The 144179-nt window shown below is 43.3% G+C and overlaps 1 protein-coding gene and 1 non-coding gene across 2 annotated transcripts; one reads left to right on the top strand and one right to left on the bottom strand.

Annotated features, from left to right (window-relative positions):
* Positions 1-42874: 42874 nt before the first annotated feature.
* LOC126101515 (arp2/3 complex-activating protein rickA-like) lies at positions 42875-107939 on the top strand. Its single transcript, XM_049912158.1, has 2 exons — positions 42875-43175; positions 107326-107939. Exons 1-2 carry the CDS (start codon positions 42875-42877, stop codon positions 107937-107939), a joined length of 915 nt encoding a protein of 304 aa, XP_049768115.1.
* On the bottom strand, positions 106038-106112 carry Trnat-ugu (transfer RNA threonine (anticodon UGU)). Its single transcript has one exon. It is a non-coding gene; the product is annotated as a tRNA-Thr (tRNA).
* Positions 107940-144179: the final 36240 nt, after the last annotated feature.

Genomic DNA, 144179 nt, shown 5'->3' with positions numbered 1-144179 from the left:
GCTTGCCCGCGGATATTAACTGTAAAATTAATTTCGCGGGTTAAACCATGCAACGATGAGCATATTCGCCGGTGCATCTGCGGGTAACCTCCATAACAATTACTACGCGGCCAAAAGTTAAAGATCAATGTCAATACTACGATTTTCGTGCGACTTTGTTTTACAAGCGATCGATAATGACCATCAGTATGGATTAAGTCATTATTAGTTGCCGTTCAGAACGGAATGCTCCAGTGTTGACCTGACCTGAACGCGCAATACGATGGGATGCCAGATGTGTTGAGAGCTTTTTTTTTTTTTTTTTTTTAAATAATCGCAAACCGTGAGTGTACTTAAATCACTTGCCAACAGAGCACAGACAGTTTGCCTAAAGAGCTGGACCCAGAGTCAAAAGATGGGAGATCTAGTATTGTAATCAGAATTAAAAATTGTTTTGGACGATTAAAGATCAAATAAGGTACAAGGGATATATAACGTTTCATCGGAATTTCTAAAACCATTTGCAGAAATGGCAGCAAAACGATTGTTCTCGTTGGAGTGTAGATTGTATAAAACTGGCAGTTTACCATGAGACTTTCGGAAAAATATCATCCACACAATTCCAAAGATATCAAGAGCCTACAAGTCCAAGAATTATCGAACAATAAGCTTAACAGTTCATGCATCGAAGTTGCTGACGAGAACAGAAGAATGGAAAAGAAGATTTAAGATCTGTTAGATGACGATCAGTTTTACTTTTGGAACTGTTGGAACCAGAGAAGTGGTTCTGACGTTGCGGTTGATAACGGAAGCGAGGCTGAAGAAAAATAAAGACACGTCCACAAGATTTGTCGACCTGGGAAAAGGTGTAAGGTTAGGGAAACATGTGTGAGACAGAACGATAACACTGCAAGACTACGCGCGAAGCGCTCGGGTTAAAAAGGGTGTAAGCCAGGGAAGTAGTCTTCCGGCAACAATGACCAGACTATACATCCGAGAAGCAATGACGGAAGTATAAGCTAGATTCAAGAGTGGGATTAAAACACAAGTTGAAATAATATTAATGATAAGATTCGCTGATGACGTTGCTATCCTCAGTGAAAGTGAAAAAGTATTACAGGTTCTGTTAAATGGAGTAAACAATCTAATGAGTACAGAATATAGATTGAGAGTAAATCGAAGAAAGACGAAAGTTGTGAGAAGCAGCAGAAATGAGAGCAGCGAAGAACTTAACATCAGGATTGGGGATCACGAAGTTCACAAAATTAAGGAATTCTGCTACCTAGGCAGCAAAAGTAACCCTCTATGGACGGAGCAAGGAGGGCATAAAGAGCAGACTAGCTATGGCAACGACAGCACTGCTGGCCAAGAGAAGTCCACTAGTGTCATACATAGGCCTTAATTTGTGGAGGAAATTTCTGAAAATGTACGTCTGGACCACAAAATTGTACGGTAGTGAAACATCGACTGTGGGAAAACCGCAACAGAAGAGAACCAAACCATTTGAGATGTGGTGCTACAGGCGAATGTTGAAAATTATGTGGACTGATAATAATTATGAAGACATTTTCTGCAGAATCGGCGAGAAGATGGGACGTCTGTTAAGACATCAGGGAATAACTTCCATGGTACTAGTGGGAGCTGTAGAGGATAAAAATTGTAGAAGACGTCAGAGATTGGAATACTTGCAGTAAATAATTGAGGACGTAGATTACAGTTGCTACTCTGAGATGAAATCGTCCGTACAGGAAAGGTATTCGTGGGGTACTGCATCAAACCAGTCAAAAGGCTGATGACTCAAAAAAAAGTCAATTACAACCAAGAACCAGGAAATTCCCTAGCGCTTTTTTCCGTTGACGGCAATATTTCGTTTAAGATAGCATGAATCCTTTTTAAATTTCAGGTGAATGTGATTTTCCGTCCACCACCTAAAATTACAGACTTTCTGCATTCAGTAAAAGAAGATGCCCGAAGTGTACAGTACACCTTGCCAGTATGGCATGGCCTAGACAGCCCAAACCACGCGCACCGTTGAAGAAAGCTACACCCAACGTCAACGCTGCGCACGCATTTTCTCTACTCGCCAAGTCTGCTGTTGCCAAACATTTCACCTCCACCGCCAATTCAGTGGAGTATGATGAAAGAAAAATTTTGACCATAGTAACATCTTTTTAGTACTCCATTAATAAAGAATCCTTTTTTTTTACTTTCATGTCTGGATGAACAGGCATTAGTGACGATTAATAGCCGTCCGAAATCAATTCGAAGTAAATTCACTGAATGCGAACATCTTGGGGCTGTGTTACGTATAGATGTACTACCTATGACATACATAGTTGCGACCTTTCAAAACTACGGTTCGTCGTTAGCTTTGGTACAGTACATACATAAATGACATAGTAAATTGTAGGATTAGCGGTACTATTGGTGGTACTGCTAGGGAAAGAACATAAATGAATCTGTGAGAGGGAAACTGGGAACCGACGACTTCGTTTCTTGTTTGTTTGTTGCTTTTTCACATAATTACAACCGAACATTGTTCAGTGTTAGTTCAAATGGCTCTGAGCACATCTGAGGTCATCAGTCCCCTAGAACTTGGAACTACTTAAACCTAACTAACCTAAGGACATCACACACATCCATGCCCGAGGCAGGATTCGGACCTGCGACCGTAGCAGTCGCGCGGTTCCGGACTGAAGCGCCTAGAACCCCTTGGCCACCGCGGCCGCCCTTCAGTGTTAGTCCATTGTGTATTTTATATACTTACAAAATATAAATTGCATTTGGTAAGTAATAGAAACAAGTTGATTGCGTAACTTCTGAATTGACATGAACAACCAAAAAATAATAATGTAATTACTGTTTTTATGTTGCACTCCGTAAAACGCTCTCCATCATGATCAATGGTAAGACATTCCTGTAAATATTGATAAGTGCGAAAGTTGTTTATGAATAACAGAAACATGTTTTATATAAACTCGACGAAGTATTGAAGCGATGTTTGTTTTTTTGTTTGTTTTGCTTTTTTTTAATTTTGCCTTTTTCTGAGGAAATTGCGTTTTCTAGCTCTATATGATAAATCTGTATGTTTTTTTTAATTTTTACTACAACATCCATCTGTTGCACATCACACACCAGTTTTCGAATAAAACCTGATTAAAATGAGATAACTGGAGTTTCGCTACAAATACTGTTTATTTTTTAGTAACAGACAGATTGGTAACTAGGTAGACGAAAAATGTTCCGCAGGATACGGGGCCCTTTTTATATCTTCACTCACTTTCTTGACGGTTCAATGCTTCCATTTTCTAAGGGCGTGTGGCAAGACACTGATCCTATACGCAAAAAGCGATCAAAATGAGGTAATGCCCGATAGGTGTGCAACACACCTGACGCACAGGTAACGCCGTTACTATCCTAACTGGTCAATGCTGCTAGCAAAACTATTCTAGTCTACGGATACTTACGATAATCTACTGTAGCCTACGTCTTTTTTGCAACTCTAGTGACGTATGATAATTTGTGCCTGACCGGGAAACGCGCATGGCCTGATGGCGACTGGCAAGTGCCCAGTCGAAATGTAGTGGATTGTACTTAACGCACACTGGCTGCAAGCCTTTCTGTGAACAGTTAGAGTCGTTGTTGACAGTTGCTGCGGCTAAAGATGGCGCTCTTCCCGATTTTCCGCACGGTTACACTCACTTCCTGCCTCTGTCGCACCAGCTAGTTTTCCTCTCTTTAATACCCACATCGAATTTCAAAATAAATAAACCTATAACTCCATGTGGATGAAGCACGGCTGGGCGGGTGCCAGTACGCAAGCTACCCGAATGTGAAAAGATGCGAGTCGTCATCCGCCATCAGAGTGGATACTGAGACCCTAACTTCCTCAGATTGACGAATTTCTTCTGAAGGACGATTGTATCCCAGGAGTGCTACTCTTCACAGTGTTTTTTTCTGCTTTAGCGAGCCAAAACAGTGGGTCTGTGCTCCCAAGCTGTCATCGTACTTCATTGTATCCATGAGCTCTCCTGTACGAGGTGCATTCAAAAGTTCTAAGGCCTCCGAATTTTTTTCTAATTAACTACTCACCCGAAATCGATGAAACTGGCGTTACTTCTCGACGTAATCGCCCTGCAGACGTACACATTTTTCACAACGCTGACGCCATGATTTCATGGCAGCGGCGAAGGCTTCTTTAGGAGTCTGTTTTGACCACTGGAAAATCGCTGAGGCAATAGCAGCACGGCTGGTGAATGTGCGGCCACGGAGAGTGTCTTTCATTGTTGGAAAAAGCCAAAAGTCACTACGTCAGGTGAGTAGGGAGCATGAGGAATCACTTGAAAGTTGTTATCACGGAGAAACTGTTGCGTAACGTTAGCTCGATGTGCGGGTGCGTTGTCTTGGTGAAACAGCACTCGCGCAGCCCTTCCAGGACGTTTTTGTTGCAGTGCAGGAAGGAATTTGTTCTTCAAAACATTTTCGTAGGATGCACCTGTTATCGTAGTACCCTTTGGAACGCAATGGGTAAGGATTACGCCCTCGCTGTCCCAGAACATGGACACCATCATTTTTTCAGCCCTGGCGGTTACCCGAAGTTTTTTTTGGTGGCGGCGAATCTGTGTGCTTCCATCGACCTGACTGGCGCTTTGTTTCTGGATTGAAAAATGGCATCCACGTCTCATCCATTGTCACAACCGACGAAAAGAAAGTCCCATTGATGCTGTCGTTGCGCGTCAACATTGCTTGGCAACATGCCACACGGGCAGCCATGTGGTCGTCCGTCAGCATTCGTGGCACCCACCTGGATGACACTTTTCGCATTTTCAGGTCGTCATGCAGGATTGTGTGCACAGAACCCACAGAAATGCCAACTCTGGAGGCGATCTGTTCAACAGTCATTCGGCGATCCCCCAAAACAATTCTCTGCACTTTCTCGATCATGTCGTCAGACCGGCTTGTGCGAGCCCGAGGTTGTTTCAGTTTGTTGTCACACGATGTTCTGCATTCATTAAACTGTCGCACCCACGAACGCACTTTCGACACATCCATAACTCCATCACCACATGTCTCCTTCAACTGTCGATGAATTTCAATTGGTTTCACATTACGCAATTTCAGAAAACGAATGATTGCACACTGTTCAAGTAAGGAAAACGTCGCCATTTTAAGTATTTAAAACAGTCCTCCTTCTCGCCGCTGGCGGTAAAATTCCATCTGCCGTACGGTGCTGCCATCTCTGGGACGTATTGACAATGAACGCGGCCTCATTTTAAAACAATGCGCATGTTTCTATCTCTTTCCAGTCCGGAGAAAAAAAAATCGGAGGCCTTAGAACTTGAATGCACCTCGTATTACACCAAAAGAATTTTGCGATCATTCCATCTTTCCTAAGACGATGCCTCTGTCAGTATACCCTCTTCTCCTCTCCGTCCACTCAAAAGAACCTTAGAAAGAAGATTTTTTCTTTTTGTCGTGAGTGGCGCGGAACCGAAATATACTTTCAAACAGACTGTGTTATCTGCTGCTTTTCTACGAAGGTGAAAATGTGCTCACAACCTTCTCCATGTTATGCCCCATCTCAACACGTACAAATATCTAAACTTCACTTAGTATCTTAAACAGATCCTAATGCAGTTTCCATTGACTTGCTTACTAGGACAGTATCACGTTGTGACAAATTTGCTCACTAATTTTGTAATATATACGGATTGGATAACAGAGATGATAAGGAGGAGACCCAACATTGGAAAAGTGCAGGCAGAATTAGGATACATGGCTATCATCTCTCGTAGCTTGACAGAGTATACAGCTGTAACCTATATTTATTGTTTCATCTTTAATTACCTGAGGAATCACTGTCGGATACAGCACCAAAATATATGTATTCCACCTGAACATTCGTCTATTCAGATGCACGATAGACGAAGAAAATTACATGTGTGGTATGTTTTGAATGCTTGGAACACTTAAGCTTTTCTGCAAGGAAGTGCGGAAAACCTAAGCTCTTCAGTAAACTCTAGATGACGGTAAATACAACGAGATGTAGCCTCGTTGTTATAAGGGTATAGTTCATGTAGACATCGCCACAAAATGAGGGTATCCACAAAATGAGGGTATGGATGATGCCATAGGGGATTAGTACGCACGATCTGGCGATTTCCGAAATAAGTGAAAGAACAAAAAGCAAACTGCCGTTAGGTAATTGTGCAGATGTGCTTAAAAACTGCATTCTTTAAAGAATTTCGCGTATTCGTCTATATCAGTGTTATCCCCCTTCAAAGCAGTCCCCATTAGATTTAACGCAATGGCGCTACCGCATTTTTCAATCCTCAGAACGCTTCTGGAGTTTGTCTTTGGAATTTCCCTGATCTTTGTTTGTAAAAGCACAGCACTTTAAGGTTTTCTTTATTTTGGGAACAGAAAAACTCGCATTAGACTGTGTCGGGATGGGGCATCGTCACAGTATTGTTTCCGGCCAAAAATTCACGAATGAGCAACGAAGTGTGAGAAGATGCGTAATCGTCATGCGGAAGCCAGGAATTGTTCCGCCACAAATCCGGGCGTAGATTTTTTTTCCAGATTGTTTCACGTAAACGGCGTTGAGCTTCTAAATAATACTCCTTGTTGACGATCACAGCTTGTTGCAAGCGCTCATGGTGCACTGTGGCATTAAAATCAGAGAACACAGTGAGGATAACCTTCACATCTGACCGCACTTGTCAACGTCTTTCGGTCTTTGAAACGCAGAATACTTCCACTGGGACAATTCTTGCTTTACTCATAACAGACTCGCCGAAAATTGATCTCTAAAAATAGACTTGGTACCCGTATATCCATGTTTCATCAAATGTTAACCACACGTTTAATAGTTCTGCACCGTAGCTGACACAAAGTAGCGACTCCGGAGGTACTTGCTATTCGCCGCTTTTGATGGTCGAAATTTAACAATTTTTGGACAATTTTTTGTGGCACGTTTCGTGTGCAAAACATCCGAAAAATTACGAAGTATGAGTCAGTTGATTTGCCAGCAATATCAGCGGCCTCACTGCGATTCGGTGATCGTTTATGATCGTTTCTTTCACTTGTACCACGTTTTCATCGGTTGATAACATATGGAACTTTTAGAGGGCACTGAGTAGATAATATTTTGAACTGGAACCCATGTCCAGAAGGGTACCATTTGAAGACATGTTGGTAACGCGACAATTTTTAGAAGTAATTTATTAGGCGTGGCCCAGTACATCACTTGTTTTACAATGCCACTCATTAATAACCAAAGAAATTGCTCTGTGCTCGTTGGCGGGTTCTCTTCAATGTGATGCATTTCAGCCTCTTCCACTTCGCGTGTTCGGCAACTCCTTTTAGCACCTCCGTCATGTCTGCTGAGGTGAAGGTACCCTTTCCGGAAGACGTTGCGCAATTGTGGTGAAAAGGGTATGCGATGGAGCCAAGTTGTGGATAACGATCTTTATAAAGGTGACGAGCGGCTGTTCCATTACCGTGAGCTTCACCATACCAAAGGTTCGGGTCGATGTATTCTGCAAATGTATACTCAACCATGTTGCTCTAACCCTCACAAACACGTGAATGAGGATCGAACCAGGTCAGAGAGGCAGGATAGACGTCGGCCAAACCGACGTAAGTACCCCTTACTGTGACTACCCTGTTGCATACCTTTATAGCAAACACGTTTTCAAACGGCTGTACTGGACTGTATAAGTCATAAAATTAAGACAAATTCTCTTATCCATTTTTATTCAAAATAATCGCTGATACTTCGAAAATGCATGTAACCTCCTCGATAGTCGACAACAGGCTAAATATGCGATACGGCGAACAATGTGCGCATACATGTTTACCTGGAAACAACGAGAAAGCCTTGCGAATAATACTATTACAACACGCGACATTACAAAATTCCCGTCACTGTTCGAACACAGCTTGCATGCTAGTAGCAAAGGGAAGTTCGCAGCCGCTGACACACGTCATCACTACACTTAATTAATTGCAGGAGGTTGAGGAGAAGTGTAGAGAGCTAGCGAGGTAGTTCGTGCCCCATCAGTGGCGGCGGCATGGTTGGCACACCTACGGCGGAGACAATGGTTCGTTTAGCGTCCGCTGATTTCTGGAGCACATTCGCGCCTATCTTTACTGCCGCGCCGGGGGCCTATCGGGGCGCGACTTATGACGCTTTTAAAATACCATTGCCGGGACAAATGAAGAGCCCCTATCCGCACTTGACTCTGAACACAAACGGCATCGCCATTCTACGGCTAAGGTAAAAAAGCAACAACAGCGCCAACGGGATTACGTCCTGCAGCTAATCTACGACGGCTAATCGGAGAAAATGGTTTCCGGTGAAAGCACGACGAATTAATCGCGACGCGTGCGCCTAGCAGGGAAACGTTTTAAGTATATCGGGTATTATATGAGATGATCCCCCATTGTATGTTGCGTTTCGGAAGTGTGAAGCTATTTCAGTGAGCTATCGCACGAATATTCGCTGTAGCTAATGTCTTGCATTTACAGGTGCTTTGTTTACTGCTCGCTGTGACTGTTTGTAATATATTTCTGTAACTCCAAACGCTTTGGTTCCTAACCCAACTTTTTGCATTGTACCGTGTAAATTTTCAACTTTCTGTTTCTATAGATTCTCGTCAATCTAACATCTATCAATATGCATAGTGTTAAGACTATTCGGAAGCTTTAACAACACACTTTGCCTTAGTGTTGTTTTATCTCAATATTATACACTTGCAAATACAGTATTAGTTCCACCGTTTTCAAATTTCTTCCCTGGTTTTTTTAACTTTTCGACCAAATTTATGGCTGTGTTTTGGTAGGTAGGAAACGTGCGTCTACGGCCCCTCCTACTTTGATCCATTTTTTTAACAGCAAATTTCGCTTTACCTCCCATATCTCTTCGATTTTCATTTGGATTGTTATCTAACTAAATTTTGAAATTCTACGCTTGTTTGCCATTTTGACAACAGAGAGCGTGCAATAGATGATACGTTATTAGAGCAAAAAAATTAACAACATGTGCAGCGCCAGAAACGTACCTGTTTCGCTGGTAGTCTACCTTGTAATGGCGGATTTCTTGATGGGGCACTCGTACGAAAAGCGAAAAAGGCGAAAAATTCTACTTGGATATTTACACAGTGTCTTGAGTGACGGGCTGTATGTCGAATTACAGCATTCGTTTTCTTTTTGCAGTCAGACGATCTAAAAATACGTAGAGACATCCGATGAGATATAGTAAAACTCATAATTTACGAGTGGCTTGGAGAGTAGCTACTGTCTCCGAAAACCGTTTGCGCTGTCTTGGTAACTTATAACGATAAGTCACGAGCTGTTTTATCAGACCAGCGGTACAGTGTGATAAAGAAAAGTAACAGCTATTTAAATCGTGGTGGTGTTCAGAACTTGAGAACTGTATGTGGAATATAACGTTTCCCAGTCCAGAGTAACACAAACTGTAAACCGCGAACTAAAATGAGCCATTGGCTGGCTGATCGGTTCATTATCTGGAAGCCGCGCTGCATCTTGTAAGCAGGAAGTGCTATGGCCATCATCACCAGTATTATTTTGAGTATTGCAAAACGTACCCCGACTGATAATACCAGTAAGTGTTGCAATACTAATTTTTAAATTCTCGCTATTGCCTGTTGAAACATTAAATAATTTCACGAATAACTGTTATTTGATACGTCTGATCATTTCCCTTGGAAAATGGATATTTTCTACTGTTGTTAATGATAATCCTGTTGTTTGTGACACGAAGTAAGGATTTATATTCTCCGAAAGAACAGTCGTTCGTGCAGAACATTTCTCTGCGTCCTTAATCCTTGATTTATTCCGCTACTAAGTGGTAGCTATAGTTGCACGCTTCCGGTCACCACGAGTCTGTCCCTAGCACGGAGAGATTTTCCTGAGAAATTTTGTCTCCTGCTGTACTTCTTGTTGACACCTTTTCGGTGACTTATCGTCTGTTCCAACAATGTTCTGTTCCATGCCGTATTCTTGCATGCCGATATTTTTGCGTGGCTACAAGTTACGTTTCACGATTACTGCTCCTCATAGGCCCATACGAATTTAATTTTGATTCCCTATAGGGGAGTTGGTTAAGAATAGTTGTTAAGTAGGCTGTTTAGGTTTTCTTATTGGTAACGCCACGTAGCGCTCTGTATGAAAATCACTGGCTGTGCTGTGTGCAGTCTGTGGCTAGTTTGCATTGTTGTCTGCCATTGTAGTGTTGGGCAGCGGCAGCTGGATGTGAACAGCGGCTAACGTTGTGCAGTTGGAGGTGAGCCGCCCGCAGTGGTGGATATGGGGAAGTGAGATGGCGGATTTTTGAGAGCGGATGATCTGGACGGTCCATCAGAGACAGTACATTTGAAAGACTGGATGTCATGAACTGCTATATATATTATGACTTCTGAACACTAGTAAGGTAAATACATTGTTTGTTCTCTATCAAAATCTTTCATTTGCTAACTATGCCTATCAGTAGTTAGTGCCTTCAGTAGTTAGAATCTTTTATTTAGCTGGCAGCAGTGGCGCTCGCTGTATTGCAGTAGTTCGAGTAACGAAGATTTTTGTGAGGTAAGTGATTTGTGAAAGGTATAGGTTAATGTTAGTCAGGACAATCTTTTGTAGGAATTATTGAAAGTCAGATTCCGCTGCGCTAAAAATATTGTGTGTCAGTTTAAACACAGTCATGTATAATTTTTCTAAGGGGGGACGTTTCATAGTGTGTCATTCAAGTTCAAACATTTCATAACACGGCAGTTGTAAGCCGAAATAATATGTTCACAAGTCTAAAAATACAGCCATCAAATTTTAGTGCGTCTGGAGCGATATAAAAATTGTGCGGAAGCTCTGTGACGACAAAATTGTAGGAACTGATTGGCCTGCTTGCCCATTTACTAAACGGCTGTTCGTTAGCTCCAGTACAGAATTTGAAAACGCCGCCAAATTGAGCTACAAGTGAGTGTAGCTCACCAGCTTTAAACTTAGGCTTCCACGTAAAGTACGTTTCGCACGTTTTAAAGCGAAAACGTATGCACCGACACTGTTGCACCCACTTATGGCTGGCAGCATTATAACCTCCGACGATAAGTGTTGAAACTCTGAGCCTACACTCGTAAACAAAATTGCAAATATAAACATAAAATTAAAGGGAGTAATCTAATATTGTAATTTATTGCTCTCAAAACCTTCTTCCCTACTAGTACTCTTTAGTTACCATCTTCGCTTCCTAAATAATAAATCTCGAGGATTAGCCGTGTTAGTGACGCAGTCTTTCACAGTTGTCGTAGCTACTTCTCGCATGCAGTGTGTCTTTGCCACTTCACGACTAGTGTGCAGAGCATATTTATCTACATCTACATTTATACTCCGCAAGCCACCCAACGGTGTGTGGCGGAGGGCACTTTACGTGCCACTGTCATTACCTCCATTTTCTGTTCCAGTCGCGTATGGTTCGCGGGAAGAACGACTGTCTGTCGAATCTGTGCAACGGGCATTCATTTCTGCATCGGGGTTTTCGCCAATAGGTGAGCGTACATTTTCTTCCTTCCGCCGCTTCGGTGAACCACTTGCAGCCAGGCAGCTCTCGCGTGTGGATAACCCGTGGAATTACTGCTGTCGCCGCAGCCGTAACAAGTCGAGGCTGCCCGAATGTTGGCGCCAGACAGTACTTACGACGCCCGTTCGGCACTTTCCTTTCTCCTTCGAAACACGCTCATACAAAAATAAAGAAAATAACTTTTATCCTAGTTATAAATGCGCACTTTAGGTGATTTACGATCTGTCGTGTTGACTCCATTCTCCTCTTACTCCAAATGACACATAAAAATACGACAGTAAAGGGGGCAAGCAGGTCTGGCGAGCGCTGAGCGTTGTCTGACGTTGCTGCGTGTACTTATCTCGCCTTTCCACCCCTTCACCAAGTTTGGGATGCTTCAGCTTACGAAGCTCATTTGCATTTCCTATGTTACTGTTAAAAGCATTTCGATTCTATTGCTCCTCGCCGGAAAATAATGAAAACTTACAAGAACTACTGAACAAAGTGGACATTGTGTCAGCACGAGGTCTGGATTACAGATAAATAAATTGAAGGCGGTAGTGATAAGAAAAATGTACAAACCAGACTATAGTCTCCCTCAAAATCAGAAGAAATATTGATATACAAAGTGAAAGAATAGTCTTAGACAGGAAGCGAGACTATGCAAGATGAAAGATGCGAAGCAGACGCCGGAAGCATATCTACATCTTACATGACTGTAATTCACAATTAAGTGCCTGGCAGAAGGTTCATCTAACCACCTTCAAGGTATTTTTCTACCGTTCGACTCTCGAACAGCGCGCGCGAGAAACGCACACTTAAATCTTTCGTGAGAGCTCTGGTTTGTCTTATTTTTATTATGATGATCGTTTCTCGCTATGTAGGTGGGCACCAACAAAATATTTACGCGCTGTAGAGAGAAAGTTGGTGACTGATATTCCACGAGAAGATCCAGCCGCAACGAAGAGCGCCTTTGTTTTAACGATTGCCACCCCAATTGGCGTATCATATCCGTGGCATTCTGTCCCCTATTTTACGACAACACAAAATGGGCTGCCCTTCTTTGACCGATGTTCTCCGACAGTCCTATCTGCTGCGAGTGCCACACAGCATAGCAGTATTCCTAACACTCTCTCTGTGTCGCTCCGATTTAAGTTATTCGTAAGACGGGACACTGTAAGTGGAAACTTTTCAACAGTTGAGGTTTGCTAACATGAAAGATCGATGCAGGTATAAAGAATTTTTATATGCAGCGAAGTATACGGATCATACCATCGTACTGAATGGAACGTGCAACATTAGAAAGCCAGAAAAGAACTAATGTGGTACGACAGAAATACGTTAGGTAATTACGAAAGCGCGAGAGTAGTGTATATAAACGTTTCACCTAAGAACTTTTGGGTGCCATTAAATTTCATTTGTGTCAGTTATACATGAAATCAGACAGAACAGAGACAACCCAGGGGCTGTTTCATGCAATGCTCGCTGTCAGTGAAAACTATCTTTTCGGCTGTCATTACGAACAAAATCCTTCTGAAAGTCAGTGTTTATGTTCTAAACGAATAGAGCACCATGAAATTGTTCTGGAGCACTTTTCGCTCGAGGTATATTTATTGACAGTGGAACGGAAACATTTCCAACAGCGACACGATTCCTCTTTGTGTGTGAATAACCCCTAAAGTGAATGTTGCACATGATTACCGCGAATGCACTCAGTCGACTACGAACGTAAAATTACACTTTTTTCTTTTGGAAGGACATCATTTTCCCGCCATTAATTATAATATCTTTTTTGTTCAGTTTGTGATGGACATCTCTGCACTCAAGCACTTCTGCAACAGAACCACAACTGTTAAATGTCGCATTGGTAAATGTATCATTGGTAACATTGTATACAATATATGTCTTTCAAGATATTCACTCCGACTGTCGATCCGGAGCACAAATTAATACATTTAAACATTTTAACTGTGGCGAGAAACGAAACTTGTATTGTTGTCGATACCGGACGCCGTATGGAACACCCCATAAACCGAAGGGGAACATCCCTCCTTGGTAAAATGAACATGATATACATGCCAACTTTGTCGTATTCTTAAAGGGCTGTATGTATATGTAAAATAGTTTCAGGCACGAACTCGATGTCTTCAGAGATCAGTTGAATTCTTAACCAAAAAGAAAACGGGAAACTAGAAAATAGGTGCGTTCTAGGTCTGACAGGCTGCAATGTCCTTCCATTATTGAAGCAAGAAAGGAACGTTCGACTCGTATTGTGGGGATTGAATAATCCAGTACGTATTGTCCACGCAGAGAAAAGCGAGTCAAGTCATTATGTATAGGGACCCATTAAAATTCAAGACAATAGCATTTTTCTTCTACCGGCATGTTCTCGCATTGTGGATTTGGTCTGTAGATTTGTTTTTAGTATGTCTGTGTCTGATGCAAAATGGGTATGCATTTTAATCGCTCCTAGTGACCTTAGAAGCATTATCACAGGTGTTTTGACAAGGAGTACATTCGTCCATCGATTTCCTTCAACAATTTTCAGAGCCACGCAGTCGACATGGCTGTTTCGAGAATAAAATATTTTGTTTCCCCGTTAGATAACGCAACGAAACTCGTACGCGCTGTAGCACTAGTCGGCGCCGATAGTCGCACAATCAGAGGAACACGTGCTGTTACAGCAGGGGCATTAAGGACGGCGTACCCCACCATACCGTCAAGGAAGGAGTTGCTGGGAATACGGACTTGGCATTCATAAAGCGACGTTACCGACATTTGCCTGGGAACAACCACAGCGAAAATTCCAGGTTTCTAACCGGGAACAATACGGGAAACCCGTGAGATGCAACGAACAAAACAATTATTATTTGCAGACAAGGCAAGCTGTATTCCTTCGTTTCTCACACCGCTGAAAAGCACACAGTCTACAAAGGAAACTCATTAGAAGCTACTAACGACGCATGCCAATTGCCTCGCTGCTGGACTGCCGAAGGTTCTTACGGTGTTAGGGGAACGACAGAGACGTCGCCGATCTGAAATAAAATCAGTAGTAAAAAAACGTACGAGAGGATGCATGAAGAAAGCACACACGGCAACGGTATCCCTTCCGCAAGTAGATACGGAGCAAGAAACAGATTTTGTGCTGATGACCAGAGCAACATAGAAGAAACATTTCATTTCTTTCGCTTCCATCCTTCCGCGGTAAGCGTACAAATGCGATGACAGTAGGTGTCGCCTAGAGCGTTGCTACCAAATCCGGCTAAAGAGTGAAGTTGTACAGAGGTGCGTAAACTCTTGGTGACGCTGATACGCATAGAAGCGTAGCACTGTAGAACGTATTTGGCAAAGCGAAGGTTCAAAAATGGTTCAAAGGGCTCTGAGCACTATGGGACTTAGCATCTGAGGTCATCAGTCCCCTAAGAGCTACTTAAACCTAACTAACCTAAGGACATCACACACATCCATGCTCTAGGCAGGATTCGAACCTGCGACCGCAGCGATCGCGCGGTTCCGGACTGAAGCGCCTAGAACCGCTCGGCCACCGCGGCCGGCCAAAGCGAAGGGAACAGAAAGGACGGCACTGTCTACAGGCTGGTATCACGGTAAACAGCGCTAACATGCAGAGCGAAATGTCGGCGACAGCGTTTGGCGAGGCTCGAGTCTGGGTAGGGGCGTCTAACGTCGCATTGACTGATCTAAGCCTCGTAATAAACGGGCTAAAGGTTAGCTCCACTGCCACTATGTCAGCTGGAGATGGGTTGAAGCGGATGTAGATTTTTGAGTGCTAAAATGTTTGAATGCCCATATTAAACCATGTTTCGATCCAGGGCCCCAAGAACTTCCCGCAGTTCACGCGTACTCCCACAGGTAGCCCTATCTGTGTAAATCTTCCTGTAACAAACAAATGTAAAACAAAAGCACTTGGCGATATATTGTCATATGGTATAACTGAACTATCAGCTTGGTAAGTCATGGGTACGTTATACTAATACATATCATTTTCAGGAGAATGGATCGCCTAGTAAAAGTCAACCTTGGACAATATCAGTTTGAGTTCCGGAGAAACTGATGAATACACGAAGTAATATCACCCCTACGGCACATTATTGTAAAAAGAAGGTTGAAGAAAAGCAAACCAAGATGTATGGACTGGAGGTATGAATTACAAAACGCCTTCAGTTACAACTTTTCGTGTTTTATTAAGTACACGATGCATTTCGGACCCTGTGGGTCCATCATCATGTGTAATTTGTCTTAAAACATGCGTTTAATGAGGTGAAATGCATATTCCTGTCACAAAATGGTATGATGGTTGGTTATGAATTTCGTAAGTCAAACATGGAAAATATACGCAAAATAGTGGAAAAGATGCACAGTGTAAACTTACCACATAATCCAAGAAAAGCGTTTTTAACTTTTTAGCACCAGCGAACATTCTTTCCTCCATCGTTTTCGTGACATGAATGAAGTGACATGTACAAAAACGATGGAGAAAAAACAATGTTTGCTGGTGCTAAAAAGTTAAAATCGCTTTTCTTGGATTATGTGGTAAGTTTACATAGTTCATCTTCTCCACTACCTCGTACGTATTTTCCGCGTTTGATTTACGAAATTCATAACCTAACATTAACCCATTTCGTGACAGGAATATGCATTTCACCTCATTCAAGAGAAGAAATGAAGCATGTATTAAGACAAATTACATATGATGATCGACCCACAGGGTCCGAAATGCATCGTGTATTTAATTAATAAAACAGGAGAAGTTGTGACTGAACTCGTTTCTCAATACATACCTCCAGTGTATTGAATACAATCACGTTGGAAGCTGTGAAATATGGATAAAATTAAGATATATGGAATTTTTTTATTTATTTAAAAGGAACTTTTGACAGTATTGTCTGGGATGCACTCTTTGAAATTTTTAAGTTACCTGGGGTAAAACACAGAGAGCGAAAATTATCTGCAACATGTACGCTACCTTTTACGCTGTCACAAGGGAGGCAAGATTCGAGAAGATCGTCAGGCGAGCTTGAAACTTACCCGTCGTTTCAATCATGCTGTGCATACAGTAAGACGAAAACTAAGGAGAATTTTTAACAAAGATTTGAAGATAACGAAGAAGGAATTAAGTTTTGCCGACGACATTAAAACTCTGCAAGAGAAACGGAGGTCTTTGAAGATCAGTTGAACAGAACGGATGAAGTCTTGAAAGCAGATTATAAGATGCACAACAAAAAAACTCAAACGAGGGAAGTGGAATACTGTCGAATTACGTCGTATGCACTGAGGGAATGACACTGCGAGGTGTAGTAGTAATAGATAGATTTTTTTTATTTTTCAGGAAAATAACTGACGATGGTGAAAGTAAACGGGTCATAAAACGAAGATAACAGCAACAACGTTTCTGAAAAATATATTTGTTTAAAACATAATTGATATATAACTGTTAGAATGTGTCTTCTGGAAATCGTGTATGAAGTTAAGGCTTATTTGGAAGTCAAATATGGACGACAAAGACTTCTGACAAAAGAAGCGTAAAAGCTATTGAAATGTCATGTTACAGAAAAACTTGAAGAAAGGTTACTGGATAGAAGAGGCGAGAAAAGATCTTTATGACGCACCTTGACTAACATACGTGATAGCACCAGGAGACATTTTGAGGCATGAAGCAGATGATAATTATTGAATGAGGAAATTGTAGAGGAACATTAATGTTTACTACAGTAAGCAGGCGCAAGTGCAGATGTAGCTTTCAATAGCTATGCAACGATTAGTAAACATGCATAGGATAGGCCGACCGGGGTGGCCGAGCGGTTCTAGGCGCTACAGTCTGGAACCGAGCGACTGCTATGGTCGCAGGTTCTAATCCTGCCTCGGGCATGGATGTGTGTGATGTCTTTAGGTTAGTTAAGTTTAAGTATTTCTAAGTTCTAGGGGACTAATGACAGAAGTTAAGTCCCATAGTGCTCAGAGCCATTGAAACATGCACAGGATAACAGACGTGGAGAACTGCAGCAGACCTGTCTTCGGACTGAAGACCACCACCACCATCACAACAACAACAACAACAACAACAATATGCGCCTGTGCAATGAACTGCAAGGACAAATACAAGCATGCATTCACCCTCACGCAGAAAATGCACTGGAACTACAGGTATAATATACTTTGCCCTTTGCCATTAGTGAGAATGACAAGTTGAAACCAAAAATGGTTCCTTTTGGGGAACGTAAACCACATCATCTCAACGCACAATGTTCTCATTTTATTCATACCTTCATTTATTTCTTTAGTACAACATTTCTGATTATTTTCATTTTATTACGTTTTAAGCATTTATTTTGTTTTTGTAACTGTTACAGGTGGACCGTTTCTTATTACGAAACACAACTCGAAACAAGTAATATTAAAGCTAGTTGGCTGAGTATTACTTGCTGACAGTTAAGTTGTATCATACACGTTTATCACAAGAACGTTCGCTTCCTAGACTTCAGGTGAAACATATACCATTGTTATTCTAATATAAAGTCTCGATGTTTCCAACGTTACATCTCATTCTCTGTCCTACTATTAATAGAACTTTTTAAACAACTACTGAACCCTTTTTCTGTGTCTAACGTGGTACAGAACGCACACGACAGTTTTTTTGCAAATTTATTGAAATATTACGTGTCTGTTATCGTACCGGACGCATATCACAGCATTATATAGAAATCACGAAATTTATGAAGACACGAACAAATCAAAAAATACGCGGATCAATGAGACTACGCAACACAAAATTGCAACATGCAATGGTACTAGAGTGAACGTTCAAATTAGCTGCGACAGAGACTGCACTTAGCGGATTTTCGTACTCTTAGCGTAACATGACGGAACGACAAGAATGAAATAAGTTCCCTCTGTCGCCTCTTCAGAATCAGGTCGTGTCACGAGATGTCGAAGACAAGCATATATGTTTAACCAGCCACAAATGGTTTTGTTAAAATCGTTGGGCGAATTTAAACGTTTTGTTCCCTATCTTCTGGTTCTTTCTATCTACATTTCTTTTATGTCATATGAATGATTTTGTTTCAGAATTACGGCACTGGACTCTTAGAACTTTTTAGCGTAGTGCAACATTACTTTATTTTCCAACTACCCGTTGTTCAAAGCAGAATCACCTGTGTGTTTATCAGTCGATTATTCGGCAAATGTATTTTAAAGGTGTTTGACACCTTGCTTACAGATCTTAGTCTGAATGAATAAGTAGCTTGACTGAATAGGAATGCTACATACTGATTTCTTTATTGGACATCTTTTAGTTAGTCCCTTCTTTCTCATGTTCTTTTAAACTTTCAATACATAAGTTATTTTCAAGACCTGAGCTCATAAAACACATTTTCACGGTTCATATTGTACAGTATAGGGTAAAACGGGAAACAGATGACAATATTACGAGTCAGACTGGATAATAGTCTCGCATATCAGTGACGCGGTGTTTCTGCGCTAAATGCAGTTACACTCGTTTTGTAGTTTCCAGTTTGTGCGCTCACTTCGTAGGTCTTCTGATGCTCGTATTCTTTTTCTGTGAGGTTTAACATATCAAGAATAGGTCAATATCTAGAGGATTGATCAGTAGCTAGTGACTAGAATAGGGATATGGTGTGTCTTCGTTAACGAAAGAAGACCGATGTTTAGGGGTAAAGAAATTTTGGGAAAATACAGGAATTTAAATAAGACTTTCGTGACCAAGACTTCAGTCTTACACATGTTTAATGCGAACCCGCTTCTTTCTGACAGCTTAAATTGGCTCGATGTGACATCTAGGGAGGAGGAAGATTACAGGTTTAACGCCCGGTCGACACGGAAGAGGTTCCAGATGAAGTGAAAGCCTAGAATGGACAAAGAATTATTGCAAACGTGCATGCCCATTGCATCACTAGCGTCAGGTGAAGGTATGAAATCTTCCACATGTGGAGAATAAGGTTCGTTAAATTTCAATTAGACGATAGATCACACAGATTTAACGGTTGTCGATTCAACTAAATATCTCAGGATGACAATTACTAATAATTGAAACTGGAGAGCTGTGATACAGAAAATAGTGTGAGGGAAGACGAACCAAAGACTGCATTTTATTGTTAATACACAGTAGTGAAGATATAACAGATATATAATAGACAGCATACACTACATGAATCAGCATTCTTCTGGAGCATCGGTACCAGATAAGAGGACTTTGAAAAGTTCAAAGAACCGAAATAGGGGAAAGAGTGTCACGGATACGATGCACGTGATGGGGTGACAATCATTAAAATAAAGGCGTTTTTCGTTAAGACGGGATCTTCTCATGAAATTTCAATCACAAGTTTCCCCTCCGAGTGCGAAAATATTTTGTTGGCGCCCATATACATAGCGAGAAGTAGACATAGGTACAAAGTAGGAAAATCAGAGCTCCCACAGATATATTTAGATTTTCATCTTTCTCACGTACTATTCGATAGTGGAAGGGTACAAAAATAGTCTGAAAGTAGTTGAAATAACCCTTTGCAAAGGACTTAAGTGAGAATTGAGAAGTAATCATGTAGGTGTGGATGTACATGTAAGTAAAGTAGGGAAACGACGGGAAACCTACATGAGGTTGGCTTCACGGGGATTATAACCTCACTAATCTGGAATACGCGTTTGGTGTCCTCGATGCGAAGAGTGGTTGTTAAAGCGCGAGTGTCGGGCACCAACACATTAGACCTATACGCTGAGGTCATGGGATAGCTAAATGCGCATTCACATATGGCGGTGGTATCGGGTATAGAAGGTGTAAAAGAGCAGCGCATTGTCGCAGCTGTCATATGTTCTCAGGTGCTTCACATGAAAAGGTCTCCGACGTGATTCGGCCGCACGACGGGAATTAACAGACTTTCAACGCGGAATGGTAGTTGTAGCTAGACATATGTGACATTCCGTTTCGGAAATCGTTAGGGAATTCAATACTGCGAGATCGACAATATCAAGGGTGTGTCGATGATAAAAAATTTCAGGCGTTACCTCTAGCCACGGACAAATTTCAAGGATATATCTTCTAAGTAGGCTGTTTAGGTTTTTATGTCGGTAACGCCACGTAGCGCTCTGTATGAAAATCACTGGCTGTGCTGTGTGCAGTCTGTGGCTGGTTTGCATTGTTGGAATATTTGCTATTGTAGTGTTGGGAAGTTGAACGTGAACAGCGCGTAGCGTTGCGCAGTTGGAGGTGAGCCGCCAGCAATGGTGGATGTGGGAAGAGAGATGGCAGAATTTTGAGAGCGGACGATCTGGACGTGTGTCCATCAGAAAGAATAAATTTGTAATACTGGATATCATGAACTGATATATATATATATATATATATATATATATATATATATATATATATATATATATATATATATATATATATGATTACTTTTGAATGATCACTGTAATACTGGATATCATGAAATTATATATATATATATATATATATATATATATATATATATATATATGATTACTTTTGAATGATCACTTTTGAACATTATTAGCCGGCCGCGGTGGCCGTGCGGTTCTAGGCGCTGCAGTCCGGAACCGCGGGACTGCTACGGTCGCAGGTTCGAATCCTGCCTCGGGCACGGATGTGTGTGATGTCCTTAGGTTAGTTAGGTTTAAGTAGTTCTAAGTTCTAGGGGACTGACGACCTAAGATGTTAGGTCCCATAGTGCTCAGAGCCATTTGAACATTATTAAGGTAAATACATTGTTTGTTCTCTATCAAAATCTTTGATTTGCTAACTATGCCTATCAGTAGTTAGTCCCTTCAGTTGGTTGGTTTGTGGAATTAAAGAGACCAGACTGCTATGGTCATCAGTCCCTAGTCCCTTCAGTAGTTAGAATCCTTTACTTAGCTGGCAGTATTGGCGCTCGCCGTATTGCAGTAGTTCGAGTAACGAAGATTTTTGTGAGGTAAGTGATTCATGAAAGGTATAGGTTATTGTTCAAAATGGTTCAAATGGTTCTGAGCACTATGGGACTTAACAGCTATGGTCATCAGTCCCCTAGAACTTAGAACTACTTAAACCTAACTAACCTAAGGACAGCACACAACACCCAGGCATCACGAGGCAGAGAAAATCCCTGACCCCGCCGGGAATCGAACCCGGGAACCTGGGCGTGGGAAGCGAGAACGCTACCGCACCACCACGAGCTGCCGCCAGGTTATTGTTAGTCAGGGCCATTCTTTTGTAGGGATTATTAAAAGTCAGATAGCGTTGCGCTAAAAATATCGTGTATCACTTTAGTGTTGATCAGAATATGTAGAGAGACAAATGTCTGAGCACGTTCAGTTCTGCTCAGCTGTTTGAAAATCAAATAACCTAAGAGGTTTTCCAGCACTGTCACTTTTAAATTTTTCTAAGGGGAGGTTTCAAACTTTAAGCATGTAGAAGGCAGTGACCGACGGCCTACGCAGCGGCGTTTGTGTAGATTTGTCAGAGCTAACAGACAAGCGACAGTGCGTGAAACAACGGTAGAAGTCAATCTGGGACATACAAGGAACGTATCCGCTACGACAATGCGGCGAAATTTGGCGTTAATGGGCTATGGTAGCAGGCAACCGACGCGAGTTCTTTGGCTAAAAGCACAACATCGCCCGCAGCGCACCGCCCGCAACGCCTCTGCTGGGCTAGTGACCATATCGGTTGGACCCTAGACCCTGGCCTGGTCAGACGATTCTTCATTTCAGTTGACAACTGCTGATGGAAAGGTTCGAGTGTGGCGCAGATCCCAAGGAGCCATGGGGCCGAGGCACTGTGCAAGCTGGTGGTAGCTCCATAAAGCTCCGGGCTGGGTCGTCTGGGCCAGCTGGACCTACCATTGACTGGAAACGACTGTGTTCGGCTACTTGGACGTCTACATCTACATCCATACTCCGCAAGCCACCTGACGGTGTGTGGCGGAGGGTACCTTCAGTACCTCTATCGGTTCTCCCTTCTATTCCAGTCTCGTATTGTTCGTGGAAAGAAGGATTGTCGGTATGCCTCTGTGTGGGCTCTAATCTCTCTGATTTTATCCTCGTGGTCTCTTCGCGAGATATACGTAGGAGGGAGTAATATACTGCTTGACTCTTCGGTGAAGGTATGTTCTCGAAACTTTGACAAAAGCCCGTACTGAGCTACTGAGCGTCTCTCCTGCAGAGTCTTCCACTGGAGTTTATCTATCATCTCCGTAACGCTTTCGCGATTACAAAATGATACTGTAACGAAGCGCGCTGCTCTCCGTTGGATCTTCTCTATGTCTTGTATCAACCCTATCTGGTACGGATCCCACACTGCTGAGCAGTATTCAAGCAGTGGGCGAACAAGCGTACTGTAACCTACTTCCTTTGTTTTCGGATTGCATTTCCTTAGCATTCATGTACTTCACGCTCTTAAACAACGATGGAATTCTTATGGATGGCAATGTGCCATGTCGTCGGGCCATAGGCGTTCGCGATCGGTTTTAAGACGAGTCTGGACAATTCGAACGAATGATTCGACCGCAGCGCGCATCTCGTGGTCGTGCGGTAGCGTTCTCGCTTCCCACGCCCGGGTTCCCGGGTTCGATTCCCGGCGGGGTCAGGGATTTTCTCTGCCTCGTGACGGCTGGGTGTTGTGTGCTGTCCTTAGGTTAGTTAGGTTTAAGTAGTTCTAAGTTCTAGGGGACTGATGACCATAGATGTTAAGTGCCATAGTGCTCACAAGGGAACATCCCCATCGCACCCCCCTCAGATTTAGTTATAAGTTGGCACAATGGGTAGGCCTTGAAAAACTGAACACAGATCAATCGAGAAAACAGGAAGAAGTTGTGTGGAACTATGAAAAAATACGCAAAATATACAAACTGGGTCGTCCATGTGTAAGATAGGCAATAATAAGGCCATAATGGGGCGAGGAGCGCCGTGGTCGCGTGGTTAGCGTGAACAGCTGCGGAACAAGAGGTCCTTGGTTCAAATCTGCCCTCCCCTGAAAATTTTGCTTTCTTTATTTTCGCAAGTAATGATCTGTCCGTTCGTTCATTGACGTCTCTGTTCACTGTAATAAGTTTAGTGTCTGTGTTTTGCGACCGCACCGCAAAACCGTGTGATTAGTTGACGAAAGGACGTGCCTCTCCAATGGGAACCGAAAACATTTGATCGCAAGGTCATAGGTCAACCGATTCCTCCACAGGAAAACACGTCTGATATTTTGTATACGACACTGGTGACAGCATGTGCGTCACATGACAGGAATATGTTGTCGACCCACCTAACTAGTACACTTGGCGAATGGATGAAAAGTTTCTTCTACCTTGCCCGATTTAGGTTTTCTTGTGGATGTAATAATCACTCCAAAAAAAGGGATGAAAACATAAGAGTTTTTCACATAAACTGAAAATAAAAAGTTAAAATTTTCGGTCGAGGGAAGATTTGTACCAAGGACCTCGCGTTCCGCAGCCGTTCACGCTAACCACGGGACCACGGAACTCCTTGCCTCACATTGCCCTTAATATTGCTTATCTTACACATGGACGACCCAGTTTGTATATTTTGCTTATTTTTTCATAGTTCCACACAACTTCTTCCTGTTTTCTCGATCGATCTGTGTTCAGTTTTTCAAGGCCTATCCACTGTGCCAAGTAATAACTAAATCTGAGGGGGGTGCGATGGGGATGTTCCCTTGTCAGAGCCATTTGAACCATTTGATTCGACCACACATATCGCTCGAAATGATCCTGTCGGGCATTTATGAGATGTAATCAAGTGGTTGAATCGTTCACAAAATCCTGCACTGGCAACAAATTCAAAATTCTGCAGGCAGCATGGTTCAATATTTCTTCAGCGGATTTTCAATGACGTGTTGAGTCTGTACCGCGTCGATTTTCCGCTCTACGCCGTGGAAAAGGAGGTCCGACACGATATTACGAGGTATTCAGTGGCTTTTTTCACCTAAGTGCATGTGGGAGGTGCCGCTCTTGTGAATAACAAACCACTGCCAGAGCTCTGAGTTCGTACGGAAGCGTCTCGGATGCCTGGTGGAGGGTATCTTGTGCGGTTCACACGCTGCACGGGCTACCTGAACGGTACGAGCTGCTGCAGTGCGGAGTGCACGGTTCTGCGCAGGCGTCGCGGCGAACGTAAACACACCGGTATTACCCGAGCTAATCGACTGTACGTCTTCCCTGGAACAGCGGCTGTAGTTGGCCGATGCGGGCAGCTCCGTCGCGTCGCGGGCGAGTTGAAAGGTCAGAAGTGGCACAGGCGAGGCGAGGCGGACACAGGGACAGGTGTGAAGCTGGTACCTGGTGCCCCGTGGCCGGCCCCGGCCACTGCACGGCGAGCACGCTCACGCCACTGCGCGGCTTTCTCTCGGCGCGTGCGTTTGCCGCCCACGCGCAGGCGAGCTGCGACTAGGCAGTGAGAGAACGCACGAAGACTCGGACAAGCTGCCCGCTTACTGTAAAGAACGCTCGCTCTAAGTGTGGCTAAATGTAACATAACGACCGTAAAGACTGCATCTGTTACAACCTAGAGCGCTAATGGGGGGAAAATATTACGTTGATATTAAACCATCGTAAATTTTACTACTGCAGATTTTATTCAAAGGAAGTGATAATGCCGGCCAGAGTGGCCGTGCGGTTCTCGGCGCTACAATCTGGAGCCGAGCGACCGCTCCGGTCGCAGGTTCGAATCCTGCCTCGGGCATGGATGTGTGTGATGTCCTTCGGTTAGTTAGGTTTAATTACTTCTAAGTTCTAGGCGACTGATGACCTCAGAAGTTAAGTCGCATAGTAGTTAGAGCCATTTTGAAGTGATAATTTACAGTTTCTATAGTTCCCCCTTGTTGGGTCGAATGGGACGGCGACTGGTCGAAGACTTGAGGAGAATAGGTACGAACAGCCTTAATTTTCCAGCATGAGGTTTTCACTCTGCAGCGGAGTGTGCGCCTTAATTTTATTTCATAATTTTATTTTGCACTAGTTTCGGAGCCTCGTTGTCGTTAGAAGGGTGAATGGTCACGTCTACCGAGAGAAAGTCCACGAAAATCAGTTGTATACAAATTTTAAAAAAAATGTCGTGTGACTAGGGTCTCCCGTCGGGTAGACCGTTCGCCGGGTGCAAGTCTTTCGATTTGACGCCACTGCGGCGACTTGCGCGTCGATGGGGATGAAATGATGATGATTAGGTCAACACAACACCCATTCCCTGAGCGGAGAAGATCTCCGACCCAGCCGGCCGGGGTGGTCGAGCGGTTCTAGGCACTACAGTCTGGAACCGCGCGACCGCTTGCAGGTTCGAATCCTGCCTCGGGCATGGATGTGTGTGATGTCCTTAGGTTAGTTCGATTTAAGTAGTTCTAAGTTCTAGGGGACTGATGACCTCAGAAGTTAAGTCCCATAGTGCTCAGAGCCATCTCCGACCCAGCCGGGAATCGAACCCGGGCCCCTAGGATTGACATTCTGTCGCACTGACCACTTTTTTTTTTTAATCTCATTTTGTTCCAGATTGTTCGTTGAATTTGTTCGTGGTAGACGTCCGATGACGCCTGTTCAGATTGATCGTTGATTCGTTCACTCAGTGTTTTTTGTTGCAGAGGGTAGCTAAACCCTCTGACCGAACACGCTGAGCTACCGTGCCGGCACCTCTCGGCTACCGGGGGCGGACAGTGGTATACAATAATCGCACCAACAACACAAACGACATAGATGACACCTAGTTTTGTGAATAGTGGCCTAAATATTGTGCTAGCTAAATAAAGTTATTAAATGAAATTACCGCTCTTGGTATCTATTTTCAAGTCGTAATTTATAGGTTACGTGCTAATTAATTCCAAGCATTAGATTTACAATGGTGTGTTACACACAAAATAAGTACAAAATGTCATGTTTATACCCTATCCCACGACATTAATTTTATTGCTCGAAATGTTATTAGAAAAGAAGAGATAGTTTATATTCTGTTCTAATTGCAAATTATTATAGCTCGACGAGTCTTTTACGCAGAGAGTAGAGTGTCATCTGCTTCAGACACTGTTATTACGATCTGTGTTCTGAGCGGCGGTTACAAAATGCTCCATGGACAAAATGAGCGTATCTTTCTCCTGTGAGGTTGCCGTAGATTCTGCTGCAACTGCTCGAGTGAAGTTCAAAATGGTTCAAATGGCTCTGAGCACTATGGGACTTAACATCTGAGGTCATCAGTCCCCTAGAACTTAGAACTACTTAAACCTAACTAACGTAAGGAAATCACACACATCCATGCCCGAGGCAGGATTCGAACCTGCGACCTTAGCAGTCGTGCGGTTCCAGACTGAAGCGCCTAGAACCGCTCGGCCACCGCGGCCGGCGCGCTCGAGTGAAGTTCTTCAAGCAAATCAGCCAGTGTGTTGGTGTCAAAATCAGGCTCATCATCATCCATGTGTGCTAATTTCAGTTCAAAAATTTGAGATTAGAACTAAAGACGGCCAGTGTTATATCAACTACTCCAAAAAGCTGTGACTGCTAGATAGACCACAATACGACAAATTCTAGCCGATAAAAGAAATGCACCAGCCATTAACAACAGGCACAGTATTACTAAACATTCGTAATATTTACCAGAGCACCAGGGTCGGAAAACCTCTGGAGCCAGGCGATAAATAATTCAAATGTTATTAATAACGTTTGCCATGGAGGTACTCAGGAGCACGTGTTCCCAAAATGTCCAGATTGGCGGGAACAGCGAAGAGATACGAAGTGGAATCGTTACGAGAGTTTAGTAATTTATTGTGAAGCCTCCCTTTGCACCAAAGAAAACGCAAGCGAACGTGCAAAAAGCACGGGAGTGAGCAAACGCTGTTCTGCCCTGTTCGGTTCACATTAGATTTTAGCGAACTGTAAAATCAAGCCTCCGTTTCAATGCTAGTAGCACAGAAAAATTTCGTCCGGTGTCTTGTCTACTTCTGCTTTTTCCTCCGCTCGGCGATGGAGTGTGTGTTGTCCTTACGTTCGCATCGACGTAACTCAAAAGAAAATCGTCTCCAGTACACGGCCCTATCGTGATGAGATGGCTGAAACCCACTAAATTGAAATCAAAGAAAAAATGCTTCAATTTTTGACACGAGTTGCGGGAACGGTGGAATGGTGTGGACAGATGGAGTGTTGCTGTGAAGAGATGTAATGTTGCTGTATGATAGGTGTCTGTGGGATCCAAGAAATGCACGGCACACATGCCAAAGGAAAAGCAATATGGCTGGTAGAATTGCTGAAGCACTCAAAGGTGCTGCAGGGGACGTGAGAAATATGATAAATTCATCAGATGACTGCAGCCGGTGGAAACGGAGTGATTAACTACAAGGTTTCTAAATTTTCACCAGACTAAATTTCCTTTAAAGTAAACATGTGCGAAATGCTGATAAAAATTAGAAATACTCGTGAGAAACTACAGTTTAGTTCATGGTATGTGTAATTACATATCTGAAGCATCACTATGTTCCAAGTTTTTCGATTGCAAATGAAAATGGTTTCTAGCGAAGTATATAGCAGATTTTATCAAGTTGTCTTTGTGATAGGCCTATGTATTAACTAAATTTTATCCCCATTATCTTTCTTATACGTGCTGCAATGAAATTGTTGAAGTGCTTCCTGTACGTCGTTGCAACCACCAGATCTGTGATGTAGTAGTTACTGAAACGCGAAAAGGGAACTAATGTAAATGCCTCCGTTTGCTAAAAAGCAGTGTGTAAATGCTGGCCTTTAATTGAGGGTATGCTGATCGTCGGTGGTAAGTGGTCTACTTCCAAATTGCTCCCTGACTTGTAATGACAAACCAGCGGAAAGCATGAGCCAACATATGTGCTGAGTTCGCACTAATTGTAAAGAAAGCTGCAGCTGCACTTCAGCGTCACGTGCACAACGTCCGCACATGTCATGTCTTACATACAGATTGAGACACTTAAATTAGACTTCCTTTCGTACACCAATTTGCTTAATTCGTCCAAAATAATGCGATCGTCTTGTAAAACAATCCTCTCTCAATATAAAATTTTTGCACCGTGTTCCGAACTGTACAGTGTAACTACACCGAAATGCCCTGTTTTTGAGGTGTGGTGGTTTAAAAACAGTGCATCTTCCTTTGTTTCAAGGCGTGACTTGCCCGTTGGGTGCAGAATGAAACGAAGTTGCCGCCTAATTTTTGTCAACGACTGGCGCGTTTTCTTTGTTTCTTTGTTGTCAGTACAAGCAAAGATTGTGTCAGTTCAGGAAAAAGCACAAACTGCGCTTTGGTAGGCAGAGTTTAAATAGACAGTTATAGTGCAAAGGCTGTTTCGTTTTGTTTACTAGGAAGTAGCACGAGACGCCAAGTGGATAAAAGCGTGGCATAGGCTGTTTCCGGATACTGGCAGCATTCTGAAGCGGCATGCAGGGAGTCAACGTGTCTCTGAGGAGCAGTTTGACAGTGACAAGATTTTGCAACGAAATCTACGCAAATCAATTGTACATGGCGCGGGCAACTATTTGCAAGGTCCTTAAAAAGCGGCTGCGTCTGTACTCATACAAGGCGCAGATTCTGCAGGCAATAAAGCCCGATGACAGAAACGGGGATACGGGTTTCTGTGTGTAAAAACACTAACCGAAACGACTGGAATCCTGGTTTTTTGTCACGAGTAATGTTTTCTGATGAGGCCACATTTCATGTATCTAGATCTTTTTGAATAAGAACAGTGTTCGCATTTTGAGGTCACAGAGTCCAGAAAGTATCAGTGAAAATGTGAGAGATAACTCGTAAGTGTGGCCTCCAATGTGCTAAAAGACATACGTAGACATGTTGAAGATGTTTGCTTTACAGCCCGCAGCTCGTGGTCGTGCGGTAGCGTTCTCGCTTCCCGCGTCCCGGTTCCCGGGTTCGATTCCCGGCGGGGTCAGGGATTTTCTCTGCCTCGTGATGGCTGGGTGTTGTGTGATGTCCTTAGGTTAGTTAGGTTTAACTACTTCTAAGTTCTAGGGGACTGATGACCATAGATGTTAAGTCCCATAGTGCTCAGAGCCATTTGTTTGCTTTTTCCCGAGGTTGAAGACATGCAACAAAACCTTTTCGTTTCAAGTAGATGATACTCCACCTCATTGGTCGTTTGATGTTCCAAACAATCTGAATCGAACATTTCCAGGACGTTGGACCGGTCGAGATGGTCCCGTAACTTGGCCTCCACCTTCTGACAACACAACGTTGGATTTTTGTCTCTGTGGCTACGTGAAGGATAGGGTATTCGCCGCTGCAGTGCGGGACCTTGAAGACGTCAAGACGTCAGTAGTCGGTTTGTGCAAGTCTTCGTACCGTAGATGCTAACATGTTGCAGTGGAACTGGGTGGAAACGGAATACTGACAAGACATTCTTCGCGTCACTAAAGTGCAAGTGTTTTGACTTGATGTAAACTTTCTTTTGAATCATAAGTTGACATGTAACTTATTTTTGAGAAGGAAATAAATTTATGTCTTTTATTTTTGTCTTGGGAGAAAATTTAAAATAGAGCATTTCGGTGTAGACACCCTGTATAGTGTCGTATCCTGTGTGGTAATTATTAGCGCTAAAAAAGAATAACGCAGCGTTATTTCGCTGTGGTCGTTCACAGATACAAACAAATGGTAGTGTAATATGGTGAATCGTCTGCGAATGCGCATTCGCTTCCGTTCGCTCCGGTGTATAGGGGCTTTTCAAGATTATTGGCGAACATCTTGAGTAGACCTACGTCAAATGTTGAGGGTATTGCTTGAGAAACATTGTGAAATGGGAGGATCTCGCAAAGTTAGTATCACAGAAGGTGAATGGAACACTTCCATTTGTTGAAAGGGTTATCAGAAAATGCATTACTTAAAACGGACATTGTACACAAGACGCTAATGTGAGCAATTCCAGAGTTTTATTCCAGTATTTGGATTCTCTATCCTGTAGGCATAAAACAGCCATCGAACGAATTCACTGGCGCGCTGCTAGGATCGTAACAGGTCTGTGTAGCCATACGGAAGTGGAAAAGAAATGTTCGGGGAACTTAATTGAGAATTCTTAGAATAAAGACGATATAGTTATCGCGGAACTATCTTGTGTAAATTTAGAGATCTGTATTTGAAGGAGATTGTGCGATCGTCCTCCCACCGCCAACGTATACCTCGTGAAGGGACCATGGGAATGAGATGAAAGGTGTGTACAGAGGCACACGGGCAGCCGTTTTCCCTCCCTCGATCTGCTAATCGAAAAGGACAGGGAACAGCTGATACTGCTGCGAGATCTCCTATGACACGAGGTATGCACCTACATATCATATATGTCGGTGTAGAGGTGATGTACCCTTGCAGATCTCTCTTGGAATTTTTTTAACTCGGCTGAATACAGTGGATGGAACAGTTTGCCTACAGAGCATATGTATAGGTGAACAGGTGATGTACCCTTGCAGACTTCTTTTGGAATTTTTTAACTCGGGTGGACACAGTGGTTGGAACATTTACTGCTGACGTACTCACTGTAGCGTCTGTTAACTCCAGATCAAAGGCGGAACAGAGAGCGTACGACGCATTCGTGCAATCGTAGGAGTGGTGCGCGAGTAACAGATTAAGAAATATATATAGCTGCAAAAAAACTACATACTCGCCGTTTTAGTGTAAGCTTTCTGCCACGAGGAATGCTCCTGTTAACGTGCATGACAGTTCAATAAAAAAAAAAATATTCTGTGCAATGAGACAATGGGACGACAGTTCACATATATTATTTAAGTTCCTCTTACGTAAGTTGGGTAATGAATGTACTGAAACTAATACACAAAGAATCCAACTGCAGGGGTAAACATTACTAGACTAGCCTACTCAGATAGTATAGCATTAATAAGTAGTTGTAAAACAAATTAATCAGAATGATGCAAAATTATTACAAAACCGCTGAGAAAACACGATTATGTGAGAATGAAGGAAAAACAAAATATCAGGTCGTAAGTAAAACAGTCCGAAGTGATAATTGTTTGACTTTTTTCAATACAGTTGGTCGCTTAGGTAGTCTTTTTAGTGAAGACAACCGAACGGATATACAAATAGATGCCGTCTAGCAGCAGATAACAAAGCACTTTTAGTTGCATCAGTATTGCACGGGAAAGATCATTTAGCACTAAATTAAAAATTTGCTCGTTTCAGTTAACTGTTGTACGGATAAGATTATGCAGATGTGAAGCATTAATATTTAGAAGGAAATATGAAGGAAAACTCTTAACATTCGAAAGGAAAATTTTTGGAAAAAATGTTCAAATGTGTGTGAAATCTTATGGAACTTAACTGCTAAGGTCATCAGTCCCTAAGCTTACACACTACTTAACACACACACGCATGCCCGAGGGAGGACTCGAACCTGCGCCGGGACCAGCCGCACAGTCCGTGACCGCTCGCTAATCCCGCGCGGCGAAAATTTTTGGAGGTATGGAGGATAAGAAAACAAGTAAGAATTAAGAGAGCTGTACAAACACCGAAACATCGTCGAAATTCTAATGAAGAGACGGCAGACCTGGGTTGGTCACATAGCAAGAATGGCGGAGAATAGACTACCTAGAGTAGAATCCTGCGGGACAATATATTGAACAAGCGGAGGAAGAGGAAAACCCAGAATTCGGTGGCGAGCTAACATGCGGGAGAACAGAACCAGGATGAATATCAACACTAGACCGACAAACAGGGCTCTCGATACGAAGAAGTGGAAGAGAATCGTACAACAGGCATATGGTCGATAAGACCCTTGCCACATGAAAATACGCAATTATCTAGGTCTTGATAGCGATGAGAAAAGAAACTTGACGACATACATAGCCACAGTTTGATAGCCTATAGCGTCACTGCAGATTGTAATGAAGTCCCACTGCACGCGGAACGTGTGTGTCGCGCCGTCATCGTTAAGTGCAACTGCAACCACTGTAAAGTTACGCGAGTGTACTGGGACAAGTATCTCCGGAACGTTCAGCACCATACCGACTGCAGTGCTGTTTGCGATTCTTGGACTGCGCCCACAAGATAAAACCGTGAGCTATGTGGGAGCGTCGAGAACGCCTGAGCAGCACCTGTGAAATTACAGGTTTCAGAGTTACGGCGAAAGGCATCCTAAAACTGGGAGGTATGCTAAGGGTAGCGTGAGTCGGACAAACATTCAAGATTTCGTTTCATATTCCCTGATATCACGTGAAGACTACGTCTGAAACGCCTTAACCCGACTGTTTAGTTTTTCAGGATAAATTTCAGTCATCAGTTGCAAATAAATGTTATTCCGCTTTACCGGCTTCGTCAAATTAGTCATCTTCAGATACCTACAACATTAGGGATATTATAAATCCCTATTTATATATTTATAAATATTTTAGTAGCCATAATTATTTTTTAGTAGCCATAATTATTAATATCCATAATTATGGATATTAAAATTTGTCGAAACCGGTAAAGCATGATAAAATTAATTTGCAACTGATGACTGAAATTAATCTTAAAAAAATAGTGCTATAGTTGCTGAAAACTACAGCCATGAATAAAATAATAAATGTTTAGTTTAAAATTGAGAAACGGCTCTCGGAAATGTATTCAGTTATGGCAGACGTTAGCGAAAGGTCACTTCACAAGGTTTTGTATCTATAACCTTCTGAAAGTCCCACAACTATAGCCGTAATGGACACAACTGCACGCAGAGTTAAAAGAATGGAGCTTCGCTCCTTTCTTGTCTCACCTCTCTCCAGCCATAAATGTTGGTTTGTATGTAAGTGTTGCCAGTACGTTTTTGGTTGTTTTGTATGGCAGCGAGCAGAATGGAATTTTGATAACCTGCACGTACTTGACGATGACTAGAGCTATGCCGAGACACGAAACAGCCGAAGGATACCGACTATATTATATAGCCTACTACTACGCTGTCGCTAAAACTCTGTTTAGGATGTACGGCAAGTGACACAACATACGAAGTCTTTCCGAGATAGTGATGAAGCCTTAAAAGAGACCGACATGACACCTTGAAAGAGTGTAGCATATAAAAAAAGAGACCTTTGCACATAGGCGACTTAGTTTCTTATCATTAGTCAGTGTGTTTACACGAATTAAATTTAATTCTTTTTTATTGCACACTCAGTTTTTCGTCAGACTTTTTTTTGCCACAAATAACTTTATGCTTGTAATTTGAAAAATAATAGGTTGTAATAAATGGACACTTGGGAGTTAAACGATCTGCAGTAGAGACTTGATGAAGTAGCAATAGATAAATGTGCTGGCTTGGCCAGTAATTCGCTCACGGCTATTGGAGAATCTGCACTAGTAGTTAACTTATTAACATATTCAGTATATGGACTAATACTTTACTTAGTAGGCAGCAACTATCATTTTGCAGTATGCCAACTGCCAGCCACTACTGCTATCATTTTTCGCGTGACGTGCTTCAAAGATCAGCGTCAATTTGTGTAATATATAAGACACAGATGCCGGTGCAGTCTGTCACAAATATGATATATGTAGTCGCTTCCTGTCAACAACTTAGTATCTTGGTGGTTGTTCGATTATCAATAATTGGAGCAGTGATAGTGCCACAGGTAATTTAATTCCGAATTCTGTCTTAATCTTACATTTCTGTGCACGTGATTTTTCCGTGTACGACTCTGTTTACGTGATATTGCCCTGTTATAGGGAACAAACAAAGCGAAATTCGAGTCTCTGGTTTTAAGAGGTCAAAAATTGTTAAGCTTCTCAATTTTGTTTTCCTTCTTACGACGGGAGGGAAAAACGTTGTCGTCTTAATGCACTACAGGCCGACAAGTCAACAGATATGGATCCGATAAGGTGCACGTCAACTTTGATATAACACAACCCGATACTGCAATCAACAATGTTGCGAGCATAAAATCAAGAAATAACGAAGTGGAAGATAGAGTACTTTTTACATAGTCGCAGTATAGTCTTATTTATTACTCCAGTATATGCGGGAAACAGTGTGTCATTTTTACACGTCTGAACACAGGTTCTCAATGGTCGCACAACAAAACAACAGCCTTCCTATCTCTTACGCAGTAGAATAAGAAAAATTGTTAGCTAGCGTTAACTGAATCACAGTTAAATGTAGCAAATCTCTAGACAAAGTGTTAACAAAGGGGGTACAGTGCCCAAATCTGAGACGAAAGTACAGATACAAATTCCAAACGTCTCGACGTTGCGTAAACATTCGTTACTAATAGCAAAAATTGTAAGAATGAAATCATCTACACGATAACTCCGATACGAAAATATCTTCTGCTGCAGACACTCAGACTGAAAATATTTGAATTATTACCTCTATACCAATATATTCCTTTATTTTGGAAATGATGTGTTCGGACCAAAGACAACAGGAAATACACTTATTCGCTACAGTCTGCAAGATGTATTACTGCCTGTTTTGGTATTACGCAATACCCAGCGTCCCGGGCAGTCCGACAAAAGGAGAATCCTAAAGAATTTTTGCAAAGAGGAGAACCTCTACTGCTGAAAGATATTAAAGAGCAACCGACGGTCGAGGAAAAACTGGCGTCGTTGACGATTTCATTGATGTGTAATACAGGACTAAAAGTGAGAATCTTCCTCTGACTATACAATTACAGAAATTAAAATATTAATTCAGTCGAAAGTAGAATTTTTAGCCTTTTGACTTCACACAACGTAAGCAGACACAATTAATAGGAATTAGCCTTTCGAGTAGAAAAAGATGGACTTTTCTTGTATGGACTCGTACGAGATTGCAGAGCTGATGTAATGTGCAAAACTCGTGGAGAAAGGCGGTAGTTACCACACATCGAGTACGTATTGATAGTAGACTCATTTGCTAGGTTTCGGTCGTGTAAAAGCGCACTCAGTAGCCCAAAGCAGCTTAGCAATGCTTTCTTCTGAAATAGCTTCCTTTCTTTGCGATCGCCTCTGAAACGGATCGATAAAGAATTAACTGTAACAGTTTTACAAAAATTGTAGCTCAGAACGGCATATAGTTGGGTTAGTGTGAGGCCCTGACTCCAAAACCTTTTTGTTTTCGGAAGCATTCCCACATGGAAAAAAGTAAAACGCATGGAGAATACTGGATGAATAGATAATGATTTTATCCCAGAAAACGTGATTCTGAAATGAAGTGAACATGCGAAGTATAAAACGAAGATGCAGTGAAAGGAGTAGGCGAGGAAAGTTGTCTACAAGATACCCTTGCTAGTAAAACCAGGTGGTAAGTAGGACATGAGTTACGGCATGCAGAACTAGCTAACCTGGCTGTGAAATGTACAGTAAAAGAGAATAAAATTGTAGAGGGTGCAGAGTGAAATACTTGATAAAACGGCTGACAGCTGTTGCTGACTGCGCGGTGCGATCTTGTCGCGATCTTCTGCTACCTCCGAGGAATATTGCGTCTCATTGTTTGCTACTTTGGTTACCTGGTGAGGTTATAGTTAACGCTTAACATGTCTGTTCCTAGTCAGAATAATATTTCGGTCGAAATGATACCGAAAATGAAATTTAACCATATCTCACCAAGCAAAAATATCGACTGTGAAGTCCACCCACGCAGTGTAACATGCATAAATAAATTGAGTCACGCTATAATATTCCCATTGCCTGTTCGAACGAGAAACTGATGAAAATATCCCTGTACAAAGTTCAACCCATTTACCGGGCACAGTTGAAATGTATCTACTTACCCCATCCCTTAAAGGTAACGAGTCACTTCCTAGATGTATAGCACATCTGCAGTAACGTAATCTGTATAACTGGGCAATCGGACAAAATCTTCATTAAAAAAAAAAAAAAACCGAGCAAATGTTAGTCGGATTCGTGCTTTTAGTGTTTCGTACAAACTTAATTATGTCTACCGACAGTTCGTATATAACTTTTGATATGTAAGTTTGGCGAGTATCAAACCATGTTAGATAAAGGACCGCATCTTTTCACTTTGACTGCATCGACTTAGAAGCTTTAATCTTTTATGTCATCAAGGGACCGTAAACCTTATTTTGACATATATTTCAACTTGGTTCCCCTACCTGCTCCTGAGGAAAAAGTATCTTAACAGACGGAGAGACGGGCGGACAACAAACCGAGTCTATAAAAGATCCGTTTTCACCGATTAGAGTGATGTAGCGTCCACTCTGAGAATGGTATCCGTGACAAGGAAGGAACGCCATTATTTGTATATTCGGTACGGCATTATTACATGCCTTAAACGGAACATTGACGGTAATGCGACACATGACCAACAAAACAATTCCTCATAAATGTCGTGAAATGTTCCAATAAGGCTACTTGAATTGAAATGTTGAACCACATTGCAGACAAATCTGACACTTGTCGACCGAATTCAAAAGGTTATTGCATCGTCAAACGGTCTTCAGTTTTTGAAGTTTCTTGAACATTACGTTTTTTTATTCAAAATAAGAACATCATTTTTGAGTGTGAATTATTTATTAATTTTGTAATTATTTGAGTGAGTACCAGTTATATACTGAAATATATCAAAGATGTTTGTACATTTGTAAATCCAAGAGGAAAAGTCATGACAATGGCATGTCTCAATCATCGTTTAAAAATTGCTAGACTCACTCGAATGTAATGATTCAGTCATAGAATATCCTCTTCCCCTCATAATAGTGTAATTAGCTGTTACTCTTTAGGGAGCTTTCACTTTTGAGTAACTAACGGAGAAAATAACATTTTGCACCTAAAGCATAGAAACGGAAGTAGAACGATAAATTAACTGTTTTTTTAAAAGGAAATCCTTGTAAACAAAAAGCAGCGTAGAACACAAAAAGTGTTACAGACCACATGAGGAAGCAATGAGCACATTCGAAATTCGTGTCAGATTGCTGCCTAGAAGCACATAAGTATTAATATGGAACCATGTTTCCCTATCACAAAAGTTTGCTTTTCAAGAGTGAGGGGAGTTACACAAGACCAGACGTTTCTTAACGATGTACCGCTACGCACTTCGATCGATTCTCTTTTTCAGAGGGAGTAGACCCTACGATGTGGCAGAGTGCAGCGGGAAGAGGCTTTCACAGAAACTGGACAGAAAAATCACTATTCTGTTAGGTTATGGTGCACAAAGGTAGCATGCGGTGTTGCGACGTATGGAGCTGTTAATACAAACTTCAAAGACTCTTTTTTTAACTAAAGTATACAAACTTAAAATACTCATTTTTTAACCAAAGTGCAGTGTGTAATTTGGTTGTTCTTCTTGTTTAAAATGGAAAAACATAATTTACTTTCCAATGTTTGTCCGTATCGAGAAGGCTTACAGTCATGCCGTAGTAGATGAAGTCACAACTTGTGTTAAAATTACTTTGGTGTTAGACAGCAGTTTTCATGATGATCTATGAATGAACGCTGTCACCAACAGTTAAATGTCTTGTGAACATGCTTACTTTTTTTTTTACTTCTAAGTGAAGGGAACCTTTCATGTCTCTTCCGAGCGACTGCCTGTTTGTAGTCTGTTGAAACGCGTGCTTAAGTCTTGGCAAGTCTTGGTCTGATAAGTTATTTAAACTATTTACAATGCACTCGCACGATAACAGGGAAGAAGAACGAGCATTAAATAAAATAATTATGATTTGAATACGTTATTTGCGAGGGCAATAAACTGCGCAATGCTTCTGTTCATTATAAACTGATTCAGGAGCTTCATACTTGTCTATTTCAGAACGGAAATCTTAAAGAAAGAAGGTTGTAGATGCCTTGGCTCGTGGGGACTTTAACCGGACAGGGGTTTTTCAAAATAATGCTCATTTGTCTCTTTACAGCAGAGACAGCTGCACCAGTACATTTTATTTTTCTATAACATTTAGCACTCTCTTTGGACGGGCAGCTAACGAAGCCTACTTAGTTTCTTTAACATTTTTTAGATAGCCTACAAAATCTGGATATATAGCACAACATTAAAAAGTGTACTTCTAAAAGCCAGATCACATTATTGAAATATAATTTTAACTCAAAAACGCCCATTAAATCGAACATGGCATACTGTGACAGATCCTACATTGCTGCTACCAAATGCTTTAAACCAAATATTATTGCCACAACGTGCCCAAGAGTCCATAATGACACTGAATGTTGTAAATATAAGTGATCTGTAAGAAACGTCGTTTTACTACCGAAACTTCTGCTTATGAGTACATAGTTAAAAAGCTTCGTACTGTTCAGTGGCTTTCCAGGTTTGTTTGGAGTAAATACGATGGGTGGTACACCTCTCATGTAACACCTTTTTTTGCACTTCATCGATGAAAATTCCGAGTAAAAGAAAAGCACTCATGTTAAATGAAAGCATGAGATCGTCTTTAGTTGAGTGCACAGTGTTTTAGGAATGCTTACCTAAGATTTCTCACTGAAATGTTCAGCGTGCCACAAATTGATAGTGAAAATAGAATATAACATAAGTATTCAAGGAGAAAGCAATTCTAATAGAGGCAGTCCTCCTCATGCAGTATCATAACTCTACAGAACTCTGAGAAAATTGGACAGTTAATTTTTCTTTCCAAGAATAAGGATAATTATAACACACTTAGTTTTGTTTGTAGACATCTTAAAATTTCAAAACTTTGTAATGAGATCAGAAATATATCTACATTCTTTAGGAAATGCTTTCAATAACGGAACATAATATCTTCGAAATATACACAGCCGTAGAAAGTAATAGAGGGCACTTATCGTACGAAATAAATGAAACATTAAAGAATGATCAAACTTGGGAAACTTAGAACTGATCGTTGGAACCATTTCTTAGTGAATCTGAGGGTAGTAGCAACTCGATAACTGAAGAACTGACAGTTTGACTTTCATGCTTTGACGTCTGCATCTATTTTAATGTTGTAGTAATTCTATGAACTGTATTTCGCGTTGTGACATATATGTTTGTGTACACCCTAGATACCCATAACTTATCTTTATTAAATTATGTGGGTGCTCCATCCGTTCTCACTCAGTATTTTCATAGTTGCCACGTGATAAACAACACTGTCGTACGTCTACATCTGAGAACCGATTGTAAGGCCGCTTCATGCAGAAACGTTCATCGATGTTGTGTTCAGGAGCGTCTTGGTTGAAACACTGCCGACGTGTTCCTGAAGTACGCCGATACTTGTTGTTTTCTCAAATGGAAAAAAAATAAATAAAATGGTTCTCCTAACGGTTTGGAAACTAACCGAAAAGTTACAGATAGAGAATACCTACTTGCTGCACGAGTCCACGCTGTTCTAGGAAGCATTAGGTTCTTAAATAACATACGTTCTTCATCAAATATATTAAAAAAGCTTTGTCTTGACTCACGATAGGAGTAAAAATAAACGTCTTTTCCCAATAAGACCTAGTTGCGCAGAAAGACGTCATATATTCCTCAGTAAAAATGCAAGAAAGTATGTATAAATTACGGCAAATGTAAATTTCAGCATTTTTCTTAGTCTAGCTACAGCGCGAAATCAAGGTGTCTCGTTAGGTCTTCTTGCTAGATTTTTAACTCCAAAGTATTAACGTTTAGCGTAAATAAAACTTGGCAACCAACTTGCTGAGGCTTCATTTAGATAACTTCTTATTTGTCGGTATTACTAACGCAAAAAAGAAATGTCTGTTGGAATGTTTTCTGAGTGCAATGTTTCGATATATTATCGATTGTCTATACTTGCTTTGGGTAGCTAAATGCATACTATAAATGTCAGAGCCCATTTAAACAAATATCGCAATTTACGTATCGTCGCTGTACTCATCCGATTATTTCTATATACGATTCAGTGCCTGTAAAAAATTGTATTCCCTACTTCTGTAGTTTAATCACACGCGACAAACAGACCTACATGCATTTCTCGTAGTGAAACGAAAAATTTACAACTTGCTTCCAATCTTCCAACGAAAGCCAAAAGGGTCGTAGGCCTTCGAGGAACTTCATCAGCTGCTCGTTTACAACATTTCGAGTGAACAAATGACAGCATAACATGTTGAAAGACAGGATACTAGGAAATAATTTCTAAGGAAGCTGGGAAGTTCATATATAAATATCTAGCGCATTTTTTGGGGAACACGTGTACAGAGCAGTGAAAAAATATATGTATTTTTTTCTGCGCCGTTCTAACGTTGACAAATTTACCTCAAGATAAATTCTACTCAATACGTCGTCAATGAAAAAACTTCGAAACTTCACTCGCATTTGTAACACACGTACAAACAACGGGTCATGTATAAACCAACAGTTACGGAAATCGCTTAAAAGTTCTTTCCTGACAAGCTGTTGTGAAACTGGTGGGTGTCACAGGGAGGCGAATAATTCACTTGCGAATGTATATACAAGTATATGCAATAGTTAGAATTTTCCCTGGATATCACACATTCCGTCAGATATGTGAGTCAAAGTCACTTGCTAACGATTAGCGGGCACACACACACACACACACACACACACACACACACACACACACACACAGTCACATTTACAACTAGCATTCCCCTAGGTGCATTATAGACATGACTGCATCAGCTTATTCAGATATTATGGCAACAAAATTACAAAATCGACACAAACTTCACAATGTTAGCCCTCAACCGTGGAAGCGGAGTTGTGCTTCGTCAGTTTCGTACCTATTGATATTAATGTCTGCATGAGCGTCTGCTTTCCCGTGAATACTGAAGGCACTCTCGTTCCTAGTGTGGAGAAATATCTGGGTCGCACAGTCAACATGATTTGTTAAGCTTCACCGTGGTTGCAATTATTATAAGCAACGTGTAACGTCACGGAATTTGTTACGAAATTACTACGAACAGTTTTTATCGGCAGACTCTTAGGACAACAGCGAAATTAGAAATGCAGTGGAGAGATGTGGAGGCCGACGGGCTCATTTCCAAAAAAACTTCTCAGAATGCCAGTCATGGTAATAATGATCAAAATGTATATACGAAAACATAAATTGTCACCTAAGGTGTCACGTCACACGAAACTATTATAATGAACATTTTAATGTAGTTTCAGAATACGAGAAGGTAGAAAATTTAGTAACCCGCTGTCTGAAATCGTTAAGACATAACACACATGTATGTTTAGTAAGGTGTTAACAGAATTTATCAACCAAAGCTTAGGCAATTGTGCAGGCCCAACTATTGGTCCTTGTGGATCACACTTGTCTTGTAATATCTTGTATAAACTAGCAGCACATTGGAACGGTTTAGGGAACGGATGCGAAACCACTGTTCAGAGCGCACGTTTGTTTTTGACGATGCTGACAGTATTTATGTACCGTACTGGAGGAAATGGTGGAGGCCCAAGTATTAGTCCCTGTGGGGACACGCATGCCCCTGCTGTGAGCAACAGTACGGGAGAAATAGCGGCAGGGGCCACGTGTTTACCTACACTGGGACGTGTCAGGGCATGCATGCGAAGCCACGTGAGTGACGTCGGGTGGGGCTGACGTTACGCACCTATGTTGTGGGCGGCGGTGAGGGCGCAGCAGCCGGCGGCCGGGGCCGCATGTGCCGGACCGGGGCCCGGCGCGTGGGGTGGCGTGTGGTGCGGGTGGTGGTGGTGCGCGTGGCCGTGGGCGTGGTGGTGCGCGTGGTGCAGGCCCAGGAAGGCGGCGGCGGGGGCGGCGGCGGCTGCGGCGGCGGCGGCGGCGGCGGTGGTCGCCACGACGCCAGCGGCGGCTGTGGGGGCGGGAGCGTGCCGGCGCCTCGAGGCGGCCGAGGGGCCCGGCCCGGCCTGCGCCAGCGGCAGCGGCGGCGTCGGCGTCGGCGTCGGCGTCGTCTTGGCTGCTGCGCGGCGAGCGGCTAGCAGCTGCAGCGCGCCCGCATCGGGCTGCACGCGCTTCGCCCGGCACGAGGTTCACATTCACCGCGCGCACGTGTCCGCACTGTTGCACACTCGTCCCTCTGCTGCGATCCTGTCGCTCGCTGCTCGATCCGGAGTCGTCGGCTGCGGAAGCGGAGCTGTGTCCGTCACGACAGCGGCGGCTGTCGCGTCCACGGGGCGCTCGCTCGAGGTGGGGGCGGCAGACACGCGGTCGCGCTCGGCGGTTCCCCGGCGGCTGCTGCTGCTGTGGCTGCTGATTACTGGTGGGGCTGGCGCGGTGCGTCGTGCGCGGTGCGTGTGTCGCTCGCCACGGCCTGCGCCTCGGAACTGCCTGCCGACCCGCAGCCCCACGACTCACGCATTGTTGCCTCCCACCACTGCGGGAGGGCGGGGGGACCGCAGCGAGAGGGGGGGGGGCAGTGTCACGTGACGCGCGCGCGGTTGGCGCTGCCGGCGGTCCGGGCCGCCCGCGGAGGGAGCGCTCCGCGCACGCGCCGCCCACGGTCGCCATGGCAACGGCGCTGCTCGCGCGCCCATTGGCCGCAGTGGGCGGAGCTGCCGGTCGATACCGGCGGCCGCGGGTTCCCCTCTCCGGGCGGGCACGAGTAGTGGGACGGCGGCCCGACGCGGCCGACGCGCGGCGCTCTGCCGGCAGGAGTCCGCCGCGGAACGCCGCAGCTGCAGCTGCAGCTGCCAGCACGGCGATCGCTCTGGGTCCGGCCGCCGCCTCCTCTCGGCCGCCGACGCCGCCGCTGCCGTCGCCGCCGCCGCCGCCACCGCCCCACACGCCTCCCCCCGGCGCCGAGACGCGTGGGCTTCTTTTTCCCTCCCTGCCTAGCCGTCCTTTTTTTCTTCTCCTTCTCGTCCGTCTTCTTTTGCCCCCGCCCGCCAGGCTGGGGGGGCGGGCTCTGGGCCCCGCTGCCCCCACCTCTCCACCACTCGCGACCGGCTCTCGCGCGTCAATATTTATAACTTGACGCCGGCGACGCCGCCGAGTCGCGCGCGGCACAAGTTTCCATTTACGTGACCGCACGACCGCCGTCCGGCTGCTCGGCGATTCCCTTTCTTTTTTTCTTTTCTTTTTTTTTTTCGCCTCCTTTCCCTCGCTGTTTCATCTACATGCAAAACACGAGGTGTGTCTCGAAATATGTAAGGATTACTTTTTGGAAAGAATTTTATTTATTCGCTTACATCCACGGTACCTCCTTCAAAATAGTTCCCGTCAGATATTATACACTTCTCACAGCGTTTCTTCCAGTTTCTGAAACACTTCTGCAACTTGTAAGATAGCTCCTTTTACAGCTCGTCCGAGTATCACGGTACAGGCCTAGTTTTACAAACGAGCCTAGCAAGGAATAGCGTCGGAAAATTGTGAGCATAAGTAAAACTGCATGCCTGGACCAAACACTGGCTTGTTTTGCCCTGTGTTTAGCGCCGCGGGCAAGTAATAGTAGTAGCTGGTCGGCTGAGCCATTCGCTAGCTATCGTTGCAAACTGTCGTACGGTTCGGGCCGAGTGCACCAATCTCAGTCAGGAAGCGCGATAAGCGATGTCCTGTGATCGCGGCACAAATTAACCGCGTTTAAAATGTGTCTGCCCTGCACCATCGTTAGTCACCAAATCGTGATCAAATTTAAATGCGAACATTTTACGTTAGACTCTACCGTGACTGTTATTGACATTAAGTGAAACAAGTTTATTGTTACCAGTCACTGTTTAGTTATCTCCACGACACGTTTCAAAGGTTTAAACCTCCATCATCAGGTGCATTTAGATTTGTAAGTATGACATGTGTGTGTGTGTGTGTGTGTGTGTCTGTGTGTGTGTGTGTGTGTGTGTGTGTTGTGTTACGATGTGTAGACAGCGCCACAAGTTCCTCCAAAAGATCGTAAAACACACACACACACACACACACACACACACACACACAAATGTCACACCAACAAATGTAAATCCAACAAATAGTGGAGGTTTAAACCTTTAAAACGTGTCGTGGAGATAAGTAAAATGGCTCTGAGCACTATGGGACTTAACAGCTGATGTCATTAGTCGCCTAGAACTTAGAACTACTTAAACCTAACTAACCTAAGGATATCACACTCATCCATAGCTGAGGCAGGATTCGGACCTGGGACCGTAGCGGTCGCGCAATTCCAGACTGAAGCACCTAGAACCGCTAGGCCACAACGGCCGGCTGAGATAAATAGACAGTGACTGGTAACATTTATAATCGTGATCAGCCAAACGTGCATCTCATCGCGGTTAACTCGTCGTAATGCAGTAGGAGATCCCTGGAGACGCAAAGATGTTAATTGACATGTGAATCTGCACACGGCCGTCTTTATAGCTAAGTACGTAAGGTTTGCAGACAACCGCTCGTGAGTTACGTTACTGTCACAAGTTCTCACTTTCGTCAACAAGCAGAAGTGTGTTTACGTTTAGCGAAATGGAAAACATAAGAAGAACAACAAATTTTACGAAGCATGGTAGGGATGTAGCCCTTATTTCTGGATTTGGTTACTGTGAATGCAACAGTTCTTGAAAATGAAAGAACTAACGCGTGCAATACAAAAGAAGGAATGCACGGAGTCTCGTTTCGGTCTTTTTTTTTTCTTTTTTCCGTTCATTTCGAATCCTGCGTCATTTAAAGATAAAATTCATCAGACTTATGCTAATTACCGCATCTAATGGTAATTTTTATGAAAAATGCAGGTCTTCTTATTTCTAACTATAGACTGCTCACAAAAATGCAGTTTGGATCACAGAAAAAAATTATTAATTACCTTTTATAAAAGATTATTGATCAAGATCCTGTAAGTTAAAAAAGCACAAATTAATTTCTTGTCTTTTGGTATGTTACGCTCCATACAATATGCAGCATGCAACATGTACCTTTGTTTAAAAATTTAAATCCACCCAGAATCGAATTCAGATCCCTCTAGCAAGGCACAAGCACCGCACCAAAGAGCCACACTGCTGTCGAAAAAATAATAATAAAAATTTTTTTTAACATACTAAATGTGGTCGGTAAACTTAGAAGTGGATTTCTACGAGAATTTTGAGAGCTACATCGAACTGCTTTGGGAGAGGTATATTTCACTTACGACCTTCACGTACGATAAATACAGAAAATTACAAAAGTACCATTTTTCTGTGGCCCCCTTGTTAGAGAAAAACAGGCAGTGTGGTCACATGTGGAGGCGCGACTTAATTCCACTCCTGGTAACTTTGATTCATAAATTAATATCTTGAGTCTGTCTCGGTACATGTTTACATCGTACGCTTAGAAACCAAGTCATCTCGGGAAAACCAGATGTGTGCCGTCGTTTAACGTTGGTCGAGGTCGATGCAACAGAATTTTACTTTGAACAGGCTTAAATGTGGACTTTACCGCGGTTAAATTGTAATCTAGATTGGTGCACTCGGCCGTTCGCCGTTGAAATTATTCGTCTGCGCATAATAATAAAAAAAATTTCAAATAAAGTCGTTGAAACGATCCAACGTGTAACTAAATTGCTGGTCGCGTAGTTCAGCTAAAGGAGCAGATTACTGATGTAATAATAACCGCCAATTGTCACTGGGAACTTGCGCTTGCAGCAGTACCAAACGCCGTTGGCAGAGCACGACCGATGACATCGGCCGAAATCCTGGTCACACGGTTCGTCAGCGTTTGCCGCGTTCAGGATTGGAATCTCTTCTCTCAAGGAGGTTCGAATAGATTCTAACCTATATCTGACGTATTAGAATAGCCACACACGTTTTACTAATACATGAAATGAAGAGAGAAACATTATATTCCTTGGTATACTCGACACAATTCTTGGTGGCAGTGTAAAGCAACATTACAAACACTCTGCACAGTTTCAAATAAATTCAAGAAAACAGTGATAGATCAGTTAACATTCAATGCCTTTCATTCAGCATATGTGTGGAAGACGAACATAAGTTTTAGAATAAGACGCACTGAAAAGTGGAAACTCATACATCACATTTGCAAAACACTTCACATGACAGAACCACTTTCCTGGCACAGAAACCCCAGTAAGAAGTAACAACAATTCCTGAACCGCTAGTGCCCACATTTTTAATAATAATAATAAAAAACGAACACTACAGTGGCACTAACCATTTAAATCCACGTACACCACTGTTCTCACTTCAAAACATAATTTGTTGAGGTTCTAAACTAGGTCAAAAAATTTCCGATACGGATTTTGCCTGTGTTGCAGATGATATGCAGCAAACTAGAGACATGAGATTGAAACGGCTAGAGAGTCACAGAACATACAGAATGTAATCTAAGATAACAGAGCCGGCCGGGGTGGCAGAGCGGTTCTAGGCGCTACAGTCTGGAACCGCGCGACCGCTGCGGTCGCAGGTTCGAATCCTGCCTCGGGCATGGATGTGTGTGACGTCCTTAGGTTAGTTAGGTTTAAGTAGTTCTAAGTTCTAGTAGGGGACTGATGACCTTAGAAGTTAAGTCCCATGGTGCTCAGAGCCAGCCATTTAAGATAACAGATTATTTACATTATTTGCAAAAACAGACATAATGTCTTATGGGATAACAGCAATCAGTGATTTTATAATGTTCCTTAAAATCCGTCTTGATTGCAAAAAAATTTTTTATTATTCATATGACCGGTTTCGGTTCATTCAGAACCATCTTCAGATCTGATATTTCAGTTACAGGAGTAACCCGTCCAAATCCAACAACTTTCACATGCTACGTCAGATCTGAAGATGGTTCTGAATGAACCGAAACCGGTCATATGAATAATAAAAAAAAATATTTTTTTGCTATCAAGACGGATTTTAAGCAACATTTACATTATTGTCGAATTTTTAAGTCGTTCGAAATTTGTGGTTGCCAGTACAATAACGATTTCCGTCCACAGTTTTGGACACATACCCTGTTAATACACAGTGTGGTCAGAAACAGTCCTAAAAGCGTGTAAAAGTGTTGCAAAGTAGATTGTGTCCAAAAATAGTTGAAAGAAAAAAAATTCGATCGGTTGCGCCGTCGTTCCATAGCTAATTAGCACTGAATTTTGCCAATCAGACCGTTGCGCCCGCCAGTCCAAGCGACCCGCCCACACACGGTGTCGCCAAAGATGTTCTTCGTTTGGTTCTCTAAAGCAGGCCAAGAGGGCGGTAGAAAAAGTGGACGTGGAACGGTAGTAAGGATGGAATTCCAGCCAAAGTGTGAGCAATCTCGTGCGCTGTCATCTGTTGTTGTTGTTGTTGCCGTCTTCAGTCCTGAGACTGGTTTGATGCAGCTCTCCATGCTACTCTATCCTGTGCAAGCTTCTTCATCTCCCAGTACCTACTGCAGCCTACATCCTTCTGAATCTGCTTAGTGTATTCATCTCTTGGACTCCCTCTACGATTTTTACCCTCCACGCTGCCCTCCAATACTAAATTGGTGATCCCTCGATGTCTCAAAACATGTCCTACCAATCGATCCCTTCTTCTAGTGAAGTTGTGCGACAAGGTCCTCTTCTCCCCAATTCAATTCAATACCTCCTCATTAGTTATGTGATCTACCCATCTAATCTTCAGCATTCTTCTGTAGCACCACATTTCGAATGCTTCTATTCTCTTCTTGTCTAAACTATTTATCGTCCACGTTTCACTTCCATACATGGCTACACTCCATACAAATACTTTCAGAAACAACTTCCTGATATTTAAATCTATACTCGATGTTAACAAATTTCTCTTCTTCAGAAACGCTTTCCTTGCCATCGCCAGTCTACATTTTATATCCTTTCTACTTCGACCATCGTCAGTTATTTTGCTCCCCAAATAGCAAAACTCCTTTTCTACTTTAAGTGTCTCATTTCCTAATCTAATTCCCTCAGCATCACCCGACTTAATTCGACTACATTCCATTATCCTCGTTTTGCTTTTGTTGATGTTCATCTTATACCCTCCTTTCAAGACACTGTTCATTCCGTTCAGCTGCTCTTCCAAGTCCTTTGCTGTCTCCGACAGAATTACAATGTCATCGGCGAACCTCAAAGTTTTTATTTCTTCTCCATGGATTTTAATACCTACTCCGAACTTTTCTTTTGTTTCCTGTATTGCTTGCTCAATATACAGATTGAACAACATCGGGGAGAGGCTACAACCCAGTCTAACTCCCTTCCCAACCACTGCTTCCCTTTCATGCCCCTCGACTCTTATAACTGCCATCTGCTTCCTGTACAAATTGTAAATAGCCTTTCGCTCCCGGTATTTTACCCCTGCCACCTTCAGAATTTGAAAGAGAGTATTCCAATCAACATTGTCAAAAGCTTTCTCTAAGTCTACAAATGGTAGAAACGTAGGTTTGCCTTTCCTTAATCTTCCTTCTAAGATAAGTCGTAGGGTCAGTATTGCCTCACGTGTTCCAACATTTCTACGGAATCCAAACTGTCATCTACGCTACGAGAACAACTGACAGTTGTATGTGGCGGGCCGCTTGAATTTGCGTGCGCAACCGCCTGGTTGGCCAAGTTCAGTGCTAATCAGCCCGGGAACGGTGCAACCTATCGAATTCTGTTCTTAACACTTATTCCTCAGCACAACCTACCTTTTACCCTGCAATATCCTTACAAGATTTTCAGACTGTTTCTGACCACCCTGTATAGACTTAAGGGGCATTCAAATAAAACGAACAGGTTGAAAAGAACTAAGTAAACGGCTTATTATGGCAAATGTAATCTCCATAACTCTTAATACATGTATCCCACCGTAAGACAAAATAACGGTCAACGTCTTCATGGAAAAATGTTTTCAGTTGATTGCGGATTCATGATGGCACAGAGCCGTGCATCTCTTCGTCCGAAGCGGGACTCGCATATTGCCAAGATTGTTTTCAGTGCAATGCAGAAGTTTCGCTGGAAAGCCGTTACACATCTTCCATATAGTACAGGTCTCTCCACATGCGATTTCCAAATTTTTGGAGTCCTGAAGAAAGATGATAGTGGCCGTCAATTTCCTCCCCAATGAAGAGGTGCACGCCTAGGTATAATCATGGTTTCGTAGGAAACCGCAATCTTTTTTCCGTGAAGACATTGACTGTCTTGTCTCACAGTGGGATAAATGTATTAACTATCATGACGATTACTTTTGAAATTATAAACACTTTTCCTTGTTAGCCCATCTGTGTCATTTTCTTTTAACTGTCCTTCATATTTCTCATTCCCAGGACGCTACAAGCTCCATCTCTCTTGTACTAGACTCCTCATTTTCACACAAGCTATGTTTTGAGTGCGAGAGCGTCTGCTAATTCGACCGAAGGAAAAAAAAAACTAATTTGCATTCCACCGTCCATCGTCCGAAGTCTGTACACTCGGACGTTGAGATCCGGTTTGCACAAAGAGGACGTACGTACTGCGCACTATCCTTTGAAAATATCGGCAGTTTTCGATCGATGTCGGTCATCGGCGGAATACGCCGACGTCGGCGCCACTGTGACCGGAACCTAAGACAGTTAGTCAGTTTCCCGATTCGCCCCGTATTCTACTTTAGGAGAAAGAACAGGTCTACGAGACGGCTCGACGACAGGAATGCTACAATCTCGGTGTTTGGGACAACTTTCAACTCTCTCAGCGACGCCTTTTTAGTCTCACGCATGCTTGTAAAACGACGACCTGTAAGGTTTTCTTTATTTTTGAAAACAGGAAGAAAGGACCATGTCTTTAATTTTTTAAGCAGGAAAATGTCACATGAGGCCATGTCTGGAGAATATGGAGGCTGGGACATCATTAAAGTGTTGTTTATTGTCAACAATTCACGAACAAGCAACGAAGTGTGAGCTGTTGTTTTGCCACAGATCCTGGCATCTTTCTTCGGGTTGTTTCATGCAGACGGAATTAAACTTGTAAACAGTACTCCTTATTGATCGTGCGACCTTGTGGCTCTCAAGGTGAACTATGCCGTTAAAACTGAAGAACGCAATGAGAATAATCTTCACATTTGATCGCACTTGGCAATTTTTTTTTTTGCAGTTCTTGGTGATCAAGAATGCTTCCAATGGGAGAACTGAGGCTTAGTTTCTACGTCATATCCGTAAACCTATGATTCATAAGCTGTTATGAGACCTTTCAGTAGTTCTGTTGACTTAGTAGTTCTGGATCGTTGTTGACTTCATCTAGCAACTCCTGAGAAACGTGCACTCGACGCTGTTTTTATTCCAAATTCGACAACTATCTGCAACAAAATGACTCCGGAGGCGCGACGTAATCGACAAACACCATCATAGTTCAGCCAGTTTGCCCGAAATATTTATAAGTTATACACAAAAACCATTCTTGTAAATCAGTCCATCTACTATCGGTTCTTGAGATTAGCCTTCATATACAGACCAAAAAACAAAAAAATGAAAAAATAAAATAAAATAAAAAATAAAAATAAAAATGCGACGATGGACTTGAATTTACATGTACAGACAGTACAAACACACAGGTAACATTTCTGATTACTAACAACAGACTATACAGTCGATACGGCTAACATTATACAGATATTTTTAACATAAATTAACTGACACAAAAGAACAAAAAATCGCCTAAATTGTACTAACATAATACGCAAAATAACAAAATTCACTTTGTTTTTTGAACACAGCTCGTGTATATGTATTCCAGAATTAATACAAATATGTACTCTACCGATCACTACGAAGTGACACCGACCTACAAAGGGAGAAACGATCACCACGATAAAACAAGGGAAATCAGAGCTCGTACGGAAAGATATAGATATTCTTTCTTTCTGTGCGCTATACGAGATTGGAATGATAGAGAATTGTGAAGGTGGTTCGATGAACCCTCTGCCAGGCACTTAAATGTGATTTGCAGACTATCCATGCAGACGTAGATGTAGAAGTGGGCCACAGGGCTTACTTAGTTTTTAAGTTACATACTGCGCCAGCCGCAATACAACATTCAAATGGTTCAAATGGCTCTGAGCACTATGGGACTTAACATCTGAGGTCATCAGTCCCCTAGAACTTAGAACTATTTAAACCTAACTAACCTAAGGACATCACACACATCCATGGCCGAGGCAGAATTCGAACCTACGACCGTAGCGGTCGCGCGGCTCCAGACTGAAGCGCCTAGAACCGCTCGGCCACAACGGCCGGCAATACAACATTCAGCACAATTTGTTTCTTACCTGCTTCGGCCACTGTTTGCTCTGCCCGAGCTCCAGTGACAAAATTTCGGAGCTTGTTCAAGGATATTTTGTCGGTACAGTAAGATCCTGGTCATCTGCGTTAGTGTGTAGCCGAAAACTTTTGTTTGCTGTATTCAGAAAAAGTGTATACGTCACATTCTAAGTCCATTGCATTACTTTACGCGTTACTCGCCGGACACTGACAACTTGTTTACAAAATTAGATGATAGCATACCGACAATATCCCTCCCTGGAAGGGGCAAAAGGGGCGAGGGACGGTAGCGGTAATGAGACACAAGCACCCTCCGCCACCAACCATGTGGCGGCTCGTGGAGTGTAGATGCAGACGTTAATACACACTGTATTCAGTTAGGCTTGCTCTTGGTCCAGTTTCCGAAAAATATCGTGCAATAATTATCTTCTGTTTTTGTTTACTGTTTACTTGTTTCCTGAGGACGGATTCCATTTTCTGGGTAATCAGCCACATCGGCGAATGTTATCCTGCATATTCAAACAACAGATCCACGCCTTTCAGTGCCTCGGTATGCATGCCGCCGACTTTCCCGATCGCCAACTCTTCATTCCCTTCCTGAACACAGAACACTTTCTTAATTACATCCGCCTCACTTAGTTGCTCGAATACCGGTTCATACGCATTGCTATTTAACCAGTAGCGAATGTTTTCCACATATACGTCTCCACCACCAAAAACTTTGTTTCGCAAGATAGATTAATCTAGTAGCAGCACCGCATTCCTTACTGGTGTGACCTTCAAATGCATCTTCAGTGGTGGGAGTTGCACTGTCTTGCGGCAGTACAACGTGAGTCAAATGCATAGTAGTGCGTTTCGAATTATAACAGAATACTTTAGGCTTCGTTTTTATTTCTTTCTCCAAAATTGCCGAAATATGAACAGGTAATCCTCAAACAGCTGGTCTTCGGTGATTCGTTACAGAGTACAAGTGATTGCACCCCTGTTACCTTTGTTTCCATGAAATTTCTTCAAAAAGTTCAGATACAGCCACACAAACTTTTTTTTTTAATGTGAAAATTACCGAACTATCAGTTCAATAAGCCACAGCTGCAAAATACTAACACGAATTCCTTACAGACGAATGGAAAAACTAGTAGAAGTCGACCCCGGGGAAGATCAGTTTGGATTCCGTAGAAATGTTGGAACACGAGAGGCAATACTGACCCTACGACTTATCTTAGAAGAAAGATTAAGGAAAGGCAAACCTACGTTTCTAGCATTTGTAGACTTACAGAAAGCTTTTGACAATGTTGATTGGAATACTTTCTTTCAAATTCTGAAGGTTGCAGGGGTAAAATACAGGGAGCGAAAGGCTATTTACAATTTGTACAGAAAGCAGATGGCACTTATAAGAGTCGAGGGGTATGAAAGGGAAGCAGTGGTTGGGAAGGGAATGAGACAGGGTTGTAGCCTAACCCCGATGTTATTCAATCTGTATATTGAGCAAGCAGTAAAAGAAACAAAAGCAAAATTCGGAGTAGGTATTAAAATCTATGGGGCAGAAATAAAAACTTTGAGGTTCGCCGATGACGTAATTCTGCCAGAGACAGCAAAGGACTTGGAAGAGCAGCTGAACGGAATGGACAGTGTCTTGAAAGGAGGGTATAAGATGAACTTCAACAAAAGCAAAACGAGGATAATGGAATGTAGTCGAATTAAGTCGGGTGATACTGAGGGAATTAGATTAGGAAATGAGACACTTAAAGTAGTAAAGCAATTTTGCTATTTGGGGAGCAAAATAACTGATGATGGTCGAAGTAAAGAGAATATAAAATGTAGACTGTCAATGGCAAGGAAAGCGTTTCTGAAGAAGAGAAATGTGTTAACACCGAGTATAGATTTAAGTGTCAGGAAATCGTTCCTGAAAGTATTTGTATGGAGTGTAGCCACGTATAGAAGTGTAACGTGGACTATAAATAGTTTGGACAAGAAGAGAATAGAAGTTTTTGGAATGTGGTGATACAGAAGAACGCTGAAGATTAGATGGGTAGAGCACATAACTAATGAGGAGGTATTGAATAGGATTGGGGAGAACAGAAGTTTGTGGCACAACTTGACTAGAAGAAGGAATCGGTTGGTAGGACATATTCTGAGGTCGAGGGATCACCAATTTAGTATTGGAGGACAGCGTGGAGGGTAAAAATCGTAGAGGGAGACCAAGAGATGAATGCACTAAGCAGATTCAGAAGGATGTAGGCTGCAGTAGGTACTGGGAGATGAAGAAGCTTGCGCAGGATAGAGTAGCATGGAGAGCTGCATCAAACCAGTCTCAGGACTGAAGAAATGGTTCAAATGGCTCTGAGCACTATGGGACTTAACATCCTAGGTCATCAGTCCCCTAGAACTTAGAACTACTTAAACCTAACTAACCTAAGGACATCACACACATCCATGCCCGAGGCAGGATTCGAACCTGCGACCGCAGCAGTCCCGCGGTTCCGAACTGAAGCGCCTAGAACCGCACGGCCACCGCGGCCGGCAGGACTGAAGACCACCACAACAACAACAACAAGGGGGCTATCAGACCTGTTAACCATATAGTTTGATGAGTCTGTCCTGAGTACCTGGTAGCGACTTTTCATGCGATAGCCCTTGCTTTCCATGAAACTCGATGTTGAAGTCATATGTGTAGCTCCAGTACCTGCAACGTTATAATGATTCGACCATCTAGCGTAGCGTAGCGGGTAACCTTCACAGGTATTATAATGGTATTCCAGGTTCAAATCTTGTCCTTGCATTTTTTTTTTGTATTTCATCGTACACAGTATGATGAAAAATTAAAAGTCATGTAGAATTATACAAAAATTGTCGTTTTAGCCACTGCAATTAGGTTAACAAATCAATAATTCCATAAAATATTCTTCAGTTTGCTACACAGCAGATTACGTCTATTAAATTATCCGCAACGATTATTTGTCTTTCGACCATCATATCTTGTATTGCGCTGGATATGCCATTAGCGGAAACCGCGCCCGGAGTTGTAAGAAAAGTAAAACCGTGAAACTATCTTTCGGTGTATCTGCTAGCGTTAACCCGTGGGCCCTTCGGTTGCTGGTCACACTCCTCGACTTCTGAAAAATCTTCTTGTGGCCATCCTTCTGTAGAGATGATTGCTTCTACCACTCCACTGTGCTCTTTTGACACACACTGCCCTGACGACGCATTCCGAAAAGCTGATGCTGGCGACGAAAACCAACTTCTGGTTTACAGGGCCTGGTAATTCCGTGAAGTCTATGAGGAAGAAGGTACAACATGAGTCGAAGTCACGCCTAGGAACATCACAAAGAGCACATCGTCCACATATTTGGAATTTTAACCACGAACTGCAAGCGGAACTGACGTATAAAGAAAGACTATTGTAATAATTGGATTATTAATGAAATTACTACTGTGAAAATGACTATTTCTGAAAAGTTTTGCGTGACATGTGATATCCTTTATGATGAAGTGAAAAAATACAAGGGCTGGATCTGAACATGGACCACCAGTGTGTTAACCGTGTGGTAGCTGCTACAGTGTGCCTGGTGGCAGAGACAGTGTTAACATAACAGGTACAGCAGTTGCACATAAAATTCTAATGTGGATTTTAGCAGAAACCATGGGCCATCGCATGAAAAGTACCTAACCAGGTACCCAGGACAAATCCCTCGACAGAATACCTAGGACTCATCAAAATCCGTGATTACCAGGTCTGGTGGTACCGTCTAAGACAAACCCGAGCAGTACTGAATGCAAGACTGAGGGCGAAGGGAAGAGCACGGATTACATCTGCCAACGGCAGGTACTCTGACCGTAAGGAGGACTGTGTTTCTAAACAGGTCACACTGCACATACCATCGACATTTGCATTGTTGTGCTGGTATTTTCAGTGAAATACAGGGACGAAGGTGAACAAGGTTTCAAAACGAACGGAATGCAACTATTCTGTAAGGAGCGACCGGGGACCACGGCTTACTTACACCAAAATACTCAGAAAATTCCCTGAACGAACTCTGATATTTTGTCCGTGTTGTTAGAGTTCATTCTATATTAAATTGGTTTTTCTGTTTGGTAAGGCATAACTAGATTTGATTTTCTCAGAGGATGACATTTTCAGAAGGTCTAGAAATGTTCAGTATCGCAGTTGAATTTAATGTAACGGGAATATTGTTACTTTTAACCAACAGGGACTTAAAAATAATCGTCTTTCCAGTAAAAGAAACAAATACTTTTTTTTGCTTCTCCGTTTTTCAAAACTACAGCTAATTCTAGTCGTTGTTCTGTTGACTCTGGTATGCCTTTGACTTCTTCAGATCCTTTAATTCACTTACCCAGTTTAAAGTGTCTTCCGAACCACGGAACAGCTCGTAGTCCTAAACATGAATAAACCTTTGCCAGAGTTGAAAGAAGCAATAAGAGACGGTATCAAACCTGGGATAGACCACTGAGGGCAACCGAGCCTCCTTCACATATTTATAAAATCATAGTCTCTATGTATACCCCACATCTTATTTATTTTTGTATAACTACTGCTGTGGAGGTAGTAAACCCCTACTGCCCCTAATAGCGGGAGTGCGGGTGAGAAACTGTCCCGTGTAAAAACAACCAGTAACGACCGATATTAGTATCGAATCCTGTTTGTCGAGGGTCGCTAGGCTCAATGATGGCAGTCTCGATGGGGGTGGGGTTGAGGTGAAAAGGTGTGACATAAAAGCATTATTTAGGAACCCCTGGTATTTTAAACATAGCTGCGTAACAGCAACGGTTCCACGTAAATAGATTAAAAACAGCCAACCAGTTGCAAAGGATAAAGTAATCTTTACCTAGGTTTCGATAGATTTAAACCTATCTTCTTCAGAAGGCGGCAGTATTACATTAACATGGAGTGATACGTCATTGCCGTTTTTACAAACATCTCCATAGCTCCATTAGTCCAAATAAAATATAGCCCTAAGAGTAGGGTTTGTCAGATAAATAAAATTAAGTACATGGAAGTTGGAGAGCGCATAAGCAACTTATATTTTATTTGGACTAATGGAGCTATGGAGATGTTTGTAAAAATGGCAATGACGTATCACTCCATGTTAATGTAATACTGCCGCCTTCTGAAGAAGATAGGTTTAAATCTATCGAAACCTTGGTAAAGATTACTTTATCCTTTGCAACTGGTCGGCTGTTTTTAATCTAATAACCCCTGGTATATAACTACTGCTGGAGTAGGATATCCCTACTAACCTTAACGGTGGTGGTGGTAATGTAGATGTGAAGGCAGGTGAAAGATGCGTTTCTCCAAATCAGCAGGAAGGCATGAAGCAGTGTTGCGCGAATTCAACTAGCACATTTGTTTCTGGAGTACTGTTCGTAAGTTGAAATAAATGTTGCTTCAGAATTCCACGATTTTTCATTTACACTCACAGCCGGCCGATGTGGACGAGCGGTTCTAGACGCTTCAGTTTGGAACCGCGCGACCGCTGCGGTCGCAGGTTCGAATCATGCCTCGGGCATGGATGGGTGTGATGTCCTTAGGTTAGTTCGGTTTAAGCAGTTCTAAGTTCTAGGGGACTGATGACCTCAGAAGTTAAGTCCCATAGTGCTCAGAGCCATTTGAATCATTTACACTCACACTTTTACCATAAACGAAAAGATACTAACAAAAGAAAGAATGTGAGCAAATTCAAAGAAATGGGATGAAATTCTTACTCTGTTATTGATTTTAAAAAGTGTTTGTTCTTTTGTTACACCTAAAAGTTTGAACCATTGTCCACGACTTTTTGAGTACTTCTTACCTATACAGAATTACAAGTGTCCTCAGGATTCAGTTTAACTGCAGGGAGAAATACGCTACAGATACAGATGAGATAGTATCTGTACAAGTAATATCCTCGTGGTGCCTTAACGATCGTTGCTGGTATACCGACCAGCGTGAGTGTGGTTTTTCCCAAGATCGTATAGGGGAATGTTAGGCTAGGTTCGAAATTTCGTCTCAGAAGATACGATACATAAACAGTTAAAATACGATTACATGCAGAACACAGTTTGCACGATTCACAAGACGGATGGCGCGCACGACTTCCCTGCCTTAGGCTGCCTTCACGACTGTGTCCTCAGGAAGAGCATCCGGCCACAAGATTAAATGATAAAGGAAAATTTCCTAAATGCTGAAGAAAAAGACGCAGTACTAGATGGGAAAGAAACAGAGAAAGGTGACAGAAAAAGTGAAGGAGGCAACGAAATGAAACTTCACTGTTTTTGAAGGTATGTAGGGTCTAATGTTATGTCAGTGATTACGAAGTCGAGACAAACTTGCAAAGATATTGTCACTGTGAGGTCTCTTACCAGGACGACGTTGCAGCCCCTCTGTATTCGGTTGGGAAGGGTGTCGTAAAGTGGTTAATCATCACTGAGGCAAGCTGGCCCACAGCAGCTGTGACTGGTCCTTAACATCTTGGATACTGCCAACGGGACAGAGGTGACGCGCGAGCTGGTCCCGGGGACAGATCTGGGGATCTTGCTGGCTACGGGAGTACTTCGACATCAAACACACAGTTCAGAAGTAATTTATGGCGTTCCGCAAGATATTTCAAATGGCTCTGAGCAGTATGGGACTGAACATCTGAGGTCATCAGTACCCTGGAACTTAGAACTACTTAAACCTAACTAACCTAAGAACATCACACACATCTATGCGCGAGGCAGGATTCGAATCTGCGAACGTAGCGGTCGCGCTGTTCCAGACTGAAACGCCTAGAACCGCTCGGCCACACCGTCCGGCCCGCAAGGTAATGTTAGAGGCCCTTTGCTGTTCCTTATCTATATAAACGACTTGGGAGACAATTTGAGCAGCCGTCTTCGGTTGTTTGCAGATGACGCTGCCCTTTATCGACTAATAAAGTCATCAAAGATCAAAACGAACTGCAAAACGATTTAGAAAAGATATCTGAATGGCGCGAAAAGTGGCAGTTGACCCTAAATAACGAAAAGTGTGAGGTCATCCATATGAGTGCTAAAAGGAATCCGTTAAACTTCGGTTACACGATAAATCAGTCAAATCTAAAGACCGTAAATTCAACTAAATACCTAGGAGTTACAATTACGAACAACTTCAATGCTGTGGGGAATGCTAACCAAAGACTGCGTTTTATTGGCAGGACACTTACAAAATGTAACAGATCTCTAAGGAACTGCCTACATTACGCTTACCCGTCCTCTTTTACAAATCTGCTCCGCGATATGGGATCATTACCAGATAAGACTGACAGAGTACATCGAAAAAGTCCGAAGAAGGTCAGCACGTTTTGTATTACCGCGAAATAGGGGAGAGAGTGTCACTGAAATGATACAGCATTTGGGCCGGACACCATTAAAACAAGGGCGTTTTTCTTTGCGACGGAATCTTCTCACTAAATTCCAATCACCAACTTTCTTCTCCAAATGAGAAAATATTTTGTTGACACCGACCTACATAGGGAGAAACGATCACCATGACAAAATAAGGGAAATTAGAGCTCGTACGGAAAGATATAGATGTTCGTTCTTTCTGCGCGCTATACGAGATTAGAATAATAGAGAATTTTGAAGGTGGTTCGATTAACCTTCTGCCAGGCGCTTAAATGTTATTTGCAGAGTATCCATGTAGATTTAGATTCGTGGAGACGCCTGCAAGTCAGGATGAAAACTGAGTTGTTTAAATAAGACCACAAGATATTGTCGAGTGGCAGGTAACCCACGAAGACACAGGGCGCCCGTGGAGTACCGGTGTGCTGTCCACTCAGACACTACCAGCCACCTGACATCATACGCAATGGCTATCCACATCACGACGCCAGCCAACACTGTAATGCCTCTCCAAAATACTGGAAGAATGGAACTTCTCCCGAAGGTGTCGCTGTACTCGCCGACGATGGTTATCAAGGATAGTGCAGTACCACGATTAGTCGCAGAACACAGTGCGACGATATACGGGGTGTTTGAAAAACGACTTTACAACTTCAAAAATTCATATAAATTTACTGAAAGAAGATATAGAGCTGGCTTTAGTTACAGTTTGTAAGGAAAGACATCAAGTTTTTTTTTTTTACCTTTGAAAGGGTCCTGTAGCCACCTTTCATTAGTCCGGTAGCCCATTTTCACTAGTATTTCTCTTTCCTTCCTTGTTTCTCTTTTCTCACAATTATCATAATGGTATGATTGAATGAATGTGGTCGTATGTCACGTTGCTAGACGGTGGCGTAGTCTGCTGCAGAAAGTCTGCGATAGTCGTACAGATTCAGCAGGAGTTGTACAGAGTAGCCAACTCTCGTAGTGGTCAAGTAGGCAAAGAGGTTTTCGCTACTTGTGAGAAATCCACCTGCGTTACGTTGGTGTCGGAAATGGCACCTTTGGGTTTTCTGGGCCACGCGGAGCGTGGAAGAGGCTGGAGAAGAAGCGGGAGGCAGGCTGCCGCTGGTACGGGAAGCGTCCACAGCTGTGCTCCAGTCGAAGAAGGGTGAGTTAGAGTGACCGCGTGGCGCGCTGTTACTTGGCGAGGGGAGAGCTGTTAGCTTTTGGTCTCGCTTTTCAAATCTGGAAGATTGATTTGCCTTGTCGCAGCAAGGAATACAAAACTTTGGCAGATTTTTCTTTTAGCAAATTTCTGTAGCAGACTTGGACCCGCCGGAAGAACGCCACACAAAGGTGTCGATAAGAAGTGAGCACTCGCTTCTGTATGAATGTCTGTTTGCCTTCAGCTGTGCCTGCATAAGCTTTCACCTTTCTAAATATTTAGAGCTTTGCCTCCTCGTAAATTTTCCTTGCTTTATGTGTCTTTCGTCCGTGGGGAGCCAACCACGTGGTAGAACATTATATTTGTTGGGCTACCGGCATCACTAACTGTCCGATCGCATGTTTGTTTCAGATAATGTTAGCATGATTGTGTGATGTGATATTGTTGGAATTTGGCATTGTACCTAGAAATTGTGTCTCTACAAACCACGTGTTATCAGGAATCGTGTAGATGCCTCACATCCCTATCTTAAGAATAAATAATTTTATCTACAATTTTCTCTTGTGTTCCGAGATTACGTTTTTGCACCTAAGCCACTCACCTCGTAGCTTTCCCGTTAGCACATCCAATGCGTTTCCTTATGCACAGGTTCAGTGATTAGTTTCCTCTCTTATTTTAAAACAAGTGTTAATGCATGTTCTACTTTATTTTAAATGTTTGATTGTCGTGAACAGTGCACGGGCAATACTATTAATTACATTGTATCCGCTATGGGCGACATCACAACGTACGCATTTTTGTGTGTTTTTGGTCTGTGATCAAATTAATTTATTTTCCGACTCGACCAAACCTTCGATTAGTTGTATGGTTAGAGTCGGTGGCGACCCTAATCTTCTCACGTTAATTTCATAAGCAATAAGTATTTCCATTCCCAATAATAAGGAATAACCCGTAGTAACAGGTTAGTTACACCTTAAACTAAGATGTTATATTGAAAGGATACAGTTCCACCCGACATTGAAAGTAGCTACAACATTCTCCGTTATTCTTGTCAGAACAACATATTTTTTGTAATAATAACTCAATTTCACTTAATACAGCGAAGCCGGTTACCAGTGTAGGAAAGAACGGCAATTTATTTATTTAATTGATCACATGTGCACTCCCACAAAATAAATCCCTACATCCAATTTGGTGAGATCTGTGAAATGAATGAATATATGGTCGTCTGCTAACCGCAGATAGTGAATGTGCAATATATGATCATCTTTGAGACGGTCCTTTGGTCACCTTTGGTGGGACCAAAGAGATGAAATTCACCTGAGCTTTGAACGCCTGAAATGTGGCTGACCAATACGGTAGCATGGTGCCCCCCACCTCGGCAGAGGTGCGAGATGACCTGAAGAACAGCCATGTTTCAGCACTCTGACGCTGGATCTTGTGTTGCTAAGACCTGTCTTAGGTGTGCTTCATAAAGACAAAGGAGTGGAGAGAATGGTATGCATGTGAAATACTTAAGAGTAGTTTGGAATAATTATTTCTCTATTCCAGGAATTTTTGGGGGGAGAATTAAATAACAGGCAGGTAATATTAAGGGGATCGTAGTAATCTTCGGAAGTGACCAACGGTCACAATGAAACCACGTGTAGCAATAAGTTGAAATACTTGCGAGCGCTAGTACTAAGTTGAAATACTTCCGAGTGCTAAAGTTAAGCTGGGTTACTGGCGTGTGTACTATAAGTTGGAAGTATTTAAGAAATGGCGTGTGCTGGACTTGAAATTAGAGACGAGCACTTCCACGTGGTGAGTACTGTGTGAGTCTCAATCTGTGTATGAGACAAAGGATAAAGAGAAGTAATCGTCCAAGGTATCAGTTGAGGACTCGCGTGTGTGACGAATGTGTTCTTAATATTACTTTGCGTGTTATGTTTCCGTGTGACGCTGGATTCAAACTCTAATACTCTGAGAGAGAACCAAGGTGAGTCAGCCGTCTATCCAGGAACGCCACTTGGCTTGCATTGCACAGGAAGACATGCATATATCCTCCAGAGTTCGTAGTAGGAAAGAAAAAGTGGGGCAGTGTCATGTGAAACTGGGATGAATACTAATTGAAGAGGGGAAGCTGAAAGTGAAGTGATTCTAACGTTGTGACTATTCTTTGTGATGTATTCTATGTTGCCAGTGTGATGTATTTCATGTAATTTAAGTATGTGTGGTTTGCATGGGAGAGTAGCAAGATAGGTTCAGAGGCAGTGGTTATGCATGTCCCTTTCTGTACCGCTCGGTCTGGAGTAAATTTTTGTGATGATAGGTATGAGAGTCGAAGTGTGAGATGTAGCAAAAGATCCACCATCCTATCCAGAAAGTGCACTGTAGCGTTAAATAATTACGAGACCATAAGATAGAGAATCACCAATGTAAAGTCATGCCCACTGGGCAGAGTTTCACATGTGTAATTGTAGTATAAAATGTAATGGTGCGTTTAGGTTATCTTTGAATCATAATAGAATTTATCGGAATAAAAAAGATAGTGAAAAGAAAAAGATTGGTTGCCTTGTTCTCCGAATAGTGTGTAGTCATGACATCCAGAATTTATAATGTGTGCGCCATTTATATTCAGTGCGATGGCCACGTGTTCATCAAAGCCGTTGGATAAGAAAGAAAATGTGGTATTGCCAGAGCGAAGTGAACAATCAGAGTTGAGTAAATTCCAAACAGTCAGATGTGAGTTATCCGTTTCCGTAGCGTAATATTCAAACAGTAAATTCCAAATAGTCAGATGTGAGTTATCCGTTTCCGTTCCGCAATATTCAAACAGGAGCATAATTTGTAGCTTAATTGTGGGTACTAGAGCTCATATTCAGTCATTGATGTTACCCGAGAAATAAGAATAAATCCACTCGCTTGGCAGACGACTCATCTTGCAGGTCTGACTGCTTGATGCCACAGTATCAGCAAGGGATGTGGGTGCCTCTCAGTATGTGGCTTCCGTTGGTTATTCTGCACACATTCCTTCGGAGAGCCAATTTCCTCCCAAACTCGGTGTAGCATTACAGGTGTAACTTGCTCAGCGGCGGCGTAAATTCTTGCTCTAAGTTCAGGTAGAGATGCCGGCACAGGAGGCACAAACCCGATATCGTTGATGAATCCCCATTCAAAAAAAAAATCGAGTGGTTTCAGGTCTGGGAAACGTGCGGGTCACGCAGCTGGTGCATCACGGCCAATCCATTGCCCTGGAAAGCGGTCACAGAGAAAATCCCGGACGTCAGCCAGGTAGCGGTATGGTGCACCATCTTGCATGTAGTAAACATTTCAGTCTTGGTCATCCTCATCGAACTGTGGTATCAAAAATTGTTGTAACACATCCAGGTACACTATCCCATTGATGGTTCTCTCACGAAAAACAAAGGGGCCGTACACTTTGTTCTTGCTCAATGCACAAAAAAGTTCAGTTTAGGACTAGAACGAACATGTTGCAATGTTTCATGTGGATTTTCACTGCCCCAAATCCTACAGTTACGTGTGTTAACCTTGCCACTGAAGTGAAAAGTCAACTGGTCAGAAAAGCTGATTTTGTCCAAGAAATGTTCATCCTCATGTAATAAGTTTAAAATATCCGCACAGAAGTTCTGACGAGCAGTTTTATCAGTGTCTTTTATTGCTTGTACGAGCGTCAGTCTGAACTGTTTCATATTAAAACGGTTTCTGAACACACGCCAAACAGTCGTTTGTGCGATTTGTACACTCCTGGAAATGGAAAAAAGAACACATTGACACCGGTGTGTCAGACCCACCATACTTGCTCCGGACACTGCGAGAGGGCTGTACAAGCAATGATCACACGCACGGCACAGCGGACACACCAGGAACCGCGGTGTTGGCCGTCGAATGGCGCTAGCTGCGCAGCATTTGTGCACCGCCGCCGTCAGTGTCAGCCAGTTTGCCGTGGCATACGGAGCTCCATCGCAGTCTTTAACACTGGTAGCATGCCGCGACAGCGTGGACGTGAACCGTATGTGCAGTTGACGGACTTTGAGCGAGGGCGTATAGTGGGCATGCGGGAGGCCGGGTGGACGTACCGCCGAATTGCTCAACACGTGGGGCGTGAGGTCTCCACAGTACATCGATGTTGTCGCCAGTGGTCGGCGGAAGGTGCACGTGCCCGTCGACCTGGGACCGGACCGCAGCGACGCACGGATGCACGCCAAGACCGTAGGATCCTACGCAGTGCCGTAGGGGACCGCACCGCCACTTCCCAGCAAATTAGGGACACTGTTGCTCCTGGGGTATCGGCGAGGACCATTCGCAACCGTCTCCATGAAGCTGGGCTACGGTCCCGCACACCGTTAGGCCGTCTTCCGCTCACGCCCCAACATCGTGCAGCCCGCCTCCAGTGGTGTCGCGACAGGCGTGAATGGAGGGACGAATGGAGACGTGTCGTCTTCAGCGATGAGAGTCGCTTCTGCCTTGGTGCCAATGATGGTCGTATGCGTGTTTGGCGCCGTGCAGGTGAGCGCCACAATCAGGACTGCATACGACCGAGGCACACAGGGCCAACACCCGGCATCATGGTGTGGGGAGCGATCTCCTACACTGGCCGTACACCAGTGGTGATCGTCGAGGGGACACTGAATAGTGCACGGTACATCCAAACCGTCATCGAACCCATCGTTCTACCATTCCTAGACCGGCAAGGGAACTTGCTGTTCCAACAGGACAATGCACGTCCGCATGTATCCCGTGCCACCCAACGTGCTCTAGAAGGTGTAAGTCAACTACCCTGGCCAGCAAGATCTCCGGATCTGTCCCCCATTGAGCATGTTTGGGACTGGATGAAGCGTCGTCTCACGCGGTCTGCACCTCCAGCACGAACGCTGGTCCAACTGAGGCGCCAGGTGGAAATGGCATGGCAAGCCGTTCCACAGGACTACATCCAGCATCTGTACGATCGTCTCCATGGGAGAATAGCAGCCTGCATTGCTGCGAAAGGTGGATATACACTGTACTAGTGCCGACATTGTGCATGCTGTGTTGCCTGTGTCTATGTGCCTGTGGTTCTGTCAGTGTGATCATGTGATGTATCTGACCCCAGGAATGTGTCAATAAAGTTTCCCCTTCCTGGGACAATGAATTCACGGTGTTCTTATTTCAATTTCCAGGAGTGTAGTTCGCGAGATGCACGCCACGTCGATCTCGTAGGGCTGTTGACAAAACGTTGCCTCACTCGCTCAACGACGTAGTCAGATGTGCTTGGCTGACCTGACGATTTCCCATGTCTTACCGAGCACTCTTCTACAAACCATTTATGCCACTCATAAACTGTTGGCTTACTAGGAGGATCTTTAGCGTACCTGGTGCGGAAATTACGTTGTAGTCGCCGATTTCGTTTCTTCAAACCAAAACACACAGCTAGCACACTCGGATCCAGTGACGGCAGCCGTCTTTACCGCAACTGCTGCTAGCGCTCCTCGCGGTGCGATTCGGCACTAGCGAATTACGAAACACAGAACTTGATGTATTTCTCTACAAATTGACACTACAATCATCTCTGTAGTTACCATGGATTTTCAAAGTTGTAACGTCCTTTTTGAATCACCCTGTATATACTTGCCGTCAATGCTTCCCAGTCGTGGCATCAGTCCACATACAACCGTTTGCGTTGTGTCGTTAAAGTCAGCCTACGCATGGGACTGTAATCCCCTATCTAGCTGCTGCTAGTCTTCGACCAACAGTGTGAGATGACAGAATGTTGCTGGGAGTCCATTACTTGTTCTCGGATGGCAGGCGCAGATGTGAAGGTATTAAGATGTGCTTCCCGCACAATGCGGTCGTCCCCTCTTGTGGTGGTCAGACCCTGTCGACCGCAACATTGTCGACAAGTACGCCTACACTCACAGTCGCAAGGAGACCAACATCGGGCCACGGTTACAGCTGAATGCCTCATAAAATTTCGATAGCGCACTATTCGACCAGCTTGCCAAATGGTCACGTTGCCTCAATGATGCCCGTTTTGAATTTTGTCAGCTGCTGATAACGCTGTCTCACACGCATATGCGACCTCTCCGAGTCCTTCACAGTGATCACTCAACGCTTGAAGCTGTGCAGGCTCCATACACAACATATCAGACTTGGTAACAACACTAAATACGAAAAACGCTAATGCACTGTCACAGAGAATGGCAAGTCTATTTATTTATAATCCCGCCGATGGTGTCTACCTGTACGAAATAACATAGACGTCCGACCATAGACGACGCTCGTGCCCGGGGGAAGAGGGGGGGGGGGGGGGAGCCGCAGCGCCTGCCCCCCCTCCCCCCCACCGAACTAGTTCTCAGGCGAAGGAAGAAATGGAGTGTTGTGAGGTGTTTCTCTTTCGGTATCAAGTAGATTTTTAACTGGATCGTAACTGGAACTTTCTTATGGCTACTTACAAAGTCGCCATTCGTCTTACAAAATATTAAAAATACTTCCTATCTCGAGGTCTGGGTTCCTCCTACAAACTATCACATGGGCGCCCTTACTGACCATCTCTTCTGTTTGTTTCAGTTTTTTTATCGGCCAGTGGATGTGACGTATGCGTACGCGGGTGAAGCTGCAGGGAAAAAGCCAATATACGTTTTGTGATTACAAATAGAACGGTATTCTCAGGGGCAATTCAGCACGTTACGCAGTGTGAAACTTAATTCGCTCTTTCTCGTGAAATGAGCGCAAGCATATTCACTTTAATATCTTTGGAACCTGTTCGGGGCTGAACATGTTTACCGGTGGCCTAGGGCGCAGTATCGCCTCGAGCGTCGAGCGGGAAGGTTGTTGCTGTCGCGTGTGTCACATCGTCGTTTGGTCCGTAGCGTTACTTGCTGTTTTGTGTGTCCATTGGGTGGCGTCGTTTCTACACATAATGTTGGCCATAGGTTCCAAGTGTGTTCCGAGAAAAGGTACAGTCAGCTTTAGTTTCGACTAAACCTGCACGCCTTCCGTGCAGCCAGGATCTTTGCGGGTTCATGACTGACTTATTGATACCATTCACGAAACATCTGATCAGGTTCACACTGCCTATTTTGATTCTGATAACTATGTCTTTTTTGTTAAGGTTTTGGGTCCGCTACAAGTAGAGAGGTTGCTTTTGCGTCATACTTCACAAGTTCTCTCTAAGCATCGTGATGGTTCCCTAAGTATGATGCTTCAAGCTAACGTGGAACCGGATTACAGAAATGTCTGTGTGTTCAATCGCCCACCGGAAGCTTATATTATGTGAGGTGTATACGACTCGAATCCTGCTCACTTAACATCGGTTGCAATGTTACAGCAGAGTCCGTTCAGTGGAGATGGTGTTCAAAAGTAACATTCCTTCCCATATACAGGTCTGTGGTTACCGCATTCATGTAACGTATAGTGGGCAAGCGGTACGTACTTTCTCTGCAGTGAAAGTGGCCACTTTAGAGCTAACTGCCCACAGTAGGTATTTTTGTTGAAGTTCGCCGGTTCTAGGCGCTCCAGTCCGGAGCCGCGCAGCTGCTCCGGACGCAGGTTCGAATCCTGCCTCGGGCATGGATGTGTGTGATGTCCTTAGGTTAGGTAGGTTTAAGTAGTTCTAAGTTCTAGGGGACTGATGACCGCAGCAGTTGAGTCCCATAGTGCTCAGAGCCATTTGAACCATTATTTTTGTTGAAGTTCTCATTTGAACTGTGTCGAAAATTGAGATTGGCTGATCTAGTTTCTGACGTTGGAGCCACGTCCTTCCCCGGGTGCAATAGAATGACAGGGGGACGCACAGCTTACTGATCCCGAATGGCTCTGAGCACTATGGGACTCAACTGCTATGGTCATAAGTCCCCTAGAACTTAGAACTAATTAAACCTAACTAACCTAAGGACATCACACACATCCATGCCCGAGGCAGGATTCGAACCTGCGACCGTAGCGGTCGTGCGGTTCCAGACTGTAGCGCCTTTAACCGCTCGGCCACTCCCGCCGGCCTACTGATCCCAGCTTAATGCCTTTAGCCTCACAGCACGGCCCTAAAACTGTTATTGTCAAGTCGAGGTGTCCGCAGTGCAGCGTAAGAGACATCGTATGCAGGATGGAGAGGAGCTGCATACTATTCCTCACCCTTCCCTGAAGTCTTTGTAGGTTGATGTATATTGTAGTACAGATTTCTGCATTCCTGACGTTGGAACGAGCTACTGTTGTTACTCGCGTGGAAGCGATTGCTGGCCAGCAAGTGAAAATGATGTTGAGACTCTGCTGCAGAGACGCCGGAACCTTCACTTGTGTGTCGATCTGAATTGCAAGGATCCCATCCTGTGGAATGGGCTTCTGAGTCTCCTTAGAGTCACCCACTTTGGCTGATGTCCAAGAACCTCCTACGTCCCCAACTACAAGTACTGTACTGCCTCGTAGTCTCTGTAAGCAACGCGCGGTGCCTGCTGACTTGTCTATGGGCTCGGTAGTCGACCTTGCCACACACTGATGACGTAATTGGTTAGCGGATCGAAACCTGTTTCTTTTTGCTAAAATATACATGCTTATACGTTTCTTTCTTTGGATGTTAATAGGGTGGAATCTGATCTGTCGCTCGCTTCGTTGCTTCACTTTATGATTCCTGTGCAGATGTCGTGTTCCCTGGTTTTTGCACTGTATTTAATGTGGCTCGCGAATGTTCCGCGGGGACAACCTTGTTTTTCATTTCTATTGAAAGTATGCAAGTTCTTAATAATTGTAGAGGAGTATGATGTACTTTTCTTCAGCTTATATTGATTCTCCTTAATGCACCGTCCGGTACCGGCTGCTCTTTGGACCTTTCTCTATTTTACACGGAAGAGATGGTTTATTTGTTGCGGAAAAGTCCGCAGCGTATTTTGAAAAGTAATAATTTTAACTTCTGTCGGGACTGATAAGATTTAGATCGTTCCTTGAAACTGAGACATGTTTGTGTCTGTGAATATCCGAGTCTTGTCAAATTTATCTATTTTACTGCTGTTCCTTGCAGTAGGCTTTAGAGATTTTATTTATCTCATTCGATACGTGATAGTATTTTGGCTGTTGATGTCATCCCCGCCAGCTTTTCGGACCGCTTTAAATAGCAGGCGACAGTCGGTAAAATTTTTCGATCTCCTTGTTTTCTGAATTTGGCGCACTAGGAGGATCCCTCTCTATATGAGCTGGTCCAGGAAGTGTGGGACCGTAACCTTCATTCAACTGCGCGATGCTCTTCGATTTTGGAATGATAGATTCAGTTGGCAAAGCCGAGGCTCTGACAAACGTTGGTACGATTCTGCGCCGACAGAGCGCGGTAATTTCGGAGGACTCAAGAATTTTACTCTGTTTTACGTGACCTTTATGGAAGTGCTTATCAGGTTCTACTACGTATTGTGGACGTGAGGCGTAGAAAGGGGCAGTTATTACAACTGAAGCAGTGTAAAATGAAAGGGTTAAAGATGAGTTTCAAACTACATTACTTGGTATTTGATGAACTTATTCGAAATCAGACTCGGGCGTGTATCACGTCTCTCAACGCGGACGACGGCAAAGTTGTGGCGGCACAGAAGGACGTTTTGCTTCCCCTACATCAGTTCTACGTTAGGCTCTAAGAGGCGCCCCTCTCTGTCGATCTGTCATCCGAATTGTTTGTTTGGATTCTGGATCGTAGACTTACACCTGCTCATAAGCTGCGTTTTTAGATGCTTTTCATTGTGACGACATCTATGATCTTATTGTCAGATTGCCATGACATTAAGCCGTAGGAGGTGGGTGGTCTGCCAACGGGGTTTGATGTGCGTTATTGTCCATTGCTGGGTATTACTTTTACATTGCTTTTGAACGAAATGTTGGAAGAGGGGTTTATCCCTGACCCGTCAAAAATCTGGCAAAATTGTGTTAATTGGTTCAAATGGCTCTGAGCACTATGGGACTTGACTACTGAGATCATCAGTCCCCTAGAACTTAGAACTACTTAAACCTAACTAACCTAAGGACATCACACACATCCATGCCCGAGGCAGGATTCGAACCTGCGACCGTAGCGGTCGCGCGGTTCCAGACTGAAGCGCCTAGAACCGCTCTGCCATACTGGCCGGCTAAATAACCTTTACTTAGCAAGAAGATGAATACATTAGGCTTACGTAACTTTGGCTGAGATGAGCACGTAGGTGCGAAGTTGTGCATCGATCAAGTTACAAGGGCAAAATCTGTAGTGGCTCACCAACTATGTAATTGAAACAGTGATGCTTAGTCGCCGGCTCCTAATCAAATGGGCTGAATCCGGAGCGATGCTCGCAGAGCTGCACAGCTCCGGCTAGAGGGCGAAGTCGTCGGTGTTGCAGAGCGCACCTACGTTTGTGACATCGTAGCAATCGATACCACACTGACTATCAAAGCTGTATTTCTGGGAGTACTATTCCGAGTCCGGTAGTCATGGTGTATCAGGCGCCGCTCTTAGATCCTACTTTTGTTCATGGTCTCCTGGCTTTTTTCTTTTTTAATTTTGACATGGCGTTCGACCGGTTCAGTCATGAATTCCTGTTGCAGGTACTGGAAGCCGTTGGATTCACAATTGACGCGCACAGTGTCTTGTCTAATTCAGTCATGAGTATCCAAGCTACGGTGGCTGTCAGTGGCTGACTGGCACCTCCGATTACCATCCGTAGTGGATTCCCACTGGGACGTCCACTTTCAGTGTCATTGTTTGTTCTATCGAACCCCTTTTTCAAAGGACAGTCGCTCAGTTACACTCTTGGACGACCTCGGTGCGTGCCTACGCAGACTTTGTGGTGGTGTTACTCCATTTTTCGCTGAGATTTCGTTGCTCAAGGCTACCTTGGATGCCTTTTTGTCTTGTATTTGGTGCCCTCATCAACGAAGGAAAATGTCGGTTGATGAAATTACGGGGTTTTGATAATGCTGTCATTTCGTGGCCATTAGAAATAGCTGTTTTTCCTGATCGTTTTGCGCTCCAAATGGCTACACTTCGTTGGAAGTCGGTAACGGAGAAGATACAAGATGCAATCCTGGAACGTGAATGGCGTTCCATTAGTCTGCTTCAGGAAGTTCGGATCCTGGATACCTTCATCTTATGTAAAGCGTGTTACGTTCCGCAGATCTTTCCCCCTCCCGCGATGATAAATGGGAAACTAAAAGAGCTGTCAAGCCTTTTTTTTTTATGGAGACAGCACGTTTCTCGAGTTCTATACGAGGTGGTTGCGCGTGCGCGTTCTCTCGGAAGCTTGGAACTTTCCGATATTAGGAGTGTCTGTGTTGTTTGTTCGGCGCACAGAGTAGACAATCTCTGACGCAATCCACACATTTTACTGTCTGCGGCTGGGCAGTCTTCATCCACCTGTCGATGTTGGTCGGTCGAATTCGAGTTAAAACATGTCCGTCAGTTTTATATTGCTGTCAGTCATTTGTGTGTTGATATTCCACAGAGGCAGCAACTCACTACTATATTTTTGTTACTGGGCGGGGGAAGGATTGGCTGTATGGCGCGTGTTGAAAGGGCATCGCTGCAGAGTTCTTGGAAGACGGTGTTGTTCTTCTTAGCCTTCCTGTTCCACCAGTGGCGGTGGCGTCCTCGTGTTATCAACTAGTACATTACCTGATATCCACCATTTTCTGTTGGACTTGATGTCTCGAATCAGTCACGCTACAACACATATTTACCTGTCATGGTCACGATGCGAACTGGCACGGGCTTAAATACAATTAGCGTTTGTAACTTGATCCGATGTGTGTGTGTATGTGTTTAGAGCTTATTTGCGCCCAACGGTGAGGTTGTCAACGTCCTAACACTCATTACAGGAAACGAATGTGGGTCATATCTCATGCCTTCTAATTGAATACACAATCATTATATGCTAAAACAATGGAGGAAGAGGAAAAGAAGATATCTATGAGATGCCATGATTTGTATCCTCAGTGTATATACTGTTGTGGATTGGCAAGACAGCCAATCCACTATGAGGAAGCCGAAAGGCACGCGTTTAAGCTCACGCAGGCTGGCGTGAGGTCTGGAACAGGACACGGAAATGAGAATAGCCAAAAACGTACGTAGCTGCTGGAATACTTAACTTTAATCCATAATTGGTGAACATCGCTCTTGACGGTACATGTTTTACAGCATCAATAGTAACTGGTAATGGCGCCTTGCTAGGTCGTAGCAAATGACGTAGCTGAAGGCTATGCTAACTATCGTCTCGGCAAATGAGAGCGTAATTTGTCAGTGAACCATCGCTAGCAAAGTCGGCTGTACAACTGAGGCGAGTGCTAGGAAGTGTCCCTAGACCTGCCGTGTGGCGGCGCTCGGTCTGCAATCACTGATAGTGGCGACACGCGGGTCCGACGTATACTAACGGACCGCGGCCGATTTAAAGGCTACCACCTAGCAAGTGTGGTGTCTGGCGGTGACACCACATATACTTATATCAGTTTTTATAAAAATCTATGGACGTATGTAAAAATGTAAATGATTTTACTAGAACTTCTATTTGTGAGAGATGTTTACGTCCCCTCTGATTCCACCTCCCTTGCCCCTGGAACCACTGCGGATGTCACTTCTGTGCCATCGGTTTCCCACAAACCTTCTTCCTCAAGAACTGCAGCTGTTTTGCATTGGATTTCCTTGTCTTCTCTGCCTCTCGTATTATAACGTTGATTATCAGCGCGTGTATCGGAATTTTTTTCCTTAAAATTTTTTTCCCTGCACGACCTACTTTGCAGCACCCAAAAAGCTTTTCAGACTGTCTGACCATTCTGAGGAGAATTTTGTTTCAACTCGAGACGACTAAATATCTCGAAAAGGACGCATCGTACGAAAAAATGTTATTATTAGTAAAAGGGACATCTGACTGTGGTACGACTGGCCTCCTCCTAACCACCCCTTCTGCGTGGGCGGGGTCAGTTTTGCTTTTTCAAATAGGAACCCCCTATTTTTATTACATACCGGGCTTTTATTCCTAAAATACGTACAGTTTGCTCAAACCATTGCTTCTCATTCGTGGTAGACTGTGCTGTAATCGACAAATATCAATTGTGACTGTTTTTGCAATTAAGAACCGATGCAATTGAGTCTGCATTTCATACACGATATACATGGAAATCTTTGTACTCTGACGGTTGATATCAATGTTGACACGTTACTTGAGTGTTGTAAATGTGGTTGTATCGTAATAATAATATGGCTAGACACTGAAATTTCTGGCAAGAAAGCGAGTTGTATGGTAACTTAATTTTCTGTTACCCATGGGGTTGCTTGTAACGGCCTCGCCACAGTGGTAACACGGTTCCCGCCAGATCACTGAAGTTAAGCGCTGTCGGGCTGGGCTAGCACTTGGATGGGTGACCATCCAGTCTGCCAAGCGCTGCTGGCAAGCGGGCTGCACTCAGCCCTTGTGAGACAAACTGAAGAGCTACTTGACTGAGAAGTAGCGGCTCTGGTCTCTTCACATTACTCCCTGGAAACTGATTGAGATTGGCATCGATTCACTGTCAGCTGAAAGTCTTACTGAGTTTGAGCAGTAAGTGGTTGTGTTGAATGCAGTTTGCATGTTTTCATTGCATACCTTCTTTTTGATGAATTAATTAAATACTTTAATTTTATTTATGAAATTAAAAATCAAAATAAAATTAATTTAATTAATTTGTATTAAAATAAAATTAATCTAATTGTCAAAAATGGGTGTGCAGTAAAACCATGCAAACTGTACTCAATGTACTAACTTCCTATTAATATATAAATATTTACAACAATTTTGAGAGCACTAAAATTAAGTTTTAAAAAATAATTTGAGACCCAAACTAAAACCAAAGGTTAAAAAGAAACACTGTGCTTTACTCTCAACTACAATTAACTTGTATGAATTTTTATCATCAGTAATTCTAACTACAAGTGGGCCTGTTTAATTCATTTGGTGATAATGTGTTAACATTCTCCTCAATCTCCCACAAACTAAAAAAAGAACAGAACTTTGGTTTATATGTATAAATCAAAATTTTAGATCTCTAAATTCATTATCTTTATCATTATTATTAAGTCTCTTCATTCCTCAGTTTAAAATTCCTGCCACAAGACTGAGAATACCAACCACTAATTAATTTCAAATATCTGCCTAGCAAAATAGATTTAGATACATTATGTAGTTCCACACATATTTTCTCTCCATGGCTAGTAATCAAATATTCACAACCAGTAATGTTAAATAAATTACTTGACTGTAGCTCACTTTTTTCAGGAAATAGCATTGTTAGCAATGCTGAGCCTCTTCAGTTAGGCAAACATTTATGTAGAATAAAATTTTATTAATAAAATTTAATATCTGTATGGTACTGTGTCCTAATTTTCTAAAACTATTCTTTTATCATACTGAAATGAGAATTTTTCTTAACTGTTTTGTTTATTACATTTTTAATATTCATATCTAGTTATTTGGCTGTACTCTGATCGTATCTTTTCTATCAACTGATCCTCAGTCTTATCTCAGATTCACAATTCAGCTTTTGAATATTCTTACAGTTTAAAGTGAATCCATCTATTCTGATCACTGTATTTTTATCATTTTTTATAAAATAATAACTATTAGGGCAATTTCAAGCCCACTCGGTAACCCAGTTATTTCTTAATTCATCGGTCCATTCACCTAGGATACAACTTGTTTTCACAGTAATTTCACCCTTATCAATACTGTCTGTATCAAAATATGTAACAACTTTTCCTAGCTTATCTCACATATCATATAATCTGAGTGATGCATATGATGTAATGAATGCAGCTTTAAAAATATTTTAAACTGTGTTATGTTTTACACAATAATTCTTGAAACTGTACTTCATCTGAACCATATTGTCATTTATTAAGTTTATACCTACATTATCTAATCGATCTTTCAGTAGTATCTTACAAAAGTTTTGTAAATCTATTGTACAAGAGTAAATCTATGGTAAAAGAGTAAAACTGAGTATGTTACTTAGCAACAGCTCGTTTTTGGGGCATTACTTTTATTCAATCTAGGTCTAAGTCAATACCTATTTTTCTTTTGCCTATTTTATACATATCTTATTAGTTACAAACTCACAGGAGCTTGTTTCTAATTTTTTTCCAAAAATATTCCATATAATATTTAAACAGCATGTTGTTTTTATTTCCAAAATTCCACACTTCTTAGATATCTAAAATTTTGTATCTCTTTTGTATAGCTTTATTTACTTCATCAGTTGTCCAAGTTTTAATGAAGCTCCTTTCATCATCATTGTGATTACATTTCTTTATATTTTCTTAATTTTATTTTACACATAAAACAAAGAATAGTTTTTCATTTTTATCAGTCTTTATTTGTGCAGGTAAAACAGGATGATACAATCCTCTAGGTGCCACACTTTATAGACCAACACCATTTTTTAGAATAATGTCTTACCTTATACAGGGTGTTACAAAAAGGTACGGCCAAACTTTCAGGAAATATTCCTCACACACGAAGAAAGAAAATATGTTATGTGGACATGTGTCCGGGAACGCTTACTTTCCATGTTAGAGCTCATTTTATTACTTCTCTTCCAATCACATTAATCATGGAATGGAAACACACAGCAACAGAATGTACCAGCGTGACTTCAAACACTTTGTTACAGGAAGTGTTCAAAATGTCGTCCGTTAGCAAGGATACACGCATCCACCCTCCGTTGCATAGAATCCCTGATGCACTGATGCAGCTCTGGAGAATGGCGTATTGTATCACAGCCGTCCACAATACGAGCACAAAGAGTCTCTACATTTGGTACCGGGGTTGCGTAGACAAGAGCTTTCAAATGCCCCCATAAATGAAAGTCAAGAGGATTGAGGTCAGGAGAGCGTGGAGGCCATGGAATTGGTCCGCCTCTACCAATCCATCGGTCACCCAATCTGTTGTTGAGAATCGTACGAACACTTCGACTGAAATGTGCAGGAGCTCCATCGTGCATGAACCACATGTTGTGTCGTACTTGTAAAGGCACATGTTCTAGCAGCACAGGTAGAGTATCCTGTATGAAATCATGATAACGTGCTCCAGTGAGCGTAGGTGGAAGAACATGGGGCCCAATCAAGACATCACCAACAATGCCTGCCCAAACGTTCACAGAAAATCTGTGTTGATGACGTGATTGCACAATTGCGTGTGGAATCTCGTCAGCTCACACATGTTGATTGTGAAAATTTACAATTTGATCACGTTGGAATGAAGCCTCATCCGTAAAGAAAACATTTGCACTGAAATGAGGATTGACACATTGTTGGATGAACCGTTCGCAGAAGTGTACCCATGGAGGCCAATCAGCTGCTGATAGTGCCGGCACACGCTGTACATGGTACGGAAACAACTGGTTCTCCCGCCCGTAGCACTCTCCATACAGTGACGTGGTCAACGTTACCTTGTACAGCAGCATCGTCTCTGACGCTGACATTAGGGTTATCGTCAACTGCACGAAGAATTGCCTCGTCCATTGCAGGTGTCATCGACGTTCTAGGTCTTCCCCAGTCGCGAGTCATAGGCTGGAATGTTCCGTGCTTCCTAAGACGCCGATCAATTGCTTCGAACGTCTTCCTGTCGGAACACCTTCGTTCTGGAAATCTATGTCGATACAAACGTACCGCGCCACAGCTATTGCCCCGTGCTAATCCATTAATCAAATGGGCATCTGTCAACTCCGCATTTCTAAACTTTGTACTGACTGCAAAACCACGTTCGTGATGATCACTAACCTGTTGATGCTATGTACCGATGTGCTTGATGCTAGTACTGTAGAGCAGTGGGTCGCATGTCAACACAAGCACCAAAGTCAACATTACCCTCCTTCAATTGGGCCAACTGGCGGTGAATCGAGGAAGTACAGTACATACTGACGAAACTAAAATAAGCTCTAACATGGAAACTAAGCGTTTCCGGACACATGTCCACATAGCATCTTTTCTTTGTTTGTGTGTGAGGAATGTTTCCTGAAAGTTTGGCCGTACCTTTTTGTAACACCCCGTATATTTTTGTTGGATAACCTACAGGGTAATAAACATAACACTGTACAGCTGGACAGAGACCACACATATCAATATATCTTATTTTTGTGTTAACACCATCTGCTTCAGCTCCTAATTTTATTGTATTTGGCTACCACCATAAAAAGCAGCTCTTGGTTTCAGTTGTCCGACTACTTCAGGCAACTGTTTTAATTTCTTAAGTTTTTGTATTGAGTACTGAACTAATCCAGTTACATTCCCAAAGTGTTGTTGTGGGCTTCAGTTAAGAGATTGGGTTGATGCAGCTCACCATGCTACTCTATCCTATGCAAACCTCTTTAACCCCGAGTAGCTACTGCAACCTACAACCTTCTCAGTCTACTAAATGTATTCATATCTCGGTCTCCATCTACAATTTTTACCTTCCACACTTCCCTATAATACTAAACTGGTGATCCATTGACGCTTCAGAACGTGTCCTACCAACCAATCCATTCTTCTAGTCAAGTTGTGCCATAAATTCCTCTTCTCCTGAGTTCTATTCAATACCACCTCGTGAGTTATGTGATCCACCCATCTATTCTTCAGAACTCTTCTGTAGCACTGCATTACAAAAGCTTCTGTTCTCTTCTTGTCTAAATTACTTATCATCTATGTTTCACTTCCATACAAATATTTTCAGAAAGGACTTCCTGACACTTAAACCTATACTCAATGTTAACATGTTTCTCTTCTTCAGAAACGCTTTCCTTGCCATAGCCATTCTACACTTTATGTCCTTTCTACTTCAGGTATTTTGCTTCCCAAACAGCAAAACTCATCTACTACTTTAAGTGTCTCGTTTCCTAATCTAATTGCCTCAGCATCACCTGATTTAATTAGATTACATTCCATTATCCCCATTTTGCTTTTGTTGATTCTCATCTTATATCCTCCTTTCAAGACACTGTCCATTCCTTTCAACTGCTCTTCCAGGTCCTTTGCTGTCTCTCACAGAATTACAATGTCATTGGCAAACCTCAGAGTTTTTATCACTTCTCCATGGATTTGAATTCCTACTCCAAATTTTTCTTTTGTTTCCTTTACTGCTTGCTCAATATACAGATTGAACTGCATCAGGGATAGGCTACAACCCTGCATCACTCCCTTCTCAATCACTACCCCCCCCCCAACTCTTACAACTGCCATCTGGCTTCTGCACAAATTGTAATCTGTCTTTCGCTCTCTGTATTCTACACCTGCACCTTCAGGATTTGAAATAAGGTATTCCCAAATCACAACTAAATTATATCATGAATTTCGTGTTTTTTTTAGTTCTTGTTTGTGTCTTTTGGTATAAATCATCTACTGTTTTTCGATTTGTGTTGTTAATCGTTTCATTCGAATACATACTTCTTTTTAATTAAATTGTATACGTAATTCACATTCTCATATGTTAATTGATATGTGAATGTGGATATGTCATCATCAGGATAACATAAGGATGAAAAATATGAAAATATTATTTTTCTTATTGGTATTGTACAATACATTGATACACAAAAGTTTTTCTTAATGAAAATAAAGAATCTAACAAAAGTTGTCTTCTATTAAATAGAATCAATTTCGAGTACATCTCTTGCTGAAGCATATTTAACGAATACATATCAGAGTAAGAACATGATTTTTTATAACAATAAAGAAGTGTTTGTGACAACTGAGAAGACAATCCATGGTTTAAAGCTAAAGATGTTGGAGAGGTACTGGAATTTAAAGACACCAAAAGCAATTAAAGACCATTTTAAAGAGGAACATAGACAAATATACAGTAATAAAGGTTTGGTCAATTTACCCACCCATTTAAATATGGAATCACATATTGTTTTTATTTAATGAATCAGGCTTATATCAGCTTATTTTGGATCTAAAATGGTAATAATTATGAAATTTAAATTTTGTGTAGTGGAGGAAGCATCGCCTTCAGTTCAGAAACATGGTAAATATGAAGTACAAGAACAAATTAAAAATTTACACAAACAAATTCAAGATCCAGAAATTGACAAAGAAATGAGTGTGGATGCTGATGAAAAGAAGAGAAGAAATTCAAAACTTAAAAAGACAAGAAGAATTGCTTGTAGAACAAATTATCCATATGTAACCACAAGCTGTTGTATCAACTGAAAATACTAATTTGAGAAATAAGGCCCAGCTTGAAGGCTGCTTCAGAACCCACTTGTTTCTATTGCCTGAGTATCTGATAATGACTTAGCAAATGGTTACTATGTGATTCGATTTCAAAGAAGAAAGCTACAAACACACAAATGTACTACTAGACAAACACCCAAATTGTGAAGAAATCATAAGAATAGAATATAACCCAAACTTGATTAACAATGAATTGAATCAAAATATTAATTTTTACAGAAATTACATGTTAATTACTTGATATACTGAGCAACAACTTTTACAAGATGTAAGAAATACAAATCCTAACTATTTAACATATACTATGTCACCTTTCTTTCAAGAAACTTTCTCAGGAAGATACATCAGGATACTTTGTTTTCTCATTAAAACGTCCTTTTCTTGGCCCATAAAATGCCTTTAATTTATATGTGATAAGATTAGAATGAATAACATCCTCAATTTAAAAAATTTGAGTTGACCTATTAGCTATGTATCCCTTTTCAGAAATTCCTATAAGTTTACTGATTTTAACATTAGCTCTTATTTTAAACTTTGTGTCAGGTGAAGCAGATGTAAGTCTACAATTTGCTTTATCATTAGATACAACGACAGCTGGCGTATAATTTTTGTCATTAACTTGTATTGACCTCATTTTTGTTGTTGACTACTTTGTAGTACTGTATTTATCTACATCTATGTGTTTACTCTGTTAATCACAACGAAGTGCCTGGCAAGGGTTCAGTGGACCACCTTCAAGCTGTCTCTCTACCACTCTTGAACGGCGCGTGGGAAAAACGAGCACTTAAATTTTTCTGCGTGAACCCTATTTTCTGTTATTTTATCGTGATGATCATTTCCCCCTATGTAGGTGGGTGCCAACAGAATGTTTTCGCAATCAGAGGAGAAAACTGGTGATGAGAAGATCCCGTCACAACAAAAAACACCTTTGTTTTATTGATTGCTACTCCAATTCACGTATCATGTCTCTGGAACTATCTCCCCTACTTCGTGATAATACAAAACGAGCTGCCCTTCTTTGTTCTTTTTCGATGTCATCTGTCAGTCCATCTGATGCAGATCCCACGCCGCACAGCAATACTCCAGAATAGGGCGGACAAGTGTGGGGTAAGCAGTTTCTTTAGTAGATCTGTTGCACCTTTTATGTGTTCAGCCAATGAATCCCAGTCTTTGGTTGGCAAATAATTTTTCAACAAGTTCAGTCCATTTATAGTTTACTTGAAGATCAAATACATGACACTAATCAGACCTCTGAGGATGTTTGCAGCTCCTATCTGGAGATATCCAGTTCCTACACACCTGCAATGTCTGCAGGTCATACAGAACAAAATGCTACGCATCATTAGCAATGCTGGACGCTACAATCGCACTGTGGACCTTCACAAAGTATAGCGCCTTAAATCGTTCAAAGTATTTAAAAATCTTGCTACACGACTATACAGGAACTCGAGACACTCGAACATTTCTTTTATCCTCACTCTTGGGGAACTGTGAGCACAATTATTGGTGGATGCGTAACCAACCAAAGACACTGCTAGCTATGGAATAACTACCTGTGGAGATTTAACTCACACTCTCAATTGACATCAGTGAGTCTCTGCACTTCAGCAATACTGACTGGGTATGACAGCTACTATCACAGCCGACCAACAGGCAACTGCAGGAAAGCCAATAAACTCGCACACTAACAGACAAGCAATCCATCAACACTACACTGCACCGTGCATTCAGTATATGACCTATCAGACACCAACCAATGATATGAACCCCGTTGTTACAGGTACACTGATGCTGGTCAAGAAGTTAACACTGTTATCTAGCTGCATCCACCAAGCAACAACACCTTACAATCGTAAAAGGTATGTGCCTGTATGATACCCACCACTAATTTATCTAACCTTTAGATGATCTCTTACAGGTAGCAAGTAATCCACTACTGTTGTTACTAGCCAACACAACTATCGCAGAAGTTTTGTCCCTTGGCTCTTTCCTTGGCACTTTTTTCCTCTGGCCTTCAAAGTGCTACCCTTTGTTCAACTTTCAATGCAATCTGACTCCAGATGAGCATGTATTAATGGTTAATCATAACCAGATTACACAAACATCATGGTAGCCACATCCTGTGGAGAGCTTAGAGAAAACGAACCACTGTGCAGAGATGGTAGTGTGGGCACGATGGGACTCCACCCTTTTTAAAAAGTGTTCTATTGAATCTCTCAGCAACAGATGCTTATAATTCAATAAAAGTTGACTAATGATTAATGTTATATTTTTTCATAAATTCTTGATAGCCTTAATCACAGAATTCCTTACTATAATCTGTTTGTAAATTCCTTAAACATCTTTGCTTTAAAATTTTGTCAGAAGTTTCTGAAATAGTTTTACTAGTTTTATCTTTAACCAGAATAGCCCAAGCATATTTTGGGAAAACATCAATCCTAATTATCAGATATTTATATTCTTATTTTTCACATTTCTTTTATTTTACCGAAATCTATCTACACTAGATCAGCTTGCGATAAATTATCTATATCAAATGAAAGAACCTTTCTTCTTAAAGAATTTTTCCTTAGATTTATGCAATTCATTAATAATTTATTATCGAAGCAGTCTTCAGACTGTGTCCCATCACCTACAAATTTTTTAACAAATTTACTGGTTTCAGTTTTACATATTGTAAAAATTCCTTCAATTCTTTGTCTTCCATTTTTTTTTTTTTGTTCTATGTAGATGATGTATGTAAGTAAATTTTTTACATTTTGGGCACCAAATATGATCATCTGAAAGGAGATTAATATTATTCATTTATGTAAGATTAAATTTCACCAAATAAAATTATTTTCAGAACTACTGGTAGAGCAGTCTGCCCGCATCTCGTGGTCGTGCGGTAGCATTCTCGCTTCCCACGCCCGGGTTCCCGGGTTCGATTCCCGGCGGGGTCAGGGATTTTCTCTGCCTCATGATGGCTGGGTGTTGTGTGCTGTCCTTAGGTTAGTTAGGTTAGGTTTAAGTAGTTCTAAGTTCTAGGGGACTGATGACCATAGATGTTCAGTCCCATAGTGCTCAGAGCCATTTTTGGTAGAGCAGTCTAGTCTCTTGTATCTAGATAACCCTCATCAGATAGTTTCAGGAAAATGTTTTCACTTTCTGTTACACTTGGTGTATGATTTGCTATCAGTGTAAGTGTAACTCTAACTCAGTGTAAGTTCGCAGCTTCTTGTAATTTTTTTCATGGAGATGATTTTTTTGAGAATAAGTATGTAGTGCAGACTACATGATGCTCCACTACTTTTTGTCTTCAGTGAAAAATCAGATAAACAAATGTTAGTTATCCTTTTATTTACCTTTATATTACAGGTTTCTGTGATAACATCATAAATTTCATTTCTTTTATTAAAACCTCATACTGGTATAATTATTCTTTCTGTGTAAGACTTTTTAGTTCTTCTTTTTCGAGATAGTTACTGAGTTGTGTTAGAATCCTTGTGTATTCAGGTTTCGTAACAAGATAGTTTCGTTGCAGGCTAGTTCACTGACTAGAGTAAGCAGTAGCTGATGCAAAATGTGCTTTAGCAGATACAAACTCATTTGTTTGGTAACAGCATCATAACCATTTACAGGCTATTTTACAGCTACCAGTCTTCTACCTTTAAAATAAATGTAACGTTCAGATGCTTGAAAAATGTTATTTAATTCATGTTGAAATTGCTTATTTACATTCTCTATTTTCGCTTCTACTAATGACTGAAAATTTTTAATTTTTGATTTCGATTTGGCACATATATTATAAACATCACTTAGATTTAATTCTGTAGCCTTCCTCGACCAGAGTCAGTCAACATAAACGTTTTCTGGGTATGGTGCCATGTCATAATATATAAAACTACTAGTGCTAGAGAAAAACCATCATTTCGGCCATGGTTTCAGAGGCCTTCTTCTGGGTCTACTGGTGCATTCTAGCTATGCATATCCCTTATATTTTGTTGTTAATGTTCACTGTGCATGCCACTACATCACAGTTTTAAAAGATAGCTCGTTTCATAGGTCACTTAAGGAAGAAGGAGAGGGAACTTTATTTTAATAGGTTGTTGCGGTGGCAGAACGTCAGCAAGACTGAGAGGAAAAGAAATAAAATTCAGCAAAGCCTGTGTGTTGGCCATGCAGCCGGTGATGACCAAACTTAAAAATCAGAGTGTCCATCAAAATACTTAAACAGCCTAACAACATGAATAGAGAGGATGGGCTCAGGCTTGACCCATCTTGGTTGACAGCAATCAAAGCCCAACAGGCCACACTGTCAACACAAAGCAGAAGCACTGCTGGCGAGTAACTGCCGCCGTGCAGTCGACGTCCAGCATTTGGTAAACAGCAGCCGACTTCTCACTTGATGGTGACCACCAATCACGTCACATACCACAAGAGCCTATAGACAACAGAGGTTACTTTCTCCCGCCCCTGCAATAACCTATTAAAATACAGCTCCCTCTCCTTCCTTAAATGTCCTATGAAATGAACTATCTTTTAAAATTATGATGTAGTGGTATGCGCAGTAAATAGTAAGAACAAAATGTAATGGACAATGCATAGCTACAACTCACCAGTAGACCCAGAAGAAGGCCACTGCAACTGTGGCTGAAATATTATGATGCAGTACTATACCCAGAAAACTTTTATGTCGATCACTTAGATTATTGTTGAAGTGGGTAATTAATTTGTTTGTTTTGGAATTTTTTTATTTTGTAATATTTAACTGAAAATCTTCAGTTTATTGGCTCATTGATCTTTCTACAGTAGTTGCTGCTGTTAGGCCATGCCTTAGATCCAAAACAGTTCATTTACCAAATTCAAATTCACTTGCTTTAGACTTTGTTATAATTATAGGTTGTTAGTTCTGAAACAAATATACACAAATGGCCACAAATTATCTAATTAAAAATTTGTATTCATTGTCTGTTACAGTACAACTTACTTTAACCAAAATATTTTACCTACTCTTCAGAAAAATTTACAAAATTTTAATCTTTATTCTTATAACCACAGGTCCAATGTATGCCAGCATGATCAGATGTATCTGACTACTATTCTAGATTCATATTCTCTAGGATGATTAGGTAATTAATCAATCATGAAAGTGTTTAATATTAAATTTTTGTAGCAAGTTTTTGTATATTAGAATTGCTTAAAGCATTAGGATATATATCGATTATTCCAGTTACTTTCTTCTTCATTGCTAAATTATGTTTTTTTTTGTTCTTCTAATTCAGCATCACATTTTTTCTTCTCCTGTAGCTTTTGCTGTAGCTGCTGCTCCACAAGCTAGTGAACCAATACTTACTAGCTATGTTAATGCTGTCAGAAGTAAAAGAAGACATTCACCTTCATATTTTGTTAGTCCTGAACCTGCTTTCTTTTTGTTAGATATTTAATAATTTTAGTACAATAGGAGTACCTAGCAATATTATTAAATTGCCATCAGATTTTTTATAGCCCTGATGGGCTCATAAACTTTGTTTCTGTCTGTCTTCCTTTTCTGTGAATCATTTAAAAAATCACCAGTACCATGTAATTGATCATTATTTAGTTTAATTTTCATTGATTCTGGTTTAGTTTTGCCACTAGGTAACAAAGTATAGTCAATAGTAAAGTTATTGCCTTATACAGATAAAAATTGTCCAGGGATTAATATTTTTATAGCCCCATTCGTTATCAGCAATTATATTACCAGTGACAGCTGAAGCAGTCATGGCTGTGCACATTCATAATTTTCTTTTTCCATACATTATTCCTTTAACTGCTGTAGTGGTTAATTTTTCTCTTACCAATGTATCAGAAGTGTGCATTATTTCCTTTGCAGCTAAATGAAATTCTTTATTGAGTTGCTATCTAGATTATAAATCTTTATGATCTTGCAGGCTATATCATGTTGTTTACATGCTTCATCTATTGGAATAATTCTTCGATCTCCTCTAGCTTACATTTCATCTAGTTTGGTTCCTGAACCACAAAACCTATAGCCTAGTAGATGCATTTCAAAATGTAATGTATTAATTAATGTGTTAACTTATTGTTTCCCATATATTTGATTCTTCCAAGATGTGTGTGGGAAGTTATTCAAAAATATAGTCAGATATAGTATTCCTTCTGGATTATTGATAGAGAAATCACTAAATATATTCGTTAAAATTTGTGTTATTCCAACTTTTTCACTATTTTAATTTTTATTTTCACCTAATTTTTCATCATGAATTAGTACTTCTCGATCGATTAAAACTCTAACATCATTTGTCTAAACATATTCAGTTGGTTTTATGCATATTTCTTTATGACACCTTCATCTAGTTTCTCATCTACTTATGAAGAATTTGTATTTGACTGTTTCTGTATTAATTTCAGGAAATAATCATAATTAATTTTTGTTTTCAAACTATGGAATTTAATACCTGTACTTTATTTTATTTTGGCTTTCTTTCAGAATATAACATAATAAATCTGCATAAAAAATCTGCATAATTTGTTAAATCATCACCATCAAAGTTTTTATCTATATCACTTATTTTCAACTTATCTCAATCAAATTTTGCTTGTTATTGCCAATATGTTTAAAGCTACCAACAGGTCTCAATCCAAAAACTGTGTCTTTACTACAGTTGATATACTTCAACATGCTTCCACATAAATTATTTTTCTAATATACCATCCTTTATTTTCTTAACAGCACCCTGAGCTTGAGCTACCTTTTTGTATCTTTCACCTTTTCTTCATATTTATTCAACACATTCTGTACCTCTTCTTCACTTAATGTATAATCATGTTGAGGGCTATCATATGGATTAATTTGTGATATATCGCCAAATTCTTCTTGATGATCTGCATAATGCAAATTTTGTTTTTTGAGTTCTTTATTTTCTTTAGTAGCTTACAGGATATTGTCGCTTAATCCTTGAAATGATTGTTCAACTTTTTAGATTTCATCAGTAACAGGTTGATCTTTTTTATACACTCCTGGAAATGGAAAAAAGAACACATTGACACCGGTGTGTCAGACCCACCATACTTGCTCCGGACACTGCGAGAGGGCTGTACAAGCAATGATCACACGCACGGCACAGCGGACACACCAGGAACCGCGGTGTTGGCCGTCGAATGGCGCTAGCTGCGCGGCATTTGTGCACCGCCGCCGTCAGTGTCAGCCAGTTTGCCGTGGCATACGGAGCTCCATCGCAGTCTTTAACACTGGTAGCATGCCGCGACAGCGTGGACTTGAACCGTATGTGCAGTTGACGGACTTTGAGCGAGGGCGTATAGTGGGCATGCGGGAGGCCGGGTGGACGTACCGCCGAATTGCTCAACACGTGGGGCGTGAGGTCTCCACAGTACATCGATGTTGTCGCCAGTGGTCGGCGGAAGGTGTACGTGCCCGTCGACCTGGGACCGGACCGCAGCGACGCACGGATGCACGCCAAGACCGTAGGATCCTACGCAGTGCCGTAGGGGACCGCACCGCCACTTCCCAGCAAATTAGGGACACTGTTGCTCCTGGGGTATCGGCGAGGACCATTCGCAACCGTCTCCATGAAGCTGGGCTACGGTCCCGCACACCGTTAGGCCGTCATCCGCTCACGCCCCAACATCGTGCAGCCCGCCTCCAGTGGTGTCGCGACAGGCGTGAATGGAGGGACGAATGGAGACGTGTCGTCTTCAGCGATGAGAGTCGCTTCTGCCGTGGTGCCAATGATGGTCGTATGCGTGTTTGGAGCCGTGCAGGTGAGCGCCACAATCAGGACTGCATACGACCGAGGCACACAGGGCCAACACCCGGCATCATGGTGTGGGGAGCGATCTCCTACACTGGCCGTACACCACTGGTGATCGTCGAGTGGACACTGAATAGTGCACGGTACATCCAAACCGTCATCGAACCCATCGTTCTACCATTCCTAGACCGGCAAGGGAACTTGCTGTTCCAACAGGACAATGCATGTCCGCATGTATCCCGTGCCACCCAACGTGCTCTAGAAGGTGTAAGTCAACTACCCTGGCCAGCAAGATCTCCAGATCTGTCCCCCATTGAGCATGTTTGGGACTGGATGAAGCGTCGTCTCACGTGGTCTGCACGTCCAGCACGAACGCTGGTACAACTGAGGCGCCAGGTGGAAATGGCATGGCAAGCCGTTCCACAGGACTACATCCAGCATCTCTACGATCGTCTCCATGGGAGAATAGCAGCCTGCATTGCTGCGAAAGGTGGATATACACTGTACTAGTGCCGGCATTGTGCATGCTCTGCTGCCTGTGTCCATGTGCCTGTGGTTCTGTCAGTGTGATCATGTGATGTATCTGACCCCAGGAATGTGTCAATAAAGTTTCCCATTCCTGGGACAATGAATTCACGGTGTTCTTATTTCAATTTCCAGGAGTGTATTTTTCACATTCAGTTCTTGGTTGTTTCTTCCATTATTAAAATTCTTCTTGTAATTCATCAGATTTGTTTCTACTCCTCTTAGCTTTTTTAACAAACTCTGGGTATTATTTCGAAAACATTTGCTAAGAATAAAACACATTATTGAAATTTATTTTTATATATTAATATTTATGATGGATTTATAAAAATTAATAATGTATTCTGCTTTTATACCTATAAAAAATAGCAGCCACATGTATCCATTTAGTGTCTCTACTAGCCTATGAACAATCAGTATAATGTAGACCAAATTATTCTAATTTTGCATATTTTCATATATAATCAAGAACTTCTATAAATTCATTTGTTTGTTCAGGTGAAACAGCATGATCATGGGCTAACAGATATATTGTGTAATCTTTTAAAATGCTCATTTAATAATGAAAAGCATTGAATTATTTGGCATTGATCCAGTGATATAATTTCATCATTATTCTCATTTGAAGTAGATATGTACTCATTATTTTTATCTTCAACTTTCTTACACTTTTTTTTAGTTCTTGATATTTCAGTTGATCTAACCTTTTTGAATAAACATACAAGTGCTTATGCAAATCCATTTAACCATCCTCTAGCTATGATGTAACTGTCAGCTATTTGGTCCTATTATTGTACAGCAAATAGAATCTGGTAAAAGCTTACAATGTTTAGCATTAGGTTCTCTTCTGGAATTATTATTTGTATTAAGTCATCTGTTCTCAAAAAATAGATACAAAACATAGTCTTGGAAATGTGCTTGGATTTAGTAACCACATAATTGTAGGTGATAAAAAACTGTTGGTAACAATATTCCTAAAATTATTCCATTTGAGCTAATGAATATTAATTTTAATTTATCTGATGGAATATTTGTGAACCATACTGATAATTTTCACAGGGAAATATAATTATTGCCTCATTCAAGCCTAATGCTAAATTTGGTGGACCACTAATTCATGTACCACGTTATCCAGTTAATATTCATATTTTTTATGTTATACAGGGTTTATAAATTACTGTAACTGATGAAAATGATAATGTAATTGACTTAAGTGGAGCTTGTGTAACAATTATTTCAGAAATATCTTATTACAATTTTTTGTGTTTGATAAATAATGAAGAAAATAGAGATCTAGCAGTTCTACTCATTCCCCGTGAATGAAAAAAGTAAAAATAATCTGAATGCCTCGTACATGGATACTGAGATTAACATAAATATTTGTGGTGAGTGGGTATCTCCTAAGTATGCTCAGTTGTACATGAGCTTTAGGATTGGTAGAGCTGATGGATCAGATTACCCAACATATGATGAAAAAATCCAATAAGAATTATTGATAATTATGTGAGAAAACTATTTGATTTCGCACCCATAAAGAAAGGAAACAATATTCTATCTAGACTCTAATATCCTTTTATTTCATCATCAGTTTTCTTACATTTAACTTCATCTTGTGTTGATAAAATAAGTGTGGAAGGACATATTCTTAATCACCTAAAAGAAAGAGGAAGAAAAATGAAGTTCTTTATCAATTTGGATGCTTGTTGGTTTTTTAGGGACTGTAAAGAAATTTTCTGGGAAGCGGATCGTACTGTAATTTTTACTTCGAGTTCAAGTGCTGGACATTGTATTCTACAGTGGGGTCATTACAGTGGTGCTGGAATTTAAAAGACGAAAATGAAGGGAAAATTATAATAGAATGTATGGAAATTCGTGTGGCTACTATTAAATATAAACCGAATTATGAGGAAATATATTAAATATATTAAAAAATCGTAAAGTTCCTGTATCTTTTTACGAACTTCAACCAGTTGAGGCAGCAGGATTAACTGGAAAGAATAGTTTTGGTCTAGATAATACGGATTAATATAATTCAGTAGAGTTTGATATGCCTTACTTTACTTTTGTTGTGTTTCAAGCTAATAAAAAAAATAGATGACTGATTTTTCATTATGTGATTATGTCAATCTTCAAAATGTTTATATTACAAATCGAAGGAATGAAATATTGCCTCAAGAAATGTGGAACTTGGATCCATCAACCAATTATCTGAAGGCATATGCTGCATTTCATGATTTTAAACTAGATACACAGTCGATGGGTAATGTAGATATAAGTCTATTTAATTTTATAATTATCCTAGCTGTATGATTAACATGACTTGCAGAAAGAATATTGTTGATGTTCAGAAGACTAGTATGAAATTATGTGCAACATCCAATGGTGTACAAAACGAAGAGTAAGAAAAATGAGGTGTTTTATCCATTTGCAATGCTTGTTTGTTTTTTAGGGACTGTAAAGAAACTTTATAGGAAGGGGACCTTACTGTAATTATGTATGGAAAGAAGAATCTCACATTTAATGCACCAGACAGAATATTAATTTTTTATACTGAAAAAGTGAGTATCTAATGATATCCTATTTTATTCATTGTTATTTTTCTGAATAGCACTTTTTATGTAGATTATGTTAGAATTTGAATTTTTAAAATCTGTTTAGAATTAGGTGAGAAATAAACAAAAATCGATCTATTTAACTGCCTGGGTGGTAGCTGTTATGCAGATGTTCTACCTCTAGGAGATCTCTCAGCTAAGTATGCTGGACATGGCTGATAATCATGCCTTTCGCTTCACTCTGCCTCCTTATCATCATCTCGCTCACACAGTGGCTCTCTCTTTGTCATGCAGTCGTATTCACCGTATTGGCAGACAATATTAGTGGTTTAAACTTGGAGTTATACTGCTAGTTAAGTGGTTTACCATCGTTGTCGTAATGGATAAAACGAATTTGAAAAAGATAATATGTACCACATATTTCTGGCAACACAATGGTTGTAAACAATTTTCCCCCTTTTTTGAAAATGGAATTCATAGTTCAGACTTCGAACTTATGCTATTTATGTCGTTGCTATCGTTTTTAATGTGTGCTGCTTGAGGTATGAATTTTAAAGTAACATTTTTTATCTTCTGCAGATAGCCCAGTGCCAAGGTCAGTGGATTGAAATCATGAAATAATTTTATGGTTAGAATACTGCTCAAATACTAAGCATTTTTTAAAAATCCTGGGAAGTGTAGCCCAGGATTTGTCCATACAAGACAGGTAGTTTTGATGAAGTAGAAAATTTTCAACTAAAATATTTATTCATTATGTTAACATTCTTGCTAACGATTTTAATCATTTGAAGAAGACAGTATCAGGAGTGGAAAAGTTTAAAAAAATGATATTGATTTTCATAACCTGTAATTTTTAAAAATTGATGTGGATTTATATAGTAGTAGTAGTAGTAGTAGTAGTAGTAGTAGTAGTAGCAGTAGTTGAAGTGGGTACATTCAATCCAATGGGTGTGTTTTTATTGCACATCTTTTTTTGATGAATCAGTTAAATTAATTTTATTTATGAAAATTATATATTTATGGAAATTAAAATAAAATTATCTAAGAATCAAAATAAAATTAATAATTTAATTCATATTAAATTAATTCGTTTAAAAAGGGTGTGCAATAAAAACTTGCCAATTGCTCTCGACATATACTTACTACTAGCCGGGAAACAGTTGTCAGTTCGGATACTTTTAACAACTGTTGTGCCTGTGTCATGTTGTATGGCTACACCTTTCCATGTTGACACATCAGGCAGTCCACATTGATACACTGGCAAGTTAGACAAATACGCTTCCTGGTTGCTGAGGAACACATCTAAATGTGGTAGCTCCTGTCTTCCATTCTGTAATGTCTCCACATCGATCCACGTTCCTGTGTTGATTCTTTACAGCAGCCAACTGGCACTTACTCGTACACAGCACTTCACTGGCAGCAATGGGAAGGACACGTGACTGCCCAGTAGCAGTTCTGCAGTGCTCCAAAATCACCAGTGTGCTATTTTAAGGAAGGTGACCAATATTTGGCATGGTAAACATCATTCACCTTACGCTCAATTCACACAGAAATGGCATGGCGCGGACGCGTGGAGGTGGTGAGTCGGGTTTGTGGCCCGTGAGGGACGTGACAAGTTCACAGTGAAGTGGCGCTATCAGAGAGACGCGGGATGGTCGTGCTACCAATGTATCAGGATATATCATCTTTGATGAACTTGATCTTTTTTAAGGGGCTCCGGAACGCCCTATACTTGCAATGTTAAAATAACGCTTATAAATTACATCTTTCCTCACAAAGTATTTGAGGTAGGAAGTTGAACTTTTTACGGATTATTTATTGGAATATGGGCTACAACTTAACACAGGGATTTTACAAAATTTTAGTTCAGTTATTAAAGATGTTTTTTTTCAATTGTAATGAAAATTCACAACATTTTTTGCAATTTTTTATTTATATATTCAAAAATATACAGTTTTTTGGATAAAGGCTGTGTTAAATTATGCAGAAGGTACTGTGTAACATTTACTGAAAGTTTGAAACAAATACGTTTGGAAGATCCTTAGAAAACATGTAATTAGTATGAGAAAATAAAAGTTTTGGGAATCGAGCGACATAGATTGGATTAACTTTTTAGTGCATTCCAGGTCCATAGGATGGATTATCTTCATCCTCTGCAAACTCCTCCTCCAGCTTCCTCTTGTTCCTCCTCCTGTTTACTCTTGCTTGTATTTCTAGACTCTTTACAGCCCTGTCTGCAGCCCCAAGACGTTTCTTGTCTAAAGCAAGCATCGCTCGTACCATGTTAGAACCTATCTTCATTCCCATATCTCTAAATACCTTGCACCTTACAATGTTGCCATCATTGAAAGTCGCAACAGCAACTTTACTTTTACTAATTATTATACTTCAACAAAACAGAGACTCAAGAAACAGAATTAATTACGAATATTTTCGAGATAACAACAGAGTAAATAAATATGAAACAATCGACAATCACACCAGCGATATATATTGAACCATCACAGGTTAGCCACAACACATACTTTATCTTCTCACATCACTAAAATGTACCTGATGAACACGGACGTTAATAATAACACCATTTGACAGCAGTATAACAGCGCCACAGTGGGTCACGCCCATGTAGAACACATTTCAAAAAAAATTTAAAAATAGTTGTAGTCTTCGGAATTGAATAAATTATATATCTATTAAAAGGTAATAGTCTGCAGATTCAGAAAACGCAAAAAAGTAAAAATTAAACTTTTCATGATTTTGAGCCTTTCCGGAGCCCCTTAACTCGTAAATGTTGAGCAGCGATCCGTTATGGTTGGAAAAAAGGGAAGAAGTATGGCGCAATTATCACCAAAGTGTTTCTATGTCCGTTAAATAAAGTGAAGTACAGAATTCAGAAAAAAAGCAAAGAAACGGGAATTATGATCAAAACTTACCGATCTTACCTATGATTTTCTTTTGAACATATGCCAAAATATTGCTGACTTTGCGAGAGATGTTCGATATATTAGAACACATTTTCAAAATATAATCGTTTGTAAACATTTCACTCCTACAGACCCCAAAATCCTCGATACCGGGCATTGTTTCCAACTATGTGATAGAGATTTTGTCTTTATAGAGAGGAACAAAGTATCCTTTTACCCAGGTCGCTGGATTCCAGTCAGTGCCAACGGAAGGACAAGGGATTTCTTCTGTGCAAGATGTAGTCAGAGGATTTCAGGGATCTTAGGGCACTAGACCACGTGTTTCACAGAGGCTCATTCAAAATGGCTAATTATGTCTGGCAACACATTTCACCAGACTACCGAACTGTAGTAAGGGAAAGAAAATGTCATAACGTCAGGCAACAGTGGATTTGTAAAAGCATTGCAAAGAAGCCGACAGGTGCTGCGAAAAGAAGTCTGCCGCTAGATAAATTAGTTTTCCGTATGTTGTGTGATAAAATTCCGCCAGTAAAAGTGTCAAGAAGAAGAAAGCGTTACTTGACATATGACAGTACATCCCAGCTGAGAAACAGAATTTCTGTGTGCAAGTACCTAGTGAATTGTGGACTTTCACATCTGAATGGCAATACCCATTGACTGAGGACTTAAAAATGTGATGTTTAGTTTAAGTGCAATACGAATAATGTTAATTTCTTTCGGTGTCTTCTGCTGCTCCTTATGCAGATTTGTGTTGCAGTAAACGTTGTGTGTTTTGCACTGTGTTGTACTTTTATCAAAACAGGATTCCTGCAATAAATAAGGAAGAGAAGCCAGAGTGTTTTATCTCACACAGAATGCCTGCACCATGGAAGCCCAAATCGGTAATCATAAAATAGGTGAGCATAAAGCCGCGCGGTTTGAAGCGGCACGTCATGCATTGCGCGGCCACTCCCGCCGGAGATTCGAGACCTCCCTTGGGCATTGGTGTGAGTGTTGTCCTTCGCCTAAGTTAAAGGGGAGTTGGAACGCCCATTCCCAACAATGTTAAATTTAGTGACTTGGCTTCCCTGTATTTCAGGAACCACTGTAGCCATTGACATGAAACTTTTACAGGACATTAAACTGTATGTTCTGAGTCTACTGAACTACAATAATTGCGTTTCAGCCACTGCTTTCGGAAATACAATTTTTTTACTACACGGTTAAAATTTTGTGTACTTTCATGTACGTTATCCTAAATAATTTTAATTATACATAACATTATGTTCTTCTTCTAGTTCAGTAGACTCAGGATATGTATGTTACTACTCCCTGAAAATTTGTATACTCTACTCGAAGTGGTTTCTGACATATGTTACCATCATTAAAAGCAATAACAGCATCACTGACCTCCCCCCCCCCACTTCAGCGTCTTTATTCCAACAAAAATTTTTTTTGGTAAGCGAATATGATTATTGAACAACTCATTGGCATTTTGAGTCTGACCATGCAAACACTTCTTCAGTAATTCAGGATTGCCAGGTCTCTGTAAACAGGTTTTATGATTTCCAGGACTGCGGCTGGGATAGAATGTTTATGGCTGTAAGAACTGTTTGAGTACTGGGCATTGCGGTAATTGCAGAATGAATCATGTCCAGGAAGGCAAAGATGGTGTACTGGTTTTTCATCAGTTGACAGTCTGTGGAACAAGGTAGCCCATACGGCCTGCTTCATTTTCAACAGGTCCACAGTATTATTTCTAATTCCCATCCCATAATACTGCTGTAGTTTATCAATCATTTTGTCTGTCAGCCTGCCTCTTATGGTTTTAACATCATAAAGTTTCCTGTCTCTCAAATTTTGTTTCAACTTCCTCAGCCTGGTTGTAAGTAGGCTGTTTAGGTTTTTATGCTGATAACGTCACGTAGCGCTCTGTATGAAAATCGCTGGCTGTGCTGTGTGCAGTCTGTGGCTAGTTTGCATTGTTGTCTGCCATTGTAGTGTTGGGCGGCTGGATGTTAACAGCGCGTAGCGTTGCGCAGTTGGAGGTGAGCCACCAGCAGTGGTGGATGTGGGGAAAGAGATGGCAGAATTTTAAGAGCGGACGATCTGGACGTGTGTCCGCCAGAAAGAGTAAATTTATAATACTGGATATCATGAACTGATATATATAATGGTGGCCATGCGACTGGTCCACCGCGACCAATCCAGCGGCCGGGAAAGGTTGCCCGCAGATGTGTCTCACTAGTCCGCTGAAATGGTCAGGGTCTCCGACGCGCTGGAATCGAATGCGGCAACGAATAGACAAGGAAAATCATTCAGAATGTTCGGCAGAACCTCTCGCAGGACTACGAGATACTTGCGTCCATCAAGTTGGTCCGGGAGAATGAACGGCCCAATTAAATGGCCTCCGATGATGCCAGACCATACGTGACCGTAACACCTTCTCGTGGCGTTTACGACCCCCATTTCCTATGTTATTACCAATGCTTGCTGCATCCCCCATGAGCCATATCAGTTTGTGAACATTCTTTTATCACCCCGTATATGGCTAACTCCGCTGCTGGATTTGCGATTGTCGATCTGTGGTTTTAAAATGAAAATAACGGTTAATGCATGGAAACTTCCTCGTAGATTAAAACTGTGTGCCGGACCGAGACACGAACTCGGGACCTTTGCCTTTCGCGGTCAAGTGCTCTCCCAACTGAGCTACCGAAGCACGACTTACGACCGGTCTTTCACAGCTGCAGTTCTGCCAGTACCTCGTCTCCTATCTTCCAAACTTCGCAGCTCTTCCTGCGAACCTTGCAGAACTAGTAGTCGTGGAAGAAAGGATATTTCGGAGACGTGGCTTAGCCACAGCCTGGGGGATGCTTCCAGAATGAGATTTTCACTCTTCAGCGGAGTGTGCGCTGATATGAAACTTCTTGGCAAATTAAAACCGTGTGCCGGACCGAGACTCGAACTCGGAACCTTTGACTTTCGCGGGCAAGTGCTCTACCAACTGAGCACAGGTCGTGATTCATGCTTGGGTAGCTCAGCTGGTTGCCGGTACGGTAGCTCAGCGTGTTCGGTCAGAGGGTTAGCAGCCCTCTGTAATAAAAAAACTGAGCTAATCGATCAACAACGAACTTAAACGGATGTGTTACGACGTCCGCCCCGAGCAGATGCAACAAACAAAAGCGAAGAAAATGAGATTAAAAAAAAAATGTGGTAGAGCACTTGCCCGTGAAAGGCAAAGGTCCCGATTTCGAGTCTCGGTCGGGCACACATTTTTAATCTGCCAGGAAGTTTCATGTTAGTCCTCACTCCGATGCAGAGTTAAAATATGATTCTGGGGTTAATGTACTGTTAAGTTAAAATGTGATTGTAACTGAATTCATAAACCACATACGAAAGAGAATCCCGAGCCACAAATTTGCATAGCGTGCGGTCTTGACATAAAGCGTGACGCGTCATAGCTCACTGTGGCCAAAGGGCGAAAACTGTCATTCATTTACCTGCTACAGGAAAGTGGTATCGGTCTCCTTCCGCCATTCAAAACAATTTCAATACGTTAGCTATATTTCATACGCAGCAATCTAGGACCTGAAACGCGCCATACGTAAACTGGCCAGCGACTACAGTCTTTACACACAGCCGAGGGCCCGTAAGTTACACACACACACACACACACACACACACACACACACACACACACACATACACACATCTGCATCTGTAAATGAAACCAGTTCACTATCAAGCTGTGACGCCGGACTATAAGAGGCCGAAAAAAATATTTATTTTACCGAACAGTTTCATCAAGATCAAATGGGAAAGACTGTCTAGCAGAGAACGTCTACGAATCCAAAAGCAGACTTACATTTTTTTATGCCAACAGTAAATGTTTTACTGAGATACTAACTACAGAAACGGATGCAGCTTTGCTTCATGTACGTAAAACGATGTTTTTAGGCACTTTGGATGACTTCAAATTTATGAAAACAACGTCTCCTCCAAGCGTCGAGCGGGCGCGCTGCTGATGATTACAAACAGACGTGGCGCGGACCAGCAAGCGACGCGCCTCCGCCACGCCACCTCTGGTCCACTGCTTCAGTGACATGGAGATGACTTGGAACAACGCCACGCCCATCCCCCCTCCCCTTTCAACACCCCACCCATCCAAATGTCCGTGCCACGTCACTTTTGTGTGAAATGGCCCTTACACACACACACACACACACACACACACACACACACACAGGTAAGCAATAATATTTGCATCTCCAGTTCCGGTACGTAGCGAACCTGATTCCAAATAAGACATATTCAAAGGTATAAGTTTGTTTGGATCTGGATTCCTGCATTCATTGTCCACAGGGTGTCCTCCTGAAGAACCATCAGACTCAGATTCATGATCACTTGGGACGAACTCACCCAAGTGAGCATCAGTGGCATCTTCTGACTCACCGAAGATCAATCATTGATAATCAACGTCAACATCTGTAAAAGGCCTGTTGTATCAAGCAAATGTTCAAATATGTGTGAAATCTTATGGGACTAACTGCTAAGGTCATCTGTCGCTAAGCTTACACACTACTTAACCTAAATTAAGGACAAACACACACACCCGTGGCCGAGGGACGACTCGAACCTCCGCTGGGACCAGCCGCACAGTCCATGACTGCAGCGCCTCAGCCGGCCGGAATGGCCGAGCGGTTCTAGGCGCTACAGTCTGAAACCGCGCGACCGCTACGGTCGCAGGTTCGAATCCTGCTTCGGGCATGGATGTGTGTGATGTCCTTAGGTTAGTTACGTTTAAGTAGTTCTAAGTTCTAGGGGACTGAATACCTCAGCAGTTAAGTCCCATAGTGCTCAGAGCCATTTGAACCTTTTTTTTTTTTGGAGCGCCTGAGACCGCTCGGCTAATCCCGCGCGGCCTGTTGTATCATTTTCGCGAAGTTGTTCTGCTGTAAAACATTATTCCCTTGTGTCTGGCATTGCGGTAAAATAAAAACCAGTGGCAAGCATTTCCGAAACGGCTATATTTGTAAGCTGTTCTTCGCGTCCCACTGTGGTTAAGCTATACCGTGCAAGGAAAAATGACGGTATCTAAAGTCGGCCCCGAGGCAACTGTGGTGCAGCACGGGCCATAAATAACAGGAGTGAACGCCGATTGTGGAGATGTGTACGGGTGTATAGAGGTGCAGTTACACTCCTGGAAATGGAAAAAAGAACACATTGACACCGGTGTGTCAGACCCACCATACTTGCTCCGGACACTGCGAGAGGGCTGTACAAGCAATGATCACACGCACGGCACAGCGGACACACCAGGCCGTCGAATGGCGCTAGCTGCGCAGCATTTGTGCACCGCCGCCGTCAGTGTCAGCCAGTTTGCCGTGGCATACGGAGCTCCATCGCAGTCTTTAACACTGGTAGCATGCCGCGACAGCGTGGACGTGAACCGTATGTGCAGTTGACGGACTTTGAGCGAGGGCGTATAGTGGGCATGCGGGAGGCCGGGTGGACGTACCGCCGAATTGCTCAACACGTGGGGCGTGAGGTCTCAACAGTACATCGATGTTGTCGCCAGTGGTCGGCGGAAGGTGCACGTGCCCGTCGACCTGGGACCGGACCGTAGCGACGCACGGATGCACGCCAAGACCGTAGGATCCTACGCAGTGCCGTAGGGGACCGCACCGCCACTTCCCAGCAAATTAGGGACACTGTTGCTCCTGGGATATCGGCGAGGACCATTCGCAACCGTCTCCATGAAGCTGGGCTACGGTCCCGCACACCGTTAGGCCGTCTTCCGCTCACGCCCCAACATCGTGCAGCCCGCCTCCAGTGGTGTCGCGACAGGCGTGAATGGAGGGACGAATGGAGACGTGTCGTCTTCAGCGATGAGAGTCGCTTCTGCCTTGGTGCCAATGATGGTCGTATGCGTGTTTGGCGCCGTGCAGGTGAGCGCCACAATCAGGACTGCATACGACCGAGGCACACAGGGCCAACACCCGACATCATGGTGTGGGGAGCGATCTCCTACACTGGCCGTACACCACTGGTGATCGTCGAGGGGACACTGAATAGTGCACGGTACATCCAAACCGTCATCGAACCCATCGTTCTACCATTCCTAGACCGGCAAGGGAACTTGCTGTTCCAACAGGACAATGAACGTCCGCATGTATCCCGTGCCACCCAACGTGCTCTAGAAGGTGTAAGTCAACTACCCTGGCCAGCAAGATCTCCGGATCTGTCCCCCATTGAGCATGTTTGGGACTGGATGAAGCGTCGTCTCACGCGGTCTGCACGTCCAGCACGAACGCTGGTCCAACTGAGGCGCCAGGTGGAAATGGCATGGCAAGCCGTTCCACAGGACTACATCCAGCATCTCTACGATCGTCTCCATGGGAGAATAGCAGCCTGCATTGCTGCGAAAGGTGGATATACACTGTACTAGTGCCGACATTGTGCATGCTCTGTTGCCTGTGTCTATGAGCCTGTGGTTCTGTCAGTGTGATCATGTGATGTATCTGACCCCAGGAATGTGTCAATAAAGTTTCCCCTTCCTGGGACAATGAATTCACGGTGTTCTTATTTCAATTTCCAGGAGTGTATTTGGCAACTGACCGCCCAGGTGAACCGAGCGGCTGCCAACCGTGTCTCCTCAACGACTGTTCAGCGAACGTTGCTGCGTCTGGGCCTGTGCATCAGGCGGCAGGTTCACGCACTTACGCTGACTGCGGTTCGTCGGACACGAAGATTGGAATCCGCACACCAGTACCGCAGCTGGACGCCTACTGAGCAGTGGCAGGTGGCCTCTTCAGGTCAACTGCGAGGTGTGCTACGTTGGACAGACGGCTGTTGACACGCACAGCGTGAATCATGTGAAAGAAAGCACCCTGCAATAATCGTCGGAAGGCTCCAGGCCGGAGAAGAGAGTGTTATAGTCTGCAGAATCTTTTCGTGGGTCTCCCTGGGTGGTTTCGTCATTGTTGAAGGCAAAATGGATCAGCATAGCAGCTATCCTGGGGGACCACGGCCACCCCCACATGCAGTTTGTTTTCCCCCATCAAGGTGGTATCTACCAGCAGGACAATGCAACCTGTCACACAGCTCGCATTGTGCGTGCGTGGTTCGATGAGCACCAGTATGAGTTCACCGTACTCCTCTGGCCACCAAACTCTTCGGATTTGAACCTAATCGAGGGTCTGTTGGACCACCTCGATCGGGCTGTACACGCTGTGGATCCTCAAGAGAGAAACGTAGCGCAACTGGTCACAGCACTGGAATTGGCGTGTCTCTACATTCCTGTCGGTACTTTCCACAACCTCACCGACTCTCTTGCTGCACATCTTGCAGCAGTGCGGTGTGCGTACTGTGAGGCCTTCAGTACACACACCATCAGATTATCTGACTTTTCGCTCTAACGAAGTAGGCGAGTGTCAGCAATAAGTCTCGTGGTCTTATCGTGGCGTGTTTATCTTCTGCCGTTAGTTCAGATGATAGCAGTGCCACTTGCACACAGATTGACGGTGACCAACTTTAAACAGAACTTGATTAATTTTCACACACATTTATTAAAACAAGCATAAAAATTACTTAACTTGGTTCTGGATGCTATTTACAATTGACAATCTGAAGTTCCTTTGGTATTGGTACGTTAATCTTCTTCTCACATATATCTCTGATACTTGACAAAAGTGTCAATACATTTATCTTCATGGCTATGTACAGGAATGTGGCAATCTTGTTAGGCGCAGACTGAAACTTGACTATAGACTGGTACAGACAAATGTAGAAGTCGTACAGACTGGTACAGAGTAATGCAGACTGGTACTGACTGGTGCAGACAAATGCAGACTGACTAATCGGAGGTCTGTACACTCGTTATAATACCACGCGCGTTCATGTATCACTGCACGAGTGTGATCCACGAGGAGAAAAGGTTCTACGTTAGCAGCAATCTCACTGGCTGCGTTACATATTAGTACGCGGATCGGCGGAAGCTGAATTTTGTCCGTCTTTATGGCAGCGCCATCTCGTAGTGCGGAGACGGACGAGCGCTGCACCTGCGCTGTTGTGCTTAGCCGGGCGCGCTGTAGTGGGGAAGTTGTGTACGCGCTGACTACGCGAAACTGTGTACACAACAAGCAGTCTGTCGTTAGTCAGGCTTTCGACAGGTGGTCACATTTGTGGTGTCACCGCCAGACACCACACTTGCTAGGTGGTAGCCTTTTAATCGGCCGCGGTCCGGTAGTATACGTCGCACCCGCGTGTCGCCACTGTCAGTGATTGCAGACCGAGCGCCGCCACACGGCAGGTCTAGTGAGACGTCCTAGCACTCGCCCCAGTTGTACAGCCGACTTTGCTAGCGAAGCTACACTGACCAATACGCTCTCATTTGCCGAGACGATAGTTAGCATAGCCTTCAGCTACGTCATTTGCTACGACCTAGCAAGGCGCCATTACCAGTTTATATTGAGATTATATAATGTGTCAACAAGAGCGATGTTCACCAATTATGGAATAAAGTTAAGTATTACTTCAACTACGTACTTTATTTGCTATATTAATTACATTGTAATGTTCCAGACCTCACGCCAGTCTACGTGAGCTTAACGCGTGCCTTTCGGCATTCTCGCATAGTGACTTGGCTGTCTTGCCAAGTCACAACAACATTAATATAACTGGACAGTGTAAGATTAGTATGAGATTCAACGACACTTCACATGTACCGAGAAATAAACAGGGTGAAAATTTTAAGCTCACAAACCAGAATAACTCGAAAAATAAGCTTCACACGAAAAAATGTGTAGAATCCAAAGTTGATTATTTTCCCCAGGGGGACACCTGCTGGTGCCCGCCCCCCGAGCCCCCTGGGGGTGGGGCGGGAGTCAAGTTTAAAATTTCAAACGTGAACCCCCATTTTTTATTGCAGAATCAGATTCTACATAAAAACTACGTACATTTCGTCTTAAACATTTGGTTTTGTTCTGGGTAGTTGGCGCTGTAATTTAACAAAATCCATGTTATCATTGTTGCGTGGAAAATGGTTAAGGATGAAAAAAAAACTTATTTACTTCGTAAATTTTGATTCACTACAACTAAAACTCTCCCTCTCTCACCATAGGGTGGGGTTTGAGAGAGAGGAATTAGAGTTTAACAAAACTTATTCGAATCTGCGGAAAAAAATTAATATTTGGGTCAACATTTGTGAAACTCAGTCCTCTCTCTCAAACCCCACCCTATGGGGAGAGAGGGAGAGTTTTAGTTGTAGCGAATCAAAATTTACGAAGTAAATAAGTATTTTTTATTCATCCGTAACCATTTTCCACGCAAAAATGAGAACATGGATTCTCTTGAATTACAGCGCCAAGTACCCAGAATCAAAACAACTGTTTAAGACAAAATGTACGTAGTTTTTTTTTAATGAAGAATCTGATTCTGCAATATAAAATGGGGGTTCCCATTTGAAATTTTAAACTTGCCTCCCGCCCCACACCCAGGGGGCTGGGGTGGCGGGTTAATTTTAGCACCAGCAGATGTTCCCCTCGAAAATAATCATCTTTGGATTCTACATATTTTTTCGCGTGAAGCTCATTTTTCGAGTTATTCTGGTTTGTCAACTTAAAATTCACGCCCAGTATATTAAAAAACAAAAAGTCCTTGCGTTCCCAGAGAACCCATCAGCATGGCGAAGAATTAAGGGAAGTTAAGATATTCGTCATATCTCGGAGGAGGTGCTCCAGCTCCACGTCGCACGGTTTCATTCAATGAACCTTTGACAAACTTCCTATTGGCTTCTGTCTCGGGTTCTTCGGCCGACGTTTATCTAATAATTTTTCTGACGTTTCGCCAGCACGAGTGGCTGGCATTGTCAAAGCTTCACCCTCCATTTCCGGTGGTGAACTGGAGCCGAGCTCGCGGGTGCAGACTATATGTACCTGGCGCGCCAACGTCCGAGGGCGGTTCTCCTCTTGCTACCTGCGACGGTCGTTCGCTGCAGTACGGGAAGCCAGGATCCGTTTACCTTAAGACTTTCCTCTTTCTTGTTCAAACTGTTCGCGTGTTTTTGTATTTCTGCAGCGAACGACCGTCGCAGGTAGCAAGAGGAGAACCGCACCGGAAATGACCGCGGAGAAGCCCTCGGACGTTGGCGCGCCAGGTACATATAGTCTGCGGCCGCGAGCTCGAGCCGGGCGGTAACATTGCCCTATATGCAGATGACACTGCATTATACCACAGTGGCAGAAACATCAACTATCTAGCCTACCGCCTACAACGACACCTAGACAAAGTGACAAAGTGGTGCAATCTGTGGAAAATAAAAATCAACGCTGACAAATGCCAGACTATATTATTCAGCCACAAAATCAAACGCCCCATAGTGAACATCACGCACGACGACCAGGTACTACCCTGGAAAGAAGTAGTTCCCTACCTCGGGCTAAAACTGGATAAAAATCTGACATTTACGCACCACATCAAAGAGGCCAGAAACAAGGGCTCTGCCCGGCTCTTTCAGCTATACCCACTCCTTAAAGGCAGGGGACTCACAGTACCTGCCAAACTCAAAATTTGGAAAACGATCATCCTCCCAGCCATGCTCTACGGTTCAGAAGCGTGGAGTATGGCAGCAGACACCAATCTCAAACAGTTGGAAATCATCCAAAACAAAGCCTTCCGAATCGTTGCAGACGCTCTGTGGTTCTCGAGCAATGAGGAGATCAGAGCAATGTTAGGTCAGCCCTCATTCTATCATATCATAAAACAAAAATCATTAAAATTCTACGAATAATCCAACGCATCACCACACCAACTCATCAACTCTCTGGGAAGGGACGAAAACCCTGACCAGAGAGCACCAATCACCACAATTCATCGCCAATTCAGGCGTTAGTCATATGAACCCATACGCAAACATACACTTACATCATAATCACCGCCGTCTCCACTAACATCATCATCGCCGCCGCCTCCACTAACATCATCTACCAAGGGGAGAAGCGACCCCTAACCATTACCGTATAACCCCCGAATCCGCACCACCAAGGACCAATTCGTAAGACAGAGCGTTTTCAAGGACGCTGGCTCTTCAAACACATCATGGGTATAGACCCAGCCATTTCACTTTTCGGCTCCAGTTCACCACCGGCAATGGAGGGTGAAGCTTTGACAATGCCAGTCACTCGTGCTGGCGAAACGTCAGAAAAATCATTAGATGAACGTCGGCCGAAGAACCCGAGACAGAAGCCAATAGGCAGTTTGTCAACAAATGGCCACGAAAGCCTCAACAATTTTGCAATGAACCTTTGTTTGTGGCTAGATTGCGCTGACAGGCGCTTCCATCGAACTGACTCGCGGAGCATAACACTGTTTGACTGAAGTACCACTTTGCTGTGCACGGCGGCCTCATCGTACTCTCTCCACTGTGCAGAATTCGAGACCTTAACAGCACTGTCAGTATTGTTTAAGCCACGGCGCAATTACGCGTAAACGCGCGCTCAGCACGTTTTGGTGCGTAGTGTATTGGTTTTCGACGTCGTATGCGCGGACGATTTACTCACACTGCTACACCAAAAATGTGGAAATTGCTGTGCATCGAGAGCACACACCTTAAAATAATTGCAAAAAAGTGGAACCGAGGCTAATGATACTCATTCCAATAATCTGCGTGAATAGCTACTGTTCAAAGATGCGATAATCGAGCAGTTTCCCACCAAGCGCTGGTATTTTCCTCGCCGCCTTTAAAAAACGGCGAGCCCATAACACTGATTTTTTGTTGTTGTTGTTGTGGTTAGTTTGCCAGAACTAGGGATAATGACAAAAAACTTCTAGGTAATAGAGAATAAGTAAAATTTAACAAATTGGAGACAATATTAGGCAAATATTTCCTTCACTATAATTTTTCATTATCTCTGCACTTAAGAAACTTGTACTATGCATAGGCAGTTGAAGAAGACAGCAATTTTACTGACGGTCCGCTTAGATTAATTTATTAAAAACAGTGTTCACACACAAGTCGTCGTGCTCATTGCTGACCGTCATGACCCCATTAAGCATCTTCATCCTGGACGGTTAGCAGCTTCTCTTAGAGCCTGCTGAAGAGGTAGACCAGAGATCATCTTGTTTTGATCAGTCCACTTGTTTGCTGCTCTTTCCCTCGGTCTGTTGCCCTCGATCTTTCCTTCCATAATTCTCTCTGGGTCTTCTCCATTTTTTCTCTCGTTATGGCCAAAGAACTGGAGAATTTTTTGGCTGACAAGAGGAGACAGGCGCGTGGAGATAATGAGCTGCTCAATTATGGACACATTTGTTGTTCTGACAGTCCATTTTACGCGCAGCGTCCTATGCCAGCACCAAAGCTCAAATACATCGATACTCTGCTTGTCTCTGGCTTTAAGGGTCCATGTCTCACAACCAAAAAAGAAGACGGGAAACACGAGTCTTTCAACAAACCGTACCTCTGTGGTGTTCGTTATTTTTTTGTTCTGCCAGATCCTGGTGAGCTGCTTCATAGCCACCCACTCTTGCCTAATCCGTCTTCTTATCTCATCTTCATAGCTTACTGTGTAAAAGATGGTTGATCCAAGATGGACGAAAGAATGAACTACTTCCAGTTTCTTTACACGACTGGTGAATTGAAACTGTACTCCTCGATCAGTTATCGTGAGTCTGGACTTGCTGAGATTGAGGTCCAATCCATAAGACAGGCTAATGTCTTTTACCTTTGTTAACTGCTCAGCAAGTTCAACTTCGCTGCTGGTAAAAGCACGGTGTCATCAGAAAATCGGAGGTTTTTGGTAGTTGTAGCACCAGGTGAGGTGCCTTTAATCCAACCATCACAAAAGTTTTAACTGATCTTAAATTAAAAAAAAAAGAACAAACAAAAAGCAGTCCATCATTATCCAGCTCAGTAGCAGTTTTCGTTAAATTCTCATAGCGCGCGATTTTACAAAACTGTTGTTAAAATGGTTCAAATGGCTCTGAGCACTATGGGACTTAACAGTTGAGGTCATCAGTCCCCTAGAACTTAGAACTACTTAAACCTATGAAATGATAATTAAATGGACACCCTAGCTGCAAACAGGCGTTGATGTACTTCATTGGGGACATGTTGAAAATGTGTGCCCCGACCGGGACTCGAACCCGGGACCTCCTGCTTACATGGCAGCCGCTCTAACCATCTGAGCCACCGCGGGCACAGAGGATAGTGCGTCTGCAGGGACTTATCCCTTGCACGCTCCCAATGAAGTACATCAACGCCTGTTTGCAGCTAGGGTGTCCATTTAATTATCATTTCATTTCTAGCAAAGCTGCATGGTCATCCACGGTAACTGTTCTTTCTGGAACAGATACTTCCGTCATATATAGTTAAAATATGGCTTCCCGGCCATTGACCTTCTTGTGCAATCGCACACGCTATGCCCGAACTCGTACGGGACTTGGTAGATTAATCTGCCACGAGTAATGAGTATGATGGGCAAACATCTATTAGGCGCACTACGAATGTAGTGGTGTGGACATGTTGGGAATGTGGATCTCACGAGGAGCGTGCAAGGGATAAGTTCCTGCAGACGCACTATCCTCTGTGCCCGCGGTGGTTCAGATGGATAGTCGGCTTTCAGCCGTGATACCGTGCGGACGGGCTCGGCGCGCCGGGCAGTGCTCCGCAGGTGTTGTTTTTTACCCGCTAGCGCGCGGTCGCGTCGTTGTATTGCCGTATAGTACCTGTACCGACCCGACATGGCGTTCTCATATCGAAAAGCTACAATCAAACTAACGTTCAACGCATCGTACACGAGACCGAATGCCCATGAAATTGAACGGTTTCTACGAGACATCATGCACATAGAACCGCAAGAACTGATAGGAATTCATCTGTCTATTGTAACCAGCACAGTGTACCTCAAACTGATTGACGAAGCGGCCTGCGACAGATTACTCCAACGATCTGCAAACGGCTTTCGCTTCTGACACGCAGACGGTAACGTGAGCGTGGTAGGAGTTGATCATGCTGGTCTGGGGGTGCGTACCGTGCGCATCTTTGAACTACCGTTCGAAGTTCCTGCCAATCTAGTCGTTGATGCGCTGCGGCCATACGGCACAGTTCTGAGCCACACAGAGGAGAAATGGGACACATTCGAAACGTACCCTGTCCTTAACGGGGTACGAAAAGTGCGCATAGAACTTAAGAAGCACGTTCCATCATATGTTTTCGTTGGTGGCTGCCGTGCAATTGTTATATATGATGGACAACCGAGGACCTGCTCGGGCTGCGGCCAGGAAGGCCATGTTAGAACTGAGTGTCTGCAGCGCCGCCTCGTTCAGGTGTCCCGCAATGAACTTCCCCAACGATACACTATGACCTCTCTCCCGCTAACATACGTGGAGGCGGCACGACATGATGTGATAGATGATCAAAACCTGCTACCTCCTCAAGCCGCTGCCAGCTCCGTTGGAGAGTCAGCGCCGTCGACGACGCCGCAGCCCAACGGTGCCGAGGTTCCTACAGCCTCTGCCCACAGCAGCGTCGTGGGCACCCAGCCACCGTCACTGTCGGGATCGGACACAGGGATTCCTAGCGACCGAGACTGTGTCGAGCCCCGCCCTCCAGTGGATGTCGAATCTCGGACCCGAAAGCAAAAATCACCCAAGCGACACAAGAAGAGGCGATTGTCAGCTGAAGAACAGGACAGGGATGTGAAGCCGGCGGAAGACATCGACTTCGTTGACTCGTCCACAATTGCAACGGACTCCAGTGGCATCATTCACCAGAAGGTGCATGAAGACAAGGAATACTCTCCTAAATCTGGTGGCCCAGAAAACGAGGCGCATTGCGTCGACTCCCAAAATGTGGGCTCCTGTGAAAGCGACCAGTCCCCAATGACATCACAATCGTCTCTTGGTGATTGGGCAGACGATATGGAAGCAGATGATGCTCAGCAAACATCGATATCTCCACCAGAGCCCATGGCTGACATTGAGCCCGGAGGGCTCTGCCAGTCAGGGACTCATACGGCACAGTAATGCACAGCATGCAGATGGATGGCTGTGTGGTGTGTGAGATCACTGTGGGCTTGCACCGGCACACTGCCTCCGCCACTTGATATGTCTCAGTCATACCGTGTGGGAACAGTCAATGTAAATGGTGTCCACTCAACTGTCAAGAACCGCATATTACACGACATGATCAGAACGGCAGACTTGGACATTGCCCTTCTTCAGGAGGTCCGTCCCGAGCTGCGTTTAGACCTATATGGCTACACCACCTACAGCCTACCCTTAGGTGATGGCGCAGGAGGAACGGCCATCCTTCTCCGAGATGGCATAGACGTGACGGACGCGACGTACTTGCCGAACGGGCGAGGCATCGCACTCACACTTAGCGCAGTCCGCCTCATTAACGTCTACGCTCCCTCCCGTAATTTGCACCGTGGTGACAGGCATGTCTTCTATTCGGAGGAGGTAGTCCCACTTTTGCAAGGAAATATGGACCATTACATAGTGGGCGGCGATTTTAACAGTTTTCTGCGGCCCGAGGACCAGATACCGTATTACGTCCCATGCCCGGCTCTACAAGCATTGATACGTGACCTTGCGCTCCACGACACATGGCTCTTACATCATGGGACCCAGAGTGGATATACGCACTTTACCAGCCATTCTGCCAGTCGTCTGGACCGGATATACGTCTCGCGTGTCCTCCGCACAGCAACCCGTGATGCAGAACTCTGGCCGACGGCCTTCACGGACCATCTCGCGTACAACTGCACTGTCACCTTACCCCGACAACTCACAAGACGCAGCAGGGGCCCGTGGACGCTGAACGTCTTCCTCCTTCGCGAGGAAGCGTGTCGGCGAGCAGTCACTGACACGTGGCGTCGATGTATCAGGCGCCTGCCCATGTATGCTTCCACGTTGCTGTGGTGGCTGGGATGTGTCAAACCTGCACCCCGAAAGACCTTGATGGCCTACGTGCGTGACAGATCGAACTGGCAAAGGGCAACATCGGAATTTTACTATACAACGTTACGTGAGCTGGCGACGCAACCGCCGTCTCCCGAACGTCAGATGTCCGTACAACGCATCAAAGCTCGTCTACTTTGCATCAGGACAGAGCAGCTCGAAGGTGTCTGCATCCGTGCGCGAGTGCAAGACTGTATCCCCAACGAAACGTTGTCAGTGTATCACATTGTGCGCGAGAGGCGCCACCGCAAAAGTCAGCTCATTACGGCGGTAAACACGGAAGAGGGCGGCCGCGCAGTGACACAAACGGACATCGCGCACACATTCGCCAGACACTATGGGACCTTGTACATGGAAGATCCGCGAAATGTACGTGATTATGACGAGCCGTTGCACGATTTTCCCGCCCCTCTGGACGTGGCACCCGATGATAGTCTGCTGTTGCCCATTACACCCGACGAGCTGACATCGGCCTTGGCACGTGGAGCACCAAACAAGACGCCTGGACCGGACGGTTGACCCCTGGAATTCTACCGCACTTTTTACGACCTTATGGGTGACAAGTGGCTCCAAATGTTTCAAGACCTGATCCGCCCCGATTTCACTGTCCCCACAGAATTCACAAAAGGCCTCTTGATCCGAGTACCGAAAGCGAGTGGTGGTTGTAGGTGGCAGGACTTCCGGCCACTCACACTCCTCAACTACGACTACAAGATCTTCGCCCGCATCCTCCGCGCGCGTCTCCACACCGCTATCGGGAAAGCCATCCACACCGATCAGACATGTTTAGGTGGTGTCAGCAACATTCATACGGCGTTAGGAGCATATCGCGACGTAATTGCTTTGACGGCGGCCTGCAAAATACGAGGCGCCCTTGTTGCCGTAGATTTTGACCACGCATTCGACCGCGTTGACCACGGCTCCTTACGCGCAGTTTTGCAACATATGGGCCTCTCTCCGGAGTCTGCACAGGTGGTCCTTCGACTGGTCCACGGAGCGCGCTCCCGCATGATGGTCAACGGTTATCAGTCTGGTCACATTGTTGTTGGACGGTCAGTGCGACAAGGGTGCCCCCTGTCGGGTATATTATTTGGTGCAGCGCTTGAACCAGCCTTACATGGTCTACGACAGCGATTAACTGGTATCTCCTTGCGGAACGTGACCTTTCGTTGTGGTGCATTCGCCGATGACGTGGTGTTCCTGGCCAGATCAGAGGATGAAATGCATATGGCGCTACAGTGGCTGCGCCAGTACGGGGCGGTCGCTGGGAACGTCATCAACGTGAAGAAGACAAAATACATGGATGTCGGAGGGGGGCTTTCCCACACAACGGCGGTGCCCTTTGACAAGGTGCCCGTACTCAAGTGTTTAGGAGTACAATTCTATAGCAATGCCCGCCGCACGGCGGCGGCTACGTACCGCCGGCTCCTACACCAGACACGAGCTCTGCTGCAGGACAACAAACTGCGTCGCTTAGATATGCTTCTCAGAACACGTTATGTCAACACCTATCTTGTCTCAAAACTGAACTATTTTGGCATATCCTTCCCTTGACGGCTAAGATGGCTTACAGATTTCAAGCAGCATATGGACATTTCGTAAGCACCGGTCTGGTTTTTGAAGTCCGATACGCCACCCTGACGCTGCCGCAGCGGGCGGGCGGTATCGGTTTAATTCATGTATATAACCGTGCGCGATCGCTTTATCTCAACACTATGCGTCGCAAGTGGACCTCTGCCCACGCCACTCTGACGGGTACCCTGATAGCGGAATTGGCACCACACTCTCTGCATCCCCCGGTTCCTGTAGGACACATTTCACCGACACTCACCCACATCAGAGAGTTCTTGATTGACTTCAGCTACTTACGGTCAGAACTTCCGACGACACGGAAGCCCAGCACAAAAGACTATTATCGCCTCTATCAACAGCAGCAACCTGTAAATACGGTCACCCACAGACATCCTGAAGTTGCCTGGAACACGGTGTGGTGAGCGGTACACTCGCCTTTTCTACCTACGACGGTGCGTTCATTGTGGTACGTGGTTGTGAATGGGAAGTTCGCTACTCGTCAGAGGCTACATTCCATACATCTGACGGACGACCCCTTGTGTCCGACATGCTCAGTCGCTGACTCGGACGCACACCGTCTGACGTGGAATGAAAATTAACACAAATAAAACAAAAGTATTGGCACTAGGAGGAAATAAGGAAATAAAAATTATGCTGAATGGAGAAATACTAGAACAGGTGCAAAATTTTAAGTATTTTAAAAGCAGGACAGACACCGACTGGAAGTGCACCACAGAAATTAAAACAAGGATAGCAATGGCAAAAGAGGCGTTTTATAAGAAAAGGAGAATTTTCTGCAGCGGTTTGGACAGAGAACTCAGAAAGAGACTCATAAAATGTCTTGTATGGAGTGTTCTTCTATATGGCGGTGAAACGTGGACTATGAAGAAAAAAGACAGAGAAAGGCTGGAGGCTTTTGAGATCTGGACATGGCGGAGGATGGAAAGAATAAGTTGGATGGACAGAATAAAAAATGAAGAGGTACTGAGAAGAGTGGGAGAAAAAAGACAGTTACTAGATGTAATAAACAGAAGAAAAAGAAATAGGATTGTGCATATATTAAGAAAGAATGACGATCTGATAAAAACAGTTTTAGAAGGTTATGTAGAAGGGAAAAGGAAGCGGGGAAGGAAGAGATTCCAGATACTGGATGACATGATGGACGGTACAACATACAGCAGCCTTAAAAAGGAAGCAATGGATCGCAGAAAATGGAGAGGCAAAGGACCTGCTAATATAGCAGATAACTGATGATGAGTGGATAGCTGCGGTGTGCAACAGGCGGGGTTCGTTGTGTGTACAGTGTTATCTGTGGACGCACTTTTGGAACTATGTGAGTTACAGATTTATTAAGAGGAGGAATGATGAATCAGAATAATAGTTGGATAGCGTACGAACATAAAAAAGGGTTTTGAAATGAAGAACAAGGTATTATTTGATGAGGTAAAAGGTTGATTTTTATTTTTGTAGATTTGTATTGTTGGTCGACTTCATCCTGGTTGCAATCGAATTTTTGATAATTATTCTATTGATTGATCTTCTGAGTACTATGGAAGTTATAAGAGTAAATGAATATTCATATTAGACTCTATAATCGTTCTCTTTGATGAGTTCCTTCCTAATTGAAATTTTGGTATTTAAAGGTTGAGTGATGTGTTTCATTGACATTCTGTGTCAAGACATCAACCCAATTTGCCTGGACCAACTGTAGTTAGTTTTTAGCAGTATTTTTTTTAGCTATTGCGGAATCTCGTCGTGTTACTGTTTCTGCCAGTACTTCATTTTGCAGGTGAGTTGCGCAATACGTGATTCATTCGTTTCCTTTGCACAATGTAGGTTCTGTCAGTTTCTTTATTTCACCAGGGCCATATGTCAATCCAGAAATTTTCGTGTGTGTCAGGCTATATTCTTATACAAGTCGGCATTACACTTCGTTTTTTTTATTCAGTTACGGTTTGCCGGCCGTTCTGACCGAGCGGTTCTAGGCGCTTCAGTCCGGAACCGCGCTACCACTACGGTCGCAGATTCGAATCCTGCCTCGGGCGTGGGTGTGTGTGATGTCCTTAGGTTAGTTAGGTTTAAGTAGTTCTAAGTTATAGGGAGCTGATGACGTCAGATGTTAAGTCCCATAATGCTCATAGCCTTTGAACCAATTGCGTTTTTTCAAACAGTTAGTACTGACCAAGTGTACTGAGCGTGAAATTATTGGTTTGCTTATTTATTTGCTTATGAATGAGATCGGATTCCACACACACAGGATTTTTTGAGCTCAGTAGCACATTCACGTTGTCAGTTCACATTCCCAGGTTTGTATCTGCGATAACACACCCACAAGTAAAGGCGACTCACTTGCAATCTCTAATGTCCAGTCCCAATCGGATTTTGTAATCCCTCCGTCGAAGCGTTGCGGGAATGTCCGCGATACCATCCGCGTAACGTACGAAAGCGCTATACAGCATCTGTAAGTTAACATCGTTATGACTGTAAGCTCTTTGCAAACATTGTTCTCGTTTGTAATATGAAGCTGGGCCACGTTTTGTAAACGTTATTCGTGTGTGCTGCGTGTGTAATTAAGATGATGAGGTTGAAAGTGACGTCCATTGACTGGAATAGCACTCACATTGTGCATATTAAAAAGTGTATCAAGCTAGCGTTCGAAAACATTAACGCACGAATATTTCGTCAGGCAGAACTACACAGCTCGTAAGTACACTAACCTGCAAGATTACTGATGTTTATAAAAACCATCTCTGAGCAATTAGATCTTGTAAAAGAAGTAAATCTTTCGTAAAAATACCATTACCGATATGACAACAAAAATATTTCTTTTCTTTCCCAGTGCAGCAAATGAATAACATAAACAAAACTAGGTCCAACTAAGAATGCTTGTAATCTGCCATCTGAAGATGGATTTGTAAAGAAAAATCCGAAACCGGTCATGGTCTGAAGATAATAAACCTTTTTAAACCATACATGTGGCTGGTAGCTGTTTTTTATATAAATTATAAACCTTACGTACGAAAGCGTCTGCAGTTCACAAAACAATATTTTAAATTAAAATACTTAAGCAAATTAAACAAAGAAATACTCTCCCTTTAAACGAAGATATTTAAAGGCAATCAATGCAAAAGTAAAAGATGATATTCACGAAAATAGCCAAGAGAACAAGAATAAACCCCAGAATAATAATTCCCATGTTGAGAATAAGAATATATATATATATATATATATATATATATATATATATATATATATATATATATATAAAGTATAAACAGCTTTAAAAAAAGATACAAAATTAAAGCAAAAAATCTAAAAGAAGATCAAGACATAATTCTATTTAATAATCTTTGACCGGACCGGAGGAGTTTGCGACTGCAGGACGCGGTGAACTCGGGCGCGGGTGGTGGAGGCGGAATGCCTGCCCCCCCCCCCCCCCCCTCCCCCGGCGCTCCCTTCTTATTTGTCGGCGAAGCGCTGCAGCTGGCGGGGAGGCGGCGCTTGTCGCCGCCACCTGAAGAGTGACGGAGCCAGATTCATTATCGCCGTCATCGGCGCCAGAGCAGGGAGGGCCGCGCCACAATGCGGCGCCAGCCTCGTGCGCCGACAATGGACGCCGGCGCCGCAATCACCGCCGGGAAAGGAAGGCGGGGGCGGCGGGCCGCGCTTTGTGGCCGGCCGGGGGCGGCGCGGCGCGGCGCGGCTGGTGCGTGCGCCGGCCCGATAGCGAGCGCACACACTCCGCCGGCGCTGATTAACTCCGGCGCCGCGAGTGGCTCGGGGCCGTGGGCTGAAGGCTCCTCTCGAGACGTAATCGACGGCGGCCGCCGCCCCCGCGAGGCCCGCCCTCCTCCCTCTGCTTGTCGCGCAGCCGAGGGAACGAAAACAGCAGCCGGTCCTCCGCCCCTGCAATAGACCCGTGGAGGCATCTCGCGTCTAGTGCACAATTTCTGCACTTCTCCGTCCACAGACTGACGACTGAGTGGAAAAACTCCAGCAGCATCAGAATCTCGTCTTCTTTGACATGGAAGGACAGAATGTTATTGAGCCGTGGTAAAAACTGCTACTTTGAAGAGCGGGCCGCAACGCGTAGTGTGAAGCAGTCGCCCTCCGTTTCTGGCAGTGGCGCCGCTGTGGCAATCGCAGCTTTGGTGTCTCCCTCTGGTAGGAAAGGGGAAAGGTTGCCTGTTCACCTGCATTTAAGGGGCGCTGTGAGCTCGCCAGTGAAAATCCCTCATCTGCCGTATCCTATGTTACGCCCATCCGGCTTGGATCTCCGCCCCCCCTACCTTTTATAAATCCCTCCAAATCCTTGAACGCCATGCTCTCCACCTCGCCTATCGCATCCTTCTCCCCCCCCTCCCCCACGCGTATCCTGTACGATCTCATCCCATTCCCCCACCTCCTCCTTTTCCTTGAAAGGATACGGATCCTGTACACCTCACGCAAACTCGATCCTCCTCACCCACTAGTCTCCCCGATCCTCTCCCACCCCCGCCTGCTGCCACGCCTGTATTCCCACGTCCCACCCGGTCTCCATCTCTCCACCCTCCTTACCAAGGTGGCTTCCGCCAGCTCCCCCTCCCTGATGATGTCCTCCTCCCCTCCATCTACCCCTCCTATCAGCTTTGATCCCCACTCCCCCACTTCCTGTGTCCTTTCCTTTAGGCACCCTCCCTCCCTTCTCTTCCCTTCCTTTCTTTTTACTTTTCCCCATCCCCATCCCCCTCCCTCCTCCCCTCTTCACCCGGGCTTCCCCTCCCCCTTCCTCCTTCCCCTATCTCCCCTGCCCATGGCTTCTCTGCTCCCCTCTCCCACCCCCCCTCCTCCTCTCTTGGCAGGTCCCCGGACTCGCACACGCACAGTGAATATTCGCGCGCCGGAGATCATCGCCATCTGTGTCTCGTGTGTGTGACGTCGTTTTGTGTTTTTAGTGTCCGCCGTCACGCTTCTACGTTCACTTGTGCCGTCGGATTCACCAGTGTTCTGTGCGCCGTGTCAACGTGTTTTCAGTGTCGTTATCGTCGAGTGTGACCGGCTCCGTGTTTTTTGTGTATCTGTGACTACTCTTTTTTGCACGTCACTATGTTCATTCTGATTCTCCATTCTGTGTTCTGTTATTGTCAACACTATGGCTGAAGAGCTGCGCAGCAAGCCGCTGACAGCCTACCTGTTGTTTAGGTATTAAAATAACAATAAAGGGAAAAAAAACTCGCCAATGAGTCAGTCTGGGTCATTCTCTCGTCCCCAGCTTGCTAGTCTGTCTCTCGTCCGCATTTCTTAGGCAGTTAGTGTCTGTCTGTCGTTCGGAGTGCTAGCATGTCTGTCGTTCGGATCAACCTTTAAAGCCGGCAAAATGAGAGTCTTTCCACTCTGCCAGTAAGAGAACTCACCGAGTGGTCGCCCTCTCGGGGCTTAGTTCCTGCATCTGAGTCTGTGCGTTAGGCCGCCAGTCTGTTCGAGATTGCTCAGGCAATGGTCATTGGCGGTTGGATCGATCGGTTAGTCGGTCGCGCACGGAGACACAAGATGACCTGTCCGTCTTGAGCGTCGGCGCATGTGAGGTCGCCACGTGAGTCCAGTGGGCCGCGGCGTATAGCGAGGGGTAGTGACTTCGCGGTCGACACGAGAGCAACAGGAGTCAACCCACGACATCAGTCTGGCCGGTGCGAGCTGCGAAACCGTGAGACGGGAGATCGGCGCACCTTCCAGCGTAAGCGGCTGGCTGAGGAAGGTTCGGCAGAGCGATTTGGGGATGCTGCGCCAGGTCTTCTCCAGAAATCACAGTTTATTAGAAGTTAAGTGATTGGTGATACGTTGTTTGATTTACTCTTGTTAAATTCTACTTGTTTTCTTGGTGAGGTCAACAGCAGTTTTGCTTTGGGGTCGTCCCACCATTCTTCTCCGTTTGCCCACCCGCAGGAACGTGGTTGTTCATAAATTGGGTGGTCCGTTTTTCCCTTTTGGAGTAGGGGCGGCTTAGAGCAACCAGCGGTTCGGGTTATTCGGTAATCTCCCTATCAACCTACCGTACGTTAGTAGCTGCCTCTGTCATGTCTGTCAGATTTGGTGTGTTAAGGAATTAATTGCTTGGGGTGTAACGGCCTAATACCTGATATATGTTTTGATCTTTGGAAACTTTGATATTATTGTCTATGATCTTGAGAGGCGGTATCTGTGTACTGTAGAGCATCTTAACTATTGTTTGGCCAACCTTGTAGAATTTTGTATGAATTGCATTTCATGGGCTTTTATTTAAATGATCATTTTAGTATATAAAGTTGCCACCCTTTCACCGTAAGACTTTTCTTAGAATTTAAATTCAAGTTGCACCTTCGGTGGCAAGGTTAATATTTTAATTGTTAGTGTTTTGTCCATTTCCATCCCTCCTACGGGGGGTGCATAGTTTGTGTGCTTGTGTAAATTGTTGAAACTCTTTAAGTTATCTGGTGTGTTGCAGATTTGCACCAGTGTAGTCTTTCAGAGGCTGTTGTGAGCGGTCATAACTACGGCCGTGTCAAAAAGGAGCGGCAAGGTTCTCTGCTCGAAAGCTCATACAGTCAAAACTGGTTTCTTGCGGGCTCTGAATAAATTGTAACTTTGATATTTAGAGGGTGCTTTCTGATTATAATTTTAGATCTGTTTCTTTTTAAAAAAATGCTCTTAGGCACTATTAAAGTGAATAAAATTCCCATTTGATAAAAGGAATTTGGTCATGGTTTCATCAGTTATTCCCTGGCAACTACTTCCATGCTTACATAGTGTGATTAAATGTGTTAATGTTCTTGATGAATCGCCAGTAAATAAAATAAATTCTTAAGAATACTCTTTGAAAATAAACCACGGTTCAGTTATTAATGTTGTGTAAAGAATGGGGTAGACGGGGGCAAAGGTGCGCAATTAGCTCTTTCCTATTTCTCACTTCTGCTTTCCTAGTTATATGCTAATGAAAATTGTGTGGGATCATACTTTACACGTTGTATACACTGAAGAGCTAAAGAATCATTTATACCTGCCCAATATCGTGTAGGGTCATCGCGAGCACGCTGGAGTGCCGCAACACGACGTGGCAAGGACTCGACTGACGTCTAAAGAAGCGCTAGAGGGAAATGACACCATGAATCCTACATGGCTGCCCATAAATCCGTAACAGTACGAGAGGGTGGCGACCTCTTATGAAAAACACATTGCAAGGTATCCCATGTATTCTCAATAATCGTTTCTGCGGAGTCTGGTGTCCAGCGGAAGTTTTTAAACTCAGAAGAGTGTTCCTGGAGCCACTCTGTAGCAATTTGGGTGGGGTGTCGCATTGTCCTACTGGAACTGACCAAGCCCGCCGGAATGCACGCACAATGGACATGAATTGATGTAAAATCTTCGTTGATCCATTATGGACCATGGGACAACAGCTGGCATGTATTTCTTGATGCAATAATGTACCAACAGCCGTATGTATTGTAGAAATTTATTTTATGAACTTCTTATCTGCTAGCAGTTTCGGCATTGCATTGATGCGATCTTCAGGCCCCAAACGTCAAAGTCGTAAAATCGCTATACACGGAAGGAGGCATACAACTATATCCGTGAATCTTTTATGCCTCCTTCCGTGTATAGCGATTTTATGACTTTGACGTTTGGGGCCTGAAGATGGCATCAATGTAATGCCGAAACTGCTAGCACATAAAAGCACTCCGTCTTCAGGCCACGAGTGGCCTACCGGGACCATCCGACCGTCGTGTCATCCTCATGGAGGATGCGGATAGGAGGGGCGTGGGGTCAGCACACCGCTCTCCCGGTCGTTATGGTGGTATTCTTGACCGAAGCCACTACTATTCGGTCGAGTAGCTCCTCAATTGGCATCACGAGGCTGAGTGCACCCCGAAAAATGGCAACAGCGCATGGCGGCCTGGATGGTCACCCATCCAAGTGCCCGGTGATCTCACGGTAACCAGTGTGTGCACTGTGGCAAGGTCGTTGCCGGAAGCACATAAGAAGTTCATAAAATAAATTTCTACAATACATACGGCTGTTGGTACAATACTGCATCAAGAAATGAATTGATGTAGGTGATCAGACAGGATGCTTACGTATGTGTCCCCTGTCAGAGTCGTATCTAGATGTATCATCGGGCCCATATCACTCCAGCTGCGCACGCCCCAAAAGCATTACAGAGCCTCCACCAGCTTGAACAGACCCCTGCTGACGTGCAGAGTCCGTGGATTCATGAGGTAGTCTCCATACCCCTACACGTCCATCCACTCGATACAAGTTGAAACGAGGCTCGTCCGACCAGGCAACGTGTTTCCAGTCATCAACAGTCCAATCTCGATGTTGAAGGGCCCAGGAGAGGCCTTAGACTTTGTGTCGTGCAGTCGTCAAATGTACACAAGTGGGCCTTCAGCTCCGAAACCCATATCGACGTTATACAATTTTGGTAAACATATTTGGAAACAGTGATCAATAGAGTATTATATTTTATCTAAAGTTCAGTCTTGATCACAACACTTATGTCTCAATAACATAGGTAACCTGTTTCGGTTATATTTATATAACCATCTTCAGACCCATGGCTTCCTTGGAGGATGGTAGGCGGAGCTCCCCTTAGTTGACTTCGTAGTAGCTGAGGGGAGCTCCACCTACCATCTTCAGACCCATGGCTTCCTTGAAGGATGGTAGGCGGAGCTCCCCTCAGTTGACTTCGTAGCAGCTGAGGGGAGCTCCGCCTACCATCCTCCAAGGAAGCCATGGGTCTGAAGATGGGTATATAAATATAACCGAAACCGGTCACGTATGTTATTGAGACATAAGTGTTGTGATCAAGACTGAACTTTAGTAAAAATATCATATCGACGTTGTTGCGTTGAATAGTTCGCACGCTTACACTTGCTAATGGACCAACACTGAAAACTGCAGCAATTTGCGGAAGGGTTGCACTTCTGTCACGTTGAAAGATACTCTTCAGTCGTCATTGGTCCCGTTCTTGCAGGATGTTTCTCTGGCTGCAGTGATGTTGGACATTTGGTGTTTTACCGGATTCCTGATACTGATGGTACACTCGTGAAATGGTCGTACGGGAAAATCCCACTTCATCACTACCTCGGAGATGCTGTGTCCCATTACTCGTGCGCCTACTATAACACCACATTCAAACTCACTTAAATCTTGATAACATGACATTGTAAGTTAAGCCTCATAGTGCTCAGAGCCATTTGAGCCATCTGTAGTTGAATACACATGCCTATACTAGTTTCTTTGGCGCTTCAGTGTAAGTTGAAGATGGTTTGTATGATGTGTTAAGGTTACAGACCTAGGTGACAAAAGTCATGGGATACCTCTAATATCGTGTCGGATTTTCTTTTGCCCGGCGACGTGCGGCAACGCGGCGTTCAGTTGTCCGCACACGCAGGCAACAGCGAAGCCATCAAATGCCTGAGAAGGGCAACGTGCTGACAAGAACGAAAAGAGAAGACTCAACCAATACAACAGAAATAAATACATGGAGGCGATGCAGGGGGATCCTGCAAGAACTCCGCCCATCCAGGGGAAGAGGGGATCCCTGAAGATGCTCGAGAGCGCTGGCGCTGTAACGCGGCGTGGCATGGACACAACAAGTCGTCGCATGTCCTCTGCAGAAATATTGAGCCATGCTGCCTCTATAGCGGTCCATAATAGCGAAATTAGAGCCGGCGCAGGATTTTGTGCACGAACAGACCTCTTGATTATATCCCATAAAAGTTCGGTGTGATGTATGTCGGACAGTCTCTGTAGCCAGATCATTGCCTGCAACTGTCCAGAATGTTCTTCAAACCAGTCACGAACAATTGTGACCCGAGGAGATGCTACATTGTCATCCATAAAAATTCCATCGTTCTTTGAGAACATGAAGCCCATGAATGGCTGCAAGAGGCCTCCAAGTTGCCGAACACAACCCTTCCAGTCAATGATTGGTCAGTTGGAGTAGAGGACCCAGTCGATTTCATGTAAACCCAACCCGCACCTTTATGGAACCACCAGCAGTTTGCACAGTGCCTTGTTGACAACTTGGGTTCCTGGCTTCGTGTCATCTGCGCCACACTCGAACCCTGCCATCAGCTCTTACCAACTGAAACCGTGACTCATCTGACCATGCGACGATTATGCAGTCGTCTAGGATCACCCGATATGTCACGAGATCAAGACAGGAGCTGCGGGCGATGTCGTGCTGTTACAGGGTGTTTAAAAAATGACCGGTATATTTGAAACGGCAATAAAAACTAAACGAGCAGCGATAGAAATACACCGTTTGTTGCAATATGCTTGGGACAACAGTACATTTTCAGGCGGACAAACTTTCGAAATTACAGTAGTTACAATTTTCAACAACAGATGGCGCTGCAAGTGATGTGAAAGATATAGAAGACAACGCAGTCTGTGGGTGCGCCATTCTGTACGTCGCCTTTCTGCTGTAAGCGTGTGCTGTTCACAACGTGCACGTGTGCTGTAGACAACATGGTTTATTCCTTAGAACAGAGGATTTTTCTGGTGTTGGAATTCCACCGCCTAGAACACAGTGTTGTTGCAACAATACGAAGTTTTCAACGGAGGTTTAATGTAACCAAAGGACCGAAAAGCGATACAATAAAGGATCTGTTTGAAAAATTTCAAACGGATGAACGTGCTGGAAAGGTAGGGCGACCGCGTACGGCAACCACATAGGGCAACGCGCAGCTATTGCAGCAGGTGATCCAACAGCGGCCTCGGGTTTCCGTTCGCCGTGTTGCAGCTGCGGTCCAAATGACGCCAACGTCCACGTATCGTTTCATGCGCCAGAGTTTACACCTCTATCCGTACAAAAGTACTGGTCTGGGCCGCCATTTTTTCCAAAGGAGTCATTGGCCCATTTTTCAGATCAGAAACGATTACTGCATCACGCTATCTGGACATTCTTCGTGAATTTGTGGCGGTACAAACTGCCTTAGACGACACTGCGTACACCTCGTGGTTTATGCAAGATGGTGCCCGGCCACATCGCACGGCCGACGTCTTTAATTTCCTGAATGAATATTTCGATGATCGTGTAATTGCTTTGGGCTATCCGAAACATACAGGAGGCGGCGTGGATTGACCTCCCTATTCGCCAGACATGAAGCCCTGTGACTTCTTTCTGTGGGGACACTTGAAAGACCAGGTGTACTGCCAGAATCCAGAAACAATTGAACAGCTGAAGCAGTACATCTCATCTGCATGTGAAGCCATTCCGCCAGACCGAAAGTTTGTCTGCCTGAAAATGTACTGTTGTCCCAAGCATATTGCAACAAACGGTGTATTTCTATCGCTGCTCGTTTAGTTTTTATTGCCGTTTCAAATATACCGGTCATTTTTGAAACACCCTGTAGCAAAGGCTCTCGCGTCTGTCGTTTGCTGCCATAGCCCATTAACGACAAATTTCTCCGCACTGCTGTAACAGATACGTTCGTCGTGCGTCCCGCGTCGACTTCTGTGGTTATTTCATGCAGTTTTGCTTGTTTGTTAGCACTGACAACTGTACGCAAACATCGCTGTTCTCGATTGTTATGTGACGGCCGTCGGCCTCTGCGTTGTCCGTGGTGAGAGGAATGCCTGAAATGTGATATTATTGGCATGCTCTTGACACTACCTATCTCGGAATGTTGAATTTCCTAACGATTTCTGAAATGGAATGTCCATGCGTGTTGTTCCCGCTACGATTCCACGTTCAGTATCTGTTAATTACCGAGGCGGAGTCATAATCTGTTTGAAACCTTTTCACACGAATCAGCTAAGTACAAATGACAGCTCCGCTATTGCACTGCCCTTTCATACCTGTAAATGTGCATGTCGCTATTCCACGATCTTTGTCACTTCAAAACGTTAGAAACGAACAAACTGAATCTTTGCCCCGGACCTAGGGTAGGCATTATGGTGCAAAGTTCCACCCAAAAACAATTATTATAACTGAGGCGTTGAGATCAAAAAGGGGATATGTCAGCCAATTGATGTTCTGAGATATATTGAAAAACTGTATAATTCTGAATAGCGTTATTCCCAAACCTTATAGTTAGTCTCACAGACTCGTGAGGAAAAATGCAGTGTTATACCAAGAATCTGTAATCATAGGATGAAGGCAACTAGTAGAAAATGGTAACAGAAAATGACTGACATATCCCCTTTTTGATTTAAACAACAGTCATTGTACTGAAATATTGACTTGGAACAGTCCCACCACTCCGCGTTTTGATATACCATTGAATGCAATAAAAGCTTTCTCGCATACCATAGTTTCCTTGAAACCAACTTTAACTTGTAGATACAAGTGAATTAGTATCATAAAACAAAATTCTACGTAATCTTAATACTGTAACCCTATTAAATATATGCCTTAAAGATTTTACAAAACGTGGATCAAAGACGTATATAATTCGGGAACGAAATGGTTAATAAAATAATATTACAGTTGTCATGCCAATTACCTTATAATAATAATTTGCTGTCCTTCCACGATTGGTAATGGAATTTTGGCGTCGTCTCCTTGGTTTTGCAATGAAGGGAAGAATGTGAGCACTCAAGTACCCATCCTGTCCACCTTTGTTGGGCGTATTGTTGAATTCTGTCAACAATAGTTCCTTCTCAGTAAATGAGAACTTCTCAAACATTTACGCCGGCATCTGTAAACACATATTAGTGTATTATTAACCTATATAATCGGCTAATAACATATTTTTGCCGATTTCCTATATTACAACTAAAATATATGTTTAAACTTTGCGTCCATGAAAGGAATTTATATTAACATTTTAGTACAGTGTTTCTACACAACTTGCCTCTTCTACAGAATATTACATTATGTACAGAGAATTCAAACAATGAACATTGTCTGACTATTTACCTGCAATCTGCACCTGTTTCCACCATAGGAACAATGATTCCTTTCCAGTTACCACTGGATCACTCCATGTTTGACGTCTGTTTAAGACAGTGTTATTACTCAGGGAACATACGCGTTGAAAGCACCGATGATGGCTGTTAATCAGTTGAAATCGATATGCAAAATTAAATAAAGAAAACATGATCTTGCGACTGGTTGCTGCTTATTTCGTAATTTTATGGTTTACGGTCGCTGCACAACTTGGGAACTATATGGAGCCCCCCATTCAGTCCTTTCCATTTGGCATGCTCCAAACCCTTGACCCTCTTTTGTTTAATCACATTCCTTCTCTACAATTCGGGCTTCTTTTCTTCCATCTAAATTCATATAAATCTTCTTCGGACTCGTCTGACGGCTCCGTCACCGAAGCCATTTGGAAATCTCACAGCTGATTACTGCAAACAGCTACAGTGCTGACCTCACGCCTCACGTTCTTTCGTGCAATATAGGACTTGTCTCTGTGACAAGTCCTCTTTCTGCACAAAACGTAATTTCAACACTGATTTTGACAGGGAAAAATCACTGAACAAATCCCACTTTAGAACCAACAGATGCCGAATCGTGTGAAAATGCCGAGATGATGATGATGTTTGGTTTGTGGGGCGCTCAACTGCGTGGTTATCAGCGCCCGTACAATTTCCCAACCTTTGCTCAGTCCAATTTCGCCACTTTCCTGGATGATGATGAAATGATGAGGACAACACAAACACCCAGTCATCTCGAGGCAGGTGAAAATCCCTGACCCCGCCAGGAATCGAACCCGGGACCCTGGGCTCGGGAAGCGAGAACGCTACCGTGAGACCACGAGCGGCGGACAGGAAAATACCGACTACAGTATAACTCATATACCCCAAAAATGATGACAAGCCTCGTTTCTGATCTCAACGCCTCAATTATAACAGGCTAAAGGGAAATGAGGTCAGATACTGCCATTATTAGTCTGTATAATATCATCACCAACATCACAATCATCACCATCATCATTGTATAATAGTGGTAGCATTAAAGATCAAAACATGACGAAACATATCACTAAATACGAAACATCTCAACACAAGCAAACATACCGTTTTATTTCTGCAGTTCAAAAAATGGCTCTGAGCACTATGGGACTCAACATCTTAGGTCATAAGTCCCCTAGAACTTAGAACTACTTAAACCTAACTAACCTAAGGACATCACACACACCCATGCCCGAGGCAGGATTCGAACCTGCGACCGTAGCAGTCCCGCGGTTCCGGACTGCAGCGATTTCTGCAGTTTTCCCATTACAGTCAGTATTCCTGTTTCCTCTTCATCACAGACTCAATTGGACGCAAATAGTTCCGTTTGTGCTTTGTTGAACGCCATTATCCTCTCGGTACTCATTATCTCTGGTTGCCTCAAACTGTGACGAGCAATGAATGGGAGAGCCCGATCTTTCCCTGCCACTTGGGTTTCTATATTAAACGGGTGGTTTAGGCCGTTACTTTCGACGAACTGATTTGCTAGATATGTAAATTAAAGGAGTACCACTGCTGTCAGCTGCAACCGCACGTTAAGCGAAATCCGTGGCGATGAGCGAAAATGTGTACCAGACCGGGATTCGAACCCGGAATCTCGTGCTTACTAGGCAGGTGTGGTAATCACTGCGCCATCCGGGACACAGTGTTACCGCAAGTGCACGGACTATCTCGGCACGTTCGCAGCCAACCCACACTCCCACCGCGCGCAGCCTGTCCGCAGTGCTTGTCCACTATGCTCCTGTTCGCTACTCAGAGATACCGACAGGAGGTCGGACGTATTTGTGCATCCGCACTTGAAGGAAGGGGATCCATAGTACAGCTAGGCTTATCAGTTATATGAATGTGTGGTGTCTGTCCGAAAGAAGACACATGACGCAGAATCTGACGAGGTAGTCCGTACAGTTGCAATAGCGCTATGTCCCGGATGGAACAGTAGTTATTGTACGGGAGATCCTCGGTTCCAATCCTGGTCTGACACACATTTTAGCTCGTCGCTGCTGATTCCGCTTCGTGTTCCATTGCAGCTGGCAGCAGTGATATCCCTTTAATTTACATCTAATATTTTTCACAGCTGCAGATTATGCGTGCATTCTCCTGCAGGAGAGCTTCTGTAAAGTTTGGAAGGTAGGAGACGAGGTATTGGCAGAAGTAAAGCTGTGAGGACAGAGTGGAGTCGTGCTTGGGTAGCTCAGTTGGTAGAGCACTTGCCCGCGAAAGGCAAAGTCCCGAATTCGAGTCTCGGTTCGGCACACAGTTTTAATCTGCCGGAAAGCTACATATCAGCGCACACTCCACTGCAGATTGTAAATATCATTCTGAGAACTTAGTCAGTTTTTAAAAAAAGTGTTTGCCAAACGGTAACAATATTTCTTATCAATCGCGCACGCTAGTAGTGTCTTAGATGCACGAACTTAAGACTGTCCAGGCCTCACACACACTCAGCTGTTATAAAGAACTGTTGCACGGCTGCACTGAAACATTGTGCTGGACCAACACTTCGAACACCTTCAGTAGTGAACGCATGAGGGAAACACCAGTTCCTCCCATACAAGAGAGAAGATTTCCTCCTTGCAATGGGAGGCGTGGTTGCGAAATGGCCGTCAGTCAGTGGGTGGCGTTGCAAATTTAGTCCACCAATGACAACGCGGAGAGGAGAAAAAAAGTTGAGGAGTCTATGAGCAAAGCAGAGTCATGAGAAGTGAAGAGACAGCTGGTGAGACAGTGCGAAAGCAGAACATGGAGGCTCTCTCACCTATCGGTTACTTAGTCTGCTAACTTTGATTCTCATCCTGAATCACATTCGAATGTTCGTCTGACATGTTAAATGGACAAATCGTTGCGATGCAGTTCCTGGGAATGAAGCACTGCTCTGACCTTTACAATTTCATTGCCTAACGTCCGCCTCCTGATGAGGTGATTGAAGTGTTGGCAGAAGAGCCAACACTGTGTTGCTATAGGAGGCCAAAATGCACGCGTTTAATTACACGCTGACTGGCGTGAGGTCTGGAACAGTTAAGGGAATTAATAGTAGCGAATAAAGTACGTAGTTGATATAATACTTAACTTTAATCCACAACTAGTGATTGCAACTTATCCCATCCTCGTCGCCATATGAAGTGTTGGCAGAAGAGCCAACACTGTGTTGCTATAGGAGGCCGAAATGCACGCGTTTAATTACACGCTGACTAGCGTGAGGTCTGGAACAGTTGAGGGGATTAATAGTAGCAAATAAAGTACGTAGTTGATATAATTCTTAACTTTAATCCACAATTGGTGTACATCGCTCTTGACGGTACATGTTATAATCTCAATATCAAATGCTATGGCGCCGTGCTAGGTCGTAGCAAATGACGTAGCAGAAGGCTATGCTAACTATCGTCTCGGCAAATGAGAGCGTAGTTGTCAGTGATCCATCTCTGGCTAAGTCGGCTGTACAACTGGGACGAGTGCTAGGACGTGTCTCTAGACCTGCCGTGTGGCGGCGATCGGTCTGCAATCACTGACAGTGGCGACACGCGGGTCCGTCGTATACTAGCGGACCGCGGCCGATTTAAAAGCTACCACCTAGCAAGTGTGGTGTCTGGCGGTGACACCACAGGGATAACTTTGCTTCGCCTACGCAACTCACGGCGAACAGTCAGTTGCCTCGTGATGACTGGGTGTTGTGTGCTGTCCTTAGGTTAGTTAGGTTTAAGTAGTTCTAAGTTATAGGGGACCATAGATGTTAAGTCCCATAGTGGTCAGAGCCATTTGAACAGTCAGTGTTGTGACCGTTCCGGGGCCTCGCCGTAAATCCTTGCAGCACCGATGAGAGCCGCCGACTCGACACCGCACAGCTCCAAGACGACGCGCCATCCCGACCCATCGTCTGCCGCCGCCATCATCACAGGAGAAATAACTACGAAGAATAGTGAGACGATTCATTCCCTCCTCCTTCTGCTTAATAACTGAGCCGTGACAATACCCAGTCAAATCGGCCCGGAGACTTGTAACCTGTATAAAAGCTATTGTAATAAGAGCAAACTTATCATGTTTTAATCCTCTAATTGATCTGTTACATCCGCATATCAGTCCCTTAATCTCATAACCTTTTGCTGATTGATTTCACTGTATGATCGTAATAGTTAATTACTGGCTGCCGAGATGGTGCGATCTCATTAGTAATTTGCTTGTCATTCAGAGATGAGAGTGTTTCACTACAGTATATAAAATATTACTATTATTATTATTATTATTAGAATTTGAACTATTCAGGACCAGACGAAACAGCTAATTCACGACATTATCTTCCTTTCTTGGCTTCACAATATTTGTCATTCTTGCTCTGTATTGTTTCCTTTCTTCTGGCAATGTACTCTCCTTTCTCTTTTCTTTTGGGAAACCCTAGACATTCCTTATTTTTTCTTACTTTGACTCCACATTTTTGGTGCACCCTTAGTGTTGGTATTGTATACGGTTTATTCAAACGAAATTTGTAGGCGTGTTGGTAGCTACACTGATGTATCGAACAGTGATGTAATCAAATTATTATTGTTATATTATTGTGACTGAGACACTGGGTACTGCAAGGCTCAAGTGGTTTGTAAATGTGAATAGAGTAAAGGATAACTGCCTGCCAAAACAGTAATAGGGTAGAAATGTGCACCTGAAAAGACTAATAGCACGATTCAGAAAAATGATGGCTGGATCAAATTAAGAAAGATCTGAAGATCAGAGGAGAAAACTGGGAAACAACATCAAGACAAAATGGACGCAAACTGTTCATAAACATCCTGCCCAGCTCACTGGAAGGAGACAAAGATGATGATTATAATTAAATGTTTTAAATGTTTTAATATAATAATAATAGTAATAACAATAATTTGTTTCCATCAGGATCTTGTACATCGCTGTACCATGATATCCAAGAAATTTTTATCAGACAAATCTAATGTCCGCAAAGCATTCTTCCCAAAAGTTTGAGAAGTACACGTATCATGGAATTGAATTAAGAATTATAGCAGCAAAACCTCCCCCCATGAACCATGGACCTTGCTGTTGGTGGGGAGGCTTGCGTGCCTCAGCGATAGAGATAGCCGTACCGTAGGTGCAACCACAACGGAGGGGTATCCTTTGTGAGGCCAGACAAACGTGTGGTTCCTGAAGAGGGGCAGCAGCCTTTTCAGTAGTTGCAACGGCAACAGTCTGGATGATTGACTCATCTGGCCTTGTAACAATAACCAAAACGGCCTTGCTGTGCTGGTACTGCGAACGGCTGAAAGCAAGGGGAAACTACGGCCGTAATTTTTCCAGAGGGCATTCAGCTTTACTGTATGATTAAATGATGATGGCGTCCTCTTGCGTAAAATATTCCAGAGGTAAAATAGTCCCCCATTCGGATCTCCGGGCGGTGACTACTCAAGAGGATGTCGTTATCAGGAGAAAGAAAACTGGCGTTCTACGGATCGGAGCGTTGAATGTCGGATCCCTTAATCGGGCAGGTAGGTTAGAAAATTTAAAAAGGATAGGTTAAAGTTAGATATAGTGGGAATTAGTGAAGTTCGGTGGCAGGAGGAACAAGACTTCTGGTCAGGTGACTACAGGGTTATAAACACAAAATCAAATAGGGGTAATGCAGGAGTAGGTTTAATAATGAATAGGAAAATAGGAATGCGGGTAAGCTACTACAAACAGCATAGTGAACGCATTATTGTGGCCAAGATAGATACGAAGCCCACACCTACTACAGTAGTACAAGTTTATATGCCAACTAGCTCTGCAGATGACGAAGAAATTGAAGAAATGTATGATGAAATAAAAAATTATTCAGATAGTGAAGGGAGACGAAAATTTAATAGTCATGGGTGATTGGAATTCGGTAGTAGGAAAAGGGAGAGAAGGAAACATAGTAGGTGAATATGGATTGGGGCTAAGAAATGAAAGAGAAAGCCGCCTGGTAGAATTTTGCACAGAGCACAACTTAATCATACCTAACACTTGGTTTAAGATTCATGAAAGAAGGTTGTATACATGGAAGAACCCTGGAGATACTAAAAGATATCAGATAGATTATATAATGATAAGACAGAGATTTAGGAACCAGGTTTTAAATTTCCAGGGGCAGATGTGGACTCCGACCACAATCTATTGGTAATGACCTGTAGATTAAAAGTGAAGAAACTGCAAAAAGGTGGGAATTTAAGGAGATGGGACCTGGATAAACTGAAAGAACCAGAGGTTGTACAGAGTTTCAGGGCCAGCATAAGGGAACAATTGACAGGAATGGGGGAAAGAAATACAGTAGAAGAAGAATGGGTAGCTTTGAGGGATGAAGTAGTGAAGGCAGCAGAGGATCAAGTAGGTAAAAAGACGAGGGCTAGTAGAAATCCTTGGGTAACAGAAGAAATATTGAATTTAATTGATGAAAGGAGAAAATATAAAAATGCAGTAAATGAAGCAGGCAAAAAGGAATACAAACGTCTCAAAAATGATATCGACAGGAAGTGCAAAATGGCTAAGCAGGGATGGCTAGAGGACAAATGTGAGGATGTAGAGGCTTATCTCACTAGGGGTAAGATAGATACTGCCTACAGGAAAATTAAAGAGACCTTTGGAGATAAGAGAACCACTTGTATGAACATCAAGAGCTCAGATGGAAACCCAGTTCTAAGCAAAGAAGGGAAAGCAGAAAGGTGGAAGGAGTATATAGAGGGTCTATACAAGGGCGATGTACTTGAGGACAATATTATGGAAATGGAAGAGGATGTAGATGAAGATGAAATGGGAGATGCGATACTGCGTGAAGAGTTTGACAGAGCACTGAAAGACCTGAGTCGAAACAAGGTCCCCGGAGTAGATAACATTCCATTGGAACTACTGACGGCCTTGGGAGAGCCAGTACTGACAAAACTCTACCATCTGGTGAGCAAGATGTATGAAACAGGCGAAATACCCTCAGACTTCAAGAAGAATATAATAATTCGGATCCTAAAGAAAGCAGGTGTTGACAGATGTGAAAATTACCGAACAATCAGTTTAATAAGCCACAGCTACAAAATACTAACACGAATTCTTTACAGACGAATGGAAAAACTAGTAGAGGCCGACCTCGGGGAAGATCAGTTTGGATTCCGTAGAAATACTGGAACACGTGAGGCAATACTGACCTTACGACTTATCTTAGAAGAAAGATTAAGGAAAGGGAAACCTATGTTTCTAGCATTTGTAGACTTAGAGAAAGCTTTTGACAATGTTGATTGAAATACTCTCTTTCAAATTCTAAAGGTGGCAGGGGTAAAATACAGGGAACGAAAGGCTATTTACAATTTGTACAGAAACCAGATGGCAGTTATAAGAGTCGAGGGACATGAAAGGGAAGCAGTGGTTGGGAATGGAGTAAGACAGGGTTGTAGCCTCTCTCCGATGTTATTCAATCTGTATATTGAGCAAGCAGTAAAGGAAACAAAAGAAAAATTCGGAGTAGGTATTAATATCCATGGAGAAGAAATAAAAACTTTGAGGTTCGCCGATGGCATTGTAATTCTGTCAGACAGCAAAGGAGTTGGAAGAGCAGTTGAATGGAATGGACAGTGTCTTGGAAGGAGGATATAAGGTGAACATCAACAAAAGCAAAACGAGGATAATGGAATGTAGTGGAATTAAGTCGGGTGATGCTGAGGGTATTACATTAGGAAATGAGACACTTAAGTAGTAAAGGAGTTTTGCTATTTGGGGAGCAAAATAGCTGATGATGGTCGAAGTAGAGAGGATATAAATGTAGACTGGCAATGGCAAGGAAAGCGTTTCATAGAAGAAGAGAAATTTGTTAACATCGAGTATAGATTTAAGTGTCAGGAAGTCATTTCTGAAAGTATTTGTATGGAGTGTAGCCATGTATGGATGTAAAACGTGGACGATAAATAGTTTGGGCAAGAAGAGAATAGAAGCTTTCGAAATGTGGTGCTACAGAAGAATGCTGAAGATTAGATGGGTAGATCACATAACTAATGAGGAAGTATTGAATAGGATTGGGGAGAAGAGAAGTTTGTGACATAACATGACCAGAAGAAGGGATAGATTGGTAGGACATGTTCTGAGGCATCAAGGGATCACCAATTTAGTATTGGAGGGCAGCGTGGAGGGTAAAAATCGTAGAGGGAGACCAAGAGATGAATACACTTAGCAGATTCAGAAGGATGTAGGTTGCAGTAGGTACTGGGAGATGAAGAAGCTTGCACAGGATAGAGTAGCATGGAGAGCTACATCAAACCAGTCTTAGGACTGAAGACCACAAAAACAACAACTTAATTCTCGAAACTCATTCTTCAAAACCTATGGAACACTTCCCTTGGCATAGGTTCCTGACGTTAAATGAGAAGCAAGGTAAAAGAGAAAAATCCTAAAAGCGTAAATTGCTCATTATATAACACGAAAAACATATTTTTTCTCATTTGCTCTCCGGCTGTCTGACAGTCAGACTGTTACTACCCCTTCTTCTCAAGAATGGGTACACCTATGCAGTTGAAATTTATATTGACTTGTAAATAATAGATTTCAGCTATCATTCGTCCTTTTGAAATTTTATTGGCAAATCTAGATTTCAGCTAGAAACAATTCAATGAACAGTGGATGAAGCCCGACCAACAGTCATTACATGCATTTATGAAAAATGATAGTGCATTGAGAATGGCTAGTTTCTAGCTGAAATCTAGATCTGCCAATAAAATTTCAAAAGGACGACTGACAGCTGAAATCTATTATTTACAAGTCAATATAACAGTCGCTGTGTGCAACAGCCTTCTGAATGGAAGGTAACCTGATGAAATTTATATTACATACTAACGTCTACAGATCCTTGGCGCTGTAATAAATGTAAACTTGTCAGTCAATGCAATCGAAAGATGCGGCCATTTGTGTCACAGCAAGAGCTGTAGGGTACTTTCCGTTGACATAGAATCATGAAATTTGGCAAGAAGCAAGGTTTTCTCAGTACAAGTAAAGGAAAAGGCACGAGTAAATTACAATACTCTCGAAAGTCTTCGAATTTCTCGGGTCAGTATTTTGTCAGCGTCAATGCCGATAACAGGCAAAAGTAGTCGAGATTCTGGATTTCTGTGGTAAGTGAACTGTCTACATCCATAACTCAGTTTGTACAGGACCCTCAGAGCGCAAGGCCTACACGCAGCTGGCATGTTTTTATTTATTTGTTTTTCCTCCTTTCGTTCTCCACCCCAAGAAGTGAAGCGGGCTGCTCGAGGAATCACCTATGGAGCTCTTTTGCGGTGCACTTCCAAAAAATGCTGCCTCTTTCTTTGGTTGCACTTCACATGACACCACCATTGCTTTGGAGCAGCGGTCGGCTCGCTATTCCCAGCCGTATTTTATAATAACGTGCATCTAGCAACTAACAGCCTCATTCAAAAACGTCATCTAATACTAAGAGCTTCCTAAGAGTGTAGTCTTTCGGTTCATCAACAAAGAAATGTACTTACAGAGGCAATAATATTTTAAGATAAGCTTCATTTTAATTGACGTTGGTGATTTCGGTCGTGAGGTAAGTAAAGCTGACCTCCTGCTTCAAAGGCGGGGTTAGAGAATGTGAGAGGAGGAATGCTAGATTTTTTGTCTTTCTGTTCCGACAACTCACGGGCTTGCGCGATTTGTAGTGATTAGCTGCGACGGTGTGAACTTCAGACTGAAGTACCATGGATTCGTGGATGCGTACTGTAGAGACGGTTATTTCCAGATGCAGTACACGTTGCGACGAACACAGTGCATGCACTGTAGCATCGTAATTTGCCGTCTGCTGTGCTGTAAGTAACCAGTTCAGATCCACCCACCATTGGTTACTTGTTTAGTGTTTCCTACTTACGGAAAGTTCTTGAAATCTCTAACGCTTCCAGTTTCTGCAGTGCACAATATCTGTAGAAGTACCTGCACTCTCCGTCAGTTATGTACTGGCTGTTTCGCTGGTATTAGTAATAAACGTCCCTTTAGTGGTAAGTATTGTACTCCATTGACCATTCATTTGGATCTGTGCAATATTTGTAGCAAACAATACGAAATAAAATTAAGGCTATTATAATAAACGCGAGGAGTAGAAGAAAAATGACTTTCTGAACATTTTTGAACGTGGCTTATGCTGTATAATGCCTTTAAATACAACTACAATTACTTTTATTAATCAGTTACTCACCCACTCACACAGACACGTAACAACACTTCCACATGCAATTAAACTGTCACGGCTTAGGGTTTGCTGAAGGTGGCAGCAATCTGAAACAGAGAACAGTCGAAAAAAGCGTTTCAAAATGTGCCGACTTTTAATTATCTGTAGTCGCTGCCAACTTACTATAGCTTGTCTATTGGGGGTCTCATAACATACTAATTTACGGAAGTTACTCGTTAATAATTAAAAAAAAAGCACTCCGTCTTGAGGCCACGAGTGGCCTACCGGGACCATCCGACCGCCGTGCCATCCTCAGAGGAGGATGCGGATAGGAGGGGCGTGGCGTCAACACCCCGCTCTCTCGGTCGTTATGATGGTATTCTTGACCGAAGCCGCTACTATTTGGTCGAGTAGCTGAGAGCACCCCTAACGTTAATTATAAGATCGGTACATATGAGGCCCCAGGTGCTACCCCACAATGTCAGTACTGGATGTTGACCAAAAGTATTTGGCGACCACTCCTCTAGATAATCGGAGGACATTTAACTAAGGATAGTACACAATAATTTACTTACAAGCCTTTATCGATGGAATCACAAAAACAACCAAAACATCGCATCTTCCTTCATCATGAGAATGCCAGCTGTTACGCAGAACGTGAAAAAGTTAATTATTCGGCGGAGAAAAACATATAATGAACGTCCTGTATCTCGTATTCACCTGGATTTATTTTTGTTCCATTACATGAAACAGAACTGCATGGAGAGCAGTTTTAATCACCTCAACAAGCTGTTGAATCCTTCCAAAACCATCTTTTTGATGTCCCAGCATCAAAGAGGAAACATATTTCCATAATGAGTTAAAACGCATGCAATGGAGTACAAATTTGTAATGTCAATGTTTTGATAAATAGTGGAACAATTTGTACCAAGTGATTTTCCTTCTTTATTTTTTTAAAAACTTTAAAAGCGAAAAGCGGTACTCCTACAGTTATCGCAATTACCTCATCTGCAAAGTGGCGTTTTAATTCGAATGGCCGGCCGGGGTGACCGAGCGGTTCTATGCGCTACAGTCTGGAACCGCGCGACCGCTACGGTCGCAGGTTCGAATCCTGCCTCGGGCATGGATGTGTGTGATGTCCTTAGGTTAGTTAGGTTTAAGTAGTTCTAAGTTCTAGGGGACTGATGACCTCAGAAGTTAAGTCCCATAGTGCTCAGAGCCATTTGAACCATTTTTTTAATTCGAATGTGGCCAGCGGCTAGCGACTCACTTAATTGTCTGAGACTGCAATCAAAAACAACTTCGCCAACATAGTAAAAGGAAAATATCGCCGCAAACGAATCACGGACAGGACAGTGGTGTAGTGTACTGCTCCAGCCAACATGAACTAACATTTCAAGAGCGCGCACAGTTCGTGACGACCCACTAGACTGTTAGAGCCATGCGCTGATAAAGTGTACTGCACCCCTTTAAAACTGCAACACCAAAGATGATAGTAGATAACGATATTTTACTTTCTGTACGTATTATTTATAATAGGAAGGATATGTGACGAAGTTTGTGATGTACAAGGTGTAACAGGTAAAAGTGTAATTTTTATATGTAGAGCATAAATATGTGGTTGTTTTTCCTGTGGGAGACATATGGCACAACAAATCTCTGTAGAAGTGATGCTGTTCCAGTAAATTACAGGCTGATGGCTTGTGGAAGCTGAAATACCAGCCGATACCGTTCCAGATGAGTTGTATCTGGTTCAGATCAGCCGAATTTGGTGGCTAAGAATCAACCTGACTTAACTATCACTCTGCTCCCACCACTGAAGCACAATTCTGCCACTGTCACAAGGACGGTTATCCTGCTGGAAGATGCCACCAGTCAGCGGAGACATTAAGCACCAAAGGACGCATCTGGTCAGCAGCTGCCGTGGTGGCTTCAGTTGCGACCACAGCTGTCGTGGGAGCCAAGGTCAATGTCCCCCATAGCGTGGTACCGACCACACCCGCCAGAGCCCGTAGTGCAGTTGCATGTTTCGAGCAGCCGTTCGCCTGTATAAGGGTAGACTAGACACTGCCACCGACATCGTCTAAAAGTGAACGTGTTTCATCCGACTAGGCGACACATTTTCATTATCATGATTCCGTAACTAGGTCGTTGGGGCAGTAAAGTGTGCTGCGGTTCCCCATAATGAAAAATATACGCTGAAACACTTGTGCTTTCACCAGCATTGTACTCAGACCTGCCGCGGATCGCCGCTTATCCTGCTTCACAGTGCGACGAGGCTTCCACTGTTGACGCGCTTTTTACGAGGGTAATCCCAAAAGTAAGGTCTCCTATTTTTTAACTATATAGATTGTTTATTTCTACAATGGTTTACATCAGTTTACAGTTTGAACATTTAGCTGTTTTTCGACACAATCACCACTTCTGTCGATGCATTTTTATGGACGCTGTGGCAGTTTTTGTATGCCCATGTCATACCAGCTCGCCGCCATGCTGTTCAGAATGTTATGAACCTCTTCATTCACCTCGTCGTCGCAGCTGAAGCGCTTTCCGGCCAAATGTTCTTTTAACCTAGGGAACAGGTGATAGTCACTGGGCGCCAAGTCAGGACTATAGGGTGGGTGGGTGATTATGTTCCACTGAAACTGTTCCAGGAGAGCAACGGTTTGCCGTGCGATGTGTGTGTGAGGGTTGTCATGTGTACGCCCTTGCTCAACATTCCTCTTCTCCATTTCTGAATTGCCCGTTTAAGTTTTTTCAGAGTCTCACAGTACCAGTCAGCGTTAATTGTGGCCCCAGTGGGCATAAAGTCGACCAACAATACCCCTTTCCGATCCCAAAAAACGGTTGTCGTGACTTTACCGACAGACTGTGCTTGTTTGAATTTCCGCGGCTTTACCGAACAAGGATGCCGCCACTGGCGTGATTGTTGCTTGGTCTCAGGTGTAAAGTGGTCATCAGTGACAATTGAGTCCAGAAAGTTGTCCTGTTCGGCTGCAAGGCGGTGAAGAAACTGCGAGGGAAGCATCGACTCGTTGCCTCATGTGGTCCTCAGTCAGCATGCGTGGCACCCATCTTGCGCACACCTTCCGGTAGTTCAATGTTTCCGTTAAAATTCTGTGAGCGGTGCTTCTGAAAACCTCAGGAACCAAAAGTGCAGAGGTCATCCAGGGTGATCCGTCGATCTTCACGCATGCTTTGCTCAGCTTTCAACACAGTCTCCTCGACCGAGCGGGGTGGCGCAGTGGTTAGACACTGGACTCGCATTCGGGAGGACGACGGTTCAATCCCGCGTCCGGCCATCCTGATTTAGGTTTTACGTGATTTCCCTAAATCACTCCAGGCAAATGCCGGGATGGTTCCTCTGAAAGGGCACGGCCGACTTCCTTCCGTAATCCGATGAGACCGATGACCACGCTGTCTGGTCTCCTTCCCCAAACCAACCAACCAACCGTCGCCTCAAAAATTGACGGTCTCCCGCTCCTTTGTTCATCGTGAATTTCGGTCGGACCAGCAGCAAACTCTCTACACCACTTACGAACATTTTTGACATCCATGCACGACTCATCATACACTTTCAACAATTGGCGATGGATTTCAATCGGCGCAGTGTGTTTACACGCAGCGCGTGAAGCACTCTTCATAACAGTGTGACCAACTGTCACACTAACAGAGTTCTGTACTTATAAAGAAATAGGAGACCCTACTTTTGGGATTACCCTCGCATTATTTGTGTTTCAACGTAAGCCGCATAAATGATCGCTCTGGTGACATTGGTATTCAAGACGTCATAACATTGTTCGTATGGATACTTGGCTTGCTGCAAGTAATACCATTTCATTAATTAAGGCATTGACGTTACTGTACTATCTAAGTGGCCGAGCGGTTCTAGGCGCTACAGTCTGGAACCGTGCAACCGCGACGGTCGCAGGTTCGAATCCTGCCTCGGGCATGGATGTGTGTGATGTCCTTATGTTAGTTAGGTTTAAGTAGTTCTAAGTTCTAGGGGACTGATGACCTCAGAAGTTAAGCCCCATAGTGCTCAGAGCCATTTTTACTGTACTATCCTTCACCGCCGAGGGAACAATATTTCTTCCGTTTCCTATTTCTGATTTGTGTACATCACAATTATCGTAAAAAAAGTTTTCTAGGATTCATTGTATTTGTATTGCTTATGCTGACAGCTGAGCAAAACCTGGTGTCAATTAATATAAAAAATAATAACAAAGAGAATCGCAACTATGAAACAGCTGTGATTTTGCGCAGAACGAAGTGTTATGATACGCAGAGCGTGTTGTCATACAACACTTCGTTGTTCGTCGCTTTATTTTTTAATTTCAGTTTGCAGATGTTACACACGAAAAAAGAAGCACGCCTGTCTAGCACTCTTATCGTGAAAGATTTTCTGCAGGCTAACTTTAATGACTCTTCAACACCTCATCACCTAGGTAGCATTTCAAGCCAGCATCTAACAGTAGAATGAAACATTTATTCCATTGTTCCTATTGTCATATACAGCTGACAGAATTCAATAAAAAGAGGACTATGAGAACAGCATCTACTGGGAACGATGACAGTACAATCGAAATGTTTCGTGTTACTATTATGCAACTTCTGTCTACATTAACAGATATAAACTCAGTACCAACTAACAAGCTACTTAACTACAAACAACATACTTCATGAGCCCCAGTCCTGCTTCCACAAACATTGTGCGCATCATACGCTCAATAAAGCAAAAGACGAACTAGCCATGGACAGACAAGACGTGACTATAGTGTGATATACACTCCTGGAAATTGAAATAAGAACACCGTGAATTCATTGTCCCAGGAAGGGGAAACTTTATTGACACATTCCTGGGGTCAGATACATCACATGATCACACTGACAGAACCACAGGCACATAGACACAGGCAACAGAGCATGCACAATGTCGGCACTAGTACAGTGTATATCCACCTTTCGCAGCAATGCAGGCTGCTATTCTCCCATGGAGACGATCGTAGAGATGCTGGATGTAGTCCTGTGGAACGGCTTGCCATGCCATTTCCACCTGGCGCCTCAGTTGGACCAGCGTTCGTGCTGGACGTGCAGACCGCGTGAGACGACGCTTCATCCAGTCCCAAACATGCTCAATGGGGGACAGATCCGGAGATCTTGCTGGCCAGGGTAGTTGACTTACACCTTCTAGAGCACGTTGGGTGGCACGGGATACATGCGGACGTGCATTGTCCTGTTGGAACAGCAAGTTCCCTTGCCGGTCTAGGAATGGTAGAACGATGGGTTCGATGACGGTTTGGATGTACCGTGCACTATTCAGTGTCCCCTCGACGATCACCAGTGGTGTACGGCCAGTGTAGGAGATCGCTCCCCACACCATGATGCCGGGTGTTGGCCCTGTGTGCCTCAGTCGTATGCGGTCCTGATTGTGGCGCTCACCTGCACGGCGCCAAACACGCATACGACCATCATTGGCACCAAGGCAGAAGCGACTCTCATCGCTGAAGACGACACGTCTCCATTCGTCCCTCCATTCACGCCTGTCGCGACACCACTGGAGGCGGGCTGCACGATGTTGGGGCGTGAGCGGAAGACGGTCTAACGGTGTGCGGGACCGTAGCCCAGCTTCATGGAGACGGTTGCGAATGGTCCTCGCCGATACCCCAGGAGCAACAGTGTCCCTAATTTGCTGGGAAGTGGCGGTGCGGTCCCCTACGGCACTGCGTAGGATCCTACGGTCTTGGCGTGCATCCGTGCGTCGCTGCGGTCCGATTCCAGGTCGACGGGCACGTGCACCTTCCGCCGACCACTGGCGACAACATCGATGTACTGTGGAGACCTCACGCCCCACGTGTTGAGCAATTCGGCGGTACGTCCACCCGGCCTCCCGCATGCCCACTATACGCCCTCGCTCAAAGTCCGTCAACTGCACATACGGTTCACGTCCACGCTGTCGCGGCATGCTACCAGTGTTAAAGACTGCGATGGAGCTCCGTATGCCACGGCAAACTGGCTGACACTGACGGCGGCGGTGCACAAATGCTGCGCAGCTAGCGCCATTCGACGGCCAACACCGCGGTTCCTGGTGTGTCTGCTGTGCCGTGCGTGTGATCATTGCTTGTACAGCCCTCTCGCAGTGTCCGGAGCAAGTATGGTGGGTCTGACACACCGGTGTCAATGTGTTCTTTTTTCCATTTCCAGGAGTGTAGATTACTTGTGAAACGGTCTTGATTTATCTCCAGTTGCAGTGCAATAGCGTCTCTCGCACCTACCATTTAGCCAACATTCCGCCATCTCTTGTTCCAAAAATTCGCAATGGGGACTGGTAATAGCAGGCGTCCCCCAGGATTTGGTATACGGTCTGATACTCATTCCATTTTACGCCAGTGACTTGTTATCAGTTTTCGCTGTTGCGAATACCACATGTATGCTGATGATGACCTTCAGTTTTACCTAGGTACAGAACCAATCAACTTCAGAAGACTTATTGACAATGTCTGTACCGATCAGTTTGAGTTATCAAAACAGTTAAAGTTCAGTTCAGCCAAAACCCAGGTTAGCTATTTAGGATCATTTGCAGAAAACTGCGGGAATGCCTATTATTTTTTATCTTACATGGGAGAAACATAAATATCCTTCCCTAAGCAAATAGTCAACAAGTAATTATAGATGAACAGTTACAGTGGCCTAACACGCAGCGAAAATATTCAGGGAGGCATTAGCAACTCTCCATGACCTACAAAAATATAAAAATCTCTTCACACTTGACCTGAGAAAGAAACTTGCACAAATACTTGTACTGTCTATCGCTGATTAGAGCGACGATATCGTGCAAGGTCTGTCTGAGTAACGTCTGGAGTTGGTGAGTGTGTGTGTGTGTGTGTGTGCGTGTGTGTGTTGGAGTTTATGGGCGCTCAACATCAAGGTCATCAGCGCCCTGACACACATTAAAAGGAACGAATGTGCAGAGACCTAATAAAACTGAAAAACACATTCAAAGAAAGTAGGAAAAGAGGGAAAATACTACATAAGAAAGTAAAACCTAAGGGAAGAGAAAACATAGCAACAAGAATGACACAGGAAAGTGTCATTGGCTGGCTTACATAAAAGATGGGCGAGCTTGTCACACAGTGAGCAAATTAAAATCCTCTCCCCAAAATCTTTGTAAAAACATTTGACAAGGCACAGAACTTTAAAACTTTAACCACATTCGTCCGAGTGTTGCCTAAAAGAGTTGGCAGGTCCGCTGGCAAATCAGCCGAGGCCGGCTGGTCAGAACATAAAACGCAATCCAGTAAAATGTGGCTCACAGTGACCTGGACGCCGCAAGCACCACACATTGGAGGGTCCTCTCGCCGGAGCAGGAAGCCATGCGTCATAGGGCTGTGGCCTATTCGAAGCCGAGTGAGGAGAACCTCGTCCCGTCGATGGGGCTGAAAGGAAGTACACCACACACGCGTTGTGGGCTTGACTAGACGGAGCTTATTGTCAGTCACTTCCAGCCACTCATCCTCCCACCGACACATGACTCGGGAGCTCAACAGCGAGGTGAGTGCGTGCAACGGGATAGCACACTGAGATACGTGTGGATCAAGACACGCCTCCTTGGCTGCGAGATCTGCCCTTTCATTCCCAGCAATGCCGACATGCCCCGGAACCCAGCAGAAAGCTACAACCTTCCCCAGTCGCTGTAGTCGGAGGAGGGCATCCTGGATGGTCTGGACTACTTTATCCACCGGATACAAATGGTGCAATGATTGAAGGGCACTGAGTGAATCGGAACAGACAAGAAATTTAAGAGAGGAAGAAAGTCTCATCGGCTCCAGTGCCCGCAAGATCGCAGACAATTCTGCATCAAAGACAGTAAAAGTCTGAGGCAGGCGGACCTTGAGGACACGATCCGGAGAAAACAACTGAGCAACCCACGGAATCCCCTTGTTTCGACCCATCCGTAAAAACAGCTACATAGTCGTGGTGCTCAGATAAAATAGCAGAAAATGCTGCATTAAAAACGGTGGCAGGAGTGCAATCTCTCTTGTACTGCAATAAATCTAAAATCACACGTTGGGAGCTGGTGATGAACGTCTGTGTACGATATACACATATCTGTGACATTCAACTCTTCGATCGTGTTTCAGCACTTACGCACAGCTGTCCTGGTGACATGCAGACAAGAGCAGAGGTTTCCATACACGGTGTCTCCTCCACTGTTCGTCAACGTGCACAGTCTCTCATATCTCTCCTCGATCTTGAAAAGATAATTGGTGACTTCCTTGCGAAACAATAATGTGTACCTTTGTTCTGCATGCACACTTTAGCATATTACAAACTGAACTTTTTCAGAACAATTCATAAGTTCGCTCTTTTGTAGACCCCTAACACCGTCCCTATTGTGATCATTACCAATAACAGTAGTATTACGAGGGCAGTCAAATGAAAACTGAATACCTGCCACAACGTGATTATGGGATGGGTCAATTAAAAAGTAGTTACCACACGCGTTAAAACATTTATCCCACTAGGAGACGAGACGATTAATTCGTTTTTCGTAGAAAGCAGTCGGCCACCGACGGATCCACAACCCCTCTCACTCTTGCACTTCCTTGTCCGACTCAAACCGACTTCCATGCATGTTGTTGTTCAGATCGCGTAAGATATGACAGTCACACTTTGAAAGAGGCGAGCTGTGCGGAGAATGTCGCAGTGTTTCCCAACAGCATCGCTGAAGTGGCAATTTGGGGACGAGTGTTACCGTGCATCAACATACAGGGTTATTACAAATGATTGAAGCGATTTCACAGCTCTACAATAACTTTATTATTTGAGATATTTTCACAATGCTTTGGACACACATAGAAAAACTCAAAAAGTTTTTTTAGGCATTCACAAGTGTTCGATATGTGCCCCTTTAGTGATTCGGCAGACATCAAGCCGATAATCAAGTTCCTCCCACACTCGGCGCTCGCTGAAGGCCGATCCGTTGATTTCCCCTTACAGAGGCATCCAGAAGCTTTAAACTGCGCATACCATCGCCGAATGGAGTTAGCAGTTGGTGGATCTTTGTTGAACTTCGTCCTGAAGTGTCGTTGCACTGTTATGACTGACTGATGTGAGTGCATTTCAAGCACGACATACGCTTTCTCGGCTCCTGTCGCCATTTTGTCTCACTGCACTCTCGAGCGCTCTGGCGGCAGAAACCTGAAGTGCGGCTTCAGCCGATCAAAACTTATGAGTTTTTCTACGTATCTGTAGTGTGTCATGACCATATGTCAATGAATGGAGCTACAGTGAATTTATGAAATCGCTTCAATCATTTGTAATAGCCCTGTACTTTTGTCCGGCAGCTGACAGCCCAAGGGCAAACGTCAAAGAAATTTATTACTAATAATAAATGAAAAGCACCAGTTTGCTTTTGTTCTACAATATTATTTTTATTGCTAACCGGTTTTCGGCTTACAAGGCCATCTTCAGGCATTTACTGAGTATTATCACCAAAGAAGTTAAATGTTAGCAGACAACATTGGAAGAGAAGTAACACATCTAGAGTGAACTAGAAACATACGGTGAGTAACATCTTTTCCAATGTTGTCTGCTAACATTTAACTTCTTTGGTGATAATACTCAGTAAATGCCTGAAGATGGCCTTGTAAGCCGAAAACCGGTTAGCAATAAAAATAATATTGTAGAACAAAAGGAAACTGGTGCTTTTCATTTATTATTATAATGTTGTTCTACCAAAAACCGACGGAATATTCTGTTAAATTTATTACTGTTCACACAAGTTGCGGTAAGGACATTATAGCCTTCTTCTTCGAGTGCAGGCATCCTCTGCTCGTCGAATTCCTCGAGCGTGGAACCACAGTGTATGCGCGGAGCTATGTAGACACTTTGCATAAACTGCGATGCGCCGTAAAGTCAAAACGCCCAAGAGTGCTGTCGGCCTGAATCATCTTGTAGCACGTTAATGCTCGACCCCACAGTGGCAGTCGGACGAAGGCTACGCTTTAGCGTTTTGGTTGAGAAACACTGTAACATACTCCGTACAGTGCGGATCATTCATCATGTAAGTTTCACATCTCTGGCGACCTAGAAAGACATGTGTGGTCGTCGCTTTCAGTCGGACGAGGAAATGCAAGGGTGGGTGCAGTTGTGGATCCGTCAGCGAGGTAAGTATTGTAACGCGTGTGGCGATTGCTTATGAATGGAACCATTCCATGATCCCATTGTGGCGGACGTTCGGTTTTCGTTTGACCATTTTATAGTATCGCTAGTACCAGAATACTTCAAAAAGTAAGTTAGTTGCACATTATGGTGGAAGGTCAAGTAACTTTCATTGGACGCTGAACTACACTTTAGTGTGACACAGATACAGATATTATTTTTCAAAATAGTCATCAAATCTCTGTAAACAACAGTCGGAAAATTCTATCACTTGTTCACTTCCTCGAGGATAGAAATCCGCTCCTTGATCATGGAGCCATTCGAGAACCGCTGAACGGCCTCGTGGTTTGGAAATCTCTTTCCCCTCAGACGTTCCTTCAGCCTGCCGAAAAGGTGGAAACCACATCGTCCAAGATCTGGACTACCCGATCAGCATCAGTCACATGTCGCCCTTGCTCGAATTGTTGGCTGCATTGCACTGCGGCTGGACG

This window comes from Schistocerca cancellata, chromosome 9 (assembly GCF_023864275.1).
Source record: "Schistocerca cancellata isolate TAMUIC-IGC-003103 chromosome 9, iqSchCanc2.1, whole genome shotgun sequence".
Classification (NCBI taxonomy): Eukaryota; Metazoa; Arthropoda; class Insecta; order Orthoptera; family Acrididae; genus Schistocerca; species Schistocerca cancellata.
Note: the sequence above shows the minus strand (reverse complement) of the source record. Positions and strands in the feature narration are given on the sequence as shown.

Bases quoted from the DNA above. Each gene is read 5' to 3' on its own strand.
- LOC126101515 (XM_049912158.1), top strand. From the start codon at position 42,875: ATGGCAACGGCGCTGCTCGCGCGCCCATTGGCCGCAGTGGGCGGAGCT. The intron at 43,176-107,325 runs GTGGGCTTCTTT...ATGATGTGATAG, and splicing joins TCCCCCCGGCGCCGAGACGC to ATGATCAAAACCTGCTACCT.